Below are 121,896 nucleotides of genomic sequence, written 5' to 3'. Positions count from 1 at the left end.
CCCCCCCGCACAATGTATACATAATGCATATACCATAAAAACATACACATGCAGCGCAGAGCGGCTCTGCTTGGCACTGGCCTGTGCTACCGGCTCACTGAGGCCAGGCGTGCTGGGGTGAGGGCAAGCAGGCTGTGCAGAGCCATGACCCAGGAGGAGCAACCTGCGCCCATGAAGCTACAGCGCTGGGGAGGAGGTCAGGACTGGGCTCTGCCCAGCGTCCCTCGCCCAAGCCCCGGGCTGTACACAGACTCCCCACCAATGCAGGCGCTGGCTGTGTTACACAGCCGGGGCCTCCCACCACACACAACCGCTTCACTGCCCGCACACCCCTGCACTGTTCACACACACGCATGCCCTCCCATCTCGCACAGTTTGCAGCCTGTTCCCACCATCCGCCTCCTCCTCCCTCCCCAGGCGTCGGTGAGTGACCCCCCCCCCAGTGACAGGCATAGAAACGCGGGCTCCCAGCGGGTCCCTCCGGGCGCTGTTTATTGCTGGACAGTTGGCAGCCACCGGCCAGAGGTCTATTTACAACAGTCCAAGTGGGGAAAACGCCGCCAGGGGCACCTTGCAACACAGCAGTTGGGGCCACGGCTCCCCATATTCAACCCTCTGAGCTCTGGGGTCCCCTGGCCAGCCGGCCTCTGGGCCACAAGATCTCAGCTGCTGTGCTCAGCACCTGCTCTCGCAACCCACCGTGAGGGTGGATTGGCCCCGTACCCAGCCACACGGGCTCAGAGCCATGAGCCATGGGCCCCAAGGCCAGCCTCTCCCTGCCCGGCATCACCACCGTACCCTCAGAGACCACCTCCTGTTCACTCCCCCATGGCCCTGCACAGCCCCTTGCCCTCAGGGACCCCGTCCTTCCCTGTCCCTCTCGACCCTGCACAGACCTGCCCCCCTCAGCCTGCCCTCAGGGACCCCCAGCTGCCTTCACCCCAGCCCCCCAGCCCTGCCCTCAGGGACATAGGGCTCCTGTTGCGCTCCGTGACTTTGCAAAGGGGCATCTGACAAACAGACTTATGGGTGCTCAGGAAGGAAGAGACTCCGGTTCTCTCGGCTCTGTGAGGCACATGGGGCAGAACCCTTCTTCTCTCCAGGCCAAGTCATTTCTGTGGGGCGAGTGGGTCTGAGAAGTGCTGTTCTTCCCTGCGGTCGGCATCGTCACCCCAAACACCCCCTGGGAACAGAGCTCGGGGAGTAGGGGGCAAGGGACTCAGCAGGGTCGGGATCTGGTCTCCACAGGGGAGTGTAGGGGGCTGGGGTAATCATCACAGAAACAAAGAGTGACACGTCTGGGACCCTGGTGCGTAACGCACTACAGGGTCCCCCCATCCCCGTATGACACCTCCAGGGTTTGCTTGGGTGTGTGATGCTCTGGCAGGCCCCTCTGTTCCCTATGACATCTCCAGGGTTTGGGTATGTAAGGCACTGACAGGCCCTCCAGGCCCTTATGATGCCTCCAGGTGTGTAACGCGCCAAGGGGCCCCCCACAAGCAGGTTTGGTTGCTGGGAAAGAACACCGACCCCCCCACAGCCCACACCCAGGCAGGGCCTAGCTGTGGGGCCCTGGGGCCGCCCCGCTCAGTCCCCGCTGTCCAGCTTCTTGCTGCGTGGCACCAGAAAGATGCCACCGTCGGCGGTGAGCTGCAGGGAGAACTCGTCGGGCGAGTAGGGGTTCCCCGCGTCGTCCCGCAGCATGAGGAAGACCTCACGGTACAGCTGGCCCAGCTTCTGCTTCATCAGGCCCAGGGTCTTGTCCACCTCGCAGCGGTCCCGCAGCAGCTGCTGCCGCTCCCGCCCCAGCTGCTCCAGCTCCTGCTCCAGCTGCACGATGTTCTCCAGCTTGCGCTTGCGGCAGTTCTGGGCCGCCACCTTGTTCTTCCCGCGGCGCCGGATGTCCCGGATCAGCACCAGCTGCGGCTCCGTCAGCTGGTACTTGGACACCAGCTCGTTGAAGTCGTCCACCGGCAGGTTGACGATCTTCTCGGTGGGGAAGGGGATCTTCATGGCCAGGGCGCGGCGTTCGTCCCGGCTGCAGGCCAGCTCGGCCCGCGGGGGCACCCGGCCCTTCTCCGGCTGGGGCTTGAATGGCTCCGGGGGCTGCATGGAGAAGGGGGGTACCTCCTGCAAGGTGGGCAGTAAGGGGTAGTGTGGGCCATAGTCCACGGGGTACATCTCCGCGTAGTCAGGCCGCAGCCTGCTGGGCTCCAGCCCCTCTGTCTCCATGGAGTCAGCGTCGCTGTAGTTGAGTGACAGGCCCGAATCTGACTCCAAGTCCTCCTGGACATTGCAGGGTGGTGGGGGGCCATAGCCCTCAGCCCGGCCCCCCTCAGCCCGCCCGCCGGCCTCCCGCTGGGCCTCGCTTTGCAGCCCGGACAGAGACGGAGTCTTATTAGTGCCGATCTGGCTCAGGGAGGTGGTTTCCGGCCCCGAGTCAAGGCTGGAGGAGATCAGCATCCCAGTGTAGCCATAAGGGGGGTCTATAGGGGGCACGGGGCCCATCAGCCGGGGGCATGGAGCTGCCATGGCATCCAGATAGTGGCGGTCATACACTGGGGCAGGCTGGCTGCAGCTGGGCACTGGGCCATCCCCCAGCGCTGGGCAGTGCCCGTAGTTGACAGTGGGCACCATTTGCTGCATGAGGGTGTAGAGTGCCGGGTCATAGGGGGTCTCATTCGGCACATCCAGGCCCTGTGGGGTTGAGAGATGCAGGCTGGTTAGTGGCTGCTAGGAGCTTCCCCCGAGGCATTGCTGGGCCAGGCCTCCCATGCCTGAGGGGTCTTGGGTGTTGTCCCCATAGGACAGGGTAGGGAAACCAAGGCACAGGGAGGGTACGCAGCTTGCTCAGGGTCAAGTGGCAGAGTCAGGAATAGAACACAGGAGTCCTTACTCCCAACTCCCCCCGTAGCACTACGGTCACGCTCCCCACCACGCCCTAGGCCCAAAATGCTGGTGCAAAAGCAACATAGAGTCCAGACTGGACCAATGTCCCCTCCCCTCCCTTGACTCATGTTCCCCCAACCTCCTTCTGCAAACTCCTGTCCCTTCTCTCACCCATGCTCCCTCCACTCCCCCCAACCCACTCTCCTCCAACCACCTCCCCTCCCCCAACTCATGCTTCCCCCAGCTCCCCCCCCCGCCACTCATCTTTGTTGCCCTTCTCTGAACCTTTTCCAGTCCCGCTGTATCCTTTTTACGACAGGGCAACCAGAGCTGCACCCCTTATTCAAGGCCTGGGCATACCAGGGATTTCTATAATGGCATTATGATATTTTCTGTCTTTTTATCGATCCCTTGCCTAATGGATCTTTACATCCTCATCCGGCACACTGAGCTGAGGTTTTCCATGGTGAGGCCAAGCTCATTTTCTTGAGGGGTCACAGCTAATTTAGAACCATCATCACATATGTGTAGTTGGGATTATGTTTTCTGGTGAGCATTACATTTATCTACCACACTGAATTTCATCTGCCATTTTGTTGCCCCGTCACCGAGTTCTGAGATCCCTTTGTAACTTCACAATCAGCTTTGGGCTTAACAGGGGTGATTTTGTATCTTCTGCAAACTTTCCCACTTCACAGTTTACCCCCTTTTCCAGATCATTTACGAATATGTTGAACAGTAGAGGTCCCAGTACAGATCCCTGGGAGTCCCCACTATTTACCTCTCCCCATTGTGAAAACGGACCGTTTATTCCTACCCTTTGTTTCCTGTCTTTTAAGCATTTACTGACCCATGAGAGCACCGTCCCTCTTGTCCCCTGACTGCTTACCTGGCTTTGGTGAGGGCCCTTGTCAAAGGCTTTCTGAAGGGCCAAGTTTACTATGTCCCTGAATCACCCTTGTCCACATGTTTATTGACCGCCTCAAAGAATTCTAATAGATTGGTGAGGCATGATTTCCCTTCACGAAAGCCATGTTGATTCTTCCCCAGCAAATCTTGTTTATCTGTGTGTTCTTCACTTAGTTTCTGCCAAGTTGCCCCGCACTGAAGTTAGGCTCGCCAGCCTGTAATTGGCAGGATCACTTTTGGAGCCCTTTTTAAAATTAGGGTTACATTAGCTACCCTCCAGTCAGCTGGGTCAGAGGCTTAGCTCAGTGATAGGTTACATACCACAGTTAGTAATTCTGCAGCGTCATATCTGAGTTCCTTCAGCACTCTTGGGTGAATCCCATCTGGTCCTAGTGACTTATTACCAGGGGTGAAAGTTAGCCAGTACGGCGTACCAGTAAGAAGCCCTTACGCAGCCGATGTTAAAGGGTTAACATCGCTGCCCCTTCCCCCTCCCCCACCCCCAGTTGGCAGCTCTGCCACCGAGGGGGGGACAAAAGGGGCAGATGCCCCAGGGCTGGCAATTAAGCCCTAGGCCCTTTTAAATCACCATCAGATCTGCGAGTGGTGCGGGCTAGGAAGCGCGGATGGGCTGGGTGGGGGAGACTGACCCCAGCCCTGCCCCTTCTGCTGAGGCCCCACCCATTCTGGGCCCCCGTATGGGTAAGAGTTTAATATTATTTTCATCCCTGCTTATTACGGCTTAATTTATCAATTTGTTCCAAAAACCCCTCTACTGACACCTCAATCTGCGACAGCTCCTCAGATCGGTCACTGAAAAAGAACAGCTCAGGTGTGGGAATCTCCCTCACACCCTCTGCAGCGAAGACCAGGGCAAAGGATTCATTGAACTTCCCCTCAATGGCCTTGTCTTCCTTGAGTGCTCCCTTAGCACCTCGGCCGCCCAGTGGGCCCCTTGTCTGGCTGGCAGGCTTCTGGCTTTGGATGTATTTAAAAACATTCTTACTGTTGGTTTCCGCGTTCTTAGCAAGCAGCTTCTCAAATTCTTTCTTGACTGGCCTTATTTTAGTTTTATGCTTCATCTGCCAGAGTTTGGGCGGCTTCTTATTACCCTCACTGGGACCTGACTTCCAGACTTTTTGCCTCGTACTGTGCTGCTTATCCCTGGTGGTAGGGTGACCAGATGTCCCGATTGTATAGGGTCAGTCCCGATAGTTGGGGCTTTTTCTTATATAGGCTCCTATTACCCCCTATCTGGTCAGCCTACCTGTGGTCTTCTTCTGGTCCTCTTATTGTCTCTCCTGACTTCAGTCTGAGCCTTTACTCTGGTGGTTTTAAACAGTCCCCACACTGCTTGCAGGCATTTCACCCTTTTAATGGCCAGCTAACAGGGGTCCCCCCTTGGCGCATCGTTCCCCTTTTTAAAGTGAAATGTCACCATGGTGGGTTTTCTTGTGTTACCCCCCTACAAGGATTACGCAACAGTTGCTATTCCCAAGAAGGTCAGGAGTATTCGGACCAGCTCCTGGGTGCCACTTAGGACTAAATCAAGACCCGCCTCTCCCCTCGTGACTGGCTCCCAGGACTAGCTGCTCCAGGGAGCAGCGGTGGAAGCTAGTGGTCTCTAGGAATTTTATCTCTGCATCTTGCCCTAGGGGGACATGTGCCCACTCAGTAAGAGGACAATTGAAACTCCCCATTGTTATTGCACTTTCTGCTTTTGTAGCCTCTCTAATCTTCCTGAGCATTTACAGTCACCCGCGCCAGCTGCTCAGGGCACCAGCACTGCCTGCCCCGCTACCCACACTCTGCAGCACCGCCAGCCCTAGAAAGGGGTCAGGAAGACCTAAGGCTGTGGGGGTGGGTAATGCAGAATGCTGGGAACTCACCACCCCTTGGAGGTAGAATGGGAGGCCCAGAGCATACTGGGAATATGCTATTCCTTGGGGTGGAATGGAGCACGCTGGGAACACCTTGTCCCTAGGGATGAGATGTGGGGCCCAGAGCATGCTGGGAACACCCTGCCCCTTGGAGTAGGATGGGGGGACCCAGAGCATGCTGGGAACACCCTGCCCCTTGGAGTAGGATAAGGGAGACCCAGAGCATGCTGGGAACACCCTACCCCTTGGGGTGGGATGGGGGGGCCAGAGCATGCTGTGACTGTGTCATTCCTGGGGTTCGAGGGGGAATGGAGCATGCTGGGATCACCCTGCCCCTCGGGGAGGAGGTTGCAGGCCCAAAGCATGCTGGGAAGGCGCCCAGCCCTGCAGCAGGTGCCTGCCCTACAGAGATGGACAGCGCGATATCGTCCCTACCAGAACAATGGAGCCGATTCATCTCATCAGACAGATGCCCCATTGTGCGGCCGGCCTCCCCCCGCCCTGCCCCCACCAGCCGAACACCACAGCAAGGGCCCTGCAGTGAATGGGGCAGTGTTGGCGCAGGGGCAGGTGATCAGCTCCATCCCACTGGGAAGATTAAAGAGGCGGCTGTGTGTAATTAATACCTGCAGCTCTGCGGGGCCTCGGGAGGACAGGGTGCTGGCCAGGCGGCTGTGTGTCCCCAGAGCCCTGGCTGCCTCCCTACACTGACCAGGTCACCTGTCCCTGGTGGGATAGATCCAGGGGGCTGCAAAGAATCCCAGGGACGTGGGGCTAGAACTCACCAACAGGAGGAGCGCTCCCTTGCCCTGCACAGCTAGCAGCTCCCTTATCGTCTTGGTGGGCTCAGCCACTAGGGGGCAGTATTGCTCCCTCACTCAGGGATCCCTACTAGGGGGACGGGGATTTGGTTGGCACTGGGGGCCGGTTAGCACCACTGGGAATTGGGCTGAGGCCAAAGGATGGGGGAGCAGATGGGAGAAATTAGACCTAAACATCAGGTCTGGGGTGAGCTCTGTGTTTCCAGCCAGGGCCAGATTGGCTGGGGCAGATGGCCCATCGCAGGGACCCACCACTGGTCCAACCTGGGCTTATCAAGGCCAGGCCAAGAGCCAGCCAGTGCACTCCCCTTCTCGAGCTGGCAGTGTCCATGCCAAGATGGGGTGGGGGCTGAGCCGTGAGTCCCCTCCCTATGGCAGGCTCAAGGGAACCCATGTGACTTTCGACCCAGATCAGAACTTCCCCCTCTAGGTGCTGGGAGCAAATCGCCCGCTGGGGTCTAGGCTCTGAACCTGGCCAAACTCGTGTCACTTGTGTGAGCCCACAGCAGGCAGCCGCCTGGGAACAAGGCCCCATTGCAAGGGGAGATGCCAACCAAACCCCTGGGAGACAGACACCCAGGTGGGTGGCAGTAGCCCAGTGGGGACAGGGGCCTGGCAACACAGCACCTTGGGGCTCTGGCGCAGCTGGGTCAACCACTCCCTCTTCTACAATAACTGCCCCTCCAGCTTCTCTAGCACCCAGGAGATCGTGGGGCTCCGCGCTGGACGCAGCGACCGGCTGAACCAAGAAGCCTGGGATCCAAAGGCGGCCTGGCTGGGGGAGGGAAGCAGAGGTTCCATTCGGGGCTCACCTGCAGCTCCGCGATGGACATGATCTCCTGCCAGGTCAGCTCCATCTCTCCCTGCTGGCCAGGCTCACTCAGTGGTGGTGCGGGCAGGAGTGATGTCCGGGTCCGGCCCTGCTGGGGAGGGCAAGGGGGCATCTTGCCGGCCCAGGCCCTGCCCAGCGTCTGCTCCAGAAGGGCCACCCCAAAACCGGCCGTGGTAGGGAAATTCTGTGGCACAAGGAAAGAAAGAATTTGATTGGATAAGGGCCCAGCCTTCCCACTTACTGATTGGTAGAGACAGGATCCACCCTAGCCTTCCCACCTGCTGATTGGTAGAGACAGAATCCTCCCCAACCTTCCTGCTTGGGGATTGGTGGAGACAGGATCCATCCCAACCTTCCTGCCTTCTGATTGATAGGGACTGGAGCCACCCCAAATGTCCTCACCTGCGGATTGGTAGAAAAAGGATCCTTCCATCCCTCCTGCCTGCTAATTGGTACAGACAGGATCCATTCCAGCCTTCCTGCCTGGGGATTGGTGGAGACAGGATTCACCCCAGCCTTTCTGCCTGCTGATTGGTAGAGATAGGATCTTCCCACACACACCAGCCTTCCTATCTGCTGATTGGTGGTCTGAGCTATTTCTCTCTCTGATTGGGAACTGGAGAGTTCTCTCTGAAATGGGGAAGGCTGAGGAGCTCTTTGCAGCTCCCAGGTTCCCTAGAGGCCTGAGGCTCGTTCTGTCCAGCATGGCCTGGGTGTGGCAGGGGAAGTGGGGATGCCCAGGATCGCTCTGCTCTGAGCATCTCCCTCGGGCCTGCTGGGCCAAGCGTATGGAGGGGCCAGGCTCCCCTTGGGCCCCCACTCTGGAGACTGGCTCCAGATCCCAACTCTCCTGAGTCTGAGAGGTTGTGTCAGGGGTCACAGTCTGGAGCTGGGTAGCCTGAGGAGTTCTGGCTCTAACTCCTCTCACAGAAGTGGGCTGAGGGACACCCCCTTCCTGGCAGAGATGGGGGGTGGGGGTGGCATTTATAGGAAAGACTCCAGTTCCTGATTCCCACTGAGCTCTGGCAACCTTAGTCCTCTTCCCAACTCAACCCAGTTAGGGCCACGCCCACCAGCCCCCACATCCCCACTCCCCCCGCTGCTGCTCTCTTACCCTACCGCGGCCTCATGCCTCCTCATTTCTCTTCCCCCTCTGCCTGGGGCGACTTCTCCCCCCCCCCCCCTCGTCCCGCTCCACCCCTTCCTGAGCTCCCTCCACAGTCTCCCACCCCTGTCACATCTGGGGGGTTGGGCGGGGTGGGGGGGGGGGCTGCAGTACTGGGCCATTCCCGAGCACCATGTTTCCTTCTGCCGCCCGGTGGGATGTTTCCCACGGCGACCCTGGGAGTGGCCACCCCGTCTGGTGCCCCGATAAGCCTCCCCTCCCTGGTCGCTCCCCTCACCTCTGAGCCGGTTCTATGAATTTGCAGCCCGCAGCTGGCAAAATCAGACATTCATGAAGCTGGGAGGAGGCCTGCTCTGCTCCTGCAACACACAGATAAGAGCCCTTATCACCCGCAGCTGCATGGCCAAGACATGCCCCCAGCCAGCAGCTGTCAGGCTCATGCCCAGCCAGTTCCCTGAACCCACTGTGCTTTACCCACCCACTCCCAGCCCTGACCATCCCCAGTCTCTGTCCAGGGCCAGACACACCCATGAAACTGCCCAAAGCACGAGGGAGGCAGTGTGATCTAGTGGGTAGTGCACTGCACTAGAACACAGGACGCCGGGGTTCTGTTCCATGGCTGCGTCTCTGCTCAGTGCCTCAGTTTCCCCTCCTTGTCTCTATTCAGCCTGGGAGCTCTTTGGGGCAGGGTCCGTTTCTCACTCTGTGTCTGTGCGGCACCTGGCGCAGCAGGGCCCTGATCTCGGTCAGGGTCTCTAAGTGCTGCAGATATGCACAGAATAATCCTGTTTTGCAACAGGAGCCGATGGTGGATCATGGAGGGGACCCCAGTGACCCCACTCAGATTGGCCAAGGTGCTGTGACTCACGCTTCCGCCCTGAGAGACTGCGCCACGCTAATGACCATGCATGGCCAGGCCTTGGATTTACCTTGCACCCTCCTGCAGCACAGCGCCCCCTAGCGCCACCCTGGGGCAATAGGGCCAGAGCTGACTGCCAGGGGAGAGCGCCCCCTGCTGAGCCCCTGCCCCGCTCCCTGGGTCCGCAGCCCTCCCCAGTGCCAGCGCCTGAGTGTGCGGGGCAGGGCTGCCTCCCTCCAGCGATTTCACAAGAGGCTCCTTGCAGCAGGGGAGCCCCCGGGCTGCCAGGAAGAGAAGCAGAACCGGCCCCGTCACTCGCCAGCCCCGCCCGGCACCCACGTTACCCCCTCCCTGCTGGCAGTGCCCTCCCAGGGGAACGTCCCTGCTGCTCCATTCAGCTCTGCCAAGCAATGACCCCCACGACGCCCCCGCCAGTGATACTCAGGCACCCTGTATGGGGGGGGTCAGAGTCTTTAATCCCCCAGTGGAACTGAGTCCCAGTGGGCTTGTGCCACCCCAGGAATGAATGAATGACATGGCCAGGATGGCTCTGAGGGGCACAAATGGACAGATCTCGGCTCCCCCCATGGCTGGGCTGGTTTTCTGGGGCCCAAAGGGAGAGAACCAGCTCCCTCCACCCCCCCATGGCCAGGCCAGCTCCCTGGGACCCAAAGGGACAGATCCCAGGTCCCACCCCGCATGGCTCAGCAGGTTCTGTGGGGCTTACAGGGACAGACTCTGGCAGATCGACGCTCCCCTGCCCCACACCCGCCTCTAAGCCCACTCCTGGCCAAGGCAGCCTTCCAAGGGGGGCACCCAGGCAGAGCCGGATTCTCAGGAGAGATGGCCCTGCCAGGGGCGCGCTGGGCGGCAGCTCCTTGGAAAGTCCAGCCTGGCTCCCCAGGGGGTTCAGCTGAGCCTGAAGCTGTAATTTGCGTCCACGAAGCCAGACTTGAAAGCGCCCGCCTCCCCCTCCGTGCACCGGGGAAACCTGAGGGGCAATTCACAGTAAAGATGTGTGGGAGAGAGAATCCCCATGGAACCACAATTGGGGCAATAAACCACGGAGACGACGGGCCAGATGCGGGGGACCTGAGCCAAAGCAAGGGTGGAAAAAAAAAGCCACAGCCTGCTCAGGCCACCCGCCATCATCGCCAACCAGGGGAGTGTCTGAAATCTTCAGTACGTCACCTCCAGGAACCTCACCAGAATCCAGGCACAAAGCCCTCCTCTGCCTGTGCAGTCCCCTCTCACCCGCCCCCAGTTCCACATTGCAGCATCACCCCATCGACAACCCAGCTGGGATCATGTGGCCCCCCAGACCCTATTTCCGTGATGCTGTTCTGCAGGGCCTGGCTGTGGGATCCCCAGACAGCACCTGCCAGTGCCACGCAGACGCGAGGAGTGACTCTAACCAATGACAAGCTCTGGGGCCAGGGAGACGCTGGGTATGGTCAGATCAGGATGAGGGGCAGAACATGGGCATGGGAAGTAGGGTGCAGGGGTTGCTGCAGCATCCCCAGGTTTTACACTCGGCATCCCAGCTGCCAGCCCTGCGCCCCTGCTGCCCGGGGTCCTGGCTGCCAGTCCAGGCTGTCCAGGGTGTTGGCTGCTGGCTCCAGGTCCTGCTCAACCGCTGGGTCCCACTCGGCTGCTGATCCTGGGGGCTCCGCTGCCAGCCCCAGAGTCCCAGCTGCCAGCCCCGCACGCAAGGTCCTGGCTGACGGACCCACACCTACGGCTCCACACCCACCTCTATCTGTGTCCCCAGCCTCCGCCGCCTTACTCCAGTCCCTGCCCGCACCTCTCACCACCCCTCCTAGAGCCATAGCCCTGCTCCCAGCCCCAGCTCTAGGGGGTGGTGAGAGGTGCGGGCAGGGATAAGAGGGGTGCAGCTCAGCACCCTCACTCCGAAAACATCCAGTGACACTGGGGCAGAGATGGGCACTGCCAAGGGCCATGCAGGTGGGTTCCGTGTAACTGACTAGGCAGATCAGAGACTTTTACAGCTGATTGGTACCAACTGGGCCACACCCACTGCTGTACCACAGAAGCAGCTGTTGGATAACGGGACACGGCGCCTTCCCCACATGGCCACCCATCCAAATCCAGCAGCCAGTGCCAGCAGCTACCACCTTGCAGCTGTTTCCACACGCCTGCGAAAGGAGTTTGCCAGGTCTCAGGCCAGTCCCTGGATCACAGACACCTGCCCCCACAGCCATCCCTAAAAGGCTGACAGTCTCTGGCAACGGGGCTGTCATGGGGGCAGGGCGGGGCCCACAGGCCCCCCTGGGAAGCTAGTGAGGCAGTTTGGAGGGGAAATAGATTTCTTGGCGATAAAACCAGAAAGGTCCATTCAGATCCCTGCATCCAGCCTGGTAACTGAGGGGCCCGGATCATTTGGACGTGTGTCCATCCTCAGACAAAAGCCTCCACGTGTTGGAGAATCCACCAGTCCCCTGGGAAGCTGCTCCCAGGACTAAGTCCCCTCCCTGTTACAGACTCATGGCTCAGTTCCAGTTTGAACTGGGAGGAATCCAGCCTCCGGGGTGGGACGTTCCAGCGGCTCCTACTGTCTATAGGTATTTATTAGGTGTATTACAGTAGCATCTTGGAGCCTCACTCATGGACCAGGCCCCCAACGTGCCAGGCGCTCTATAAACACAACAGACAGATGGTCCCTGTGCCAAAGAGCTTACAGTCCAATGCAGCCACCTCTGGGCTGGGACACAGCTTCCAGTCGGAGGCCTGGTCAACACTTAAAACGTCGGTCAACAGCTATGGGACTCAGGGGGCTGAAAAATCCACCCCCAAGACCTGGCCTCAGTAACCTCAGTTTGGGCCTTCACTGGATCAGCTCTGTCCCACTGCATTTGGGGGGAGGGATAGCTCAGTGGTTTGAGCATTGGCCTGCTAAACCCCAGGGTTGTGAGCTCAGTCCTTGAAGGGGCCACTTAGGGATCTGGGGCAAAAATCTGCCTAGGGATTGGCCCTGCTTTGAGCAGGGGGTTGTACTAGATGATCTCTTGAGGTCCCTTCCAACCCTGATATTCTATGATTTTCAAAGAGGCCAATTCAGCCTTTTTTAATTCAAAAAAAAAATTCTAAATCTGCTAGATTTCTTGGTTTGTTTTTCCCCCCTTTGCTTTTGTCCCCATTCCTGGCAACTTTGCGAGGCTGTTTTCGTCCAAGGCCTGCTCTGGTTCAGGGAGGAATTAGTCAGGGAAGTTTTCTGACTGGTGCTACGCGGGACGGCGGACGAGATGCTCCCAACGGCCCCTTCAAAGCTATTACGAACATTTCGTAATTTTCCAAAAATATCTCGATAAAAAACAACGGAATGTCGAAAGAGGAAACAACCCTTTGATCCCAGAAATATGGGGGTTGGTGGTTTTTCGCTGAAAAATCCCCCCCATACCATACACACACATGTGACTTAAGTGACCAATCAGAACTGGCCTTGGGGAGCCTGCCCCCACTCCCAAATCCTTGAGCTGGGCCCTGAGCCTGGCGCAGCCCTTGTGTTCCTTGTGCTGAACCTGCTGCCTTTGGACATTGAGGGTGCACCAGGCTGGGCCCTGGAGGGGCTCGGGAGCACGTGGCAGCTCCCTGTGGGGGCAGGTTGGCAGAGTGCCCTGGGCTGTCTCCTGAGGATGCCCCGTGGATGCCCCAAGCTGTCTCATCTCTCAGTCCCCGGGACCATAAACACTCCCCAGCCGCGGGAACGCCCAGCCAGACCGCGCGTTGTGCTCACTTCTGCTTTCAGGTGCTTTCCAGCAAGCGGGATGAGCAGCCGGCCGCAGCAGCATCCCACCAGGACCGGCGTGCCAGGCTGGGGGAGGGGGGCTTAGCTCGGCAGCCTCGTGCTACCAGTGCTTGATTTCCACCGAAGCCATTGTGGATGGGGTTAACGGGCCGGGGGAGTGGGGGGATGAGCCAGGGTAGAGGCTGTGGGGGTGGGGCGGGGAGGGGTGCTCGGGACTTTCTGTTGAGCAGCCCAGGTGGTGCCTGGATCCAGGACTCTGCGTCACTCTCATCCCGTCCGTTTGTCTCCCCGCCATGTGGATCAGAGCCCCCGGATCAGGGGCAGCTCCCCACAGGGCTGAACCTGATGCCAGCTAGGGGCAGATTTGCGCTGAAGCAACATGAGATTTACTCTCCCGCCGCCGGCGTCAGATCCCAAACCCGATTCCCCCCTTCAGTGCCAGCCGTGTGGGGATTGGGCCAGGCCTAAATGTCAGACCCCTCCTGTTCCGAGCCACGTTCTCCATGTGGTCTAAAGGTTAGAGCCCAAGGGAATGGAAACCAGGACTCCTGGGTTCTCTCCTTTGGCCCTGGCAGGGGAGTGGGGTCTGGTGGGTTAGAGCTATGGGGCTGGGAGGAGACAGGACTCCTGGGTTCTCTCCTTTGGCTCTGGCAGGGGAGTGGGGTCTGGTGGGTTAGAGCTATGGGGCTGGGAGGAGACAGGACTCCTGCGTTCTCTCCTTTGGCTCTGGCAGGGAGTGGGGTCTGGTGGGTTAGAGCTATGGGGCAGAGAGACAGGACTCCTGGGTTCTCTCCTTTGGCTCTGGCAGGGGAGTGGGGTCTGGTGGGTTAGAGCTATGGGGCAGAGAGACAGGACTCCTGGGTTCTCTCCTTTGGCCCTGGCAGGGGGGTGGGGGTCTGGTGGGTTAGAGCTATGGGGCAGAGAGACAGGATTCCTGGGTTCTCTCCTTTGGCTCTGGCAGGGAGTGGGGTCTGGTGGGTTAGAGCTATGGGGCTGGGAGGAGACAGGATTCCTGGGTTCTCTCCTTTGGTTCTGGCAGGGGAGTGGGGTCTGGTGGGTTAGAGCTATGGGGCAGAGAGACAGGACTCTTGGGTTCTCTCCTTTGGCTCTGGCAGGGGAGTGGGGTCTGGTGGGTTAGAGCTATGGGGCAGAGAGCCAGGACTCCTGGGTTCTCTCCATTGGCTCTGGCAGGGGAGTGGGGTCTGATAGGTTAGAGCTATGGGGCAGAGAGCCAGGACTCCTGGGTTCTAGCCCCAGCTCTGGTCCTGATTCCCTCGGTGAGCAGCAGTTTTGCCACCTGATGCTAGGGCCCTGTAGAGAACAGGGCACGTTTATTGCAGGGAGATGCAGAGGGTTAAGGCACTGATTGTCCCCCTCCCCCACCACAGCCTGTGGGCCGTTATCACCTTCTGGGGCCCCTGGTTTCCCGCCCGTGTTTCGACACAGGCCCCCTATGATTTCCCAAGGCCCCAGCGGGATGTTGCACAAGGCAAAACTGACGCCCGGCCTCTCTTGGTTAACACTGCGCCTGGCTCCAGCCGGGCACGTCCCCCTCCCTTGCTCCTGGGCCCAGGGCATGGGACAGGGTGGGGGGGTTGCAGGGCCTCTCTGTGACATCCTCCTTAAGAGCGGCCTCCCCACCAGCCCTGGCCACTGCCCAGCCCTCTCGGCTCATCAGGGTGGCCCTGCCCTGCACCCTTGGCCCAGGCAGCCCTGCCATGTGATCAGCACCATGCACTGCGCTGGGAGGACCCTTGGTGCAAACACTCCAGCATCCCCCAGCACAGCCACTCGCAAACACTGCTCACTGCCCTTGTAGCATCGGAGGCAGGGTGGTCTCGTGGGGAGTGCAATGGACTGGGACTCGAGAGAGCTGGGGTCTGTCCCTGGCTCTGGCCTGTTGGGTGACCTTAGGCAAGCTGTGCCGCTCGCTGCCTCAGTTTCCCCATCTGTACAATAGGGTTCACAGCGCTGACTTCCTCGGTGAAGCGCTTTGAGATCAACAGAGAAGAGCCTGCCAGGACTGTCACTATGGCCCTGGGAGCTGGCAGTTTGTGCCAGACCCTACGACGGCTCTGACAGCTGAGATCCCACTTTACCCACCAGCAGTGCTGACCCCTGCCTGCTCTCTCCCCTGTGCCCCGCCCTGCCTTCCAGCTGCTGGGTCTCAGATACTCCCCCACCAGGTGGGACCCACATCCCCTCCTGCACCCACTCCAGGTGTCACCCAGTGGCGCAGGGTGGGGACACTTTCCCTCCAGACCCCTGCGCCTCCCAGCTGGCATCCTGCAACCTTAGCATTAGCAGGAGCCGGCAAGCATTGTGCACCACTGCCCTCTGCTAGGCAGGATAAGGACTGCTCAACTGTGTGTCAGAGGCCCTGCACTGCTGAGGGGGATTCTCCCTTGGTGCAGGTGGCTTTGACACCAGGAGGATCTGAGTTCTGTGTCTCATCCAGCTAGGCATGGAGTTCCCAGTGCCCATGGCTTTGCTACAAGATTCTACCCAGCTCCTGTACCTGTTGTGGGAAGACCCTACAATAACAAACCAACATATATGGCACAGTGCTCAGGGAGACCCTACAATAACAAACCAGCATGCACAGCAGTGGGCTCGGTGGGCTTTTCAAGCTCCCAGAGATGTTCAGGTCAGGCTGGCGTCAGTGCTGAGATGGGGCTGCCTGGGGCTTGACCCCAGAGCTGGGTAGGTGCTTAGGGCTGGGGCAGACTAGACAGGCAAAGCGGAGAGACAGGCAGAGACTTGTGACTGGGCTCTGTCAGGGCAGAGGGTTCCGCCAGGACCATTGCTTGTTCTGCTGCTTAGCCTGACATGTAGCTTGTACCAAGCATGTGGAACGCTCATGCCCTGCGTGGGTTAATAGCAGCAGGGATCGAACCTGCAACCAGATCATCGTCCCTAAAACATCAGCTCTTAGGCAAGGCTGCACTAGGCCCATCAAGCCATACCTGGCTTAGGCACTACAAGAAGGGACCAGAGCACCACACTGAGTGGGCGTGCCTTATACTTGGGTAGGTGGGTGTTGTGTGCACATGCGTCAGTGTGTGAGCGCCACTGCCCTCTACTGGATGGAATCCACACCACACTACTCTGTGTCATAGCCCCTGTACTGCTCCCAGGGAGTCTCCAGAAGGTTCTGGGGTGTCTAGGGTGCAACTCCTGTGATTCCCAGACAGGCTCGTCTCAGGGCCCCTTTTCCAACCCAGGCAAGGCCAAGCGCTGCTCTGAGCCAATGGCCCTTCCCCCAGGGGATTGGCCTTCAGTGTCACTCCACCGTCTTGGAGTCCTGGGGCCAGTCCAGGGGCCAGCCCAGGGGCTCTGGAGGGAGGGACCCGATGGGGATCATGGTCAGTGTGTATGGGGGGTAGAGCCAGCCCCAGATTCCCACCCTGGTTCTGGCAGCGCAGCCCGAGAGGGTGCATCCAGCCCCATCTCTGCCCCCAGCAAAGGGGTTCAATCCAGCCCCGCTTCCCCCCGCTGGGCTGTTTCGCTGCAGTCACCGATGGAGGTGATGCAGAAGCCTGGCTAGAATCTGGCTCGCTTGCTCCTGGCTGGAGCAGCTGGTTGGGGATGGGAGCCTGTGTGGGTTCGGGTTGGGAAGGCAGCCTTGGGATCTGCAGAGGCAGCTGCTCCTTGGTGACGCTGAGGAAAATCCAGGATCATGCCATGCACCTGAGTGGGGCTAGTCAGCTTCACACCGGCCTAGCTAAGTGCCGAGTTTGGCTCAGAGGGGGTGGAAGCGGGCACAGCTCTTCCAATCCTGTGTGCCAAATCAGCACCCCAAGCCATGACCCAGAGACGGGTCAGGGAGAGGGCTTGGATCCCCCAGGAATGCAGGCCTCTGCCCCCGGAGCTGAAGGAGAATCCCCACTAGCTTTTAGCAGTATAGAGCATATGACACACAGCTCATCCTTTATGCCCCACGTGTTGCTCTACTGAGGCTGAGAGAGACGGGACGCCTGCTCTGGGGTGACACGCCCTTGGAGACAGGAGTGAGCTGAGACCCTGCAGGGCGATATTTTCTTTGCTGTTTCTTGTTCTTACCAGTCTGAGGACAAAGTTGCCACAAGGCTCAGATCCTCAGAAAGAGAGAGAGCTACAGGAACCCCTTTACTGCCCCTCAGCGCAAGGCCCAGCCCCCGCCCCTCCAAGGGCAAGCTGGGCTGGCCCCGGGTTAGGTACATGGGTACCCAGCCAGGGCCTGGCCACATTCAGTAAGCTAGTGCCACAGAGCTGCTGATGGACTGTCTGACGTCACCTGCACCCGCACTGCTAGATTTCCCTGGTACCTCCAACAGCCTTCGCACCCAGCTCTCAGGCATCCCTGGCACTGCCATATCCTGGGTGCCTCCACCAAGCCAGCCCCCCATCTACCTGGGAGTTTGGGGTTCTGGCAACACCCCAGTCTGAAAAGCAAACAGAGCCCAACCTCCCTGAGCTCTGCCTAGTTTCCAGTTCATGCTAAACAGCTGTGAGCTGCGCTGCACCCCAGAAGTGGCGGCTTTTGGGCAGTGGGGGAAGAGTTCCCTGTGTCAGCAGTCTTGGAAACCCTCTGGGACCCTTCAGGGATAGAATCCAGCCCCTGCTGCTCTGAGTGCGCAGCCCCTGGCACTTGAGCTGAAGGGAAATTGCTGTTGGCTGTGAGGGGGTTATGACACTCAGTGAAGCCGAGTCTGCAGCCATCCAGGAGAGGGCAGTGGTGAGCACTAACTGGCTGGTCACAGGTCCTGAGACCAGCCTGGTCTACACTATGCTGTTAAACCGATTTTAACAGCGTTAAATCGATTTAACGCTGCACCCGTCCACACTACACTGCTCTTTATATCGATTTAAAGGGCTCTTTAAATCGATTTCTGTACTCCTACAAAACGAGAGGAGTAACGCTAAAATCGATATTACTATATCAGATTAGGGTTAGTGTGGACGCAAATCGACGTTATTGGCCTCATTATTTTACAGGAGCTACCCACAGTGCACCGCTCCAGAAATTGACGCTAGCCTCGGACCATGGACCCACACCACCGAATTAATGTGCCTAGTGTGGACGCGGACAATCAACTTTATAATATCTGTTTTATAAAATCGGTTTAAGCTAATTCGAATTTATCCTGTAGTGTAGATGTAGCCACAGGCTGGGAGCAGGGTCCCTGGGGCAACAGAAATGGCCCCAGGGGAGGGCAAGGCCAATGGACCATCAAGTCCAGGACCTGGCTCCCCCTGTGAGACCCCCAGTGTGTCCAGCCGACCACAGACCTGTCCCTGGAGCCCAGGCCTGGTTCTGCTTCACAGCCCAGCAGCGCCTGGGGGCTGGATCAACTCAGCCCCACAGCCCCAGCCTCTCTATTTCCTACCAGTTATTGCAGCCGCAGGTGCCAAGCCCGTTTCTCTTCGTCTCTGTGATATCATGTGGCAGGGAGTTCTGCTGGTTCACACTCTCTCCCGCACACCATCAAACCCTGCCCTGCTGACCTCAGTAGCAAACACTGGGAGAATTTGCTGGGAGAATTTGCTGACCTCTGCATTGGCTCCACCTGTGTGTGTGTGTGAACGTGCGCGCGCGCACACTCTGTGTGTATGGGTGTGTGCATTGTGTACGTATGTGTGCATAGAGTATAAATGTGTGCGCGTGCACACTGGGTGTAGGGGTGCGTGCGTGCAGTGGACATATGTAGGGTGTATGTTTGTGTGTGTGTGTGTATATAGTGTGTCTGTGTGCATGTGCACTCTGTGTGTAGGGGTGTGTGTGTGTGTGTGTATACAGTGTGTCCGTGTGTGTGTGCACTCTGTGTGTAGGGGTGTGTGTGTGCAGTGGGTATGTGTAGGGTGTGTGTGTACATGTGCTCTCTGTGTGTAGGAGTGTGTGTGTGTGCACTCTGTGTGTGTAGGATGTGTGTGTGTGTATACAGTGTGTCTGTGTGCACTCTGTGTGTAGGTGTGTGTGTGTGTATGTGTGCACTCTGTGTGTAGGGGTGTGTGTGTGCAGTGAGTATGTGTAGGGTGTGTGTGTGTGCACTCTAGGATATGTGTGTGTGTGTGTATACAGTGTGTCTGTGTGCACCCTGTGTGTAGGGGTGTGTGTGTGTGTGTGCATACAATGTGTCCGTGTGCGTGAGCACTCTGTGTGTAGGAGTGTGTGTGTGTGTGTGTGTGTATATAGTGTGTCCGTGTGTGTGTGTGCAGTGGGTATGTGTAGGGTGTGTGTGTGCATGTGCTCTCTGTGTGTAGGGGTGTGTGTGTGTGCACTCTGTGTGTGTAGGATATGTGTGTGTGTGTATACAGTGTGTCTGTGTGCACTCTGTGTGTAGGGGTGTGTGTGTGTGTATGTGTGCACTCTGTGTGTAGGGGTGTGTGTGTGCAGTGGGTATGTGTAGGGTGTGTGTGTGTGCACTCTAGGATGTGTGTGTGTGTATACAGTGTGTCTGTGTGCACCCTGTGTGTAGGGGTGTGTGTGTATGTGCATACAGTGTGTCCGTGCGTGTGTGCACTCTGTGTGTAGAGGTGGGTGTGCACGGTGCGTGTGTGTAGGATGTGTGTATGGTGTGGTGCACCAGGAGGTGATACAGGGTGCTGGGGGGAGGCTGTGTTTTATTCACCTCCAGTGACACAAGGGCGCAGATGGGAGAAGGCGGCCCCCAGGCTGAGCCTCCCCCCCCGACCTGCTTTCTCTCTCCTGCCCTCTCAGACACAAACCCTACCCCCGCCGAAGCCCTGGCAAGTCTCTGCAGGACCCCACAGCGCAGCGACTGCCCCACAGGCCACTGAGCGCAGACCCCCAAACCCAGCAGGGTGGAGCCCGTCTGATCAGAACCCCCAGGGGCTGCAGCATCCCCGCCCCACATGCCCAGGACTTCATACCCCCAGCTTCCTCGTGGGCCCCACACCCTCCCCACGCCTGCCCCCAGACTCCTGGGTCCCCAGAGCCATGTGTCCCCAGCCAGCTCACAGAGATGGGTCCGAGCAGCAGGTTTCAGCCTGGGATCTGGGTTGGACCCTCCCCACAGCTCGAGCGGCCGGATAGAAATGGTGATCTGGGGTGTGGGGGGTGGGTTGTGGGGGACAGAGATCCTGGTCAGGGGGTTGGACCCCGGTTGGGGGGCTAAACAGGGCTGGGGATCTGTGTCGTGGGGGGCAGCATTGGAATCCAGGGCTTGGTGCTGGGATTGCACCCTGCCTTGTTCCAGAGTCTGGGGCCCCAATCCTGGCACGTTGGGGGGTGCCCTGAATGAACCACCCCAGTGAGCAGTTCCATGCAGGCAGGACAGGGCTCACTCTCCGCCCCCCAAGTGGTGACCCATCTGCCTTGGGAAAATCTCCCACCCCCAGCTGGGATCTCGGGTTCCCAGCACCTGCCGGAGCAGTGGGGACCTGAACAAAGTCTCCTTTGAGAGGCCGTGGCTGGGCTGCTGGCTCCTACCTGCCTAGGATCCCCAGCCGGGGGGCGCGCGGGGGTCTCACTCTTTTCCCCGTCTCCCTCACGGTGGCTCCTTCCCGGAGGACCCCGAGGTGCTGGGGCAGCCGAGCGTGGTCCGTACTGCAAGCCGGGGGGGGCCTTCTCAGGGCACCTCCATCCTGGGCAGCCCTGGGGGGCTCACGGAGGGCAGGGCTCTCGTTCGTGGTCTCCTCGGTGAGGCTCTGCGCCTCTCCCTGGGGTTGCCTGTTATTACATAAGCGGGGCCAGCCCTGCCCCGCCGTCTAACGGCCTCCCGCCGCCCCCCCCCGCGAGGTGTGGAGGGGAAGCCACAGAGCGCAGTGTCCCTAGGGGATGCCCCCCTCCTGCCTCCGGGGGCTGCGCTGCAGGGAAACAGGAGCCCTCGCTCCAAGGCACACGGTGATAACAAGGACACACACCACAACACGACACAACCCCCGACAACGCCCAGCCACGCAAAGACTCCGGGATGCAGCGCCACGCACACACAGCCACACACACACGCTTGTGCATATGCACAAACACAGCCACACGTGTGTGCACAGAGACCCCTCCCTTGCACACACAGAGTCTCACATACACACACACACACACAGCCGCATATGCACAGCCACACATACAGCCACACGCACACACACAGAGCCCCTCAAACACCCAACCAGCCACACACACCCCTTGTGCATACGCACAAACACAGCCGCATGTGCACATGGAACTTGCCTCCCCCACCTACAAAGCCACAGATACACACACAGCCAGGCATGCACACACAGAGCCCCACGAACACACCACGCACATACACACAGCTCCATGCCCAAAAACAACTTTAAAAGGGATTATTGAGCCCTGAGAAAGACAAACACAAACCCACAGATGCAGCCCCCAGCTGAGCTGAAATGTTACATGGGTTCATCCACAGAGGCACGTTCGTTTCCCCCCATTGGAGCCCAAGAATTTTTGTGACTTTTTGCCACATCTTGGTAAAGTCTCAAATATACCCAGGTGAGAGTTCAATGCAAATTCATTTTTAGTCGATAAAACAGGTTGAGTTTGTTCCATAGGAACCGGCAGCTGTGGGGTGGAGAGGTGACTGCAGCCAGGGGAGCACAGCAACCTTGGGGGCAGCTGGGGGGCAGCAGGGTGACCATGGGGGTGCAGGAGAGCATGATGAGGGGAGCACCAGCATCATCAATTGTGTCTTTTATGTGAGAATCTCGCACATTTGTTAACCCCCCGACAGCCGTTACTCAACTGTGCTGACTGGGAAACTGAGGCACAGAGAGGTGTGGGACTGGCTGAAGGTCAGACAGAAAAGCTGAGGCAGATATGGGGAGTGGAACCCAGGTGCCCTGACTTCCATCTCCCTTTGCTCTAACCCACTCCACACCACCACGCAAGCCACTTGGGGTCTACAAACAACAGGCCCCTAGAGTCTCAGTGGGACAGCCAAGGGCTAAGTGGGCCACTTCTATGAGGACAGTGGGGTCTTGTGGTTAGAGCAGTGGAGACTGGGAGCCAGGACTCCTGAGTTCCATCCCCAGCTCTGACACGGGTGTGGGGTCTGGTAATTAGAGAAGGGTTGTGTGGGGGAGGCAGGGGGAATGGGCATCAGGACTCCTGGGTTCTATTCCCAGCTCTGGGATGGGTGCGGGGTCAGGGGAGGAACCGCCAGGCCATTGCTTCAAGGGGTGGCTGCAGCCGTCTGGCGAAGGCCCATGAGAAGGAACCAAAACTGGCTGATTGCACAACGAATCAGACACATTGTCTCCGAGGCGGGGGCTTTCCATGGAGAACCGTCCCCATGGGGAGGAGGCCTGTTCCCTGGGGCGGGTGTGAACCTCCTCACCCCTGGGAGTTCCCTGTCGTTGGCCCCAGAGCCGGTGCCATGGACCTGGGCTGCCATGGCTGCTTGGAGATGCTGGGCCATGGGCCAGGACACAAGGAAATGGGGGCCTTGTCCAGCTAGGCCCCACAAGGCCTCATTGTGAGGAGGCTTCAGAGCCTAAGCCAATGGCAGCCTGGCTGGGGGCTGCCATGTGGGCCTGGGGCTCAGGCCACCTGGGTTCTATTCCCAGCTGACTGACTCTGGGTAAATCTCCTTCCCTGCTTGGGCCTCAGTTTCCCCTCCCACCTTTTAGCTGTCAAACTTATGAGCTTTTTGGGGCAGGAGCTGTGTCTCACTCTGGGTCTGTGCAGTGCCCGGCACACTGGGGGAGCCCGGAATATAAATAATAAAAATGGTTTACACTCTTTTGAGTATTTCTGATTCGTTTTTCCCGTAGCACCCATGGGTCCGAGTAGAGAACAGGATCCCACCGTGTCAGGTGCTGTACACATCAAGTAAGTCTCTGTCCCAAAGAGCGCACAGACAGCCTTGCATAGGGGTCTAGTGGGTTACAGCGCGGGACCTGGGAGTCAGGACTCCTGGGTTCTGTTCCTCTCGCTGGATAGGGAGTGGAGGTCAGTGCTTAGAGCAGGGGTGACTAGGAGCCAAGACTCCTGGGTATTATTCCTGGATCTGGGAGAGGAGTGGGATCTAAGAAAGGAAACTGATGCATATAGAGGGGCTGTGATGCCCCCTGGGTCACATCAGCCACCTAGCTGGAAACACAGGCATTAGGTATCCTGGATATTTCTTACTGTACCTTGTGCTAGGTGCAGTATATTCATAGCCTGGGATTCCTGGGTTCTAATCCAGTTCTGAGATAGGAATGAGGTGCAGTGAGTTACATCAGGTGGGCTGGAAGCCAGGACACCTGGGTTCTATCTCCAGCTCTAGGAAGGGAGGGTGACTAGTGGTTAGAGCAGGGGGCCTGGGAGCCTGGAAGCCTGAGTTCTGCCCCTGGTGCTGGGAGGGGAGCAACTCCTGCCAAGTTGAACTTGAATCACATTGGCCATCTAGGAGAAAACGGCCCCACTGCTTGTCACCGTGAGCCATCCCCACCCCCCTCCCAGAGCCAGGGATAGAACTCAGGAGTCCTGCCCCCCCCGCTGTCCCTGAAACCACTAGACTCCCCTCCCAGAACCCAAGAGTCCTGGCTCCTAGGCACCTCCAGCGAGTGGGTGCAGGCTTTGAGTCCACATGTCCTGCAGTTTTGGGGGGATCCTGTGGAAGCCTGGCGGAGCGCGCGGTGAGTGCATCCCAGTGGGAAGTGCACCCCAGCACCCCAGGGCATGGCGGGGGTTGGGGGATCTGATCCCTGAACAGCCCCAGGGCAGTGGGGGCTCCAGGGCTGAAGCTGGGGGAAGGTTGCCTGAATCTCAGCCCTTTCATGCTCCTGGGTTCCCCCTCCCCCAGGGCTGGGCCAAGCCAAGGCAGAGACAAAGGCCCTTTTATGGGCCCAGGTAACCAGGCATCCCCATGCACCTGTCTTAAAGGCACAGGCAGTCTTTCTGCTGCACACGCTGCTCCCTGGCTGTGAGCCCTGGCGTGTGCCCTGTCTTCACTCAGTGCATGCGTGTGAGTGTCACTGCTATGACATGAGGCACACATCTGTACCGGGGCTCACATGGAATGATCCCAGCAGCATGTGTCTGTGGCGTGCATACCTGCCCCATGTGAATAACATGCAACACTCCCCAACATGGCTTAATAGGGGATCGTGCAGCCACACACGCCTGCAACATGCAATCCATGTGGATCAGCACATGCAGTATATGTCAATGCTAGGTGATCATGACTACAACATGTAATATACATGAATGCCAGAGCAGCACATATCTTCAGCATGTATACACGTGAATGCTCGGTCATGGTCCTGATTCTTCTCACACTGGTGTAAATCAGGACTCACTCTGTTAAAGTCAGTGAAGTTATATGGGTGTCAAGCTCTGGTACAAGGAGACTCAGGCCCCAGGTACACTGGCACATGCCAGCAGCACATAGGAGTAGCAGAGCTGCACACAGCACATAGGAATATCACAGCACACGTTTGCCACATGCCTTACACATGAACCCTGGTGGCATGAGCTAGTAGTTACACAGCTGTGACATGTATGGCATGGGGATGCTCTACCAGCGCATAACTGTGACCTGCTTCCTAGAATAATAATACTCATGGGACATATCTGCAACATGCTTATGCATGAATCCTGGTCAGCATCTAGCTGTAATGGGCACCACACAGAAATACCATGTGATGCAGGGCACGTAACATAGGAATCCCATGTTAGCACATGTCTGTAACATGTCCACAGTAATACCATGGCAGTATGTCTGTAACAAGGAGCATACAGGAATGCCACAGCAGTGCACATCTGTAACACACGGCACACAGAAACGCCATGGCATCACACGTCTGTAACACACGGCACACAGGAATGCCACAGCAGTACACATCTTTAACACATAGCACACAGGAATGCCATTTCAGCACGCATCTGTAACATGCGGCACAGACAAATGCCATGGCAGCATACATCTGTAACACACAGCACACAGGAATGCACATGTTTGTAACACGCGGCACACAGGGATGCCACGGCAGCCCAGCTGGCGCATGCCACACTAGGGTATCACAGCCAGGGTATCACAGGCTCTGAATGTTTTCTCTCCCTTGTGCGACCCACTCCCCACCCCCACAGGAAGGCCGTTACTGTGGTTTCTGTGCCACCTCCTGTGTTTTGTGCCATATGGACAATTTATAACCCCCAGGGCCTAAGCCTATTTCTGGGGCTTCCCTCTAGCCTGCCCAGGGGATCTTGGGACTCGTAGTCTGAGGAGGGAGCCGGAGCGCCAGATGCAGCAGCAGGGGAGCAGCTCAGCTCCCTTGGCCCAGGGATGCTTGGCCAAGCCAATGCTGGGCTGGGGCTGCAGGGAGTGGCGACCCCATCAGGATAAAGTCAGGCCCTTTTGTTCAGTGCAGTGAAGCAGCCACCCCACCCACCCCAGAGGTGGCTGCATTTCACTGCTGGAGAACAGTTTTCTGAATAAGGATCTGCCAGGCTTGGTAGCAATGTGGGGCTGGGGCTGTCGCTGGGTGCAGGTGAGCCAGTGCAGCATTCCCCTGCCTCCCTACCACTTACTCTAGCCCCAGCCACTCCTGCTGTCACCCCAGGTGCCAGGTTCAAGTCCTGGGGATGCTCACTGCCCAGGCTCCTCTGTGGGGAGGCACTGAGGGGTGTGAGCAGGGGGGGCCAACAGGGGCCCCAGGATAGCCTGTTTGGCTGAGTGAATAGTGGGGGGCATGAGGCAGGGAGCCCAGGGTGGCAACTTTTAGGGATGGGGCTCCAGTGGGACTGATCCTGCAGAGGGCTGTCTGTCCAACTGTCCAAGGGTGCTGATCCCCCCAACTCTGAAGGGGGTGTCTGTGTGGCCTGATGGATCTGGATGCCACCCTGGATTGGACCCTGTCCCATGGAGCAGCACCCTGGACCCAGATTCTGGAGCGGCTTAGCCGAAAAGGTGGCTGGGGGGCCAGTTGGGTGAGTGGCTCTGGGGGGCACAGACTAGATGGGACTGCCCCTTCAGCTCCAGGGGGGACCCAGCACAGCTGGCCCACCCCCTGCCTGGACCCGTTGCTAGAGAGAGCCCAAGCAACGTTATGTAACCGGTCTCGTGGCGGGGTGGCTGCCTGGTCTAACGCAACCTTTATCAGCATGGCCCAGCATATCTGCCCCTGGCAGCGCCCGGCCCAGCTTCCTCTGCAACTGGCCGGGGAGGCCGCAGGGCTGGTATCCCTGACACCCAGCACTTCCCCTCTGCAACCAGAGCCCCCACCCTGACCTGCGGCTCCCGCAGCCCCCGCCATTGAGAGCAGGGGGGACCTCCCTGAGGTTACAGAGCAGGACTGGAAATAGAACCCAGGAGTCCTGGCTCCCTCCCCACAACCACTGGACCCCTCCCCCTTCCCGGAGCCAGGGATAGAACCCAGGAACCCTGGGTCCCCACCCCCACTGTAACCACTACACCCCGCTCCCTTCCCAGAGCCAGAACCCAGGAGCCCTGGCTCCCAGCCCCCTGCCACTCTAACCACTAGATACCACTGCCCCCGGGACTCAGCTCCTCTGTGCCAGGGGATTGTGCAAGCAAAGAGCACCCCCTGCTGTCAAGAGGCAGCTGGGCTCCCAGGCCCACCCTCCAGCCAGCTCAGTTTTGGGCTGATCCATGCGGGGGAGGGGGGCAGTGCTGGGTTTTCCCTGCTGGGGTTTGAGGTTTGCACCCCCACGACATGGGATTAGCTGCTCTCATCCACAGCCCATGTGCATGGGGGAAACAACAGGGACAGTTCAGCCCGCAGAGACTGTCAATGAGGTAGGAAGGGGCTGTGGATCGGGATTGAGGGGCACCGGCAGAGCTGGGGGGCTGGGAGCTCAGGGCTGGGGTAGCAGGGGCTGTGGGTTGGGATTGAGGGGCACTGGCAGAGCTGGGGGGGCTGGGGTAGCAAGGGCTGCGGGTCAGGATAGAGGGGCACCGGCAGAGCTGGGGGGCTGGGAGCCCAGGGTTGGGGTAGCAGGGGGTTGCGGGTCGGGATTGAGGGGCACCGGCAGAGCTGGGGGGATGGGAGCCCAGGGCTGGGGTAGCAGGGGCTGTGGGTCGGGATTGAGGGGCACCGGCAGAGCTGGGGGACTGGGATCCCAGGACTGGGGTCGCAGGGAGCTGCAGGTCGGGACTCAGGGGCGTTGCCTCAGTTGATGCCAGGGTCTGTGTGGGTCCAAGCACTGACTGCAGAGCCGGATGCCAAGTCCCACAGAGTGTGGGAGCATGGGGGGGGGGGGGAGAGACTGATCCTATCTCAGTATGTGACGGAGAGGGGAATTCCCCATCGCTCAACAACCGGTGGCTGGGCCTGTGATGCCCACTTTGCTCCCCTGGTGGTTCCTGGTTTTGGGGACACATGGGCACCAGGCTGAGCCCCCACAAACTCATCTCACCCAGAGCCCTGAGCCGGGATCACCTTTCTGTGATGGCCACATCACACCCCCACCGCCGTTTGGTCCCTAACCCCCCCCCTTGCTGTCCCTGCTATGACCCCCCTATGCCAGCCCTGTCCCCCATGCCATCTCTGCCATGCCCCCACCTGATGCCAGCCCTGCCACACACCCAACCCCATGCCATCCCTGTCCCCCCATGCCAGCCCTGCAGTGCCTCTGCTGTGCTTCGGTCTTTAATTATAGGGTTGTGGGGTGTTTCCCAGAAGGGCTCTGGCCTTGTGTCCAGCCTCTTCCAGTGCCATGGGCGCTGATGGCAGGACAGTAGGGGGAGGGTCATGAGACCCATGACCCCACCCTAAGCAGGGGCCCACAGGTGCTCCCAGGGCTGGGGAGTGTTACCTGTCAGCTCTGTGCTCTTGGGGAACCAGGGTGCAGTACCCAGCCTTCCCCCCACCCCCGAGCCTCTGCTTGAACGAAAACTGATCAGAAGACAAATGTACAAAGGTGGGGGGAGGGATAGCTCAGTGGTTTGAGCGTTGGCCTGCTAAACCCAGGATTGTGAGTTCAGTCCTTGAGGGGACCATTCAAGGAACTGGGGCAAAAAAATCTGTCTGGGGATTGGTCCTGCTTTGAGCAGGGGGTTTGGACTAGATGACCTCTTGAGCTCTCTTCCAACTCTGATAATCTATGGTGAACCCAGCTCAGCAGTTCTCAGACCAATTCTAGTAATGAATCCTTCTCTGCAGCTTGAGGTCTTCAAACCATTTTTGAGAATTTCAATAACTCGGTCCTGGGATAGGGGTTGTTATAAAAATGGATAGGTGGGGTTCTGTGGCCTGCCTTGTGCAGGAGGTCAGACTAGATGATCAGATTGGTCCCTTCTGACCTATGAGTCTATGAGTCTATGAATCCTTTATTGGTATCCAAAATATGGAAGCTGCTAATTGCATTGTGAGCTCCCTGGAAGGAACACCGCCCATAGCCAGGAATGATCAGCTCCCATTGTCTAGCCTGGACAAAACAACTCTGGTATCCTCCCTGGAGCCATCAGTTTACACAAACAAATCTAGTGTTCTCCCTTGAACCACTGTCCTTTCTCAACACAACCCCCTACCCAAGCTTCACAGAGTGGTGAGAACCCAGCTCTCTCAGTGTAGCCTTCTGACCCTGACTTGTGTGATCAGTGATCATTTTCTAAACCTGACCTTTATAATCAAACTTAAGTTAGATTTAATATTATCACTGTTTTGTTTGTTTGGCTCCCCACTGGTTATTACTTGGCAATAAATAATTTTCATGATTAAGCTGGTTGCTTCTCTCTCTCTCCTCCTCGTGGGTGATTTTTGGTTTCCTCATTCGCTCTGCAGCAATGCTCCTCATACCTAAGCTAAAAGATCCCTGCAGCGCCCAGAAAGAACAATTGTGATGTGAAAGTGGGTATAGAGACATGCTGAACCTGGGACATAGAACTGGAAGGGATCTCGAGAGATCATCTAGTCCTGCCCCCTGCACTCAAGGCAGGGCTAAGTATTATCTAGCTCAGGGGTAGGCAACCTATGGCACGCATGCCAATGTGGCACGCAAGCTGATTTTCAGTGGCACTCACACTGCCCAGGTCCTGGCCACCAGTCCAGGGGACTCTGCATTTTAATTTAATTTTAAATGAAGCGTAAACATTTAAAAAAACCTTATTTACTTTACATACAATACTTTAGTTATATATTATAGACTTATAGAAGGAGACCTTCTAAAAACGTTAAAATGTATTACTGGCACACGAAACCTTAAATTAGAGTGAATAAATGAAGACTGGACACACAACTTCTGAAAGGTTGCTGACCCCTGATCTAGATGTTTGTCCAACTCGCTCTTAAAAATCCCCAATGATGGAGATTCCACAACCTCCCTAGGCAATTTATTCCAGTGCGTAACCACTCTGACAATTGGGAAGTTTTTCCTAACGTCCAACCTAAACCGCCCTTGCTGCAATTTAAGCCCATTGCTTCTTCTCCTATCCTCAGGGGTTAAGAACAACAATTTTTCTCCTTCCTCCTTGTAACAACCTTTTATGTACTTGAAAACTGTTATGTCCCTTCTCAGTCTTCTCTTCTCCAGCCTAAACAAACCCAATTTTTTCAATCTTCCCTCATAGGTCATGTTACCTAGCCGTTTAAACATTTTTGTTGCTCCTTTCTGGACTTTCTCAATTTGTCCACATCTTTCCTGAAATGTGGCACCCAGGACAGGACACAGTACTCCAGTTGAGGCCTAATCAGCACGGAGAGGAGCAGAAGAATTACTTCTCGTGTCTTGTTTACAATACTCCTGCTAATACATCCCAGAACGATGTTTGCTTTTTTTGCAGTAGTTTTACACTGTTGACTCATATTTAGCTTGTGATCCAGCATGACCCCCAGATCCCTTTTGCACGCTACTCCTTCCTAGGCAGTCATTTCCCATTTTGTATGTGTGCACCTGACTGTTCCTTCCTCAGTGGAGCACTTTGCATTTGTCCTTATTGAATTTCATCCTATTTACTTCAGACCATTTCTCCAGTTCATCCAGATCATTTTTAATTTTAATCCTACCCTCCAAAGCACTTGCAATCCCTCCCAGCTTAGTACCGTTCACAAACTTTATGAGCCATTATCTAAATCATTGATGAAGATATTGAACAGAACCAGCCCCAGAACCGATCCCTGCAGGACCCCACTTGTTATGCCCTTTCAGCATGGCTGTGAACTACTGATAACTATTTTCTGGGAATGATTTTCCAACCACTTATGCACCCGCCTTATAGTAGCTCCATCTAGGTTGTATTTCCCTAATTTGTTTATGAGAAGGTCATCTGAGACAGTACCAAAAGCCTTACTAAATTCAAGATAAACCACACCTACCACTTCCCCCCATCCACAAGGCTTGTTACCCTGTCAAAGAAAGTTATCAGGTTGGTTTGACATGATTTGTTCTTGACAAATCCATGCTGGCTGTTACTCATCACCTCATTATCGTCTAGGTTTTTGCAAACTGATTGCTTAATTATTTGCTCCATTATCTTTCGGTTACCAAAGTTAAGCTGACTGGTCTGTAATTCCCCAAGTTGTCCTTATAGACTCATAGACTCTAGGACTGGAAGGGACCTCAAGAGGTCATCGAGTCCAGTTCCCTGCCCTCATGGCAGGACCAAATACTGTCTAGACCATCCCTGATAGACATTTATCTAACCTACTCTTAAATATCTCCAGAGATGGAGATTCCACAACTTCCCTAGGCAATCTATTCCAGTGTTTAACTACCCTGACAGTTAGGAACTTTTTCCTAATGTCCAATCTAAATCTCCCTTGCTGCAGTTTAAGCCCATTGCTTCTTTTCCTTTTTCCTTTTTATGGATGGGCACTATATTGACCCTTTTCCAGTCTTCTGGAATGTCTCTCATCTTCCATAACTTTTCAAAGATAATTGCTAATGGCTCAGATATCTCCTCAGTCACTCCTTGAGTATTCTAGGATGCATTTCATCAGGCCCTGGTGATCTGAAGACATCTAACTTCTCTAAGTAATTTTTGACTTGTTCTTTCCCTATTTTAGACACTGCCAGTGAAAATGAGGTAGGATCGGTCTCTATGTTAGACGTCCAATCGCCACCAACCTTCTTGGTGAAAACCGAAAAAAAGAAGCACCTTTGCCATTTCCACATTTTCTGTTATTGTCTTTCCCCTCTCATTGAGTGATGGACCTCCTCTGTCCTCGGTCTTCCTCTTGCTTCTAATGTATTTGTAGAATGTTTTCTTGTTTCCTTTTATGTCTCTAGCTAGTTTGATCTCATTCTGTGCCTTGGCTTTTCTAATTTTGTCCCTACATACTTGTGATATTTGTTTATATTCATCCTTTGTAATTTGACCGAGTTTCCACTTTTTTGAGTTTGAGATCATTGAAGATCTCTTGGTTACTCCAGGGTGGTCTCTTGCCAGACTTCCTATCTTTCCTACGCAGTGCGATAGTTTGCTCTTGTGCCCTTAATAATGTCTCTGAAAAACTGCCAAAAAAACTGCCATATGAGGGGTGCAGATTGAATGTGCTGCTCGACCTAGCCTGCTCAGGCGTACTCTATTCCGATGCAATGCCCATGGCGTATGAGGGTGCCAGCTGGGGAGTACTGCTCGAGCCAGCCTACTGAGTCCAGGGACATACAAGGAGTCAGCCTGGGAGTGCTGACTGACCCAGTCCTCTCAGATGTTCTCTGTTAATGTGTGTGTGTGTGTTCATCTGATTCTGGGGCTGGAAGAACCTAGGTCCTGCCGAACAGGTCCATTGGGAGGGAACTTGCAGCACGGAGAAGTTCTGTATGAGAACACAAGTGACACAGGCAGGACATTGACAGAAGTACAGAACCCCACCCCCAGAAGAGTAAGCCTAATAAATGAGCCTACCCTAAAGCTGGTAACAGGGGGGCAGAGCTGCCACCTGAGGGGCCCTCCCACCCCGCAAGACTCAGTCTCTGGGGCTGTTCACACCCCCCACCCCCAAGGCTGCCAGCTTTGGGTGGGGGCCTGGTTAGCGCTGATTGCAAGGTTTGGGGGCTGTGGGCAGTCTCTCTGTGGGCGAGTCAGGCTTCAGACCCTGGCAGCTCCAGTCACCCAACCTGGGGCAGTTGCTGTCAAACCTCCAGCTCTCCACTTCCTCCTCTGGGCCCATCGCCCTCACCCAGGACCCCCTGTGCCCCTCTGGCAACCCCCCTGACTGATGCTCAGGAGATGGAGGAGGGGCTGAGAAACGGGCTCCCCCCAGCCATGCTGTTCCTCCTGCCCCCAGTGATGCAGCCCTGAACCCTCCCCTCCAATCGACACACCAGGACCAGGGGGGCCAGCACCTGTTGCTCGGCGGGGGTGGCGGGGGGATGATCTGGACCGTGGGGAAGGGGGCAGGCTTTGCTGCAGGGCTTAGGCAGGAAGCAGCAACATCCCAAGCTGCCTGCGCCTGGGGGTAGGGGGACAACTTGGCTCTGGGCCCATCCCCCTGATAGCAGAGGACCCCAGAGATGTGCCCGGAAGCGGTGCTTACTTCCCCCCAGGAATCTAGCAGAGGCATGGCTGCTGCCCCAGCTTGTAGGGGGAGCTGGCTGGGAGGATGGGGGCTGGGCCAGCTTCACAGGAGGTACCAGACTGACACCAGCCCATGGATTGGACCTCCTCAGCCCAGCAGTGACAGGGGGCAGTGGGCAGCTGATGCCTGGAGTCTGTGACAGATCCCCCACATCATCACACAACCCCTCTGTTCCAGACTGAGGGTAGTGCAGTGCCAGGAGCCCCATGCTGGCCTCGGGGTAAATCCCCCGTTTCTCTGGAGCTGGCAAGAAAGGAGCTGGCTGGCAAGGACCCCAGTGGCCATGGGGCACAGGGATTTGGGGAGTTGGCAGGGCCTGGGGGGGGGTGCGTAGGACTGGAGTGACCCTAGATGATGGCTCCTCAGCAACCTTCACCCCCTCTCTGGCGTGGGGGGCGCAGGCCGAGCCTTTCTGGGCAGCAGGATCTGATGGCAGGTCTGTATCAGGCTCCTGGAGCCAATCGCCAGCTGAGAAAGGGAGGACAGTGCAACTGACCCTGCACGGCCCTGACTCCTCCCTGCAACCTGGGGCGCCGGGGCCAAACGCCGAGCTCTGTTGCAGTCTGTGCCGGGGGCGGAGGGGGCGTAGTATTCAGGCTCTTCCACACACTCCCACCCCCGGGAGCAAGCTGCCCTCTTCACCTGTGACTAGGATTGCCAGCAGTCCCTTACTAAATGATTCAGCTGGGGTTGGTCCTGCTTTGAGCAGGGAGTTGGACTAGATACCTCCTGAGGTCTCTTCCAACCCTGATAGTCTGTGATTCTATGATACAAGGGACATCCCTTCCTTTGTTCCATCTCTGTACAGCAAGACTGGGAGTTGCCGATTGCTGCTAAAAGCAGCCAAGAAATCCCCCTGGCGAGTGTAGGTGAGTCATTCTTAGCATGAATAATAATACTAATGATCTCCAGAGGAGGGGTGGGGCTAAGAAATCGGTGCCTTATTTTTGAAATACAAGGTTGGCAGGCTGACCTCTGACCCCCAGCGCTCCCCCGTCACGAGTCCACGGCTACGGGCTCGGACAGCAGCTTGTAGCGGATCAGGAAGTAGGGGTAGCACTGGCAGCTGTCAAAGATGACGAAGACCTGCGGCTTCTTAGCATAGTCCGTGCAGGAGTCGTAGAGGCGGCCGTCGTGTGCCAGTGGGGGGCGCCGGAACACGGGATTGCCCCGCACCGAACGCCCCACCAGCACCTTGGCCAGGAACATGTGGCACAGGATGGCCTCGTCCACCTTGGCGTAAGTGTGGGAGTAGGAGGCGTCGACTGCGAAGTAGCTGCCCTGCCCATAAGCCTCACCGTTCTCCCCCGACACCCGGGGGTCAAAGTTCATCTCGCAGATGGGCTGCACTTTGCTGGCCGTGGTGCCATGGAAGAGGTGTCTTTCCAGGCAGCACCGCACTGCACGGGGACGGCTGTGGGCCATGAACTTTTTCTGCCTGGAGGGGGGACAGATAGGGGGGTGTCACTGACAAGCTGGAGCCCCACCCACCCGCTTCCTTGGTGCATTGTCTCAGGCTTGGGTATGATGGGTCAGGCACCAAGCTGGGATCGCCAGCTGGCTAGGGACAGGCAGGATGCCCTGGGTGGGTCCAGCATGGCCCAGAGCATGGGCACCAACACCACAAAACACCAGCCTCTGGGCGATTCCCATTCCCGGCCCAGGGAGAACCGTGCCCCAGAATCAGTGCACTGGAGTTACAATTCCAGCTGCCAGCCCAGCCCTGTGGCAGCAGCCAGATGCAAGGGCACCGAGAGAAAGCCCAGAACCCACTAGCAGCCCCCCATGCCCAGCCCTGCTCTCCTTACCCACAGTATTTCTGCCACAGGTAGTCGTTCCGGACCCGGTAGATGGCCAGCACCAGCACCTTGTCCTCTGCCAGGGTTTTGTGAAATAGCGTGCACGTGGTCTTATAGGCCCGCTCTGCTGGCGCCACTTCTGCCAGCGTGTACATGGTGCCCACTGGGGCCTTGGGGACCCAGGACGCAGGGTATGGGCCCCAGTAGATGTCCTGGCGGTCCTCCCCAGGGACGGTGCTGGGGGAAGAGAGGGTGGCGCCCGGTCCTGTCCTGCCAAGAGAAGAGAAACAAGGGCATGGCTAGCAGCGAGAGCCTCTTGGGTGATTAGGGAAAGGGATGGCACCTGGCCAGGGCACTCACCGCAGGCGGGGCGCCAGGCGCCAGGGTGGGCGGAAGACTGGGCAGTGCAGAATGCGCCGGGTGAAGCCCGTACGCACATTGCGCTGGGTCAGTGTTTTCAGGTCCACGTTGTACAGTTGGCCACGCAGCTCGAAGGCGTGGTTCCACATGCCCTTCTCGAAGGCCGCCAGCAGCTCCCACCGCACCGGCTGGGCACAGAGAGACGACGTAACAGGGCACCACTCAGCCACGTTACTCCTAGCCATGCACCCGCTCCCCTGCGATGCTCCCTCAGCCATGCAGCACCACCACCTTCCTCAACTACACCACTCCTCCAGCCACACAGCCAGGCCACTCCTCCGGCCACACAGCCCCACGCAGCCAGGCCACTCCTCCAGCCACACAGCCCCACACAGCCAGGCCACTCCTCCAGCCACCCAGCCCCTCTGCCAACCACACCACTCCCCCAGCCACACAGCCCCACCCAGCCAGGCCACTCCTCCGGCCACACAGCCCCACACAGCCAGGCCACTCCTCCAGCCACACAGCCCCTCTGCCAACCACACCACTCCTCCAGCCACACAGCCAGGCCACTCCTCCGGCCACACAGCCCCACGCAGCCAGGCCACTCCTCCGGTCACACAGCCCCTCTGCCAACCACACCACTCCTCCAGCCACACAGCCAGGCCACTCCTCCGGCCACACAGCCCCACGCAGCCAGGCCACTCCTCCGGCCACACAGCCCCTCTGCCAACCACACCACTCCTCCAGCCACACAGCCAGGCCACTCCTCCGGCCACACAGCCCCACCCAGCCAGGCCACTCCTCCAGCCACCCAGCCCATCTGCCAACCACACCACTCCTCCAGCCACACAGGCAGACCACTCCTCCAGCCACACAGCCCCGCCACTCCTCCAGCCACACAGCCTCACACAACCACGCCACTCCTCCAGCCACACAGCCCCACACAACCACGCCACTCCTCCATCCACCCAGCCCCTCTGCCAACCACACCACTCCTCCAGCCACACAGGCAGGCCACTCCTCCGGCCACACAGCCCCACACAGCCAGGCCACTCCTCCAGCCACCCAGCCCCTCTGCCAACCGCACCACTCCCCCAGCCACCCAGCCCCACCCAGCCAGGCCACTCCTCCAGCCACCCAGCCCCTCTGCCAACCAAACCACTCCTCCAGCCACACAGCCAGGCCACTCCTCTGGCTCCCAGCCCCACCCAGCCAGGCCACTCCTCCGGCCACACAGCCCCACCCAGCCAGGCCACGCCACTCTCCCAGCCACACAGCCCCTCTGCCAACCACACCACTCCCCCAGCCACACAGCCCCACCCAGCCAGGCCACTCTTCCAGCCACGCAGCCCCACCCAGCCAGGCCACTCCTCCGGCCACACAGCCAGGCCACTCCTCCAGCCACGCAGCCCCTCTGCCAACCACAGCACTCCCCCAGCCACGCAGCCCCACACAGCCAGGCCACTCCTCCAGCCACACGGCCCCTCTGTCAACCACGCCACTCCCCCAGCCACCCAGCCCAGCCACACCTCCAGCCACTCCTCTAGCCGTATAGCGCCAGCACCTTCCTCAGCTATGCCGCTCCCCTAGCCACACAGCCTGGTCCCCCTTCCCAGCCATGCAGCCCCCCAGCCACACACAGCCCCTCCCCACTTCCCAGCCAGGCTGCACCCTAGCCACACAGCCCCTCCCCCAACCATACCACTTCTCCAGCCAGGCACCTCCTCCCAGCCATGCAGCACCACAACCCTTCGCAGAGACCCCATCCACACAGCCCCTTCCCCTCCCCCTTCCCAGCCACGCTGCTCCCCAGCCACACAGCCCCTCCCCGCTCCCACTCACGCTGCTCCCCAGCCACACAGCCCCTCCCTGCCATGCTGCTCCCCAGTCCAGGGCTGCCCAGAGGGGAGGGCAAGTAGGGCAATTTGCTCCGGGCCTCGCAGGGGCCCCCACGAGAGTTTTTCGGGGCCCCTGGAGTGGGGTCCTTCACTCGCTCCAGTGGCCCCGGAAAACTCTCGCATGGCCCGGGCACCTGGAGCTTCTTCCGCTCTGGGTCTTCGGGAGCAATTCGGCGGCGGGGGGTCCGTCCGCTCTGGGACCTGCCGCGGAAGACCCCAGGCCCCCTGAATCCTCTGAGTGGCCCTGCCCCAGTCACCCCTCCCCCTCCTCAGCTACCCCACCTCCTGCATGCAGCCCCTCCCCAAGCCCGGCACCCCCTCCCAGCCATGCAGTGCCACAATCCTCCTCAGCTACCCCAGCCACACAGTCCCCTCCCCAGCTATGCCACCCCTCCTGCTCCACACCACGTCCCCCTAGTCACACTGCTCCTCACCCCAGGTCTGGTCTTCCATTTCTCTCGCCCTGCTGCCCGTGCATCCCCCACTCCTGCTCCTCTCCCGGGATCGCTCACCTCCTCGTACACGAGCCACTCCCCGCACTCCTCCCAGTACACCTGCCACTCCACGGGGAAGTAGGGGTTGCGGCTGGGGTCGCTGCTGTTGGAGAGGCGCCGGACGCAGTCATAGAGCTGGCTGGGCTTCAGGTCCATGGAGTTCAGGTTGAGGGTCCAGGATGAGCCAGCCCTGGAAGGGGGGGCAGCAGAGACGTCACCAAGGGGCAGGAGCCACAGGCAATGCCTCCCCCCCGGCAATGAGTAGCTGTGCGATGCACCTGGGAGCAGGTTTGCCTCCGTCTCTCCCTCCAGCCTCAGCCAATGCTCTCCTGGTGGGAGGGGCTGGGACTGGAGCCGCCGGGAGCTCCCCCCAGAGCCAGCGCTCCCACCCCAGCCCCATAGTACCCCCTGCTAGGCCGTGTCCAATCAGCCATTACTTGTCGATGAGCTGCACGTCGTGGCGGCTGGTGCTGCAGTAGAGGTTCTCCAGGTGCTGTTGGGCCAACGTGCCAACGCTCAGCCACACCCCGTCTGCCTTGCGCCGCATCTGCCAGTGGAAGGGGTTGGGGGTGTGGTGGTGCGGGCAGCGCTCCCCCTCCAGACACTGTCCCAGCAGGAAGTCGTCGCAGATCAGGATGCCGTCTTTCTGGTGGACGTGGACCTCCTCTGGGCCAGCCAACTCCAGGACCTGTCCGCCCAGGCCATGCCCCTCAGGCTCCAGCGTGAGCAGCAGGGGGTACTGGGCCAATCCTAGATGTGGACGTTTGGGCTTCTCTGCCATCTTGATCAGGCCCTAAGGGGGTGGTGGGGAGGAAGTCAGGGCAGAGATGAGACCTGATGGGAAGCCAGGCCAGGGCTGGAGGCAGACTGGGCATGGGATTCGGGATATTGGGGGCCTCTGGGTACCATTGGCTGGAGGGGCACTAGTGCTGGAAGGAAGAGCAAGGATCTTGAAAGGGATGCTGCCCCCGGGGTCAGGGAATCACCTTGGGCGGGGGGTCAATGTTGGCAACAGCCGGCCCCGCTCTAGAGCAGCCCAGGGCTGATCATGGGAGGCCTCTCATAGGACCCCAGCATCGGGGGTGGGGGGGTAGGGATGTCATTCCCAGTCTACAGATGGGGAAACTGAGGCCAGTGCAGGGACTTGCCCAGCAGGTCAGTGGCAGAGCTGAGTGAGGAACCCAGGTGTCCTGAGTGCCAGCTCACTGGACTGGCCTCAATTCCTTGGCCTGCTGCAGTCCCACCAGTTTGCAATGGGAGCTGCTGCACTCCCCACTGCTCCCCTTATTATATTGGAGAACTACGCCAAGTCTCCAATCAGCAGCCCCTCACCCCCAAGCCGAGTCCCCCAGAGACCTAGGGAGCCCCTGCAGATCCCAACTGGGCCCACAGCGGGGAGGCCAGGGGGTACGTAGCCACAGAGGCAGCACTGCCCAGATGTCAGGCTCCTAAGGGAGACAGAGCACCTCATCCCTCCCAGCAGCCTCATGGCATTGACCCTGGGGCGGGGGGCTGGGTCCACGAGGCAGCTAGAACATCTCCTCCTCCCCCCTCGGGGTGCACCGATCCCCCAGCCCCACCTCTCACCTCCTCTGCTTGAGTGTGTGGTTGCAGACTTGCTTTTGCTTTTGCTTTTGCTTTGCTGGCCCCGCTAAGTCACAGGGCTCTCTCCCATCATGCCACCTGCATGCCCAGAAAGGAGGGAGCTGGGGCTTCCCCTGCCTCCTACACTGGCTCCTGTGCTAAGGCTCTCCCTGCCTCTGGAGTTCAGTGAGAGAAGGGCCTGACCCAAAGCCCCACCACTAGGGTTGCCAACTTTCTAATCGCACAAAACTGAACACCCCGCCTGTCCTGCCCCGCCCCTTCTCTGAGGCCCCCCCCAAGTGCTCCATCTCCCCCTCCCTCCATCACTCACTTTTACCAGGCTGGGGCAGGTGATTGGGGTGCGGGAGAGGGGTGAGGGCTTCAGCTGGGGGGGCAGGCTCTGGGGTTAGGCTGGGAATGAGGGGTTTGGGGTGCATGAGAGGGCTCCGGGCTGGGGCAGTGGCAGGACCGGCGCTAGGGGTTTGAGCGCCCTAGGCGGACGGCAATTTCGCCGCCTTGCGCGCTGGTCCCGTGGCTCCAGTGGAGCTGCCGCAGTGGTGCCTGCAGGAGGTCCACCGGAGCCGCGCGAGGAGCCGACCATCCGCAGGCACGACTGCGGCAGCTCCACCGGACCCGCGGACCAGCGGACCCTCCGCAGGCACCACTGCGGCAGCTCCACCGGAGCCGCCTGCCGTCCCCTCCGGCAAAACGGCGCCCACCAATTATTCTGGCTCCCTAAGCGATTGCCTAGGCTGCCTAAATGGTAGCGCCGGCCCTGGGCAGTGGGTTGGGGGGGTATGGACTCTGGGCTGGGGGTGTGGGCTGCAGGTGGGGCTAGAAATGAGGGGTTCAGGATGCAGGAGAGGGCTCCAGGATGGGGAAGGGGGACAGGGGGGTTGAAGGCTTCAGCTGGGGGTATGGGCTCTGGGGTGGGTCCAGGGATGAGGGGTTTGGGGTGCAGGAGGGAGCTCTGGGCTGGGGCTGAGGGGTTTGGAGTGTGTGTGGGGAGGTGGGCTCCAGCTAGGAGTGCGGGCTCTGGGCTGGGGCCGTGGATGAGGGATTTTGAGTGCAGGAGGGAGCTCTGGGCTGGGGCTCAGAGATTCTGAGTGTGTAGGGGAGTGCAGGCTCCGGCTACGTCGCTGACTGGACTTTTACATCCCGGGCGGCAGTGCCGACAAGAGCCACCAGCGTCTCTTTTCACCTGGGTGTTCCGGTCAAAAACTGGATGCCTGGCAACCCTACCCACAGCAGGTCAAGGGGCAGCACTGGGAGTGGAACCCTTGCTGCATATGAACTGATGAACACCTAGTGAGTCAGTGGTAAAGTAGGTAAATGAACCCAAGAATCCTGATTCCCAGCCCCCCTGCCCCACTCTAACCCACTAGACCCCACACCCTACCCAGAGCCATCGATAGAACCCAGGAGTCCTGCCTCCCCCTTCCCCACTCTCAGCACTCCCTGTATATAATGCATTTGTGTGTATTAGATGCTTTACTATGAAATTATCTAAGACTCTCTCTTTAAACAGCTGCATTTGGAGTGACCAGGCCTACTGTGAGGACAGGCAGAGGCAAACCAACACAAGAGAGATAGCCTTCATTTTTTAAACTTTAAGAAGGAAAACCCCCAAATTTGGCAAGAACGTAAATAACATGAAGCAACGTCAAATAGTTGCTTGGGGGAAAAAACCCTGTAAATGACCATAATCACACTAAAAGGAATTTCTCCAGAACACAGTGTGGCCCCGAGAAGCTCCTCCTCCCCTTGGCTGCAAAATGTAGTTTCCCCCTCTCTCTGCCTTGCGATGTTCCTTCTATTCAACACTGCAATGCCCGCACCTCTTTCAAACAGGTTCACCCGTGATAATGATCAACATCTCCTGAGCCAGAGAGACTGAGCCACCCTTGTTGACCCAGGCATCCAAATCGTATTCCCTCTCTCAGTGTCCCAAGGGCCAGCTTCACCCGTCATACGCTCTTTGCCCCTTGCATGGCCCTTCGAAATCCAGCTTCCTCTAGCACAGCTCTTTTTACCGCGGGCCATGTATTTTTACCTCCTTTTCTAACCACCTTCCAACTGCCTCCTCCCTGGCAGAGGCTGAGCTCCTCAACCTCAGAGCTGCCTCTCATTGGGTGTCTCTCTCCTCGGGCAGGATTTGATGCTGCTGCATCACAGCTGCAGGCCCTAACACTCTCCCTCTTGGGCCAAGCTGCAGGAGGTCCTAGGGCTGGGGTTAGCACATAGTCAGGGTTTTACACACACTTGCCATCAGATTTAAGTAGCTCATACGTCCCGTTTTGGCCAGGACAGTCCGTTTTTCAAGCCCTGTCCCGGCCATCCCAACTATTTTGGCAAAAGTGGGCATTTGTCCCATTTTCTCTTGGCGACTTGATGAGTTGGCAGGAGCAAATGGGATAAAGACCTTTTGTCAAAAAAAGGGGGGGTCGGCATAGAGGAACATGCGGAGTGGGGGAGGCAGGGCTTGAGTGAGCGGGGACGCTAGGCTCAGGGGAGCTTTGACCCCAGCCTCATGCAGGGGGCAGTCAGGGGGGCTTGGGCCAGTCCTGCACTGTGTCTCATTTTCCCTTTGGGAAATATGGTCACCTTAGCTCAGGGGTGGGCAACCTATGGCACGCGTGCCAAAGGCGCCATGCGAGCTGATTTTCAGTGGCACTCACACTGCCCAGGTCCTGGCCACCGGTCCGGGGAGATCTACATTTTAATTTAATTTTAAATGAAACTTCTTAAACCTTATTTACTGTACATACAACAATAGTTTAGTTATATATTAAGGACTTATAGAAAGAGACCTTCTAAAAATGTTAAAATGTGTGACTGGCACAGGAAACCTTAAATTAGAGTGAATAAATGAAGACTCGGCACAGCACTTCTGAAAGGTTGCCAACCCCTGCCCTAGATTTAAGGCTGTGTAAGGCCGTGAAGCGAGGGTGTGGGAGGAAGTGGCGTTACTCAGCTCCCCTCTCGTTCTCCCACTGCCCTGCTCATCAGATCACAATACGTCTTACCGGGGGTCAGGCCCATCACCCCATTGGGCAAATGGGGAAACTGAGGCACGGGGCGGGGACGTGAGGAGTGGAGGTTGCAGCAGGGGGCGGACTGAGGGCATGTCCCATCCGGGTAGGGTGACCAGACAGGCAGTGTGAAAAATCGGGACGGGGGCGGGGGTAATAGGAGCCTCTATAAGAAAAACACCCAGAAATCGGGACATCTGGTCACCCTCCACCCAGGAGCTGTTAGGCCGCGTGGCTGGCGGGGTGGGGTTTGCAGGCCCCGCCCACCAAGGAAGCCTCGTGGGAGCCAGCATGGCCCCTCCCCCTGCCCTCAAGGTCATGACCCCAGAGAGGTCAGAGTGCCCAGTTAGGGTCATGACCCCACAGCGGCGGGGCCCACACACAGCGGATAACGACTCCTTCCGGTCATGTGACATGTGATCCTGCCAACCACCGCACAGGGCTGGCGGGACGCATTACGTCACCGCTTCCCTGGTCGTCATGGGAACTATCCCGCCCTCCCATGCTGACCCCCGCCAGGGGCGGGGCCTCAGCGAGTGACCGAGAAGGGCGCCTTCGAATCACCGACCACTAACTACGACGGCTGAGGGGCGGGGCTCTCCAGGACACGCCCAGTTATTGGAATGAATTTCTGGTTGGCTGGATGTGACAGAGGGGTTAGCCAATGAACGGTCAGAATGGGGAGGGGGCGTGGCCTGGAGCTGCGATTGGCAGGCGACCAACCAATGGCGCGCGGCCTCTGCCGTTCTTGCTCCACGTCGGCAGCATCGTTGAGGGCAAGATGGAGGCGCTGATCCTGGTAGGAGCGGGCTGCGGGCGGGGGGGCCGGGGGAGCCGTGGGGGAAAGACTGAACCCTGAGGGGGAGAAGGGGGATGGGCACTGCCGGTGGGCACTGCCAGTGAGTGGGGGATGGGCACTGCCGGTGGGGGGATGGGCACTGCCAGTGAGTGGGGGATGGGCACTGCCGGTGGGGGATGGGCACTGCCAGTGAGTGGGGGATGGGCACTGCCGGTGGGGGGATGGGCACTGCCAGTGAGTGGGGGATGGGCACTGCCGGTGGGGGATGGGCACTGCCAGTGAGTGGGAGATGGGGGATGAACTGTACTGTTGGGGGATGGGGGTTGGGTGTTGCTGTTGGGGAGAATGGGGGATTGGGCACTGCCAGTGAGGGGATGGGAGATGGGCACTGCCAGTGAGTGGGGGATGGGCACTGCCAGTGAGTGGGGGATGGGAGAGTGGGCACTGCCGGTGAGTGGGGGATGAACACTGCCAGTGAGTGGGGGATGGGAGAATGGGCACTGCCGGTGAGTGGGGGATGGGGGATGAACTGTACTGTTGGGGGTTGGGTGCTGCTGTTGGGGAGGATGGGGGATTGGGCACTGCAAATGGGGAGGATGGGCTCTATGGTTGGGGGAGAGATGGGTGTTGGGTATTGCCAGGGAGGAGCGTGGGCACCACCAGTGGGTTGGATGGGGGTTGGGCGCTGCAGTTTGGGAGGGGAGGAATAGGCTCTGCCATTGGGAGAAGCAGGGGAGGATGGGCCCCACCATGGGAAGGGATGGAGGAGAAAGGTAATAGTGGCGGTGTAATGTATTTAGACTTGTGTAAGACATATGACTTGGTACCGCATGACATTTTGATTAAAAAAGCTAGAATGATATAAAATCAACATGTCAGACGCCAAATGGATTAAAAACTGGTCGCAAAGTGTAACAGTAAATGAGGAATTGTCATCGAGTGGGTGTGTTTCCAGTGGGGGTCGTCCTGTGTTGGTTCTTGGCCCTGTGCTATTTAACATCTTTATCAGTATCCTGAAAGAAAACATAAAATCATCCCTTATGAAGTTTGCAGGTGACGCAAAGACTGGGGAAGTGGTAAATAATGCAGAGGACAGGTCATTAATACAAAGTGATCTGGATGACTTGGTAAACTGAGTGCATGCAAACAGTATGCATTATAGTACCGCTAACTGTAAAGGTATACACTTGGGAACCAAAACCGTCAGCCCTACTTACGGGATGGGGGACTTTCCTGGGAAGCAGTGTCTGAAAAAGATTTGAGGGTGATGGTGGATAGTTACCTAATGTGAACTCCCAGTGCAATGCTGTGGCCCCAATGGCTAATGCAGCCCTGGGATACCTAAACAGGGGAATCTTGAGTCGGGGCAGAGAGGTTATTTTACCTCTGTATTTGGTCGTGGTGTGGCCACTGCTGGAATCCTGTGTCCAGTTCTGTGCCCGCTGATCAAGAAGGATAAATTGACAGAGAGCTCAGAGAAGGGTTATGAGAATGGTTAAAGGATTAGAAAACCTGCCTTGTAGAGGTAGACTCAAGGAGCTCAATCTGTTTAGCTTAAGAAAGAGAAGGTTACGTGCTGAGTTGATTGTAGTCTATAAATATCTACATAGGGACCAAATAATTGATAATGGGGTCTTCAGCCTAGCAGGGAAGAGTAGAACATCCAGTGGCTGGAAGTTGAAGCTAGACAAATTCAGACTGGAAATCGGGCATAAATATTTACCAGTGTGGGTAATTAAGCATTGGCAAAACTTGCCAAGGGTCACGGTGGATTCTTCATCACTGATCATTTTAAAGTCAGGATTAGATGTTTTTCTAGGAGACCTGCTCTAGGAGTTATTTGAGGAAGTTCTGTGGTCTGTGTTGTACAGGAGGTCAGATGAGATGGTCACAGTGGTCCTTTCTGGGCTTGGAATCTAGGAGTGGGCACTGCTATTTGGGGGAGGGGAGGAATGGGCACCGCCATTGGGTACCCCCTTGCCATGCACATGGTGGCTGTGGCAAGTCCCTTTCAGCCTGGGGTTGGGCTGTGTGAGGCTCTGGCAGGGGAGAGGTTGCCCCAGGCCTGGTGCTCCTGGCAGGTGAGGGAAGAGGGCTACCCTGTGTCACCCGTTGCTGTGTGGGTAGCAGGAGCACATGCTGGGTAACACTTACTGTGGGTGGGTTGATTACCTCCTGCTGTGGGTGGGAGTTCCCCTTCTGTCTGGACTTGGGGAGGGATTCCAGCTTTTGTGGGGGAGGGTCTGTATGATCTGGACAGGCCATTAACCCTGGGGGCTGGGTCCTGAGAGAGCAGCTGTGACTGTCATGTGGGGCCCAGGGTGCTACTCTGTAACACTGGACAGCCGGGAGGGGGGAGGGCCTCTCAAAAACCAGCTGTACCATCGCAGCTTGCTCTGAGACAAGTATCTCAAAACATTGCATTTAGAGGAGACCGTGGAAAAACTGAATAACTTAGGCCTGAATCTCCCAAGGCCCTGGGATGCTAGCTCAGACGGGGCAAACCAGCTCCTGTTTGGTGCACCATGTTAATTCTGAAACCTAACAACAACAGTTTAAATGGTGGAAAATTCGGAGGCAAAATTCCTTCCTCTCCCGTCCAAACTTCTAGCACCGATGACTTCTGTGTCATTCTTCTGTGTGGTTGGAGCAAAACCCCACAGCGTCCTGAAAATGCAGTAGCGTCAGGCCGTGTGAAAAGATCCCAGTGTCGTAAATAAACCAGGGGTCACTGTGCTTAATGGGGTGGTTGGCTTTGTTTCTGATTTAATAAACTTCCCCCTCCCCCACTCCCCTTCCTGAAAGCCCCTGGAGCTGCAGTATCACGTCCCCTTTGCCTCCTCAGAAATCTGGACTCTTTGCTACAGGCCATAGGCCCAGCTTAGCCCCCATAACTCAGGGCTTTGACTGCAGGGAATGTTCCTGCATGGCCCTGGGAGACATGGGGTGTTGGAGGGAGGGGTCAGAGCAAAGCGCTTTGCAGTCTTTGGCGGAAGGGGGTCCCCTTGCACCCAGAAGCTCCTTTGACTCTGCACAGGCCAGGGGGCTGCCCACTTTGCTCCGGTCACAGGCATAGGGCTGGAGGTTGTGATCAGAAAGGTGTGATTTTGGTGTCTGTCCTGGAGAGCAGGGGCAGGGGCAGGGGCAGGAGCAGCCCTTGCCCTAGGGGTTCCCAACGCGAGTGTAGCCCTGTCTCAGGGCGAATGGGACTGATCGGTTCTGACTGTGTGAATGAGCTGGGAGGGAGTCGGGCACGGCCAGTGGGGCACAGAGAGCAGAGGACCCCTTGAGCCAGTGGCCTGCCCCCAATGTTCTCTCCAAGCCTTGGCTGCGGTGTTGGCTCCTTGGCCCCCTGATTTCCCTGGTGCCTGTGCGGTGGTGCTAGTGGAGTTAGCCTCCCTGGCTGCCCTGGACAACAGAAGTGGGTTAAACCCAGGCTGCCTGGCTCTGAGACCAGGAATGGGCTTGCACCCGGCACGCTAGGGCTCGTCTGGCTGCGGTGCACTCTGGCACCCTGGATTCTGGGAGGTTTCAGAAGGGAGAAAGTTGGTTGAACTGGTGGCACCCAACTGGTTTGAACTGGGCTGGTTCCTGTCCCTCTGAGAGCCTGGTCAGCTCCAGCTAGTTCTCGTGGCACTCGCCAACCAGCCAAGGTACTTCTGTGTGTGGCCTCTGGGCCGGAGTCTCTGCTGCATGTTTCCGGAGTCGGAACCCAGGATGGGGAGGGGAACGGCAGCCTGAAGTCACCATTGTGTCTCCCTCATCCTGGTCGGCTCCCACATCGTCCCCAGCACAAAGGAGAGCAGCCCATGGGCTGTTCTAGCTCACCCGGGCCTGGCAGGGAAGCCCAGGACAGCCCGTGCACTCACTGCTCCAGTCACGCCCCCCCCCCCCAGTCCCTACAGCTGGGTGGTGGGGTACCCCTCCGCCCCTCCTTTATGCTGCACCCAACCATTCCAAAGCATTGTCCTCCCTCCGTCCTGGGGGATTGGCTCTAGAGGAGGCCAGGTCGATGTTACAGCTGGCTCTGAAGTGCACGAAGGGCAGGCTAGGGGTCTGGACTTGGACTCCGGAGACCAATCACTTATTCTGCCCCCACCTCAGGTTCCCATGTGTGCAATGGAGATACCCCTTCCCAGCCTCCCCAGGGAGGAGCCGGAGCCAGAGCGCTCCGATCATGCGGTGCTGGGACCAGAGGAATCCTGATCTGGGTCAGAGCCTGTTCAGATGGCACTAAGTCCTTTGAGGCAGCTCTGGCCTTGGGGTGACAGGCCTGGACTCTCTCATTTGCCCTGTGCTGGGAATGATGGCCCAGGGGGAAATGAATCTAGGGGAGTAAAAACCTCTGGTGGCTTTGTCTGTCATGGCCAGCAGCTGTTCTGACAGCCAGGGACGTGCACCTGTCTTATCTCGGTGCAGGAAAATCCTGGGCTTTAGGCTTTTAATATATTGTGCACCAGAGCCCAGCCATCCGGAAGGAATTGTTTCTGAAAGGGTGAAGTCGTTTTGTGTGAACAGTTTCTTCCAAGCTGAGTAGCCAGCTGGGTGACCCGGAAAGCCTGGCTGCTTGTGGCATGCTTTCCTCATTCCCCGTGGGTCGATAGAGCGCTGAGCTGAGTGCCAGGACTCCTGGGTTCCATTCACAGCTCTGCCACTGTCCTGATGCTGGGTTACCTTGGGCAAGTGACTTCCCTGCCCCGTGCCTCAGTTTCTCCATCTGTAAAATAATAATGATGCTAATCTCCTTTGTAAAGCGCATGGAGATCCACTGATCCCTGACAATAACCGGTCTAAAATGCCCTTCTGTATTGCTGCCAGCAGCTCCCTGCCCCTCTTCTTTGTCTGCAGACAGGTTTGCCAATCGCAATAATAAAGCCCCACCTGTATTTCTTGGCTTCTGGCATCTCTTTTCCAGCGCTATCCCCTAGTTAGGGTCCTGGCAGCCATAAAAGGTTTACGGGGTGGCTGCCGATGCCGCGCTGACCATCTGGGCTGTTGAGCACCTATTTGAATTGATCGAAGTCTAATTTATTGAAACTTCTGAATCAATTGATCAGAATAAACTGTGCCGTAACTCTTACCGGCTCGTTTGAATGGTTGATTGCTTGAGGCTCAAACGAAAAACCTCCAGAGAGAAATTGAGGCAGCTTCTCGGGCTCTAGGCCCTCTGCCCACTCGTTATAGATTTAAAATGTGTATTTATTTGCTTTGCTCTGCGGTGCAGCATGGCTCTAGAGAAGTGTAAATCCTCCAGGGTGCCGCTTGCGTTCTCTTTGCCAAGGCGGGATGGATGGAGCAGGGGCTGGGATGGGAGGACGCAGCTCTAGGCTGCTGGTTCTAATCCAGCACAGGGCAGCAGCTACTGTAAATTACCAGCTGGATGCAAAAGAGATTTGTGGTTTTTCAAGCTGGTTCCTTTGGCTCACGTGCACCTGCCCTCTCAGTTGGTCAGGGAGGCTGGGCTCCTTTGGCATCTCCAGAGGGGGTTGGTCCTGGTCAGGGTGCGGTGTATGTGGGGGCAGTGCATTGAGGGGAATGTAGCTCTCCAGGGCTCTCCATCCAGCTGAGATGAACACAGCTGAGCCCCCACATTGGAGGGGAGTCTCGGGACAGTCGCACCAGCGTGGGATGCAGTTAAGAGCTGGGGTTTGTTGGAGAGTTAATCCAGAATAAAGTGGGTGTGAATGTAAATCTGATGATCTATTCCAGATTAACTCTGTGTGTCAGTTAGTAGGCTAATATTAGTTTAACCCTTAATCCACTTTGGAAGTGGATTAAGCTAATTCAGAATAAGACACTCTTATACTGCAGTAAGTGTGTCCACACATGGAATTAATCTAAATTAACTCCCCATGTTGACAAGCCCTAAAGAGTTTTTGGCCTGATTCTCAGACCCACTGGCCTCTTGCAATGACATCCATGGGGGCAGCAGGTGCTTGGCACCTCTGACAGTCAGGCCCTTAGGTTGCGCACCCACCAATCAGACCCCTTAGAGTGTCCAACAAGTGGAGATGCTCCCGAATGGCCTGGTTGCTTCTGGCAGGTTCACCCCCGTGTCTTGGTCTCCTGGGCTGGGGGTGAGGATCAGCCTAGCTTTCTGACAGGCCCTTCTGGAGTCCAAGGGCTGCAGGATCAGGTCCATTCCCCGCAGGCTAGGCCATGCTTGGCTTCTGGGGAAGTCATGTCCTGTGAAGCCAGGCTCCCTAGGGCTGTGGAGTCAGCGGGGGAACTTGGCCACCTGGCAGTTCCTGTTCTCTCCCCCTCTCCCCAAGGATGAGCAGCTATGGGGAGGGGTCCCTCGGGCTGGTGCCAGGCAGCCAGCGGGGCTTTGGGGTCTCAGAAGTGGGGCAGTCCCATGCTGTGCCCAGTGGAAGCCAGTCCATGCATCACAACCGTCAAGGGCCCAATCCTGGAATGTGCGGGGCAGAGGGCGTCGTGGGCGATGGGCACCGCACGGGCTCCAGGGTGGGGTTGGTTCTGGCAGCCTCCCCCCAGGCTAGTTCTCCTTGGCAGGATCTCAGCTGCAGGAGAGGCAGCCGGGCCTGTCTGGGAACCGCCCTGCATTCCCCAGCTCTGCAGGCGGGTGGATTTCTGCTCCGCTGCCAGGCCCCAGGCAGTAACGGGGGGGCTGTTCCCGGGGCAGGGTGGGGGTGCCGGATACAGAGCCCGCAGCGTTTGAGGTGAAGTTCTGTTATACACTCCGACTGTGGCTACGTGGAGGTCAGTGCATCACAGAACTTTGTCTCGAGAGCTTTTTAGCATCTGACTCCCTTGGGGTCCCCCAGGTCTCTGCTGCGCCACCCAAGGGCCCTCACCCCTTTTACGTGCTCTGCAGCCCTGAGCTGTGGGTTTTGGCCTGCTTAGACCACCCGATACGTCAACAGCAGGCTCCCCCGGCTCCCAGCCCCTTCACCGCCGTCAACTCAGGAGCCTCTCAGGGGGCCCGGCGGTGCCCTCATGCCTGGCGGTGGGGTGCAGGGAGCCATCTGCCTTGATCTGGGCAACCCCTCTTTCTTTCACTCCGGTAAAAGGGCTGAGGGTCGCCCGAGCCACGGGACGCTGCTGGGCCCCTGATGGGCTGAAGTCCTTAGATTGGGATGGCCAACCTGGGGGCTCCTTGTATAGGCGTCGACTTGGGGGCTGGAGCTACAGGCACCAACTTTCCAATGTGCTGGGGGGGCTCACTGCTTAACCCCTGGCTCTGCCCCCACTCCACCCCTTCCACCCCGAGCCTGCGATGCCCTCGCTCCTCCCCCACCCCTAACCTCCTGCACGCCACGAAACAGCTGATCGGGCGGGAGGTGGGGGTGCTGATCACGGTGGGTTGGAGGTGCTGGGAGCAGGGGTGGGGGACTGATCAGGGGCTCCTGACGTGTTACTGTGGTTCTTTGGCAATGTACGTTGGTAAATTGTGGGTCCTTCTCAGGCTCAGGTTGGCCACCCTGGGTTAGATCCTGCCCCAGGGCGCTGGGAGACTTCAGAATCCCAACCCACCCACCCGTTAGCGGCTCATGACCCCTTGGGAACGCGGCCCCTGATCCTTCCCACAGCCCTGCCAACCCGAGCCCCTAACAGCCCTGCTATTGCTACTCCCCTTCCTGAGCCTCTGCAGACAAACAAGCCCCGTTCCAGGAGCTAAACTGCCCCATCTCGCTCCCCCCACAGGGGGAGCCAGCCCCCTCGCACGGTGGTGCACCAGTGTAAATCCAGGTGGGAATCCAGCTGTGCATGTGCCCAGCACTGAGCGGGGCCCGGAGACCAGGAGCGACAATGCTTGGGGTGTTCCTCCTCCCGCGTGCGTCTGTGGGTGTCTGAGTGAATGATCCCCCCGCTCTGCCGGGTGCCAGGGCTGCCGTGCTGCATGGGCAGGATCCCGTCAGCATTCAGGGCTCCGCAGGCCGGACGCCACGGTGATGACGCCAGCCTGGGTGGATGGAGACTTGCTGTGAGCCGGGTCTGCCCTGGGCAAAGAGAGGAGCCGCTGTGGGTCACCAGCGCAGGGCCGTGCCTCACTAGGGTAGATGGGAGCCGTAACAAGGGGCCTGGTGGCTGGGGGTCCTGGCACAGATTGGACTGTGGGCCGGTGACCTGCGGGCTGGGAGGAGCCAAGGGGCAGGGCTGTGCCATCTCCATGGGCAGGGGTGGGCACCAGTTGCCCCCTCCTGGTAGCCGCATGGGGAGTCAGCTGGGGCTGGGCCGAGTGTCGGCAGAGAGCCCATGAAGGGCCGAGCACCCGGGGTGGTGCTGGCTGGGCAGAGGGGCTGGGGATTGGCCCACTCTGCCCTCTTAGTCAGAGGGCAGCTCCCCCATGGGGGGCCCTATGGGGATGGGCCTGGGGCTGGGTTGCACCTATCAGTCCTTAGAGCCTGGGGCTGAGGGACCTGAGCAGGGGGAGTCCCTGGGGGGGTCACAATGAGCCCTGCTGGGGGCGCTGGGGCTGGGGGCGCTGCTGCTCGGCCAGTGGCTGGGAGCAGGGTGGATCCTGGTGGCAACGAGGGGCTCTTGTCAGTCTGGGTGACCGGCAGTGGTCCCCAAGCCACCATTGCCCCAGTCCCACACTGCCAGCTGGCCCGCGAGAAGCCCAGAGCCTCCATTGCCCCCCTCAGCCCTGTGCTGGCAGCTGCTGCCTCCCTTGTGCCTTCTGCATTCATGGCCTCTTAGTTCTGGGGATCCTCGTCTGTCCCCTTTCCTTGCGCAGGGGGGATACCGGCCCCCCACTTACCCTGTTCCCAGTGCAAACAGCATCTGCAATCTGCAGCGTCTGACACTGAGCAGCAAAGCAGGGGCAAGCTGGGAATAGAACCCAGGAGTCCTGACCCCCAATCCCTTGCTCTAACCCCTAGACACCACTCCTCCTGGAGCTAGGGGTTACAACCCAGGAGACCTGGCTCCCAGCCCACCTCCGCTCTAACCACTAGCCCCTACTCCTTTCCTTGTCTTTGGAGCTGTCAGAGCTGCCTTTGCCTCTGCTCCGTGCTGCGGGGCCCGGGGGAAGCGGCTGGCCGGGGTGAGGAGTGATAAACGCGGTTGCTAGAGCTGCCCCGTGCAGAGTGCGGGGGGCGGGGGGGGCAGGAAGCCGGCTCGCCCGATAGCAGCCGGTTATTTATACCCCCACCAAAGGGCAGCTGGGCGTCCTTGGCGCCCGTGGCTGCTGCAGGCATGGAGCTCCCCCTGCTGGCCGAGGGCAAGGAGAGCACAGGGCTGGGGTGGCTGTGGCGAGGTGGGGCAGAGAGCTGGCTGAGGGGTGCTCCGCCCTGCAGGCCTGTGTATTACCAGGCATGGGGCATTGGGCCTGTCTGCAGCCCTGGCTGGGCCCTGGGGAGGCCTTGCTGGCACCTGGAGCAATGGGGGGCTGCACTAGCACTTGAAGGGATCACGCCCTGGCGGATCGGGGGGGGGGGGGTGCCAGCGCCCCAGGGCAGGGGCAACCAAGAGGGGTCAGGCCCAGGATGGGGATGGATGGACACTGGAATTCATTCCAGAATGTCCCCTTCTCCCGTCCTCTCCCGCTCTGGAGACAGCCTGCCACTAGCCGAGGTCATGCCGTGGGTTCTGTGGGGTGGGGGCCAGGCTTCCCCCCCCCCGATCCCATACTCACTCTGATGCCTCTCAGCGGGGCCCTTTGGTGCCCTGTCCGTGCCCGCCATGGGGCAAGCGGGCACATGCGCTGGGCGCAGAGAGGGTGTGGGAGGCAGGGGTGGCTGGGCCCGGAGCGACATTGACAGAGCTGAACAGGTTACAAAGCACCCCCGATGCCAACTGGGGCTGACCCTCTGGTCTGCAACCCCCTGGGTAGGGGTGAGAGGTGCAGGGCGGGGGCGTCCTCCCCCCAGCAGGGCCCTCAGCCAGCGCTGGCAGGGGGAGGTAAGTCCAACCCTGTGTCGAGAGCCCAGCCGGGGGTGATGCACACCTCTGCTGGGCACCAGCTTGAGAAAAGCCGTTGCGGTGGGGCTGATTTTCCAGCCCTGGTGACCTGGGGTGGGATTGGAGCTGGCCCCACGAGCTGTGCCGAGATCCATGCCCCACGGTGGTCCCTCGAGTCGACTCCCCCACCCCTGCCCACACAGGGAGCAGGTGTGGGCCTAATCCTGGTGCCACGGCACATACACACATACCCCTGTGCCCTCTGGGCTCCCAGCGCAGACGGTTCTGGGCCGCGGCTGCCCCACGTGCTGCCCCGGCTGGCTGAGCTCCCTGCGGGTGGGGAAGGTGGGCTGGAGCGGCTCGGGGCTGTGGCAGGCTCTGGGCAGTGACTGGGCCTGTGTCTCTGCAGGAGCCGTCCCTGTACACGGTGAAAGCCGTCCTCATCCTGGATAATGATGGCGACCGCCTCTTTGCCAAGGTGAGTGCCCGCAGGCGGTGTGGGGGGCGCCCTGGGTCCCACTGTGGAATAGGCAGGGATGGCACCTTGTTTGTGAGTAAACTCCAGGATTGGGAACGTAGGGATCAAGGGGAGCAATTCTGGAACCAGACACAGGGCAAAGCTAACTCCTCCCACCCCCCCAGGGCCCTTCAGTCCCGACCTGCAGCCTCTTTATCCCAGCTCTGGGCACCCACTCCCACCTCAGTCCCGACCTGCAGTCCCTGCTATCCTAGCTCTGGGCACCCCCCAGCTCTGCCAGTGCCCCTCAGTCCCAACCCGCAGCCCCTGCTACCCCAGCCCTGGGCTCCCCCCCAGCTCTTCCAGTGCCCCTCAGTCCTGACCTGTACCCACCCCTGGTCCTACAGTTTCAAGGACGTGTGCGTGAAAACAAGCCCTGCTTCTCCCCCTCCGGGTCCTGCACTTGCCCGGTGCTCTCTGGCTGCGGTGGGTGTCATGGGTGCCCAGGACCCAGCCCCGAGGTGTGGTGGGAGGGCTTGGTGGCTCCTTCCCGGTGCCTGGCTGCAGGCTGTGCCCATCTGGACTGAGCTGGTCTCCGGGCCCGGCTGGCGTTGCACAGGGCCAGGAGTAATGCCCATGGCTCTCCCCGCAGTACTATGATGACACGTACCCCACCGTCAAGGAGCAGAAAGCCTTCGAGAAAAACATCTTCAACAAGACCCACCGGACGGACAGTACGAGCCCTGGCCTGGGGGTGGGGGGGGGGAAGGGATGCTGCCTGCCTGGGACTCTGCCCACCAACACTGCCTGTGATCTCCCTGCCTGCCCCGTTCCTGGGCCCTGCAGCTCCACTCACTGCAGTGGGGTGGGCAGGGGCTCTGGGTCTCAGGGGCACCATGAGGGGCGGGTCAGACGCCGCGCTCTGGGCCCCAGGGACGCCACGGGGGGGAGGGGCAGACGCCGCGCTCTGGGCCCCAGGGACACCACGGGGGGGAGGGGCAGACGCCACACTCTGGGCCCCAGGGACACCACGGGGGGGAGGGTCAGACGCCACGCTCTGGGCCCCAGGGGCGCCACGGGGGGGCGGGTCAGACGCCGCGCTCTGGGCCCCAGGGGCGCCACGGGGAGGGAGGGGCAGACGCCGCGCTCTGGGCCCCGGGGCGCCACGGGGAGGAGGGGCAGACGCCGCGCTCTGGGCCCCGGGGCGCCACGGGGGGGAGGGTCAGACGCCACGCTCTGGGCCCCAGGGGCGCCACGGGGGGGCGGGTCAGACGCCGCGCTCTGGGCCCCAGGGGCGCCACGGGGAGGGAGGGGCAGACGCCGCGCTCTGGGCCCCGGGGCGCCACGGGGAGGAGGGGCAGACGCCGCGCTCTGGGCCCCGGGGCGCCACGGGGAGGAGGGGCAGACGCCGCGCTCTGGGCCCCAGGGGCGCCCCGGGGGGGAGGGGCAGACGCCGCGCTCTGGGCCCCGGGGCGCCCCGGGGGGGGAGGGGCAGACGCCGCGCTCTGGGCCCCAGGGGCGCCACGGGGAGGGAGGGTCAGACGCCGCGCTCTGGTCCCCAGGGGCGCCCCGGGGGGGAGGGGCAGACGCCGCGCTCTGGGCCCCGGGGCGCCACGGGGGGGGAGGGGCAGACGCCGCGCTCTGGGCCCCAGGGGCGCCACGGGGAGGGAGGGTCAGACGCCGCGCTCTGGTCCCCAGGGGCGCCACGGGGGGGAGGGGCAGACACCGCGCTCTGGGCCCCGGGGCGCCACGGGGGGGAGGGGCAGACACCGCGCTCTGGGCCCCAGGGGCGCCACGGGGGGGGGAGGGGCAGACGCCGCGCTCTGGGCCCCAGGGACGCCACGGGGGGGGAGGGGCAGACGCCGCGCTCTGGGCCCCAGGGGCGCCACGGGGGGGGGAGGGGCAGACGCCGCGCTCTGGGCCCCAGGGGCGCCACGGGGGGGGGAGGGGCAGACGCCACACTCTGGGCCCCAGGGGCGCCACGGGGGGGGGAGGGGCAGACGCCGCGCTCTGGGCCCCAGGGACGCCACGGGGGGGAGGGGCAGACGCCGCGCTCTGGGCCCCAGGGGCGCCACGGGGGGGGAGGGTCAGACGCCGCGCTCTGGGCCCCAGGGGCGCCACGGGGGGGAGGGTCAGACGCCGCGCTCTGGTCCCCACGGACGCCACGGGGGGGAGGGTCAGACGCCGCGCTCTGGTCCCCACGGACGCCACGGGGGGGGAGGGTCAGACGCCGCGCTCTGGTCCCCAGGGACGCCACGGGGGGGGAGGGTCAGACGCCGCGCTCTGGTCCCCACGGACGCCATGGGGGGGGAGGGTCAGACGCCGCGCTCTGGTCCCCAGGGACGCCATGGGGGGGGAGGGTCAGACGCCGCGCTCTGGGCCCCAGGGACGCCATGAGGGGGAGGGTCAGACGCCGCGCTCTGGGCCCCAGGGACGCCACGGGGGGGGGAGGGTCAGACGCCGCGCTCTGGGCCCCAGGGACGCCACGGGGGGGGGAGGGTCAGACGCCGCGCTCTGGGCCCCAGGGACGCCATGAGGGGGAGGGTCAGACGCCGCGCTCTGGGCCCCAGGGACGCCATGGGGGGGGAGGGTCAGACGCCGCGCTCTGGGCCCCAGGGACGCCATGGGGGGGGAGGGTCAGACGCCGCGCTCTGGTCCCCAGGGACGCCATGGGGGGGAGGGTCAGACGCCGCGCTCTGGGCCCCAGGGACGCCATGGGGGGGAGGGTCAGACGCCGCGCTCTGGGCCCCAGGGGCGCCACGGGGGGGAGGGGCCGTCCCATGAACACTGGCTGTCCCTTCCTGCCTCCCCAGCAGGGGGCACTGGTGAGCCCACCTAGCAAGCCCCCCTTCCCACGAGCCGGCCTGTCCCTCCTCCCACCCCCCCAGGTGAGATCGCCCTCCTGGAGGGGCTGACCGTGGTCTACAAGAGCAGCATCGACCTGTACTTCTACGTCATCGGCAGCTCGTACGAGAACGAGGTTCGTTCCTGCCAGGGGACCCGGGGAGGAGTTAGAGCCTCGTGTCGGGGCACCCAGCCAGCACGGGGGCTGGGGGACAGGACGCTCTGTGCCCGCAGGGGACTGTGGGTACAGAACTGGAGGCGGGCGCTCGCCTAGAGAAACCTGGCTCTTGCTGAGGGGTGGGGCATCGCCCACACCCCCCATTGCTTTCCCAGCTGCTGCGCGGCTGCCTGCCCCGTGCCCTCGGGGGTGGGGGATCTGGCTGTGCCAGAGTGTTCTTGTCCGGTCGCCGCAAGGGAGCTGACTCTGGGCATGCTGTGGGGGGATGGGGCAGGGCAGCGTGCCCTGGAGTCAGAGCCCCACTGAGCACCAGATGTGCCCAGCAGCTCCATGGAGAGTGATGGAGACACCCCCATTGGCAGCCGTGGGGAATCCCCCACCATCCTCCACCCCCTGTTGTTCCTAGTGGGGGCTCTGGGCACTGGGCCCCTTTGCAAATCAGGCCCTAAAGGCTGCCCCTGCCCCACATCAGAGCAGTGATGATGCTCTGCCCCCTCGCCTGCCCATCTCTCCCGCCAGGGGCAGCTCCCGCAAGCAGATGGCCCCTCCCCAGTGCCCTATGCCCGGGGACCTGCTTGGCTGTCAGCAGCGGGCTTGACCCGCAGGGTACCGCTTTGTGTCAGCTGGGGTCACTTGGGGCAGGGCCTGGCCTCCTGACCTGCGTCATCTCCTCTTCCAGCTGATGCTCATGGCCGTGCTGAACTGCCTCTTCGACTCGCTCAGCCAGATGCTGAGGTAAGGCCCGTGGGGGGCGGTGAGGTGGGCCGGGGTGTGGGGAGGCCTCTCCCTCTGCTCAAGTTCTCCCAGCAGTGGGGGACGGGGGGGGGGGAGGGTCAGTCTGGGCAGTCTAGGACCGTCTGAGGCTCTGGCCCGGGAAGCCAGGGGCTCAGCATGCTGCTGGGAGCCATCCCCAGAGCTCACAGGGAGCGGGGCACTGGCATCGGGGCCACCCCTGCTCAAACGAGACCACTAGGGGCCGCCTCCTGCTGTTGATTTGACATGGCAGGCGCCCAGATGCCCTGGTGATGGGCTGCAGGGTAAGACCTGAGCCAGGATGAGGTGACCCGGAAAGGCCTGGAGTAGGGGTCAGCTCGGAGTCCCCAGTCCCCTCGACCAGGTGTGAATCAGTGAGGGGCTCTGATTTGTACGAACTGACCTTCCCTGAGGAACGGGCTGTGGGCGATGTCTCCAGTTGGGCTCTGGAGAGAGGGCCCCTTCCATCAGACCAGCTGCAGGCAGCCGGCGGGGTGTGATCCTGCTGATGGTTGCTCAGCACCCCAGGATCGAGGCCCATTCCCCACTGTGCCCCTCTGAGCCAACACAGCCCTGTGTCCAGCCCCTTGTGTTTGCTCCGTGAGGGGGATCTTTCCGGGGCAGTGGAGCTGTGCAGGGCCGGGTGAGCTGGTGGCCAAGGGAGCCTAGTCGACCTAGCAGGGGGATGAACCAGCAGGGCCCCAGCTCCGCCCCTCGGTGCCCCGATCCCTGGCGGGATCGTTGGCCGCACCAAGAACGGGACAGATAAGATCGGGATTCCCGTCGCCCGAGCCTGGAGATGGGGGGCAGGTGCAGTCACCAGGCGGCAAGGGGGTTGGCTGATTTAGGGCAGAATCCAGAGCACCAGGCACTGTTGGCCAAACACTGCCCTCCCAGCTGGGTCAGCGCTTCACGTCGGGTGTCGCTCCGGGCGGCGTGAACTCGACTGTGTCTGCCCCTCACCCCCTGCCAAGCGGGGGACCTGGCTCCCCGCCGATGGCAGCCTGAGCTGCCCTGTGGCATGGCGTGTGGGCTGCAGCTGCTGCCCAGGGCCTGGGGGGTCTGGTGCCAAGGCCCCAGGCTCCCCCTGACGGCGCGGGTCTCTCGGCAGGAAAAACGTGGAGAAGCGCGCCCTGCTGGAGAACATGGAGGGGCTCTTCCTGGCAGTGGACGAGATCGTGGACGGAGGGTGAGCACTGGCACCCCTTCCTGCTCCCCCCAGGAAATTAGGCTCCCGCTCCCCACATGGGCCCAAGGGCTGCAATTTCCTCCCTCCACCCAACCTGTCTTGGGCCCATTTTACCAGGCTTTTGTGTCCAGGGCCTGAGTGCTGGGGCATCCTGCCCAGCTTGGGGCTGGCAGTGGGCGGGCATCAGCACTGGCAGCTGGGGGGTGCTCCCTGGGGAGAGCTGGAACACCTTGTTTGCCAGCCCTCCCTCCCCCCCGCTGTGCATGTGAAGGTGGGTGTGCTGGGGGGATTCCAGCTGGCTGTTGTCACGTGTGTCCAGCTGGTTGGTGCATGTGTGTCTGTGTGGAGGGGTGCGTGTGGGTGGGGTGTGTGTACATGTACACTAGTTGTAGCGTGTTCCCAGTCAGGTGCCTGCTTTAAATGCCCAGCCCAGGAAGGTGACATTTCTCTGTGAATTGAGGGAGGTTTAAATTCTTCCAAAGGGCCTGGCTGCCCAGCTACCCCCTCCCCTGCTGGCCACCCTGACCCACTGCATGTCTCCCTCCTCCCTCCCTCTAGCTTGGTTCCCCCCATCCGTCCTCTGGCCAGCCAGCTCCCTGGGCAGCCCCTGCTTTGTCCCAGGCTGGTCAGAGTCGCCCAGATTCTCACATCTGGCCTTTGGGGATGGGGGTTTGTCACAAGCCCTAGGGGCTGCTCCGAATTGCATAGGAGCCCAGGTGGCTAGAAGCCCCCCCGCCTCCCCTGGGCTGGGCCATCGGTGCAGCACAGGGCAGCAGCCTGGCATGGGGGGACCCCCGAGCAGGGGCTTCTCTCGGCACAGGGTTAACGGGCGTGTGCTCCCCCCTCAGCGTGATCCTGGAGAGCGACCCCCAGCAGGTGGTGCATCGGGTGGCCGTGCGGGTAAGTGAGCGTCACCCCCTCTGCCCGTTCTGAGAGCCCCTAGAGCCCTGCTCCCTGTCCCAGTAGGCTCCTCCTCCTCCTTGACTTGCCCGTCACCATCCCAACTGCCCCTTCTGCCCCCTGCTGGGCACCCAGAGGAGCGCTAGGGCAGGAGCCTGCCCCCCCCACCGAACGGCTTTGCCCTATGGGGGGGAGGGGCCGCACAAACCCTCAGGGCACAATCTACCCCCTGCTGCACCCCTGCCCTTCCCCTGGGCAGCCCCCCCAGGGCCAGCTCCTGCTTTTCAGCCCTCGGGGGCGGGGATGGCTGCTCACCAGGCAGGGGCTGAGCTGGGGCCTGACTCCCTAAAGGGCCCAGCACCCAGCAGCTGCCACTGAGAGCAGTGGGGAAGGGCCTGTCTGCCTTGCCCAGCCCCCTGCATTGGGAAGAAGGGGGGAACCGTGCCCCTTACAGCACTGGGGTGGGGGGTGAGGCGGGGGAAAGCCAAGCCCTCTGCAGCATTGGGGAGTGGGGTTCAGGGCGGCACCTCCTGTGGTACTGGGGGGCTAGAGGTGCTGCTCCATGACATGTCTGTTGCAGGGCGAAGACGTCCCCCTGACAGAGCAGACAGTTTCTCAGGTACGTCCCTGTCCCCACCCATCGCTCCCCCAGCTCGGGCAGGCCTGTCAGCCAGTCGGCTCCAGGGCTCCGCGACTTCCTACCCCATCCCCAGATCTCACCTTCTCCAGCCCCAGTCCGCACCCTCCCCCAATCAGGCCCAGCGCAAGCTGTGCATGGGATCCACCAGGGCCGACCAGCTGGGATCCTCCCCTCAGGAGCCTGGCTGTAATTTCCCTGCAGACTCCAGCGCCCCCTAGTGGCAATGCAGTGAACAGGGAGGTGCCCTCCTGACCACTTCCCAGCTAATGCCCTGAAGTATGGGGTTGGATTGCAACATGCAGCAATTGTTAACCAGCCCCAGCGTGCTCCGTGCTGCACGAGACCCAGCAGCGGCCACAGCCTCTGCCCTGGGGAGCCCACAGCCAGTGGGGCACTAACTTAGAGTAAGGACCTAAGAAATTTTGTGGGCCCCACAGTAACCCAGCTCCTGCTGGGCTGGGTGCTCTGAGCCAGGCCCTTAGATACTGTGCCACGCAGCCTGCTGGTGGGGGCTTCCCCGGAGCTCTGCTGTCCGGACGGGCCAGCTGCTCATTGGCCAAAGCCCTAGACAGCAGCCTGCCTGGCTGGACAGAGTGCCCGGCCTCTGCCCTGCCTGTGCCCTGTCCCAGCTCAGGCTGGGCTGAGCCACGAGACAGATCTTAACCCTGGAGCCAGTTCCCTGCACCTCATTGTGAGGCAGGGCCTGGCCCAGCCATGGGGAACGGCCCGTAACCGAAACTCACGGAGTTCCCGCTCCCCCACGGGATGGCAGGGCAGATTCTGCTCACCTGGTGCCAGCTGGTTGGTGCCTGCGACTGCAGGCCGGGTTGGCAGTAGAGGGCATCCTCTGACCCAGCTGTTCTCTGGCCGGTCTCTCCTGCTGGATCCAGCCTGGCAAACCTTTGTCCTGCTGGCCCACGGACCCTTCCCCCCACAGCCACACCTCCCCCTGCGGAGCGGCATCCAGACAAGGCCCCTGTAGCCAAAGGGCCCAGGGCTCCTGAACAAGCCTAACCTGCAGACAGCACTTGCCCCACACGCAGCTCCTCTGGGGGTGAGGGGGACAGCAGCCAAGTGGGGCCCTGGATCTTGGCATCAGCCCCTGCACTTATCCAGAGAGCTGTGGAGTTTCTCATGCCCCCTTCAGGGCTGTTGAGGCCTGTGGTCACCATGGCGAAGGGGGTTGGCTTTGGCAGTGGGGCTGGCAGGTCACTGGAGGGGAGGGAAGATGATCTGCCACCTAGCCCCTCCAGCTGAGCCACCCCCATCTGGCTTTCCAGGTGCTGCAGTCGGCCAAAGAACAGATCAAGTGGTCTCTGCTGCGATAGGGCTCGGATCCCACTGCTAACCCCATCTCTACTGTGTCCCACCCCCCTGTCCTGTATGACGCACTGCCTGGCGCCCTAACACGCTGGAGGATTTTGCTGGATCTGGTGTCTGGCTCTTTTCTGACCCTCCGGGCGGCTGCTGCTGCTTCCCCAGCCCTGGAACAACGGGGAGCCCTGCCTCAGGGTCAGCGGAGGTGGCTGCTGCCCAGCCCAGCCATGTGTCCATCCTTGAACTTGCATGGGGTCCCCCAGACTCATTGCTGCTGAAACCAAGCCCAGGATGGGATGAGGTGGCACCCTGGACCCTGCCTCACTGCTGCCCCCTGTGGCGGCTATGTGTCCTGGCCTAGCGCCCTCTTTGGGGTGTAGTGAGGGGCGGGGCTTCCCCACATCACCCTGCTTCCTCCGTCTCCATTGGCTGTTCCCTCCAGGGGGTGGGACCCTGTGCACTCCCTGCCATCGCAGTAGCCGGTTACCATTCAGCCACTGAGGCCCTTCCTGGGGCAGGTGCTGCTGATGGGGGGTCGCCTGGGCTCGTGTCCTCCCAGGGGTTCCACTTGGGTGCAGCCAGCATGGGGTGGGCTCTGGAGCCCAGCAGCTTCCCAGGCCAGGGCAGAGTCGGGGATCCAGCACAGGGGCGTCTCCTTCACACACTGTCCAGGTGCCTTTGCTGTTCGCTGCGTTTCCCGGGGACTCAGCTTGGCAGCCCCACGGCTTTGGAGTCTCCCTGCCCTGCAATGAGGGGCCAGCGTCACTGGTGCTCCTGGCCCAGCTCTGCGATGGAGCCAGTGCGCTGCCATGGGCAAAGCCACTTCCAGCCAGCCTCCAGAGTGCTCCTGGGGGTTGGGGGGCCAGCGTTCCCCTCACATGCTGGCAGGCTGGGTTCCCCCTTGTGCTTAGTGATGGGGGTAGAGGGTCTCCCCCTTGCACCCAATGGGAGCTGCAGGCTGCTGAGCCTCTCCTGCTGGGTGCCCTTCGCTCTCTGGGTGCCATGGGCCTGGATCTTGGTGGGGGTGCGGGGCAGCTCTCCACGGTTCAGTTGGAACCAGGGGCTCTCTCCCCACTGGAGATGGGTCATGCCTGGCCCCAGAGAGGATGCTTCAGAGGTTCTGTGTCAGGCTCTGGGGTGGGGAGGGGGTAGCCCAAGCCAGGCCCAGAGGGGCTGTGCAGCTGGACAGAGTTGACTGTGCTAATCCTGACCCCTGCCAACAGCTGGAGCCCTGCAGGGCCAGGTCACAGCTTCAGAGAGGCTGGAAATTGGGGTGCAGCCGCACTCCCTGGCTAGAAGTGGTTTCCATCACATGCAGGGTTTACAGTTGGGGTCAATAGCTGGCAGCCCCCCCTGCAGCACTCCCCTGCCCTGCCCCTACTGGCCTTGCTGCTCCCTGCTGGGCTGGGCCCTTCCAGCTCTGTGGCACGCGACCACTCCCCCCATCTTTGGGGAGAGGCCCCATGGGTAATCCCTGCCCCCAAACCGGCTTGGAGGAGAGGCTCCCGGAGCCGGGGGGCAGGTGGGTGCAGACCCTGCTGTGACCCCCTAGGGTCCTGCAGCGGGCAGGCCTGAAGCATCCCTCTGCTGCCCCGGATCCCCTTCCCTCCTAGGAGTGAGATCAGTGGGGTGCTTGGTGCTGCTCCCCAGCTGTGGGTAGAGGCCTGAGGCCCCTCTGTGCCGGTCCAATCGCAGCTGGCAACTCCTGCTGGGTCCTTCCTGCACTGCGCCCTGCCGCCCCGGGCTGCATCACTGACCTCCCTGGCTCTGGCTCTGGCTCCAGGCCGTTCGGTGCTTGTGCCGGTTTTCCCAAGCTGGCCGCTACGTTGCTGTAGCTGCCCCAGGGCAGTGCCCAGGGCTCAGGATCATCCCAGCTGTCCTGGGGGTTTGTACCCAGAGGCAGGCGCCCTCCTCTCCGGCCGCCCCCTGGATCTGCACCTGCAGCATCTTGTGCAGGAGCCCAGGAGTCTCGGCCTCCAGCAGCAGCTGATTTACAGCTGGGAGCTGCACACGGTCAGAGCGCTGCACCCCTTCAGCTGCTCATAAATCTCCCCTGCTGAGCTCTTGTGCGCCCGGCTTTCCGGGCCCAGCATGGCCCGGGCAGGGTGGCAGGTGCTGGGCAGGGCCATGGACAGTCCTGGCCTCTAGCTCAGGGCTCTGGGACGGTCACAGGGCAGGGATTTGGGGCTCAGTCGGGGTTCAGCTCCTGCTCCTTGGAGGGATTGCTGCTCTGTGTGTGGGGAGGGGCGAATGAGGGAGATGCCCCACCCCAGCTGTGGGAGGGACCCTGCTCCCTGGATCTCAGCGTGGCTGCTGGGCGGGAGGGAGAGGCTGGCCCCAGGGGTGCCTCCCACAGGTGCGTCCTGTCGGGGCCCCTGGAGGGTTTCTTCCCCAGGGAAGGTCTGGCTAATGGGCACTGGGCTTATCGCTGCAGCCAGTGGCTTACTCCAAGGCAGCTGGGCCAGAGTCCCCCCCACCTGCCTCCCAAAGCTCTCATCTCTGCACCAAAATGCTCCTCTGGTGGGAGGGGGGGATCTGCTCCCCCCAGTGTTTCCTCTGTCTTCCCCAGGCATCGACTGTAGGGGTGAAAATGCTCCCCCCATAAAGCTCCCCTCCCCGGGAGCAGGTGGTGGGTCTCTGCAGCTGTGTGCGCCAGGGGAGGGCTGGTATCTTTGCAAGTTGGCAGCCGTGTGACCCTGCTCCCTCGCTGGGGCAGGGGCTGAGATGGCTTATGCTGCCTCGGGGGGTCACCTCCTCTTGCCTTTGTGTCCCCACGACGTGAGTTCCCCTTTCCTTGCCTTTACCATCTCCAGGAGCAGGGGGTGTGTTAGCCCCGGCGCTCACCTTCCCCACCCCACCCCCCGGTATCCTGTCTCCTGATGGGGGCCAGTGCCAGGTGCTGCAGAGGGATTGAATGGTACAGGGAGTCATCACGGGGCCTTCGCTCAGGGTGGCTGGTGAATGACGCTGCCCTGCCAGTGCAAGCTCCCGCTGGAGCCAGTGTCCCCTGGATTTCACTGGACGTCTCCGCTCCCAGCCACTCCAATCCCTCACCCCAGCTCAGGGTATGCATCCCTTGGCTCAGGTTTGCCCCGACCCCCATCTCCGTAGTGCAGTCCTGGTCCCTGGGTCTCCACGGTGCTGGAAGGCACCTGATGCCAGCTCTGAGCGGCGAGGGGGCCCTATAGACTGCTGGGGGCAGAGGAGTGAGGGGGCTCTGGGGAGCTGAGGAACTGTCCTGTAGGGCTCTTTGGGTTGCTCTGTCAGTGGGGGGGCTGGTTTGGGGCACTACCTTGGTACTGGGGCAGGGACAGGCTCTGTGGCTGAGCCCCCCATTCCGCCTCATGGGTTGGGGGAGGGATTCCAGCCCCCTGCTCTGGGCTGTGGCTGACTATCCCCCTTGGGAACTGAGCAATATCCCCCCCGACACACACACTGCATTGCCCATGGGCTGCGAGCAGCCATGGCATAGGGCCTTCAGGGCTTGCCCCCACCCTGAACCTGGCCCTGCCCCTTCTGGACAAAGGCTGGTGCCCATGGGGGGAGGAGGGGAGTGTGAAATGCGAGGGTCTCTCCTGCCCATGTGGGGAGAGGCAGTGGGGCAGGAGATGCCCTGGCACGGTATGGCACAGTGGCTTTGACCTGTGCCCAGAGCTGCCCGCGTGTGAGAGCCGTGCTCACAAGGATGGGGGGGGGAGCACGGGGGTCCCTGAGCCCCATGGAGAGTCTGCCACGTCCCCAGGGCGTTTCTTGGGCTATGGGGACGATGTCGCCATGTGTTGGCCAACAGCGCCACCTGCGCCCCGGCCGCTGCCACTGCAGGCCTGGCTCGAGCGGTGGGGAAGGCGGACCCGGCTCCCCTTTGCCAGGGACCCTTGTGGTCACCCAGTGTGCTGCCCCCCACTCCAGTGCGCAGCCCTGCCAGTGGGATCAGCGGCCTGGGGGGCTCAGGAGCCGGGGGGAGGGGCTCTAGGTCAAGGAGACGCCACTGCAGACTGCACCCTTGGCCCGGCTTATCCAAGTGGGGCAGGCGGTGCCAGGGCTGGGCTGGTGCCACCAGCCTGGGGGATGGGGTGAGCTCCTGCCCAATGCAGGGCGCTGGGTGCCAGCCTGGAGGGTCCAAAGGGCTTGGCAGCTCAGTGGAGGCTGTGCCAGTGCCTGGGTGAGCATGCCAAGGAGAACTGAGTGGGCTGCAGGGAGAGAGGGGGCTCAGCAGGGGGCGCTCTCCCCTGGCAGGGCTGACCCCAATGTCCCAGGATGGCACTAAGGGGCACTGCTTCAGGGCGCAGGGTAGGGACTCAGCAGGGGGCGCTCTCCCCTGGCAGTCAGGGCTGACCCCAATGCCCCAGGGTAGCACTAGGGGGCGCTGTGCTTCAGGGAGCAGAGTAGGGACTCAGCAGGGGGCGCTCTCCCCTGGCAGTCAGGGCTGACCCCAATGCCCCAGGGTGGCACTAGGGGGCGCTGTGCTGCAGGGAGCGGGGTAGGGACTCAGCAGGGGATGCTCTCCCCTAGCAGTCAGGGCTAACCCCTATGCTCCAGGGTGGCACTAGGGGGCGCTGTGCTTCAGCGCGCAGGGTAGGGACTCAGCAGGGGGCGCTCTCCCTTGGCAGTCAGGGCTAGTCACAGTGCAGTACTGAGGGTCTGGGTTGCAGGGAGGGGCTGTTTTTTGGGTGAGATTTACCACCGAGAGCCTGCCCTGACAGTGATTAAAGGCCCTGGGGTGCATGGTGGGGGGAGCCCTGGCACCTGGTACTATCCCAGCAATGTGACCTGCAGGCTGCCTCCCCCCTGCTTCCCCCAGCTGGGTCTCTCACTGCTCCACGGGCCCCGGGTCTTCCCCTGCACTCGGACTGAGGAGGGCGGGACCCCCAGCACAGCCTGCCCACCCCTCATCCATGGCAGCAGTCCAGCCTGGCATTGGCATCAGACTCCCCAAAGTGGCATATAGGTCTGCATGGGACACCCAGATCCAGCTGGTCCTCCCCCCCAACACCTTATTGCCCTTGGAGGAGGTGGGGGGATGGGGGAGCAGGGAGGGAGAAAGGGGACATCCCCCCATCACTACAGCCCCCGCCCCCCCCGGCACATGTCCCAAGGCAGCACCAGAGGCACCGAGCTGGGGTGGGGTGGGGCATGATGGCTGTTTACACAGGGGCCCTCGCCCTTGGTGCTGAGCTGTGGCTGACTCTGGGGTGGTGCGGGGGAATCTACTTCCCGTGGCCCCAGAGCAGCAGAGGAGCCAGTCATCCCCTGGGTGGGGCAATGGCTGTGGTGCGATGACGCAGGCTGGGGGCACTGGCTGGAGGCAGGAGCTCCTGAAAAAAAGATTCTGGCTGTCCCCTCACCCCATGCAGTGGGGGCTGTCCCCTGGGAACGGCCTCATGGCCCTCAGCAGCAGCCGGCTGGGGTGGATGGCAGGGCAGCTTCATGGCTCAACCCCAACCCCACCCCCCCAGTGATGCCCTGGCTGTTGAGGGGGATGAGGGGCAGGTAGGGTGACCAGACAGAAAGTGTGAAAAATTGGAGTGGGGCTGGTGGTGGTAATAGAAGCTTATATAAGAGAAAGACCCAAAAATTGGGACTGTCCCTATACAATTGGGACATCTGGTCACCCTAGGGGCAGCTCTCCTGCCTGGGGCAGGGGCTGAGTCCAGATCTTAAAATGGGGGCATTCTTCCATTGTGCTGGGTGCAGGACCCTGCTGGGGGCCCCAATGGGCCCCCCCCCCCCCGTGCTCCTTTCATAGATCCCCGCAGCCCATGTTACAGAGAGGGGCAGGCTCAGAATGCCTTGGGAGGGCTGAGGAAGGTGGTGGGGTCTGGGGTCAGTCCCCATCTCAGAGCATTAAGGCTTGGGGGTCAGCACAGTCCCCTGCTGGAGCAACGAGGGATTGCGGAGCCCCCATGGGGCCCTCTGGAGACTTGGGGGTGCTGAGCCCCTTGCAGTGGGGCTGACCATGCTGGGCCAGGGGCCCAGATGCCTCCTGCTGCTGGGCTGGGGAGAGTGTCCCCACCCTCCCTGGGAGGCTGGGTCAGGCTGTGGAGCTAGCCTGGCATGTGAGGGTCCAGGCAGAGCAGGGGCTGGGATCAGGCTCCTGCAGGGAGCTGCTCTCTGGAGGCTGGAGCTGGTGCAGAGAACTCAGCACGGGGTCCCCAGGGGAAAGTGATTAAATACCCTGGTGCAGGGAGCGGGAGGGACTCGCCCATTGCCAGCCAGAGCCAGGGGTAGAACCAGGAGTGTGTGCGTGTGTCGGGGGGTACTGGGCTGGACTGGCCCATGGCTCTGTGTGTGGGCAGGCGGGTACCGGGCTGAGAGCTGCCAACTCTCCTGGTCTGGGCAGGAGTATCTCGGAATCAAGCTCAGTCTCCCAGAGGCCGCACCCCAACCCCCTGTCCCATCCCTGATTCCCCTCCTGCACCCAAGCACCCTCCCAGAGCCCACCCCCCAAACCCCCTCCTTCACCCCAAACCCCTGCCCCAGGTTCAACCCAGAGCCCCCTCCCACACTCCAAACTCCTTGGCCCCACCCCGCAGGCCAGAGCCCACACCCCTTCTCACACCCCAATCCCCTGCCCCAGCCCGCTGAAAGTGAGTGAGGGTGGGGGTGAGCGAGCGACAGAGGGAGGAGGGCTGGAGTGAGTAGGGGGCCAGGGCTCCAGAGAAGGGGTGGGGCAGGGCAGAGACGTGACCTTGGGGAAGGGACAGGGCAGGGGTGTTTGGGTTTGTCTCTTAGGCAGTTGGTAACCCTAACCAGCCTGGATGGGCCCCAGCTGTGAGTGTGTGTGGGCAGGAAGGTACCAAGCTGGATGGGCCCCTGGCTCTGTGTGTGTGTGGGCAGGCGGGTACCGAACTGGATGGGCCCCGGGCTGTGTGTGTGTGTGTGGGCAGGGGGGTACCGAGGTAGACGGGCCCCTGGCTCTGTGTCTGTGTGTGTGTGGGCAGGGGGGTACCGAGCTGGACGGGCCCCTGGCTCTGTGTGTGGGCAGGGGGGTACCGGGCTGGACGGGCCCCTGGCTCTGTGTGTGGGCAGGGGGGTACCGAGCTGGACGGGCCCCTGGCTCTGTGTGTGTGTGTGTGGGCGGGGGGGTACTGGGCTGGACAGGCCCCTGGCTCTGTGTGTGGGCAGGGGGGTACCGGGCTGGATGGGCCCCTGGCTCTGGGGGACACCTGGGCATACTGGGCTGGATGGGAGACAAGCACAGGGAGGCCCTTTGTAGAGAAGCTCCCCCCACCAGTGACTGAGCCCAGCATGGAGTAGGGCCCTGGGGGTGGGGGGCAAAGGACAGAGCCTGGAAACCCCCCCCCCCATTGCCTACAGCAGGGGGCAGTGGTGAGTTCCAGGGAGATCCCAGCTCTCCCCCAGGACAAGCCTGGACCCTTCCCTCCCCCAGCCCCTGCTCAGCACCACTGCTGCCTCCACCCACCACACTGACCCCACCCCCCGAGTGCTGGCTCCCCAGGTCCCAGCCTGTGCAGGCACATAGCCCCTCTCCCACCAGGGTCTGCCCCAGCTCTGCTGGTGCCCCTCAGTACTGACCTGCAGCCCCCTGGTATCCCAGCCCTGCGCTAATGCGTCCACCCACAGTACCCCAGAACCCCACCCCTGCTGCATCCCAAATCACCCCCATGTGCTCCCTGCACTGCCCCCAGTATACTGCTGGAGGAGCCCCTGTGCCCCACAGCCCCCGGCCATTCTGCCCCCATGGGTGGGGTGGCTGGGGCAGTGCGGGGTCACTGAGGGGCAGGCCCAGGTTGGGGCTCAAGGGGGGGAACTTTGCTGCGTGGGAGGGTCTGGTCGTGATGGGTGTCAGCAGCTCCATTAGTGAGTGGGGGAGACGCAGCCCCCTGGGGGGTCCCAGGTGTCCCGCCTTCCGGGTTCTGGGGGGGGGGTGGTGGCCTGGCACAGTTTATGAGGCTCTCTCCCCAGGCAGGACCCCGGCCTTGGGCTGCTCGTTGGGGGTCTGCAGCGCCCTTTTTTTGCCACCAGGAGGCGCCCGGCGCTGCCTAAAGAAGGGGCTGGATGAGCTCCCAGATCCAACCTGGCCGAACAGAGAGAGAAGCCATGAAACAGGAACAAAGTTCAGTTTTGGGGTCCCCCTGCACCTCCCTCCTCGTGCTTCCTTCCACCCTCCAGCCCCCCTCTCGCTTACAGCCGCGGGGCATTTGACTGAAAGCTCAGGGGCTGGCCAGGTTGGTTCCCAGCCCCCTGACCCTGGGCTGACCCAGTGCTGAGGTGGGCGGAGGTGTGTGTCTGTCTCTTAGCAGTGACTTGTGTGACTGCCCCCCACCCCTGGGTACCTCTGTCCTGTCCCCCAGGTCAGCTCCCCCATAACCAAGCGCTCCCTTGCCCCGGGACGAGCCAGAACAGCCTTCCACTCTCCCCATAGGCCCAGGCTCCCTGGGGCAACTTGCCCCCTGGCATTGGGGGCGAAGGGGACCTGCTGGGTTGGGCCTCTGCTTTGCGTCCCCAAACTGCCCTCTTCCCCAGCCACCAGGACACACCCCTTCCCCCACAGAGCCCCTGCTCTCCAGATCTCACACGGCCCAAGAAGCAGGGCTGAGCCTAGCAGCTGCCCCCAACCCATGACCCAGAATGACGCTGGGCTCCATGACGGGCAGCCCCCCAACCTCGTCTGCATACTTGGGATTCTCTCTCTGGATCTGCTGCACCCATTGCTTCCCCCTTGAAGCCCCCAATAACTCCCAGGTGCAGTGGTGCCCTGTGGAACTCCCTGCCACAAGAGAGCAGCTGCTGGCTCTTGCAGGTGTCAGCCAGCTCCCAGCCCTTCCTGTCTTCCCTGGAATGGGGTGGGGGGTACTTTGGAGCTGAAAGCCAGGCTGAGGAGAAAGCAGGGATTTCTGAAAGGTTTTGCTGAACAATGTTCCTGACTCGGTTTCCCCAGCCCCTTGTATTGCTGCCCGTGGGCTGGGAGTCACAAGGCCAATCAGTTTCCCTGGCCCCATGGGCTGGGTGTCACAGCGCCAATCACTCCCGAAGGAGTGAGGTGGGGGGTTGGAGAGGTGCCCTGGGGAAACTGAGGCAGCCGAACTGGGGAATGTGGCACCAGCCACAACAGGGCCCAGAGAGAGGAGCCTCAAGTGCCTGTTGACAGGAGCGGCTGGAGACTCGGGTCAGAGTCAGGACCAGCGCTGGGATTACCCCAGGAGACGACAGGGGGCTAGTGTCTCTGCAGATGCTGCCTTCAGCTTGGCTTTGCAGGGCTGGCCTGCAGCCTCGCCTGTGCTGTGTCCCAGACGGAGCCTTGGTTTGGTCTGAAAAGGTCCTGCCTGTCGCCGTGGGTCCTCGCTGGCCGTGGGTCCTCACTAGCTGCATGTCACTAGAGTCCTCGCTGGCTGGCCATGTCACCGCAGGGCCTTGCTGGCCACATGTCACCCGGGAGACTCAGCTCAGCTCAGCCCCACTCGCTGCAGAGGCTCCACCTCCTGTCAGAGAATCGGGGGGTGGCCGAGCTCAGGGGGGTTGGAGACATAGAGGACAACGGGAGAAAGGTCACAGTGATGAACACCTGGAGACCTGGGGCCCTGTCCCCCATACACACCCACTGAGCACACCCACCCACACCCCCAGAGAACCCCCCATTCACACCCACAGAGCACACACACTCCTTCCATACGCACACACTGAGCACACACCACTACAGCGTATACACCCGCAATGAGCTCATAACACCCCCTAAACTCACCTAGTGAGCACACACCGCCATCCCCTCTACACCCCAACTGAGGACACAGAGATCCCCATACACAGCCACTCTGCACGGTGACCCCCCCATACACAGCCACTCTGCACAGTGACACCCTCCCATACACAGCCACCCCGCACAGTGACCCCCCCATCACAGCCACTCTGCACAGTGACCCCCCCATACACAGCCACTCTGCCCTGTGACACCCCCCTATACACAGCCACTCTGCACAGTGACACCCTCCCATACACAGCCACCCCGCACAGTGACCCCCCCATCACAGCCACTCTGCACGGTGACCCCCCCATACACAGCCACTCTGCACAGTGACACCCCCCCATACACAGCCACCCCGCACAGTGACCCCCCCATCACAGCCACTCCGCACAGTGACACCCCATACACAGCCACTCTGCCCTGTGACACCCCCCTATACACAGCCACTCCGCACAGTGACACCCCCCATACAGAGCCACTCTGCACAGTGACCCCCCCATACACAGCCACCCCGCACAGTGACCACCCCATACACAGCCACTCCGCACAGTGACCCCCCCATACACAGCGACTCCGCACGGCGACCCCCCCATACACAGCCACTCCGCACAGTGACCCTCCCATACACAGCCACTCTGCCCAGTGACACCCCCCATACACAGCAGCTCCACACAGTGACCCCCCCCATACACAGCCACTCTGCCCGGTGACCCCCCAATACACAGCCACTCCGCACAGTGACACCCCCATACACAGCCACACTGCCCGGTGACCCCCAATACACAGCCACTCTGCACAGTGACACCCCCATACACAGCCACACTGCCCGGTGACCCCCAATACACAGCCACTCCGCACAGTGACACCCCCATACACAGCCACACTGCCCGGTGACCCCCAATACACAGCCACTCTGCACAGTGACCCCCCCATACACAGCCACTCCGCCCAGTGACACCCCCATTACACAGCCACTCTGCACAGTGAGCCCCCCATACACAGCCACTCTGCACAGTGACACCCTCATACACAGCCACTCCGCACAGTGACACGCCCCATACACAGCCACTCTGCACAGTGACCCCCCCATACACAGCCACTGGCCTCTCTGAAACACACCTGCAGAGCACACACAGATACCCCTACACACACACGGACAGCCCCCTGACACACACACAGACACCCTCCCATACACATGGACACCTTCCCCACACGCGGACACCCTCCCATACGCATAGATCCCCCTCCCAAACACATGGACACCCATCCATACACATGGACCCACCCACCCCACCCCCCACACACGGACACCCTCACATACCCACGGACGCCACACACACACACGGACACCCTCACATACACATGGACCCCCCCCCAGACATCCTCCCATTCACAAGTATTGAGCACACGCAGTCCCACCCATACACCCACTGAGCACACACAGACACCCCCTACACACCCCCACTGAACACAGACCTCCTCATAGACCCCCACTGAGCACACACAGATACAGCTCTCCTGATAGGGGTGTGGAACAGCTTCCATGTGAGGAGAGAGTCATAAGACTGGGACTTTTCAGCTTGGAAAAGAGGCGACTAAGGGGGGATATGATCGAAGTCTATAAAATGATGACTGGTGTGGAGAGGGTAAATAAGGAAGTGTTATTTACTCCTCATAACACAAGAACTAGGGGTCATCAAATGAAATTAATGGGCAGCAGGTTTAAAACAAACAAAAGGAAGTATTTTTTCACACAACACACAGTTAACCTGTGGAACTCCTTGCCAGAGGATGTCGTGACTGCCAACAGGGTTCAAAAAAGAGCTAGATAAGTTCATGGAGGACAGGTCCATCAATAGGTATTAGCCTGGATGGGCAGGGATGGTGTCCCTAGCCTCCGTTAGCCAGAAGCTGGGAATGGGCGCCAGGGGATGGATCACTTGGTGATTCCCTGTTCTGTTCATTCCCTCTGGGGCATCTGGCACTGGTCACTGTCGGAAGACAGGATACTGGGCTAGATGGACCTTTCGTCTGACCCAGTAGGGCCGTTCTTATGATATGCGTACACACCACACACCCGCACACCATGCATAAGGGATATACACAACCACAGCCTGGTTATAGACTCTCAGCTCTGCCCTAGAGCTGGCAGAGGCCATGGGAAGGGGGAGAACGGACCCTGTCTGCTGCCCCGTCCCTCCTCCCTGGGTGAAGCTCTGCCCATCCCTGCAGGGGCAGGGGCACAGTGGCACCACACCAGGGACTGGTCGGAGCTGAGCATCCCAGCCCTGCTCCAGAGACGGGTCAGAGCCCAGTGTCCCAGCCCCACACCAGGGACTGGTTGGAGCTGAGCATCCCAGCCTTGCTCCAGAGACGGGTCAGAGCCCAGTGTCCCAGCCCCACACCAGGGACTAGTCGGAGCTGAGCATCCCAGCCCTGCTCCAGAGACGGGTCAGAGCCCAGTGTCCCAGCCCCACACCAGGGACTGGTCGGAGCTGAGCGTCCCAGCCCTGCGGCAGGGACAGGTCAAAACTGAGCGTCCCAGCCACACTCCAGGGACGGATTGGAACTGCACGTCCCAGCCCCACACCAGGGACTGGTTGGAGCCGAATGTCCCAGCCCTGCTCCAGGACGAGTCGGAGCCGCGCATCCCAGCCCCATACCAGGGACTGGTCGGAGCCGACTGTCTCAGCCCCGCTCCAGGGACGGGTCAGAGCTGAGAGTCCCAGCTCTGCTCCAGGGACGGGTCGGCGCCGAATGTCCCAGCCCCACACCAGGGACGGGTCAGAGCCAAGCTTCCCAGTCCTGCTCCAGGGATGGGTTGGAGTAGAGTGTCCCAGCCCCACACTGGGGAGGGGTCGGAGCCAAACGTCCCAGCCCCGCTCCAGGGACAGGTCAGAAGTGAGGGTCCCAGCCTTGCTCCAGGGACTGGTTGGAGCCCAGTGTCCCAGCCCTGCTTCAGGAACGGGTCGGAGCCCAGTGTCCCAGCCCCACACCAGGGACTGGTTGGAGCTGAGCATCCGAGCTCTGTTCCAGGGACAGGTTGGAGCCGAATTTCCCAGCCCTGCTCCAGGGACGGGTCGGAGTCGAGTTTCCCAGCCCGGTGCCAGCTGGGCATCCAAAGAACTGGGCCAGGTCATGGCTCTCCCCAGCCCTGCAGCACCCGGTTCCTGGGGTGGGTGTCACTGGGCCCAGCATCTCCCCGTGGGGACAGCAGCGAGTCCCCTGCACCCCAGGATCCATACAAGTCCCCTACCCCTCCAGGATGGATGGTGAGTTCCCACCCCACCCTCTGGGATTGCTGGTGGGTTCCCGTGATGGGGGGCTGAGTGTACCTAGCTGAGAGGCCCCTTTTGCTCAGGTGCTGAGCCCGGCCCTGACCTGGTTGGGGACGGCTGATGATCCTGCTCCCTGCCCAGGGCCCTGCCCAAGAACCAAGGTGACCCCAGTTGAAGAACAATCCTGGTTCCCTTCTGGGGCCTTCAATCCCAAAGGACTCTCACCCACTGGCTCCACCCTAGGGGAAATGGGGCCTGTGCCCAGGTGGAGCCAGCCCCATGGGGGCAGGGGCTTCAGAAGGAATGAACAGAACAGGGCAATTTTATCGAGTGATCCATCCCCTGTTGTCCAGTCCCAGCTTGTGGCTATCAGAGGTTTAGGGACACCTAGCGCACGGGATTGCATCCCTGACCATCCCGGCTAATAGCCATTGATGGATCTATCCCCCAGGAACTTATCTAGTTCTTTTTTTGAATCCACTTATACTTTTGGCCTTCACAACATCCCCTGGCAATGAGTTCCACTGGCTGACTGTGTGAAGAAATACTCCCTTTTGTTTGTTTGAAATCTGCTGTCGGTTAATTTCACTGGGTGATCCCTAGGGTACTTGTGTTATGTGAAGGGGTAAATAACACTTCCTTATTCACTTTCTCCTCACCAGTCATGATTTTATAGACCTCTATCATACCCTCCTTAGTCGCCTCTTTTCTAAGCTGAGCAGTCCCAGTGTTTTTAATTTCTCCTCACATAGAATCTGTTCCGTACCCTTAATCATTTTTGTACCTTTCGCAGTCCTAATATAGCTTTTTTGAGATGGGGCGACCAGAACTGTACACAGTGTTCAACGTGTGGGCGTACCATGGATTTATATAGAGGCATTATGATATTTACTGGCTTATTTGTCCCTCTCCTAATGATTCCCAACATTCTGTTTGCTTTTTTGGCTGCCGCTGCGGCATTGGGTGGATGTTTTCAGAGAACTATCCACAATGACGTCAAGATCTTCCTTGAGTGGTAACAGCTAAGATAGACCCCATCATTTTAGATGTATCATTGGGATGATGTTTTCCAATGTGCATCACTTTGCATTTATCAACATTGAATTTCATTTGCTATTTTGTTGCCCAGTCACCCAGTTTTGTCGGGTCCCTTTGTAGCTCTTCACGTTCTGCTTTGGACTTAACTCTTTTAGTGATTTTGTATCATCTGCAAACGTTACCACCTCACTTAGTTTCCTATCTTTTTACCGATCCATGAGAGGACCTTCCCTCTTATCCCATGACTCTTTACTTTGCTTACAAGCCTTTGGTAAGGGACCTTGTCAAAGGCTTTCTGAAAATCTAAGTATACTATGTCCACTGGATCACCCTCGTCCATGTGCTTGTTGACCCTTTTCATAGAATTCTAATAGATTGGTGAGGTATGATTTCCCTTTACAAAAGCCACATTGACTCTTCCCCAACAAATCAAGTTCATCTATGTGCCTGATAAATCTGTTCTTAACTATAGTTTCAACCAACGTGTCTGATACTGACGTTAGGCTTACTGGCCTATAATTGCCAGAATTGTCTCTGGAGCCCTTTTTAAAAATTGGCATTACATTAGCTATCCTCCAATCAGCTGGTACAGAGGCTTATCTCAGCAAGAGGTTATACCGTACAGCTGGCAGTTCTGCAATGCCATGCATGAGTTCTGGGGTGACTTCCAGCTGGTCCTGGTGACTTATTACTGCTTCATTTATGTTTGTTCCAAAATCTCCTCTACTGATACCTTAATCTGGGACTGTTCCTCAGATCTGCCACTTCAAAAGAGTGGGAATCAGATGTGGGACTCTCCCTCACATCCTCTGCATTTAGCTTTTCTGCAATGGCCTTATCTCCCTTTAGTGCTCCTTTAGCATCTCTATCCCGCAGGGGCCCAGCTGATTGCTTGGCAGTCTTCCTGCTTCTGATGTACTTAAAAAAATTGCTGTTAGTTCTTGTCTTTTGCTAAAAATTCTCTTTTTGGCCTCACTAATTATACTTTTTACACTTGGCTTGCCACAGTTTCTGCTCCTTTCTATTGCCCTCCATAAGCTCTGCCTCCCAGTTTTTAAAGGATGTCTTTTTGCCTTTAACCACTTCTTTTACTCTGCTGTTCAGCCACAGTGACAATTTTTTGGTCCTCTTACTGGTTTTTAATTTGAAGGTTTCCATGCAGCTTGCAGGCATTTCACTTTTGTAACGGTAGCTTTTGATTTCCATTTAACTAGACTCCTCCTTTAAGAGTAGTTCCTCTTTCTGAAGTTAAAACGCTTCCGTGGTGTTCTTTAGTATTCCACCCTCCGCCACCCCCAGATGTTAAATTTCATTATTTTATGACCGCTGTTACTGAGTGGTTCAGGCATATTCACCTCTTGGACCAGATCCTGTGCTCCACTTAGGACTAAATCAAGAATTGCCTTCCCCTTGTGGGTTCCAGGACTAGCTGCTCCAAGAAGCTGTCACTAATGTGTCCAGAAATTTTCTCTTTGCATCCTGTCCTGAAGTGACCTGTACCCAGTCGGGATGGGAATAGTTGAAATCCCCCATTATTATTGAGCTTTCAATTTTTATAGCCTCTCTAATCTCCTGGCGCATTTCAGAATCACGATGATCATCCTGTCAGGTGGTCGGCAGTATATCCCCACTGCTGTACTCTTACTATTCAGGTCTGGAATTTCTCTCCATAGAGAATTTATGGTATAGTTTGATTCTTTTAAGATTTTTCCTCTATTTCACGCTACGCTTTCTTACACATATGGTGCCACTCCCTCACCAGCATGACCTACTCCATCATGCCTACGTATTTTCTACCCTGGTATTACTGTGTCCCATTGATTATCATCCTGTGATGTTTGTTATACCATTATCCTCATTTAATACCAGGCACTGAAGTTCATCCATTTTAGTATTCAGGCTTCTAGCATTTGTATACAAGCACTTACAAAATGTGTCGCTATTTAGCTGTCTGCCATTAAGTGGTGTCACTGAATGGGACTCTTTTTCATTTCACTCTTTCTCTTCAGCTCCAACCTGTACTTTACCAAAATCTCTCCTCTCCTCTTTACTCGGATCTAGAGAAGCCCTGTTAATAAGTCCTCCCGAGGGCTGTCTCTGTCCGAATGGCTGCTCCTCCACACCTATCAGCATTCCCTCAGCCCTTCGTTCAAAAACTCCTCTACGACCTTTTTAATTTTCCATGCCAGCATCTGGTTCTGCTTTGGTTTAGGTGGAGCCCGTCCTCCCTGTACAGGCTCCTCCTTTCCCAAGAGGTTCCCCAGTTCCTAATAAACCTAAATCCCTCCTCCAAACGCCATCTCTCATCCCTGCGTTGAGACCCTGCAGTTCTGCCTGTCTTCCTGGCCCAGCGTGTGGAACCGGCAGCCTTTCAGCGCATGCTCCCACGCAGGGACCCTGAGCAGTCTGATGCCTGCTGACCCTTGGACTCCTGGAGGGGGACTCAGAGCAGGGGAGGGGGCGTCTCAGCACTCGTGCAGGTTGCACAGATCAGTAACTCCGAGTAAAGTGGCTGTGGTTAGAAATCCCCCGGCTGAACCTGTTCCCGGCTGTGGGGGAGCAGCCCAGGGTGTGCAGCCTGGTGTGATGGGGGGCGCAGCAGTGGAGCTGGGTGAAGGACGGGGTGCAGGTCCCACTGGCAGCCCCAAAGAATCCAGGATGCTTTTTTGTTTCCAGTTGACCCTGAAAAAAAAAAAAAGAAAATCTCAGTGAACTGGAACAAATCCCCTTCAGGCCAGACAAGCCCTGGTCTTTTTAGCGCAGAATTATGGCACCCCTGGGCCATGGGAGGGCCAGGTTCGCTTTCCCCCTCCCTCAGCTGAAGGGGGACGTGGGGGGGTCGCTGACGTGTGCCCTAGCACCCTCTAGCAGCCGTGCTGTGGGATAGTCGCTTTCTCCTGGTGAGTCATTGGAGTAGGGACTGGAGCTTGTCATGAATGGCGCTGGCAAGGCACCGGGCTGGGGGAGGCGAAGGCAAAGGGCTTGCCCCCTCGAGCAGGGACGTGGCTCAGCTGCGGGTGGAGGAGGCTGGTTTCGGGGCAGCTCGAGGTGCAGAATCGATGCCGCCTTTTAAAAGGTAATTGAATCTCTAGCCCCGACAGCTGCCCGGGACCTGTCCTGATGGGGCCATGCTGGGGTCCTTACCTGAGTCAGCAGGCAGCCTGAATGGGCAGCGCACAGAGCGCAGACTGGTCGGCATGGCTGGCGTTGACTCTGGGGTTTAATGATGACGTGCTGGTTTGGGGGCAGCTCTCCTGCAGCGTCCTGCTGTCCTCCTCTGTTCTGTGCCTTGTCCCCCTCTCCCAGAACTCGCCACGTCTCCGCATGGGTCTCATCTGTCCCCAGCTCAGCTCCCACGAGCCTCCAATTGACGCCATCCCAACTCTGCAGGGTCAGCACAAGCCTTGCCACCTCTGGAGCCGCTGCTCAGTGCCAGCAAGGGTCCAGGCAGCATTTTATAACCAACCACGGAGCTGCAGCAAAGCTCTGGGCCCCGTCACTGCCCAGACCCAGAGCAAGAGACAGCCTCTGTCCCAAAGTGCTCTTGAATGGACAAAGGGCAGGAGGGGAAACTGAGGCACAGAGAGGGGACAGGATTGGCCCAAGTTACACATCAGGGCAGAGTCAGGAATAGACCCCAGGAGTCTTCGGCCCCATCCCCCCCCCCCGCTCCAAACTCAAGAACCCCGTAGCTAGAACTAGAACCAAGGGGTCCTGATTCCTGCGCATGGGGACACGCTGCCAGCCCTGCCCTGGAGGCCCTTCTCTGATGCTCAGCCAGGCCTGGTCTGTAGCACGGGGCTGCGACCATGCTGGGGAAGGGGCGTGCGGGGCTCCCATTGGCTCCTCAGTGCGGCTGAGCAGGAGGGAGGGGCCCTAGCTCTGGATTTGCCCAGGAGGTGTTGGCTCCAGGGCTCAGGGCCCAGCTGGGAAGTTCAGAGGTTGAGTCACAGGGACAATCTGTCCCGCCCAAACAGGGCTGAAGGCCAAGCTATGTGCCCCTGGGTGAGCTGGGAGACCCAGCAGCAGGGCTCGAGAGTAGCCTCCATGCCCAGCCAGCGCCTTGTCCTGGCCTCACACCTGGGGTCACGGTGGGTTTGGGCTGGATCGTGGCTGCGCAACCAGCCTGGGATTCACCACAACACCTGCAGCACCCCCTACTGGCTGAATCCCGACCCTGCAACTGCTCCCCTGGCACCACCCCTGGCCTGGACACAGCAGGGATGGGATGGGTGCGCATCGTCCTGCGCAGGAACCGTCCCCAGGCCTATCCAGTTCAGAGCTCCGTCCTGTGTGGAGTCTGTCCCCAGGCCAATCCGGTTCAGAGCTCCGTCCTGTGCAGGGTCCGTCCCCAGGCCGATCCGGTTCAGAGCTCCGTCCTGTGCCAGTCCCTCCCCAGGCCGATCCAGTTCAGAGCTCCGTTCTGTGCGGGGTCCGTCCCCAGACCTATCCAGTTCAGAGCTCCGTCCTGTGCGGGGTCCATCCCCAGGCCGATCCGGTTCAGAGCTCCGTCCTGTGCGGGGTCCATCCCAAGGCCAATCCGGTTCAGAGCTCCGTCCTGTGCGGGGTCTGTCCCCAGGCCTATCCGGTTCAGAGCTCCGTCCTGTGCGGGGTCCGTCCTCAGGCCTATCCGGTTCAGAGCTCCGTCCTCTGCCGGTCCCTCCCTAGGCTGATCCAGTTCCAAGCTCCGTCCTGTGCCGTTCCCTCCCCAGGCCGACCCGGTTCAAAGCTCTGTCCTGTGCCAGTCCCACCCCAGGCCGACCCGGTTCAGAGCTCCGTCCTGCGCCAGTCCATCCCCAGACCAATCCGGTTCAGAGCTCCGTCCTGTGCCAGTCCCATCTCCCCCCATTCACATCCCCCAGCCCCTTCTTTGCCCCCATCTCCCCTCATTCCCAACCCCCATCCCCTTCTCTGCCCTCATCTCCCCCTGTTCACATTCCCCAGCCCCTTCTCTGCCCCCTATCTTCCCCATTCATATCCCCAGCCCCTTCTCTGCCCCGCATCTTCCCCTGTTCACATCCTCCAGCCCCTTCTCTGCCACCCATCTCCCCCGCTCACATCCCCCAGCTCCTTCTCTGCCTCCCATCTCCCCCCATTCCCATTCCCCCAGCCCCTTCTCTGCTCCCATCTCCCCTGTTCACATCCCCCAGTCCCTTCTCTGCCCTCCATATACCCCCGTTCACATCTCCCAGCCCTTTCTCTGCCCTCCATCTCCCCTGTTCCCATCCCCCAGCCCCTTCTCTGCCCCCCATCTCCCCCCTTTCACATCCCCCAGCCCCTTCTCTGTCCCCATCTCTCCCCATTCCCATCCCCCAGCCCCATCTCATCCCGTTCCCATCCCCCAGCCCCTTGTCTGCCTCCCATCTCCCCCATTCCCCTTCCCCCAGCCCCTTCTCTGCCCCCATCTCCCCCGTTCACATCCCCCAGCTCCTTCTCTGCCCCCATCTCCCCCCGTTCACATCCCCCAGCCCCTTAGCTGCCCCCCATCTCCCGCGTTCACATTCCCCAGCCCCTTCTCTGCCCCCCAGCTCCTCCCCAGTCCTGTTCCCCCCTAGCCCTTTGTCTGCCGTACAGCCTCATCTTCCCCTGTTTTTGAGGACTGGCCTGGGGAGATTGGAGTTGGGAGGAGATGAAAGCAAAGAAAGGGCAGGGAAGGGGCTGAGGGCAGATGGGGGCAGGGAAGGGGCTGTGTGGAGATGGGGGCAGGGAAGAGGTTGGGGGAGAAATGGGGGCAGGGAAGGGTCTGGGGGAGAAATGGGGGGCAGGGAAGGGGCTATGGGGAGATGGGGCAGGGAAGGGGCTGAGGGCAGATGGGGACTGGGAAGGGGCTGTGTGGAGATGGGGGCAGGGAAGAGGTTGGGGGAGAAATGGGGGCAGGGAAGGGTCTGGGGGAGAAATGGGGGGCAGGGAAGGGGCTATGGGGAGATGGGGCAGGGAAGGGGCTGAGGGCAGATGGGGCAGGGAAGGGGCTGTGGGAGAAATGGGGGACAGGGAAGGGGCTGAGGGGAGATGGGGGGCAGGGAAGGGGCTGAGGAGAGATGGGGGCAGGGAAGGGGCTGTGGGGAGATGGGGGACAGGGAAGGGGCTGGGGGAGAAATGGGGGACAGGGAAGGGGCTGAGGAGAGATGGGGGCAGGGAAGGGGCTAGGGGAGAAATGGGAGACAGGGAAGGGGCTGGGGGGAGATAGGGGCAGGGAAGGGGCTGAGTAGAGATGGGGGCAGGGAAGGGGCTGTGGGGAGATGGGGCAGGGAAGGGGCTGTGGGGAGATGGGGGCAGGGAAGGGGCTGGGGGAGAAATGGAGGACAGGGAAGGGGCTGAGGGGAGATGGGGGCAGGGAAGGGGCTGTGGGGAGATGGGGGACAGGGAAGGGGCTGGGGGAGAAATGGGAGACAGGGAAGGGGCTGTGGGGATATGGGGGACAGGGAAGGGGCTTATGGGAGATGCGGGGCAGGGAAGGGGCTGTGGGGAGATGGGGCAGGGAAGGGGCTGGGGGAGAAATGGGGGACAGGGAAGGCGCTGTGGGGAGATGGGGGCAGGGAAGGGGCTGTGGGAGAAATGGGGGACAGGGAAGGGGCTGGGGGGAGATGGGGGCAGGGAAGGGGCTGTGGGAGAAATGGGGGACTGGGAAGGGGCTGAGGGGAGATGGGGGGCAGGGAAGGGGCTGAGGAGAGATGGGGGCAGGGAAGGGGCTGTGGGAGAAATGGGGGACTGGGAAGGGGCTGAGGGGAGATGGGGGGCAGGGAAGGGGCTGAGGAGAGATGGGGGCAGGGAAGGGGCTGTGGGAGAAATGGGGGACAGGGAAGGGGCTGAGGGGAGATGGGGGGCAGGGAAGGGGCTAGGGGAGAAATGGGAGACAGGGAAGGGGCTGGGGGGAGATAGGGGCAGGGAAGGGGCTGTGGGGAGATGGGGGACAGGGAAGGGGCTGTGGGAGAAATGGGGGACAGGGAAGGGGCTGAGGGGAGATGGGGGGCAGGGAAGGGGCTAGGGGAGAAATGGGAGACAGGGAAGGGGCTGGGGGGAGATAGGGGCAGGGAAGGGGCTGTGGGGAGATGGGGGACAGGGAAGGGGCTGTGGGAGAAATGGGAGACAGGGAAGGGGCTGGGGGGAGATAGGGGCAGGGAAGGGGCTGAGTAGAGATGGGGGCAGGGAAGGGGCTGTGGGGAGATGGGGCAGGGAAGGGGCTGTGGGGAGATGGGGGCAGGGAAGGGGCTGGGGGAGAAATGGAGGACAGGGAAGGGGCTGAGGGGAGATGGGGGCAGGGAAGGGGCTGTGGGGAGATGGGGGACAGGGAAGGGGCTGGGGGAGAAATGGGGGACAGGGAAGGGGCTGAGGGGAGATGGGGCAGGGAAGGGGCTGGGGGAGAAATGGGGGACAGGGAAGGGGCTGTAGGGAGATGGGGGCAGGGAAGGGGCTGGGGGAGAAATGGGAGACAGGGAAGGGGCTGTGGGGAGATGGGGGACAGGGAAGGGGCTTATGGGAGATGCGGGGCAGGGAAGGGGCTGTGGGGAGATGGGGCAGGGAAGGGGCTGGGGGAGAAATGGGGGACAGGGAAGGCGCTGTGGGGAGATGGGGGCAGGGAAGGGGCTGTGGGGAGATGGGGCAGGGAAGGGGCTGGGGGAGAAATGGGGGACAGGGAAGGGGCTGTGGGAGAAATGGGGGACAGGGAAGGGGCTGAGGGGAGATGGGGGCAGGGAAGGGGCTGTGGGAGAAATGGGGGACTGGGAAGGGGCTGAGGGGAGATGGGGGGCAGGGAAGGGGCTGAGGAGAGATGGGGGCAGGGAAGGGGCTGTGGGAGAAATGGGGGACTGGGAAGGGGCTGAGGGGAGATGGGGGGCAGGGAAGGGGCTGAGGAGAGATGGGGGCAGGGAAGGGGCTGTGGGAGAAATGGGGGACAGGGAAGGGGCTGAGGGGAGATGGGGGGCAGGGAAGGGGCTAGGGGAGAAATGGGAGACAGGGAAGGGGCTGGGGGGAGATAGGGGCAGGGAAGGGGCTGTGGGGAGATGGGGGACAGGGAAGGGGCTGTGGGAGAAATGGGGGACAGGGAAGGGGCTGAGGGGAGATGGGGGGCAGGGAAGGGGCTAGGGGAGAAATGGGAGACAGGGAAGGGGCTGGGGGGAGATAGGGGCAGGGAAGGGGCTGTGGGGAGATGGGGGACAGGGAAGGGGCTGTGGGAGAAATGGGAGACAGGGAAGGGGCTGGGGGGAGATAGGGGCAGGGAAGGGGCTGAGTAGAGATGGGGGCAGGGAAGGGGCTGTGGGGAGATGGGGCAGGGAAGGGGCTGGGGGAGAAATGGAGGACAGGGAAGGGGCTGAGGGGAGATGGGGGCAGGGAAGGGGCTGTGGGGAGATGGGGGGCAGGGAAGTGGCTGTGGGGAGATGAGGGACAGGCAAGGGGCTGGGGGCAGTCTCCTGCCTCAGCATCTCCGCATCCTGGCAGCTCCCTCAGTGTGTGTGCGGGGGGGGGATATGTTACCAACCCCCCTTTCCCCTTGTCCTCCCTTCCCCTTGCCGCCAGCCCCCCTTTCATCTCCCCCTCCCCCAGCCCCCCCTTTCCAGGCTGCATCAGCTCCTGCACTGGGGGCCTCAGCACAAATCGATTCCCCCCACAGATTTACAGCCGCCCGCTCGCCATTGGCTAGCGGGGCCGTCAGCGCTGATTTAGGGGCGCGCCCCATTGGCTGGGCCCCGACAGGGTGATTTATGGGCACCCCACCATTGGCCGGGCGGCACGGCTGGGGGTAATTTACGACCCTGCTCCTGATAGGCCGCAGCCAGGGTGTCAGGCCACAGCTGGAATTTCTCCCTGGAGTCCCAAGGCTGCCCCCGCCCCCCAGCCTCCCCCCTCCACGTTTTCCCTCCCGCCCGGGGCCGGACGTGACTCTGGTACCAATCGCCCCGTTCTCCCCCTCGAAGGCACGACACCCCCCCAGCTGTGCCACAAGATCCCCCCATGCCCCCCTCACCCCATGGCAGCGGTGCCCGAATCCAGCCCCCAGGCCGGGCAACACTAAGGTGCCCAAGGCCTGTCAGGAAAACCCTCATCGGGGCAGAAAGCTGCCCCCCGCAGGCGCATTAGAGCTGGGGGGCAGGGCCCCCCCTGCCCCAATGGAAGCAATGTGGTCTGGGGGTGGGACCAGCCCTGCCACCCCAGCATCAGACGCCGCAGGGGCTTATCTCCCGCCAGATGAGGTCATCACCCTGAGTGTGTCGTCATCACTGTCTCCACAGCAACCTGCTGTGATGTCACAGACAGAGGAGGTGTGGCCGGGGGTGGGGGTCAGAAATTCTGGCAGAACCAGGTGTGGGTCCACTAAGTCCCAACTCCCCTGCTCGAGACTCTCCCGAAATCCAGCAGGGGCGAGGCAGGCCCCCCAACCTGATCACTGAGTGGGTTGGACTGTTGCTAAGTGTCTCCAGGGGAGACGCGTTCTCCTAAGCTAGATCCTTCCCTCCCCTGTGGCGTCTGTGGTTCTGCGCTGGGCTTCTCACCCCGGTATTTGGGCATGAGCTACCCTAGCCCCCCCCGCCTTGTCCACCCAGGCTTTTACAGGGGGGCACCTGGGGCACAGCAACTCCTACAAGGTCTCCTGGCCAGTTACGAACCAGGAGTCCTGGCTCCCAGTCACCCTCCCCCTGATTTTGAACCACTGACTGACCCCTACTTGCCTCCCAAAGTGGGGGATAGAACCCAGGAGTCCTGGCTCCCAGTCACTCTCCCCCTCCTGCCACTCAAACCACTGACTGGCCCCTACTTCCCTCCCAAAGTCAGGGATAGAACCCAGGAGTCCTGGCTCCCAGCTGCCCCGCTCTAACTGCTTGGCCACACCAGGTCCTGAAAGACAGCCTATTTCACAGGAACAGACAAAGCCAACGAAGACCCTGCCCAGTGTCCCACCCTGGTGTTGGAGTCCCTAGCCTGGCCTCTGATGAGCCGGCTCCCCTTGGACCTGAGACCACAGATCCAGCCCCATGGCTGTTCAGTGGGGCTGAGCCCCAGCAAGTGCTCGGTGTAGGGTGACCCATGGCTCCGTAGCCCCCAGGTCCCAGCTGCTGGAATGAAAGCCGAGAAGCAAAGTGGGTGCAGAGCCGCCCAGGAGAAGGGTGGAGAGCCCGTCTGTCCCCCCGTGCCAGGGCCGGCTCCTTCCAGCCCAGGGAGATGGATTTAGCAGGTTAGAACGAATGGAAACAGATTGCGCCAGGCTGCAAACAAAGAGGGGAAGATTTATGGTGATCCCTGGGTGCCAGTGCAAGTGGAAAAGCAGCTCCGCTCCCACCATGTGGCTCCAGCGACTGCGCGGAGCCGGGCGGGGGGGGTCGCTCTGCCAGGAATGTACTTTGTGCTGCTAATTTATGGGTGGGAGCTGGGTTGGGGGGGCAGGGGAGAGTGAGTGGGTGTGAAAGGGAGTCGGTTCCACCCCACTACTTGGGGCTCCATAGGGTTTGGGGCTCTGGAGTCACTGCCCCAGAGGGGGAGGGGATCAGCCTGGGTCCCTCTTTGCCTGTGGGTTTTGATCTGGTGTTTATGGGTGTAAAGTGGCATTTATACACCTGCTGGGACCCAGTGGCATCCCAGTGCCTGGCAATCGGGGTGATCCTGCGTCCCATTATTGGGGGAAGGGGAATGTGTTTGTGATGTCACTATGACGAGGAGGTTCCCAAAAATTACCAATAATTCCCTCCCCCTCGGCCCCTGGGAACTCTTCTTCCGAATGCAGATAAGAGACACAATGCGTTCTTTACCTGGCGCACACACTGGCTTGTTATTATAGGGTCTTTCCTTACGGCTGGGGTGTTTTTATAGGGTCTCTCGACAGTGTATCATTGCACAGTCTCTTGTTAGGAGCAGTGTGGTATTGCAGGGTAATTCACTGGTGTGTTATGGTAGGGTTTATCGTTAGTGCTGGGGTGTTATTATAGGGTCTCTTGTTAGCGCTTGTGTATTACAGTAGGGTCTCTCGTTAGCCCTGGTGCGTTACTGTAGGGTCTCTTGTTAGCACTGGCATGTTACAGTAAGGTCTCTCATTAACCCTGGTGTGTTATTGTAGGGTTTCCCATTAGCCCTGGGGTGTTACTGTAGGGTCTCTCATTAGCGCTAAACCGGTGTATTATTGTAGGTCTCGTTAGCACTGATGTGTTATTGTAGGGTCTCTAGTTAGTGCTCATGGTTACAGTAGGGTCGCTCATTAGCACTGTTGTTTTACTGTAGGGTCTTTTGTTACCATTGGTTTGTTATTGTAGGGTCTCTCGTTAGCATTGGTGTGTTACTGTAGGGCCTTTCGGATCTGTTGTTAGCAATGGTGTGTTACTGTAGGGTCTCTCGTTAGCCCCGGTATGTTACTGTTGGGTCTCCCATTAGCCCTGGGGTATTAGTGTAGGGTCTCTCATTAACTCTGGTGGGTTACTGTAGAGTCTCTCATTAGCGTTGGTGTGTTACAGTAGCCCTGGTGTGTTACTGTAGGGTGTCTCGTTAGTGCTGGTGTGTTATTGTAGGGTCTCCCATTAGCCCTGGGGTGTTAGTGTAGGGTCTGTTGTTAGCACTCGTGTATTATTGTAGGTCTCGTGAGCACTGGTGTGTTATTGTAGGTTCTCTTGTTAGCACTGGTACGTAATCACAAGGCCTCTCGTTAGCACTGGTGTGTTATTGTAAGGTCTCTGCTTAGCACTGGAGTGTTAGCGTAGGGTCTCTCATTAGTGCTAGTGTATTATTGTAGGTCTCGTTAGTTACTATAGGGCCTCTTGTTAGCATTTGCGTGTTACTGTAGGGTTGCTCGTCACTGCTGGTGCATTATTGTAGGGTATCTCGTTAGCATTGGTGTGTTACTGTAGGGCCTCTCAGATCTCTTGTTAGCACTGGTGTGTTACTGTAGCGTCTCTCGTTAGCCCTGGTGTGTTACTGTAGGGTCTCGTTAGCGCTGGTGCGTTATTGTAGGGTCTCTCGTTAGCCCTGGTGTGTTATTGTAGGGTCTCGTTAGCCCTGGTGTGTTACTGTAGGGCCTCTCGTTAGCCCTGGTGTTACTGTGGGCCGGGGGGCTAGTGCCGGGCGCTGTCACTGCTGCTGAGGAAATTGACTCTGCAAGGAGCCGAGGATGGGACGTCGCTTCCCCCTCATGTCTGCGCCCGTGCTGGGTGGCGCTGTGAGGGTGGAACTGCCAGTGCTCGGGTCATGGGCCTTGCTGTGCCCACCACGCACCCATCTGCCCACCCGCGCCCATGGAGTGGGCACACGAGTGCACACGCACCCCCCGCACACGCTCTAACAAGCGCCCGTTATCCCTCCACACTGGCCACCGTCACCCAGGATGTTCAGGGGCCAGGATTTCACTCCCCACCTGTCCCCCAATCAACCATGGATGGGGTGGGGCTGTTCCCCCGCACTCGTGATGAAGATTGGAAGCTGCTGATTGGCTTGGTGCTGTGATATCATTGGTGGAGGCAGGATGACCTCGCAAGGGCAGATACCCACCCTTCCTCCATTTTGCAGGGCCTCCCTCCCCGGCCTCTGCTCTGGGTCAGACTCCTGGAGTGAGGGGCGGGGGACACTTTCCGTGGGGTCTGCGGGGCCCTCCCAGCACATGGGGCTCTCAGCCCTTGAATCCCCCCGAGCAGCAGACTGGTGCCAGGAGCCCAAGCAGGTGCATCTCTGCTCTAGTAGCTGGTCCACACACAGGATAACTACCTACTGCTGCTGGCTAGCAGAGTCACTCAACAGTGCCCCTGCTGGCGGACTGGCTGAGAGTAGCCTCAGAGTGCACCTGGGGGGTTACTTTTCATCCCAGCTGCGCTGCACTGCACTGCACACCCAGCTGGAGACCCCCCAGGTGCTGGGCCAGCAGCTTCCCAGCCAGGAAGAACTGCAAAGAGAACCCAGGAGTCCTGGCTCCCAATCCCCTGAGCCTGTCGTTAGAGCCCACTCCCTTCTCACATGTGGGAAGAGTACGCAGCCATCGGTATCCCCCATGCTCCTGCTCTAAACACTAGACCCACCTCCTTCCCCAGACCTGGGGATTGAACCCAGGAATCCTGGCTCCCTCGCTCTAACCACCGGCCCCCACTCCCTGAACACATTGACCTTTGCCCTCCCCCACCTCTGCTCTAACCCAGGTCCCTAGTTTTGTCCAAGCAGGCCAGACCCACTGCAGCTGCTGAAAACAAACTGACAGAAAGAACGAAAGAACCTGAACCAGCCGCCCTAACAAATCTACAACGGCCCAGAAAGTCCAATCAATTTTGCTGGAGTAAATTGACCCCCTAGGAGAAGGCGCGAAGTGGCCTGTATATTTCGTTAGTGTTTCGCTCCCAGATGAATAGCAGCTGCTCTGTAAGAGCCCCTCATAAAAGCTGGATTACTGGGATGGGGTATTGATTTTTCCTCCGCTCATCCATAAAATTGCAGCCCATTGTGGGTCGCTGAGAAGGAGAAATGGCTGCAGCTCAGACTCATGCTAGCAAGGAACGCACAGGCCAGGCCGGCACTGTGGTACGGGGAGGGGGCCTTGGGTTGGGTTCGACTTAGGGATTCTAATGGCCGGGCCGGGAGGGTGGGGGGTGGGGATCACGGTGCCGGTGTAAATCTGGAGTCACTCCAGATTCACCCACTGGCCGGGCTCTCTGAATCAGGTCCAAAGGGAATGGGCCCTTTATACCTGCAGCCACTCTGGCCCTGTGGTGCCCAAAGAGCCTGATCCTGGACTCCCAGTGGAAGAAATCTGGGTACAATGACTCCGGATGGACCCTGGGGTGTAAGGCCCAGACCCACCTCCGTGGATGAGATTCCCACTGATTTCACGGGGCTTTTGACCAGGCTCTGACTACACTTGGTGGAGTCATTCTGGGGTTCCATGGCTGTCCTGGGATCTATGGGCCAGGTGAGGGATTGGGGGCGGAGTTTAAAGACACGGCTCTGCCCAGATCCCACCTGAGCCCCACCCACTCCTGGAAGAAGGCATCAGGGATGGCGTGTGTGTCCCAGCGCCTTCCCCTGCCCAGAGCCTGCTCTCAGTCCTGTCGCTTGGAATTAAGGTGACCAGACAGCAAGTGTAAAAAATCAGGATGGGGGAGAGGGGGTAATAGGATCCTATATAAGAAAAAGCCCCCAAAATTGGGACTGTCCCTATAAAATTGGGACATCTGGTCGCCCTACTTGGAATCCAGAGTCACTCCAGATTTACAGGCACCCCAGCTGCATCTCTGGGGGCATGTCCTAGTCTGGGTGTGGATCCGTGCATGGGGCTCTATCTCCCTCTAGTGGTGGCCCCAGCAAGACAAAGAGCTGGTCACGTCCTGGCTCAGCACTGCCCCAGCGTCCAAGTGCTGGGCCAGGGGGCTCCGGGCCCACCCTGCTGGGATGGTGATGTCTGTGTCTGGTCTGTACTGGGGCCGTCAGGTGTGATGTCAAAAGGCTGAGCGTCCGGCTGGCCTGGGGGGGGAGGGAGGGTGGAACTGCCTACAGAGAATTTGTGTGCAACAGGGCAGCATGGCCCAGTGGGGAGGGCACTGGTTTGCAGTCAGGATTCCTGGGTTCCATTCTCAGCTTTGCCTGTGGTGCAACGTTAGGTAAGTCCTGTTCCCTCTCAGTGCCTCAGTTTCCCCTCCCATCCTGCATCTGCTCAGACTGTGAGCTCTGTGTCCATGCAGTGCCCGGCCCGAAAGGGTCCCCTTGGTGCTCCCGAATAAATGCTCCTAATAAAGCACATCTTCGTGGGAGAAGGAAGTGCCACATTGGTGAATATGCCTTGTGGAGACCGGTTCTGTGGGAGCAGCTGGCTGGGCAGAGCGCCGGCACTGGGGGGAGTGGGAACCGAGGTGCGACGCCAACCCACCTGCCAAGCGCTGGGCTGCCGCCTCCACGTGGGGGAGAGACGAACCCTGCCTGCAGCTCCAAGGCAGCGCTGCCCCCCCTCCCCACAGCGCTGCTCCTTGGGGCCAGGATCTGCCCTAGGGCCCAACAGCCGCCCGGCGCCAGGACTGGACTCAGGCCCGTTGTACTGGGACTCTGACCCAGGATCAAGCTAGTGAGGGGAGGGGGCGTGTTGGGTCTGGGGCAGCCCAGTGGGTCTGTTCTGAGCCCCCTGCCCCACTACTTCCAGCCACCCACTCCCAGCAGCTGTGATGAATCCTCCTTCCCCAGTCGGCTGCCAAGAATGACACTGAGGGGGGGACACTGGCCAGAGCCCCACAGGCTCAGCAGGCCAGAGAATCGGGGGTGGGGGGTGTTGGGGTCACATCTCTCTGCAAAATGAGGAAGGGAGTGCCCGGAGGGGGGGGTGGGGAGAAGAGAAGAGAGCCCGGTGCAGGGGAGGGATGTACTGGTGCCCCGTTCATCCTTGGCCCAGCATCTATCAGCCCTGCTCTGCCCGGGGTGAATCCCACACCTAGGCGGGGGGTGGGGAATCAGGCCCCATGAGCTGGTTCCCAGGACCCCGGCCTGAGGGGCAGAGTTAAACTCCAACCTCCCCACTTGATCCCCAGCCAGAGCATCTCCTCAGCGGCATTGTGCCCTGGGGCGTGAGATCAGGGCAGGGACCAGGAGAGTGTCCTGGGGGCAGGGAGAGCCCTCATCACGCCTAGCATGGTGCTAGCTGCTTTGCTGTCTCTTGCAGCCTCATCTGTATGTCCCTCCTCCCCTCTCCCCACACCTGCATTCGGGGATTCTCCATTGGAAAGTGGGGTCACCTGCAGTAGGGCCCCCACCCTCCGCTTCCCCCCAGGCTAAAAATCCCAAACAAATACAGGGCTCTGGAAATTTCAAAGGTGGCAAATTAACTCTGCCAGTGCCACTCAATCCCGACCCTCAGCCCCCTGCTACCCCAGCCCTGGGCTCCCCCCAGCTCTGCCGGTGCCCCTCAATCTGACCCACAGCTCCCTGTTATCCCAGTCCTGGGCTCCCCCCAGCTCTGCCGGTGCCCCTCAATCTGACCCACAGCTCCCTGCTATCCCAGTCCTGGGCTCCTCCCAGCTCTGCCGGTGCCCCTCAATCTGACCCACAGCTCCCTGCTATCCCAGTCCTGGGCTCCTCCCAGCTCTGCCGGTGCCCCTCAATCTGACCCACAGCTCCCTGCTATCCCAGTCCTGGGCTCCTCCCAGCTCTGCCGGTGCCCCTCAATCTGACCCACAGCTCCCTGTTATCCCAGTCCTGGGCTCCCCCCAGCTCTGCCGGTGCCCCTCAATCTGACCCACAGCTCCCTGCTATCCCAGCCCGGGGCTCCCCCCAGCTCTGCTGGTGCCCCTCAATCCCAGCCTGCAGCCCCCTGCTACTCCAATCCTTTCATCTTTTAACTGGTTTGTTTGTGTATTGGGAAATATTTCCCTCCCTTTGTCTGGGGGAGGGGGAGTCACTAGGGAGTGAAGGGAATGGCTGTGGGTCAGGGGAGCAGATCCACCCCCTGAGGGTGGGAGAGCGGCTCTAGGGTTCCCTCCTCCTGTCCCCCCTTCCCCTGTGCACTGCCTTTCCCTCCTGCTCATAGCCCCCTGAGAGGGCTCACCTCCAGCTGCCCTCCCCATGCCCACCAGAGCCGCCTTTCCCTCTGCCACAGCAGTTCCCTTGTGCAGGGGGCACATCTCCCCGATAGCTGCCCATGCTCTCCCGCAGCGCCTCTGGGGGTTAGATCCAGGGCTGGGAGCGGCGGCAAAGAGATGGTGAGGACAGGAGTGGGAATTACCCTGATGAATTCACCTCCCTCCCCGGAGCCGGTTCTGGATTCATTGGCTCCATGGCGGGAAGCGTCTCCCATGCCTGGCCCTCACATCCCCCTGGCCACTGTCTTCCCCCCCACCCCCGATGCACTCCTCCTCCCCTGCAGGCCCCCCTCAGACCCCCCCAGGCATCCCCCAAGGTTAATGTTTTCATAAACTCTCCTCTGGCCCGGTAAGTTTCACTCCCTTGTAGCCCTGAGTGAAATTTACGAGCCGTCCCTGCCATCATTAACGCGCCATCAGGCGGCGCCAGCAACACCAGTTCCCAACCTGTAATAAGGGACATAAATAAAATGGTCCTGACACCCTCCCCCCAGCAGAGCCCCCCCGGCCCCTCCCCATGTGCATACTTCTGCGGGCAGCTCGTTTCCCCCAAACATGGCTGGTTCCCAGGCCAGGACCCCTCAGCACTCCCCTCCCCCTTAGCTGGGCCGGGATCGGACCTGGGCTCTGCAGCAGGGAACACGCCGGGGTGTGGGGGGGAAATTCATGTGGCTGGCAAAGCCCCATGATGGGCTCACAGCCTGGAAGGCAGGTACCTCCTACCTCCCCCACACCTCCCTCCAGTTGCCTTCCCTGGGAGCCCACCCACCCCATCCAGGTCCTGATATCAGCCAGTGCTGGGGACACGTGGGCATGCGCCACTAACCCCCCCACTCCTTGGCTCCCCTGGAGATGTGAGGGGAGCCTCGGGCTGGATGTGCAGAGACATGGATGTGCGGGTCCCACGTGGCAGCACCTTGGGGGAGAGCAGCCTCCCCGGCATCTCTCTCACACACACAACTGCACACCCAAATGTGTAACCATACACACACACATACCCCGCTCCCCTGCAGCTCCGGGCTCTGTGACCCACCTGGCAGGGCTGGATTTCTCTCCATGCTGCCAGAGACCCTCTCCCCCCCGGACTCTCCCAGCTGGCACTGCCCCTGCCCAGCTTTCCCCTAGGGCCAGCCACACCCCTGAGATCAGGGGAGGGGAGACAGCTGAACCCAGCCAGCTCCTTAGAGGGGAGAGAGCAGAGGAAATGGGGGAATGTCCAGGGACACCCCCCCACCCCTAGGGAGCGTCCCCTCTGGGTGAGAGCAACTCAGATCAACAGTCTGCTCCTTGCGGGGGGGGGGTCCATCAGAGAGGGAAAATGAGGAAATGAGTTCACAGGGCTGGCAGGGAGCCCAGGGCTGGGGCAGCAGGGGCCTGCGGGTCGGGATTAAGGGGCACTGGCAGAGCTTGGGGGCGGAGGGGAGCACAGGGGAAGAGCTTGGGAGTGGGGGCAGCAAAAACAGCTGGGGAGTAGCTGGGGCATGGAGGGGGCAGCAGATATAGCCAGGGAGATCTGGGGGATAGAGGGGGGGAGCAAACAGAGCCAGAGGGAAGCTGGGGGTGGAGGGGGAGAGAAAGTGGAGGAGACCTAGGGGGTGAACAGGGGAGCAGCTGCTGCTGTGGGAGAGCTGGGGGCAGAGTGGGCAGCAGATAGGGCAGAGGAGGGACTGGGGGATTTAGAGATCAGAGGACGGGCAGAGGGGGCAGCAGACAGGCGGGGGAGCTGAGGATTGGAAGGGGCAGAGGATGGGTGTACAGGACTTGGGAGGTGGAGGGTAGCAAACAGAGCCAGAGGGGGCTGGGAAGTGGAGGGGGAGACAAACCTGGGGGAGACCTAGGGGGTGAAAAGGGGAGCAGACACAGCTGGGAGGGGCTGGGGGGCGGAGGGGGCAGCAGAAGGGGAAAGGAGGTAGCTGGGGGGCAAAGAGGACAGCAGACAGGTGGAGCTGGGGGGCAGAGGGGGCTGCATACGTGTAGAGGAGGGAACTGGGGGCAGAGGGGGAGGCGGACAGGTGGAGGAGATAGCTGGGCAGCAGAGGATGTGGCAGACGGGTAGAGGAGGGAGCTGGGGGGCAAAGGGGGCAGGAGATGGGTGGAGGAGGGAGCTGGGGGGCAGAGGGTGTGGCAGACGGGTGGAGCTGGGGGTCAGAGGGGGTGGCAGATGGGTGGAGGAGGGAGCTGGGGGGCAGAGGGGGTGGCAGACGGGTGGAGGAGGGAGCTGGGGGGCAGAGGGGGAGGCAGACAGGTGGAGCTGGGGGGAAGAGGGGGTGGCAGATGGGTGGAGGAGGGAGCTGAGGGGCAGAGGGGGTGGCAGATGGGTGGAGGAGGGAGCTGGGGGGGCAAAGGGGGCAGCAGATGGGTGGAGGAGGGAGCTGGGGGGCAGAGGGGGTGGCAGATGGGTGGAGGAGGGAGCTGGGGGGCAGAGGGGGCAGCAGACGGATAAAGGAGGGAGCAGCCTTGGGTGCGTGGCCGCAGGAGAGAAGAGAGCCAGGGGTGACCCCAGGGATCGGGGAGGTCCCAGCCCTCGAGCAGAGCAGCCGACATACAGCCTAGAGCTGAGTGCGGCTTGGAGCCAGCAGCAGTGAAGGCCGGAGGGGTGGTGGGGGGCGGGGGGCAGGCTCCCTGCTTCCCAGCCTGATCCTGTGTCATCTCCAGGCCCGAATCCAGCACCGGGGGGTGGGGGGAAGGGAGGCCCTGTTAATCTGGCGGCGACTGGGGTGGGGCGGGGATGTTGCCGAGTGCTGGGCACGGCACGGGGGAAGGGGGTGGTCACTTTAAGAGCAGCTCGGGGTGGCCCCCTCGCCCCCCCAGGAAGGTGATGTAAGAAGATTAACGAGCTGCCCTGATGGGGAGTGATGCTAATGGGGCAGTGCGGCTAAGTGCCTGTCTTGGGGAGTGGGAGCCGGGTCGGCTCAGAGGGCAGAGCCGCAGGGAATCCGTCATTGTTACAGCCCTGCCAGCTCCCGCCTGGCGATCCGCCCCCCAACGGCCCCACCTGCCCCCCAACAGCCAGGGGCGCTGCCTGTGCCGGGGACCAGCAGGAGCCCTCACCCGGATCGGGGCCTCCGGCACCACGTCCCCCTGTCGCTGCCCCAGCCCCTGTGCAGAGCAGGAGTGAAATGGGCCCTGAGGCTAGAGGGGAGTCGGGTGCAGGCCCCCCCTGGGGGAGACTCGATCCGAGCAGTCAGCGGGTCAGAGCCAGGTAGATTCCAAGACTCCTGACTCCCAGTCCCTCTCCGCTGTTCTCACCACTAGCTCCCACTCTCCTCCCAGAGCAAGGATAGGACCCAGGAGTCCTGACTCCTAGCCCCTTTCCCCTGCTCTCACCATTAACCCCCACTCCCCTCCCAAAGCAAGGATAGAACCAGCCCCTCCCCCATAACAGAACCTAGGAGTCCAGACTCCCAGCCCCTTCCCCACAATAGAACCCAGGAGTCTGGACTCAGACCCCCCCCCACACGCTCACCACTAGCCCCCACTCCCTTCCCAGAGCCAGGATAGGACCCAGGAGTCCTGACTCCCAGCTCCCCACAACCCCACTCTCACCACTGGCCCCCAGATGCGCAGCCCATTCACGATGCTCAGACCTCGCAGTGAAGGTGGACAGGAGTTGAGGGTCCTGCCCTGAGTGTGACCCCCCTCCCAAAGCTGTGGGGGGAGAGATTGGGTCTGGGGTGCTGGTTTCCCCATGGGGCTGGGAGCAGGTTCCATTACCCAAACTGCTCAGGGCAGGGGGAAGGAAGTGTCTCCCCCAGCATGGGACACTCCTGTTAGCCCCCCCCCCCCACACCTTTCCAGGGGCTCCTGCCTCTTTTCAGCCAGGTCCAGAAACTCCAAGGCCAGAAGGATCGTTCAGGTCAACCTGCTTGTGGCCTGAGTGGGGATGGTGCTGAAATGCAGCCACCTCTGGGGTGGGGCAGGCAGTGGCCCACTGCACCCAGACCCTGCGGGTGGCGGGGTTAGTCGAGGGGCCCTGCCTGCCTGGGGAGCTGACAGGGGATGATCCAAGGGCTGGGATATCTGTCTCCCAGCCAGAGCCCCAGGACGGCCTCTGGGCAGCTGGCAAAGTGGGGACATGATCGGGAGAATGGAGCCCTGGAACAACCCAGCTGGGTCGGGGAAGAGCCTCCAGGACCTGGTGCCATTCAGTCCGGATCCAAGGGCTCTTTCAAAGACTTCTGCCCTAGAAGCCGGGGTAAGGGATTGGGGGGTGGGCTAGGATTGCCAACCCCCCAGGATGGTCCTGGAATCTCCAGGAATTAAAAGAGGAATCTTTCATTAAAGATTATGTCATGTGATGAAACCTCCAGGAATACACCCCCTCACAACTGGCAACCCTAGGGTGGGCACCCCAAAGGGATGGGTATGTGCCACCCAGACAGGCCTCTCCACCTGAGCCACCCCCACCCCCCTGCTCCCCCCCCCGCCCCCCAGCACTGCCTGGGCGCTTGGCTGCAGAGCGAACTCTGACCCCTGACCAGGCTGATAAACGAGGACAGATTTACGGCTGGGGGGGCGCTTGGTGCCTCTCGGGGTCATGGCCCAGGCCAGGGGAGCAGCTCACGGGACTCTCAGCTAAATGAGATGGTTGTGGGCGGCATATGCCTGAGTCAGCCTCCCGCACCTCCCCCCCGAACGCTGGGAACAGGTCACCTCAGCACCCCCCACCCCTGACACTGGGAGCTGCCCTCAGCAGAGTGGGGCCAGGGAGGCCAGGTCTGGCTTTCTGGCCATGCTCCCTGGGGGGAACCCTGCTGCCCTACTGTGCCCACCGCAGCTCCCCTGGGGAGGGGGGTCCTGACCGTCCCATTCAGACCCACCAAGGTGCTCCAAGCACTCCCCAGGTGAGTGCAATGAACTGCACAGCCCCAGCCAAGGAGGAGCAGCACCCTTAGCTCTGCTTTGCAGAGGGGAAACTGAGGCACAGAGCAGCGAGGGGCTCGCTCCATGTTACAGCAAGACAGTTCCACAGCCGGGAACAAAACCCAGGCTTCCTGGCTCCCAACCCCCCCACTCTCACAGGGCTCGCTGCCTTTTTGGTCTGTGTTTCTACAGCCCCAGCACTGGGGAGTGCATATGGGGAGCCCAGTTGCTACTGTCATACAAAAAAATAAAATACTCCCTGAGACAGGAATAGAACCCAGGAGTCCTGGCTCCCAACCCCTCACTCCTCTAACCACTACACCCCACTATCCAACCAGAGGTGAGGATAGAACCCAGGAGTCCTGGCTTTCAGCCATCCCCCCCCCCATGCTCTAGCCACTAGACCCTACTCCCCTCTTGAGTTGGGGGATAGAACCCAGGTGTCCTAGACCATATTCTCCTCCCCTGGTCAGGTATCACAGGATCCAAAATGCCCCCTCCCCCAGTACCTTCCCATCATGCTGATGGATGTGAGAGTTTGGGTGATTTGGTGGGGAGGGGGTGAGCCTGAGGGACAGAGCCCCGGGGAATCCAGGGAAACTGATGAGCTGGGCCAGGAAAGGCCAAGACCCCCTCCCCAAACCCTGGGGATTCCCCTCCCCCCACGGCTGCCCCATCAGGCCAAACCCTGAGGCCAAGCACCCAAGGACTCAGGGTGGGGGCACCAAGGGCCCGGACCGGGGGGTGCCCTGCCATGCTCCGGGGGGCATCAGCTGCACACCTACCACCAGGAGGAGGAGAAGCAACTTAACCCCGTCCCCTGTGGCCCCCAGTGGGTGTCTCCCTGGCAGCACCCGCTGCAAGCCGCAGCCCTGCTGATGGGGGAGGCTGCCCCAGGTCCCACCTGCCTGGGGACTCAAACCCAGCCCAGACCCCACCCACCGCTCCATCGCTCGGCAGGGGGAGGCCAGGCTGGGGCGCAGGCCCCACGGGAGAGTCGGCTTCGCTGGGGGGACTAGCCCTGCACTCTGCCTCAGGGGGCCTCGTCCCCTTCGGCTCCCCCACTCACTGACCTTTAGGGTCCCCCCGTTTGTCCACCAGCCCCGGGAGACAAAGAGCCGGCTGGGCCACTGGGAGTGGGTGGACCTGGGAGAGAGGCCCGACAACCTCTCCACCAGCCTGCCCCCAGACATACAGCCAGCTCCCCCTACCAGCCAGCCTGACCCCCCTCCCACAGCCTGCTTCCCCCCGTAGCCAGCCAGTCTGCCCCACCCACACAGCCAGCCAGTCTGCCCCACCCACACAGCCAGCCAGCCTGCCCCCCAGACATACAGCCACCCAGGTCTCCCCACACAGCCAGCCTGACCCCCAGACAGACAGCCTCTCCCAACACACAGCCAACTTGGTCCCCCACAGCCTGCTTCCCCCCATAGCCAACCAGCCTGCCCTCCGACACAGCGAGCCCCCCAACATACAGCCAGCCTGCCCCCAGCAGCCCCCACTCTCCCAAACTTTCAGTCCCTCCCCTTTGTGCCCCTCTCCTTCGTCCCCTCTCCCTAGCACCCCTGTGCTTTGGGGAATGCAGCCTGCACCCTGGCCCCTGTGGCTCTGCCACGTCTCCTTGCAAGGTATTCCATGGCTCCCCCAAATCCAGCTCGAACACCATCCCTGCACCATGGAGGAGGCTCCTGGTTCCTCAATTCCTCCCCCTGCAATGTCTGGGCTTCGGGATCCCCATGGCGGTGGGAGCCCAGGTGGCTTCTGACTGGTATCCAGCCTGCCCCCTCCCCATCCCTAAAGGGCCAGCGACACTGGGTCTGACTGCGCCTGCGGTGTTGGGGGCTCATCCGGGCACCAGGCCTGTCTCTGTGCTCCCCCTCCGCTGAGCCCCGAGCCAATGGAAAATGGGAGGAGGGGTGACTCCAACCCGCCTGGCCGCCGCAGACGTGATCTGGGTCATCAGCCAGGCTCCTACCCAGTGCTGTGCCGGCAGCTCGGAAGGGTTTGGGGAGGGGGAGTGGCAGGTGGAAACGCCAGGGCCCCATTTGGGGGAAGGCCAGGTGCAGGGCGGACTGGGCCCGGCATGATCTTAGTTCTACAGAGAGCCAGTCTGCCTGTTTTCCTTGGGCCTTGCTGCACCGGGCGCTGCGCAGACACAGAGTGCGAGACAGTCCCGGCCCCAGAGAGCTACAGTCTGAATAGGCAGAGGGTGGGAGGGGAAACTGAGGCACAGCCTGGCCAGGGGACTTGCCCAAGGTCACAGTGCAGAGCCAGCAATGGAACCCAGGTGTCCTGAGTGCCAGCCCAGTGCCCTGCCCATTAGGCCATGCTGCCTTGGCACATGCATGCACTCAGCATGAAAATGTTTAGTTTAAAGACTGGTGCAATTTTTCGTGCCCATGACACAGACCCCAAAGCGAATTAATCAAGCTCCCCAGAGCCCTCCTGGAGGGAGAAAAGGGCAGGAGACCACTTGCTCCCATATAAGTACCCACTGTAATGCAGCCACCTCTGGGGTGGAGTGTGGCCCCTGTTTAACAGTGCACAGCAAAGTTATACAGCAGGTCAGGACAGCAAGTGAAGGAGAAACCTGCAGCCATTTGGCTGCAGGGCAACTGACGGAGGCAGGACAAAATTAGCTGATTCCTTCCCCTAGTGTTCTCTGTCTTGTCTGTTCAGAGTGCTAGTGCTTCGGGACAGGGACTGTCTCGCCTGTGTGGCTCTGTGTCACCTGCACAACCGGCGTTACCTGGCATAACAGAGCCCTGTTCTCAGTCTGTGCAGCGCCCAGCACAACAGGGCCCTGATCTTGGTTGGGTCTGTGCAGAGCCTGGCACGTCGGGGGCTCCAATCTCCGTTTCTGGCCCGTAACAAAGCTACCAAGTTTCCTGCAGCTTCTCATGTAACCTTCTATGCAAATTGTGAATGAGCCTATTTGCACCACTGCAAACAGTTTGCAGAAACCCACAAACCTCCACTTAAAAAAATGCTCTACAGGTTTAGCGCTAGTGAGAGGCACTGGAGGGCACTGACCTGGCCTCAATCCGGACCCAGAGCTCTGCCATTGGAATCCACAGCACTCGCCCGTTTCAGCGCATTGGGGCTCTTCTCTGACTCCCAGGGCCTGTACGGGGCGGATCTTCTTTGGCTCTTCTCTGATCCCCAGGGCCCATAGAGGGTGGATCTTCTTTGGCTCTTCTCTGACTCCCAGGGCCTGTACGGGGCGGATCTTCTTTGGCTCTTCTCTGACCCCCAGGGCCCATAGGGGGTGGATCTTCTTTGGCTCTTCTCTGACCCCCAGGGCCCATGGGGGGGGATCACGGGCGTGGCCAGGGCGCACCTTTCTATGCTCCCCAGGGTCTGTAGGGAGGGCGCAAGGGGCTAAAAGATTTCTTTCCCTCCCCCTCATCCCTGCCCCCACACTGTAGCAGGCACTGAGAATCGGGGCTGAATGTCCAGCCTCTGCCCCAAACAGCGCCATCTTGTTCCCCCTCCCAGGTCCAATGGGGTCTGTGACATTATTGATATAATCTGGGACCATACAGAACACAGTGGCACCAAATCTTATGCAAAGGGGGTCATATAAGGTGTCTAAGACCAGGTTAGGGGTGGCTGGTTAAAATTATGGTGTCTATATGTATGTATCACTTAGTATTGGCTCTATACTGTCTGTATTTTAAATTTTAAACTTGTTTCTGCGAAACATCCCAGACAAGTTGGTGTTAGCTCTGACTAGCCTGCTTGATGGTGCATTAAGGACCATCAGCTACACAACTGACCCACTGAGAGAAGGCAGATACGCCTTGTAACTCAGCAAAGTTTGCAGGGACTTGCCCATGTGACTCCAGACTCCATTTTGCTGTAACTTTCCACAGTAAGAACAAAGAGGTGTTCTTACACCTGGAAAAGCCTATAAAAGGCTGATGCCTCATCTCCATCTTGTCTTCAATCCTGCTTCTTACCTCTGGAGAGACTTTGCTACAAACTGAAGCTCTGAACGAAGGACTGATGACCCATCCCAGCTGGGAATGTTCTCCAGAGACTTGATTTGAACCTGCAGTTTACTCCATCACTGCTACAAGCCTGAACTAAGAATTTTGCCATTACTGTATGTAATTGATTCCATTTAACCAATTCTAGCTCTCATCTCTATCTTTTTCCTTTTATGAATAAACCTTTAGATTTTAGATTCTACAAGAACTGGAAACAGCGTGATTTGTGGGTAAGATCTGATTTGTATATTGACCTAGGGCTGGGGCTTGATTCTTTGGGATCGAGACAACCGTTTTCTTTTATTGGGGTGTTGGTTTTCATAACCATTCATCCCCAGGATGAGTGGCACTTGTGGTGATACTGGGAGACTGGAGCATCTAAGGAAATCACTTGTGTGACTTGTGGTTAGCCAGTGGGGTGAGACCAAAGTCCTTTTTGTCTGGCTGGTTTGGTTTGCCTTAGAGGTGGAAAAACCCCAGCCTAGGGCTGTAACTGCCCTGTTTAAGTGATTTATCCTGAATTGGCACTCTCAGTTGGGTCCTGCCAGAACCACATTGTCACAGGGTCAGCCGCACTTCCCGGCCAGAGAGGGCAGAGCCTGGCGCGGTGAACTGGGCTGACGAGTGCTGCCCACAGCTGGGCAGGGAATGGCCCTGAGACCTGCAGGATCTCACCCCACCTCCGTGTTAATCCCAGAGCTCCCAGCAGTCAGGCTCCGTGGCCTGGTCCCGCTTAGCTCCCAGCTGCCTCTCCTAGCTGGTGTCTGGACCCAGAGCCTGAAGTGGAGCCAGTCTGGCCTGGCCTGACCGGTGGCAAGTCAGCAGTCCGGCTCGTCAGCCGAGCTGCACCAGCCACCGCTTGATTGGTGACTGCTCAAAAAGCAGCTCCTGCCTTCGACCTAGGCCTGCTCCAGCCTGGCCTCCCTCCAAGTGACCTGGCTCGGCTCTGGAAACTGACACCTGGCTCCAGCATCCGGCCTCTGACTCCAGCTCTGCTCCTGGGCTCCAATTCCTGCCTCCGGCACCTGGTCTCTGGTTTTGATTCCTGGCTCCAGCATCTGGCCTCTGACTCCAGCCCTGCTCCAGCCTTGCCTCCCTCCAGGTGACCTGGCTCGGCTCTGGAAACTGATTCCTGGCTCTGGCATCCAGCCTCTGGCTCTGATTCCTGACTCCAGCATCGGGCCTCTGGCTCTGGCTCTGACCCAGGCTCTGATTCCTGGCTACCAGCTCCTGCTCCAACCCTATCTGAGCAGTTGGCTAAAAACACTTTCCATTGGAGCCAGCATCTCTGAACTGAGCCTCACAGAAGCCCCAACTCCTGTCCATCCCCTGAGGTGGACCGGGACTGGAATGGGGGGTGGGCTGTGGGTCAGGACTGAGGTGCAGGGCAGAGCCAATGGAGGGGGAGAGCCCAGGGCTGGGTTAGCAGGGGACTGTGGCTCAGGGCTGTGGTCCCTCTGCGTACTGAAATCTCAGGGTGCCTGCTCACACTTCTCTGCATCCCCTCTGACTAGGGTGACCAGATGTCCCGATTTTATAGGGACGGTCCCGATTTTTGGGTCTTTTTCTTATATAGGCTCCTATTACCCCCCCACCCCATCCCGATTTTTCACATTTGCTGTCTGGTCACCCTACCTTCGACATCCCTGGCCACGTGTGCACATGCCCCTTGCCCCATCCTCTCCACGCATCTCTCCCCATGGGGATCAGTTCTCTGGTGTAGAGGGGCAGTGGGGCTGCCCATGGGGCAGTGTGGGGTGAGCACAGGGCCAGCAACTCCTGGAGCCAAATCTCTGCTTGGCCCTTGGCCAGCTGCTCTTCATATCTCCTGCCCTGCCGGGGGAGGTATCCCTTCCTTCATTCCCCAGGAAGCCTGGTCACTCCAAGTGCAGGGAAACCTGTGGGACTGGCGGGCCCCCCCCGACCACAGCCCCCGTCACCTGCTCTCCCCAGCAGAGATCAGAGCCAGCAGGCTCTACCAGGACAGGGAATCTCCAGTGTCAGGGCATCCGTCAGACCCCAGTGCGCTCGGTTCGTAAGCAGCAATAGGAAACCAGGCTGCAGCCCAGAGACCACTGGTGATGGGCATCCACTGGGCACCATCTGCATCCTGAAACTGGATACCAAAGTCACATGACATTGACCTTTTCCCCTGATTGCACTGGCTATCTGGGGATCACTCCTGCCCCACCATGTTGACATGCGGCTACCTCTGGGGTGGGACAGGGAGGCTGTTTGTACAGGGAGTCTTTCAGCATTTGATAGGGTTGCACCACCCACGGTTTGACAAGGGCCCTCTCTGGCCCAGAATCTCTCTGCTCCATGAATGTCTCCCCACTAACCACCTCCTGCTGCCGCCACTGGGCATCAGAAGAATCTGAGCCCGTGAGAATATGACTGGACGTGTGCACCGGAGCCTGGAACAGGAGCCCATCTGGCAGCGCCCCCCTGCGCACCCCAGGAGAGGGCTGTGTGCCGGCTTTCCGCCAGGAGCTCTGTCACATGACTCACTCTGAGAGTTCTGAGCTCCAAGCTGCATCCCTGCTTCGGGTTTATCCACACCCCATTTATAGGGGCCTCTCTCGATTCCTCTTTCTGGGCCCCATACATAGGCCAGTCCCCTTTGGGTGCCTTTTCATAGCTGGTCGTACTGCCCACAGACTGAGCCACCAGGCAGCCCACGCTACGTGACTGCGGAGGTGCTCGATCACCTATGCACGGTTCCGGCTCGGGGGACCTGGTTCGTAGAATTGCTGGCACGCGATCAGGTCGCAGTGTCACCGGCCCCTTTACCCCCTCTCCCCGTGGGGCGCTCGTCTAGCTGGGTGCCAGCCTCGATGAACATCAGCCCTTGTTCTGCTGCAAACCCCAAAACCGCAGGCGTCAGCCCAGACTCGAGCAACCAGGCTCTTTCGAACGGTTCCCAGACTCGGTCCCATCCCACTGGCCCTAGGTTTCAAGGCCCAGGAACCTAGCAAGGGAGTGAGATGCAGCCAGTCCGCAGGGGGGATCTGGTTCAGTTCACAAACCTCAGAGGTGGGGAGGGAGGCAGCTAGACCTCGCCCTCCTGGGAAGGGGCCAACAATTTAGCATCTCTGCCCCCTGCGTGTGGGCATCCTCTGGTCTCTCCCCGCTGCCTGCTCCTCCCGTCTCTCACTGCTCTGTGTCCTGTTCCTGCTGTGGCTGCTTTTCGCGACCCTCTCGTTCCCCTCCACGTGCCGTTAGGAACTCACTCGCCTGCCTCTGCTCCTCCACACCCAGCCCGAGCCTCTGCCACGCCAACCCCAGAGAGGGGGAGGTGGGTCGTGGGGCTGCCCTAGCACTGAGATGGTAACGAGGGTCTAGAGCAGTGGTGGGGAGCTGGGAGTCAGGACACCTGGTTCTTTTCCCTGCCTCTTCCACCTTCAGACTGTCCTCCATTCTGGGGTGGATCTGGATCTCCCCTGGCTGACGCTGATGACCTGGGACATGGGGCCAGAGCCTCCTCTGGGACTGGACTTGGGTCCACACGGTGCCACCGGGGCAGGCCCATGGCCTCCAAGACTCCCAGATTGGGGCTCTGAGCACCGGCCTGCCCTGTATCTCCCGTGTTAACCCTTTGGTCCTCCCCTCCCCCTGCCCCGGGTTTCAATGCAAAATGCAAAGGGAAACTGAGGAACACATAGGCATAAAAAATATTGTAAAAATTCCCACTTGGTCACACTTCCCTGGCACTGAGATGTGGCTGCTTCTGGGACGAGGCGTGTGGGTTGTTTATAGAGGGATCTCTCACCTGGCACTGAGATGCAACTGCCTCTGGGGTACGGCACAGGGGCTATTTCTACAGAGGTCCCTCCCCCAGCATTGAGATAGGGTGAGAGAGTTCCTAAGCTGGAAAGGCCCTGTTCTCTGTCTGCGAATTACCGAGCACCCATCGGCCGAGGGGACGACCTTTCAGACACAGCCGCTTCTGGTGCGACTGTTTATTGGTGACCTGGTTCCCTGCAACGCAAACCGTGCTCCTCAAACATCTGGACCCTTAGCGGGTGGCCAGGCCAGCAGCCCAAGGCATGAGCCAAGTTCAGTGAGTCTCTGTCCTAGTGGGAGAAAACTGCCCCCTCCCCCTCCACAACCAAGCCACCAGAACAGCAGCAGCACAGATGACCCTCCAGGCCAGAGAGACCTAGGTGCCTTGTCTCTCTAGGGCAGGGTGAGGCTAGCTTTTGGGGGGCTGTGTGTGCATGAGGGGGGAGTTCCTGTCCCAACTGTACCTCCTTTGGAGAGACCAGAGGCCACCATCCTGGGCCCTAACCCCTCACTTAGAACCGATAACAACCAGAATTGCAGCAGTGGGCAGGGTGGAGCGTGATGGGGTGGGGGGCACGATGGGATAGTGTTGTGGGGGGCACACTTCATCTCTACAGAGTCAATGAAAGAATGTGCCTGAATGAAACTGATGGTGTGTGTGTGTGTGTGTGTGTGTGTGTGTGTGTGTGTGTGTGTGTGTGTGTGTGTGTGTGTTAATTAACAACCCCCAGGGATGATTCTGCTTCCCAAAGGAGGTAAATTCTCCCCCCTCACACACACACATTTTTTCTTTTTCTCGTTCCTTTCCTTTATAAAGAAATACCATCAAAAATCCCAGGATCCGGAACGACAAAGCGAGAGAAGCCGAACGAGACTCCCGGCTGGGACTCGACCTTTTCCACAGAGAAAGAAATCCCACCCCCACGAGAAAATGCTTTTCAGGGAAGAAAAGGTCTCATCAAAAATGAATCAAACCCTTAATTAAAGCTGGGCGTGGGGTGGGGAGCCGGGGTTTGGCTGCGAAGCCAGGGCGCTGGCTGGCTGCACTGGTTCTCAGAGTGGTGCTGGGGGGGCAGGGAAGGATTTATGGAGGAGCCTTTAATTAAGTAATAAAACTGGGGAAGGGGCTGCCTGGCAGTGGGAAATGGCCCATTGGAGAATCTGTCCTAGGGGCACCATGCTCTCCTGAAGCCCCATAAACTGCCTTATTTATAAGGCTCTTACCAGCCACCGGAGTAAATAAACCCCAGCGCTGGCACTAAACCATCCCGTTGTGGAGGCTGGCAGACACTGGCATCATGCCCTGCTCTGACAGGCAGTGCAGGGTGTGTGTGTGCCCACCACAGACACTGTGGAGGGAAATCACTCCCTGCCTGGGAGGCACAGAATTAACACTTTGTGGGGGAACAAAGTTGTGCGGGGGCATGGTGGAGAACTGGCAAAATCATTAGGGCTTGAAGGAAGAGTGAAGTTTGTGCCAGGAAGGTACAAGGGTCTACAGCAGTGGTGGGGAGCTGGGAGTCAGGACACCTGGTTCTTTTCCCAGCCCTGGGAGAGGAGTGGGGTCTACTGGTTAGAGCAGGGGAGGGGTTGGGAGTCTGGGCTCCTGGGTCCTTTTTCCAGCCGTGGGAGGGGAGTTGCTCTAATATTCCTTGCTGGCTCCCTGTCATAGCCTGTTTCCATGCAGTCCCAGTTCCCGGCCACTCCTGCAGCCCTGCCCACGATGGGCTTCACGAGTGATGCTGGCCCACATGCCCTGTAAGGGCAGTATCGAGGTCTCTGCCCATCCCGTCCCCAGGAGCTGTGCAGCTGGGCCCTGCTCCTCGAGCTCTGGGCGGCTGGGGGAAGGAGGAGAGGCCGCCCAGGGAATCACACAGGGAGGGAAGCTGCGGCAGGGTCCAGCCAGGCGGTGGGGGCCCCCGCTGTATGGAGTGTCGGAGCCAGTGGAATGCCAGGAGCTCGTCACTGGCCTGGACCTGTCCCTAGGGGGTGACATCAGTATCTGGCTGTCATTGGTCCTGCACTGCCCCTCTCTGCCCCCTTCCCCCTGCCCCGTGCAAAGGGTCTGCAGTGAGCACAGAGTCTGCAGGGTCCCACATGGCACCGGGGTGTCGCATGGGCACCATCACTGCCCGGGGGTGGGGTCACACAGGGCTATACCATCACTGCCTGAGGGGGTGGGGGCAGGGTCGCACAGGACCATGTCATCACTGCTGGGTGGAGGGGGGGGCACAGAGGGCCATGCCAAGAGGGCTGCACCATCACTACTTGGGGTTGTGTGTGTGGGGGGTCACACAGGGCCATGCCATGGCTGGAGTTGGGCTGGGAGTCCTCTGCATTGGCTGCACTCACAGGCTGTGAGGATGCTCTGCCGTGGGCCTGGCTCCTTCCCCACTGCCTGCCCCCTGACCATTGCCCCCAGCCCGTGCACCCCCTCCCCCACACTGCCTCCCACTCCCACCCCTCTTCCTCTGTGCTCCCCCCCATGTTAATAGAGATAATGGGGGTCACTGATTGGGGGAGAAAAGTGCTGGCAGCTCCTGGGCCGGGGGCGCTGGGGGTGGGGGGTGGAAGAACATGGACAGACAGACGGACAGTGGGCTGCCAGCTGGCACCAAGTGGGGCTGGGTGGTGGGGGAGCTCCCCAAAGGCTCTTTTCGCCCAATCCCAGCCCTGCCAAGCCCAGGCAGGGTCAGGCCCAGCCCGGGCTGCGACGGCAACACCTGGACACCAAACACAGCCGTCCCCACGGGTAGCTGCCACCAGCCACACACTGATGGGTGGTGGGCTGGGCAGGAGGCCTTGAGCACCTCTGGGCTAGGGGGCCGGGCGATCTCGGGCTGGGCACTGCCCCCTAGGCCTCAACGGCTCAGCTGCCTGCTCCCTACAGGGCCACTGCTGGGATCCCGCCCTTGCCAGCTGCCATGTTGGAGTTACAGCACCAGAACAATCCCACCCAGCCACTGCCTCTTCCAGCCCCCGTCTCTGATCCCCATCCCATGGCCCCCTCCTCTTTCCTTCCTATCTGACCCCCCACTTCTCTGCCCCCGGCACTGATCCCCTCCCCATCTCTCTGACCCCCACGACCCTCCCCATCTCTCTGACACTCCCCACGATCCCCTCCGCCATCTCTCTGTGGTGCAGTGGTGCTGTTCCACCCCAGAGGCAGCTGCAGTTCTGTCATGGGCGAAGCCAGCGTGGTGCTCTGGGGCAGAAGGTGCAAGGGGGATGGATACTTGTGGCTGTGATCCAAGGACATGTGTGTGTAGGGGGTGGGGGGGATGTTGGGGATGAGGAGGGATTTGTCTCACTTCAGCTTCCAGCCCTTGGATCCTGTTACGCCTTTCGTTGCTAGAGGGTCTGACATCAAAGAAAGGGGCTGGCGGTTTCACCTCTCAAGCCGGCTCTGCTAGAGGGGGAGGGCGTCAGTCTAGTCACGTGCCCAGCTCGCCATCACCAGATGGCAGCTCTGACTGGACACTGCCAGGGCCAGTTATTGCTCCTCCTCCCTGACGAGACTTGGGTCACCCCTAGATTCAGCAAGGAAAATCTCTCTACCCCTCCGGACACTATGGGGCTGGATCAAACCCACAACTTCGTCTAGCCCAGAACCCCCCTCCTTCCATGCCACATCAGACCCACTGGCCCATCCAGCCCAGAGCCCCCACACTCCCCTCTGCCCCAGATCAGACCCATGGGCCCATCTAGCCAAGAACCCCCTTGCCTCTGCCCCATATCAGACCGACAGGCCCATCCAGCCCGGTAACTCCCAGAACAGAACAAAAGTGGCAGGGTGGCCCCAGGAGAAGCGTGTAAAGGGACCAGGGTGGGGTGGTTAGGGGGATTTTGCCCCGGAGGGTAAGAGGAGGGAGGCTGCTGCTGGGGGAAATAGGTAGGAGGCAGAGAGCATAGCTGATCCTCAAGGGACTTTGCATCTAGGATGGTCGTTGTCCAGTGTGATCTGGGCTCTGTCTGGTGAGGGCAGGGCACCAAGCTGGTGGGTTGAACACGGTGTGCGGGAGGTGGTGACAGCTTCACAGGCGCGGCTGCCTGCCTGCTGGTGGCGAAGTCCCGGTGTAACCAGGAGTGGTGTCAGGCCTGTGAGAGGGGTGTGTCTGTGCATTGGGGGCCAGCGCTGAGGGACAGCGGGTTCCAGGCCTCGGTTGTGGGTGCCGGATGGAAAGTCTGTGCCCTGCGAGTGCACCCAGGAGCACCAAGATTGGGGCAGCGGCTGGACTCCACGCAGGCGCCAGGAGCAGAGGCGGTGGGTTCCCCCCACAGGAACCCTAGGAGTTGGCCAGGAAGGGGAGTTTGCTAGGATCTGTGACAGCCCTCTCCTACCCTCTCCTCTGCCCTCTATCACACCCATGGGCCAATGTGGCCCAGTATTTCCTACACACATTCCCCTCTGTACCAGACTGGACCCACAGGCCCACGCAGCCCACTATCACCCTTCCACTCTTGTCTGCCCCAGATCAGACCCATAGGCCCAGCTAGCCTGATACCCCCCTAGCCCCAGTCCTCTCTGCCCCAGATCAGACCCCCGGACGGGCCCAGTATCTTGTTTGCAGAATCGGATCCGAGTCCGACTACTCTTCGTGGCTGGGAGTAAAGCTGTTAGCTTGAGAACAAGCGAAAACATCTTGAGAATTGTGTCCCTGGAAGAAGAAATTCTTCTGGGCCCCAAGGTCATTCTCTGCCCTGGAGCAGGAGCGCCCGTCACCCAGACCCTGCCAGTCACCCAGTCACCACCCTGCTGGGGCATAGGGGTCAGCCCTGCCTGCCAGGGGAGAGCGCCCCCTGCTGAGTCCCCATCCAGCTCCCTGCAGCACGGCGCCCCCTAGGGCCGCACTGGGGTATTGGGGTCAGCCCTGCCTGCCAGGGGAGAGCGCCTCCTACTGACCCCTCCCTGCTGCTCCTGGCAGCACAGCGCCCCCTAGGGCCGCATTGGGGTATTGGGGTCAGCCCTGCCTGCCAGGGGAGAGCACCCCCTACTGACCCCTCCCTGCTGCTCCTGGCAGCACAGCGCCCCCTAGGGCCGCACTGGGGTATTGGGGTCAGCCCTACCTGCCAGGGGAGCGCACCTCCTACTGAGCCCTCCCTGCCGCTCCTGGCAGCACAGCGCCCCCCTGGGGCATTGGGGTCAGCACAGACTGTGAGGGGAGAGTGCCCCCTGCTGAGCCCCCACCCTGCTCTCTGCAGCACAGCGCCCCCTAGTGCCACACGGGGGCATTGGTCTGATAATGAACAATAACGTCTTGGTTTCTGCATGCAAGGCACAGAGGCAGCTCCCCTCCACCCCCCTCACGTGATCAGCTGCTCTCTCCTTGGCAGTCCCCCACCCAAATGCTGACCTAGGCCATCCCTGCGTAGCTCGTACAGCTGCCAGGCACTGGCTTGTCACATGAATCCTCCTGCATGCTTCGGCCAGCTGTGCTCCCGAGCCGTAATGTGTCTGCTAATTGCACCAGGGGCCACAAATCACCTCCCGAATTCCGTGTCCATATGACTCATGCAAAAATCCATTTTTGCTCTTAGCGAGTGATTTACTGTGACGATGAGTTTCGAACGTGCTTCGCAGCCCAGACTCGAGTCACGCAGCCCCTCTCCCCCCCAACTATTCTGATGGGGTGGGCGCAGCATGGGCCGGGGATCATTAGGAGAAATTTCTGCCAATGCTTCAGTTCTGCAGAACCCCATACGCAAATCCCAAAGTGCAAAGACACATGAGCAAAGCAAATACATAGGAAGAACCAGGCCTGTGGCCAGCCCTGGCGGACCAATACTTTGGCCTCCGGACCATCCCTGGTGGCTCATTGGTTCTTTTGGGAGACCCCCGGGATCTGAACCATTTCTGTGGAACTGAGGCTATTGGGACCAGATTCTACCCCCGGCACAGTGGTGTCAACCGAAAACACTCGCCTGGGGCCCGATTCTGCAGTTATTTAGAACCGTGCAAAGTGAGTGTGCAAAGTGAGTGTGCAATGCTGCTGGTTTAACACGGACTTTGCACATATTTTCCACTGTCACAAATGACAGGAAAGGGCGAATTGGACCCATTGACGTCCTTGAAGTCACTCCAGATTTGCACCATTCAACGGAGAATGGAATCCGTTTCAGTAGCTGGAGTCGGTGCCCTGCAGGAGCATTTCCAGTGGGCTGGGCTCTGAATTGATTTACACCAAGCGTGAAGCCACTGGAGTCAACAGAATGGCTCCAGACTTAACCAGTGTGGCAGAATCTGGCCCTGTGCGTGTGACCTCTGGCCGTGTTGCAGATGACGCACAGCTAAGAGCGCTGGGAAAGCTTTGATGGTGCAAATCTGTGTGTCTGGAGCCACTCGGCTCTGGTGCCTGCGCCCCTTCAGCAGCACAAAATTCACTGAGGTGTTAAAAAAAGTCGATTTCCCAGAGACACAGGTTTCCAAGCGATCCAAGCCTACGGCGAGGGACCAGAATTCCAGCAGAGTTCAGCATCCAACCTGCCGAGAACCACTGAAAAGCTGGCCCCAGTTGCGGGTGCTCGGCCTGGCTGAAAATGCTGGCCGTAACATGACATTAAGAACGCGGCTTACTGGGGAGCTGTCAAACAGCAGTACTTAGTACCAGATGTACAGTACCTTCCCTCTCAACCTGTGTATATTTCATTTCAAACATTTATTTTAATAAAATTTTTAGGAGTAATACTATTCCCGGCCAGCAAATAAGCTCCAGTTACTGCAGGGAGCAGACCCAAGTCCTGGCTGTAACATGGATGTTTACCACCGGCAGGATCTCTCTGTTCATCTGCACAGCATCTGCCTAGTTGCCTCCCTGGCCTTGCAGAATGGACCTTGCACCATGTTATTTTCTGGTCATCTGTTGCAGGCTAGGATGGAGCTGGCTTGGCTAGGAACCTGGGCCAGAAGCTGCAGTTGCCTCTGGCTCCTGTGCTGAAGTGCAAGCAGCTGCCTCGGGTTCAGAGCGCAAACATGCCTGGGGATACTGGATACCTTCCTTACAGCCCCAGCTCCCAGAACTGAAGGGTACAGGGAGCCTCTCCGCTCACTTTAAAAAATCCATCAATTTCTAGCTCTCTTGGTGGCAGAGAAAAGCTGGAAAATGTGCCTCCCCCCATAGCCCTAAAAGAGACTGACGTGCATTGTTGCTTTAAACGTCTCTTGCCAAGGGGTTTATTCAGTTTTACTTTTCAATGTAAAACAGCACAATACAAAAATAAAATGAAGATCCTGAGCGTAAAAGGCCCCACGGTAACACGGACGCCAGCCCCTGGACACAACAACCTGAATATTAAACCATACACTCAAACAAATCAGTGCTTGACAAGTAAGGGGGAGGGCGGTGCAACACCCACACGAATGGGGGTGGGGTTGGATGTGTGAAAGGGGGGGGGGGCTGCGCAGGCGGGGGAAAGATTCAAGGGGGAGGAGGGAGGGGAGAGTGTCTGGGCTGCACACTGGGCCCTGGGGTGAAATCTCATGATTTTTAAGCAGCATTGGAGGCTTTTTTGGGCCTGACTCTTGATCTCTGAAGGGTTGGGGCTGGGGAGATCCTGTCAACGCTTTGTTTGATTGTTGACCTGTTGTTGGGACAGCTGCTTGTAATTAGCACTGCAGGCTGGTTTGATGGGCTAGGTCGGTGGCTTGGCACCATTTCTGTTCCCAGTCGGACAAGACGTGCGCTTGGATCAGCCTTTGTGCGAGGCTGCTCGCGAATGCAAAAGCCAAACCTCGCTTCCCTTGAATTTGCTCGAATCTTTGCTCTAGGCTGGCTGCTCTCTCGGCTGCTCCTGCTAGTCAGTTTGATCGCTGGGCTTTCTGGGGAAATCAGTATGGAAGGCTGTGAGCATGGCCAGAGAGAGCTCAGGGAAAAATTCAAGTGGAAGGTCTGGAGACACATTTTTTTGCAGCCTTTTCCCAGCTCTGGTGGCTCTCCCACGTGCTGCCTGTGGCTATTAAACTAGGGTGACCAGACAGCAAATGTGAAAAATCAGGACGGGGGTGGAGGGTAATAGGAGCTTATTTCAGAAAAAGACCCCAAAATCGGGACTGTCCCTATAAAATTGGGACATCTGGGCACCCTGTATCAAACACCTGTGCATGCACACACACACACACACACACGTACATGCACAACACACTTGCACTTGTCATACACACAGCCAATCATGCACACACAAACATGCACAAATCAGACGTGCACGCATCATACACACGTATGCATGATCTAATATAGAAACACACACGTCACCCATGCATGTCTCACATGCTCGCATAGCCAAGCATGCATGCACACACAAGACACGGGCACATATCACACTTATGTGTGAACAACCAAATGCACACGCAACCATCATGGATGCATGTCTCACACACGCACCCAGGCAGCCATACCTGCACACACAAACACATCAGACATGTGCACGTTTCACACCCACATGCAAAGCCAAATATGCCCAGGCTGCTGTGCGCTAGGACTCCAACCTTCCCCTGCAGCACCGGCAATGCAGCCCCCAGCTCGCGCATGAGAACTCGGAGGAACGTGACTAGAAACAAGAAGTGAAATTGACATGGATGCTTTTAACCTCCAAACCCAGAGAGTTAGTGACACATGGAAAGGCTTTTAGCTGTCTGTGGTGGGAGCGAGCTCCCTGCACTTGTTCTCTGTCTCTCTCCCTGTCCCTCGCTCATCACCTTGATTTCAGCTCGTCCTCTGTGGCGAACAATAAACCTTCCACGGTCCAGCCCGCCAGTCCAGAAGACAGGAATTCTGTCTGGTGAAGGAGCCCCCAGTGGAATGTGCTGCTTGGTGTGGAGAAATTCCTTAACTCCCCTCTCTCCTGAGCAGGAAGCGAGGGCTTTGAGCGTGACAGCCAAGGCCTGGAACAACAGAGCGATGCTGGGACTAGAGACACGTTCCGGGAAGAGGGAAAAGCTGAGTCTGGGATTTGGGAGGTGAGCGTTGGGGCAGTGGAGCCTGAGCTGCAGCAGCATCTCGGGGTAGGGGTGGGAGAACCACAAAACAGCACAAACCCCCCGCTCCCCCCGTGGACTCACAGTCACCTCTGACTGGCTCCAGCTCTGGCTCTGCCATAAGAACAGAAGGCCAATTTTATTCTCTTGCAGGCTAAAAAGCTAGGCAGTAGGAAGGGGGACCAGCCAGCTCCGCTGGATCCAGGGAAATGAACCCACGCCTTTGCTCCACAGCGGGCTTTTGTTGGACCAGGATGATAGAAATAAAAAAAAGGATTCACCAGCAAAAAACGCAGCCCTTGGCTAAACTGACGGATTCTCTCCTAATCTCTGGCTTGTTCCGGTCGCCAGACTGGCTTCGACCAGGCAGCCATGATATTAATGCTGTTGAGTCCAGCAGCGCCCAGAGAGCCCAGCTGACCCCAGGGCCCCGTCGTGCCAGGCGCTGCGCAAGCAGATTAAATGGCAGCCCGTGCCCGGAGTCTGATTAGCCAAGGGCAAGACGGCCTTTCCCAAGGTCACCCAGCACGGCAGCGGGATTAGCGAACGTCACCTGATTTGCTGACTGGTGCCCAAGCCATTAGGAGACGCTGCCTCTCTGGTTTACTAGCATCTCTTCCGCAGGGAGCTCTGCCAGCTGCTTCAGAGACAGGCTTTCCTGCGGGAGACAACGATGCCTGGCGAACCGGTTCTTCCCTGACTCTCCTCCCCACCAGTTAGCGAACAATAAACATCCCCCTTGAGCTCTGTCCAAAATGCACCAAGCGCTGGTTTAGCAAGGCCAAATAACTGGGCCTGGAGCAGGACGCAGCGCTCTCCACCTTGATGTGCAGTGGAACCCCAAGCCCCCATCCGGCCCCTGATCTGCAATAGCCAAATGGGGCAGCTCTGTGCAGCGCTCCCTAGCTGTGGGGGCTGGATTCTGGAGGGGGATCAGGTGGCTGGCGCCTCTCTGTGGTTCTCAGAAAAGCTGCAAAGTGCTTCTGAGTCAGGCGGAGGGAGGGCAAAGGTTCAGATTTGTTCCTCTTGAACTGGATTTATTGAATCCCTCTCGGCTCTTTCCCAGAACGACCAGCAGAAACCCAACAGCAGCAGCAGTGCTCTGTGGGGCCTGTGGGGGGATCAGGCAGGACTGGGGCCCCAGGACTGGGCCTGGGGCACTGGCTCCATGGGGGGTGCCAGGCCAGTCGGTTCCCTCAGCCCCTCGAGAGGCTCAGTCGCTTAGGACAGAAGAGACCAGATAGTTTCAATTAAAAGTCATCCCCCCCTCAGCGATCCAGAGCCCCTGCCCCCTCCCACAGCCCCCCGAATCACACAGCCCCCCCAGCCCCGCCCTCCTGCCCAGCTCAGCAAACAGCCTGTCAAACTGCAGTGTGACTGATTGCTGGGTAACTGAGGACAGCCAAGGACAGACCCAGCCCCCCCCAGCCAAATCCACCCCCGCCAGCTCCTTGGTAACTTTGGGCCCCTGCTGCAGATGACGTGGGTTCCTGGCACCCCAGGGCTGAGTGGGGTTGCTCTGCAGCCTCTGATGGATTGCAAAGGTCAGCTTGTCTCTGTTCCCCCGTCCGGCCATCTGCACCCCCCGGCTGTCTGTGCCTCTCTCTGGCTGTCCCCATGAAGGCATCAGGCAGATCCAGCCACACTCCTCCCAGCACAGCCTGGCTCCCCCGCCCCCCAGGGCTGGCCCTGGCTGGGAGAGGGGATGAGCTGGGATTATTTATGCTCCTTTTGTCCCTGCTGCAAAAAATATGGTTTGAGGGGGAAAGCAGCTGCCGGAGTGCCCATAAAGCACCCGCCCCAGCCAGGGATGAGCTCACGGCTTCTCCAGTCCGGGCCTAACTCCCGGCCCCATGCTGCCCTAAGCACTGGAGCCCACTCCACACCCAGAGCTGGGGAGAGAACCCAGGAGTCCTGGCTCCCAGACCCACCCCATCCCTGTACCCACTAGACCCCACTCTGCTCCCAGAGAACCCAGGAGTCCTGGCTCCCAGCCCCGACCCACCCCTGTACCCACTAGAACCCACTCTGCACCAGAGAACCCAGGAGTCCTGGCTTCCAGCCCCACCCCATCCCTGTGCCCACTAGACCCCACTCTGCTCCCAGAGAACCCAGGAGTCCTGGCTCCCAGCCCCAACCCACCCCTGTACCACTAGACCCCACTCTGCACCAGAGAACCCAGGAGTCCTGGCTTCCAGCCCCACCCCATCCCTGTACCCACTAAACCCCACTCTGCTCCCAGAGAACCCAGGAGTCCTGGCTCCCAGCCCCAACCCACCCCTGTACCCACTAGACCCCACTCCGCACCAGAGAACCCAGGAGTCCTGGCTCCCAGCCCCAACCCACCCCTATACCCACTAGACCCCACTCCGCACCAGAGAACCCAGGAGTCCTGGCTTCCAGACCCGCCCCATCTCTGTATTCACTAGACCCCCCTCTGCACCAGAGAACCCAGGAGTCCTGGCTTCCAGACCCTCCCCATCCCTGTACTCACTAGACCCCACTCTGCACCAGAGAACCCAGGAGTCCTGGCTCCCAGACCCTCCCCATCCCTGTACCCACTAGATCCTACTCTGCTCCCAGAGAACCCAGGAGTCCTGGCTCCCAGCCCCGACCCACCCCTGTACCCACTAGACCCCACTCTGCACCAGAGAACCCAGGAGTCCTGGCTCCCAGACCCGCCCCATCCCTGTACCCACTATACCCTACTCTGCTCCCAGAGAACCCAGGAGTCCTGCCTCTCAGTCCCCCCGCCCCAGACCCGGCTCCCCTCCCATTTCATTTAACGTTTCCTGTTCCCCTGCATGCGTGTGGGGACCAGAGATGTGGGGGGAGGGGCCTGAATGCCAAGGAGCTGGCGGGTGGGGGAGGGGAGACAGGAGAGCAGGGTGGGCACTGGAGGGTCATGGACTGGTGGGGGAAGAGGATGAGCCATAGGAGATGGGCAGGAGCGTTGGAGGTTGGGGGAGAATGTGGATGGGGAGGGCACTATCCTCTGTAAAGTACCCAGCCCAGGTGCTCTGGGCAGGCACTACCTCCCCATTAGCCAAACACCCCCTGCCCCACAGGAGAGACCCCCCCACCCCTCACAGTCCCCAGCAGGAGGGGGGCCGAGAGGTGCAGGACACAGCTCCTGACACAGAAGGTGGCTGTGATGGGGAAACGGGTTCCCTGTTCACACGGGGTATATAAATCAGGAGTGAGGCCCGTGGTGTGCATGTAAATCAGGAGTGAGGCCCGGGGTGTGTGTGTAAATCAGGAGTGAGGCTGGATGCTGAGAGAGACACAGGGTCAGCCAGTGACCTGCCGCTTTGGGCTGGGCCCAGCCCTGTTTCATCTCTTCCCCATGCAGGGTAGTGGGAGGTTCTGGGGGGGTCACCAGCGTGGGGTGGGCAGGGGGGAGCCTCCAGGGTCAGGTTAGATGAGCTCGATGGGCCTAACAGAAATCTCTGGCCTCACTCCTGATTTACAGCCCCCCAGCCTTACTCCTGATTTACACACACACCCCGGGCCACACTCCTGGTTCCCCAGGCAGAGCCCCCCCGGCTCCCCCAGCCAGAGCCCCCCTCTCCAGCTACCCCACTGCCCCAGGGGCCAGGGACAAGGAACGTTGGGGGAGGGAACCAGCATCTTGTCTCTGGCTGTTCTGGGCCCTGGAGTGGAGGTGGGGAGCCATTGTCCCCACTGTGGTTTGTCTGTCTCCCTCCCCTCCCCCTCTCCCAGCTCCCCCCCCCCCTTCTCCATCTCAGGCCAGTCTTCCTGCCCCAGATGGTCCACCCTGGAAACATCCCGGGATCCAATGGGCAATGGCTCATTCCCAGCCCCTTGCGACTCCCCCACCCAGCTCTGACCCTGTGTGGTCCCCCCTCAGCAGCTGGCAGAGTAGCCCCCAGATCAGCCTGGCTCAGACACCTGGTGCCTGCGGGGAATGGTGCTCTCGGGTGGGGCAGCGAATTCCCATCCCAGGTTCATGGAGGAGGCTCCACTGGTGGAGGATTCAGTCCCATTAACAACAGCGTCTCCTCTCCGATTGGCTGCTGCCCTGGGACAGCCCTGGGACCTGCCCCCCAAACTAATGGGGTTGGGGCTGGGGCCACAGCTTGCTGAGGAAAGAGCCCTATCTGGTTCCCACACCGGGGAGCACCATGCGATGGGGAAGGGGAGATGGGGGTGGGGTGTTCTGGACCTCGTTGGGAGCCAGAGGCTGAAATCCACCCCTCACCCGACGGTGCTGAGACGGCTCCGATCCTGCTCTCTGGGCTGAGCAGCGCCGTGCCTGGAGCCGGCACTGAACCTCTGCCCAAAGGCCAGGGGAGTTATGGCCCCTTATTAGCCGAAATGGACAATGAGAGCCGTGGGGCTGGGAGAGTGGGAGGGGGAGAACGCAGTGCCCTTCTGCTGCCCCCCCCCAACTGACAGCTCTGAGGGCCAATGCAGCGCGGGGGGGACACATTCCACCCCCATGGGAGCAACACCGTTACAGCCGCCGCCCTGCAGCGCCAGCCACTTGCCACTAGGGGACGCTATGGGGACAAGGCTGCTCTGGGGCAGAACCGGGGGTGGGTGGTTTGGTGCATGGATCTCTCAGCACAGGCCCTGTGAAGGGGGAGGGGCACCCCATGGGGCTGATTTGAGCTTCTTAGAGGTCGGTGGGAGGCCGGAGGGGCTGGGGCTGAACCGCGGCGGAGGCTGGGGCTGCCTGTGGTGCCGTTTGGTTTCTCGCCAGGGACGTCCGAAGGCCTGGTTCCCCAGAACACCGCGGGCGGCTCCGCTCCCAGCCCCCAGCTTGGTCAGCCCGTCTGGCCAGCTTGTCTCAGGCCCCCGCTCCCTGGCTCGCCTGCTCTGTGCCTGTCTCTGCTGGGCCCGTCTCGCGCTGTGCGGTTTTGCACCGGGCCCGCCTGCTCTGAGCAGGACCCAGCGACCTCCACCTGGTGCTCAGGGCTGGGCCTGCTCTGCCAGGCCTGCGTTAGCTGCCTGCCTGGCCAGCTGTGGTCCCACAGCTGTTCTAGCCAGGTTCCCCAGGTCTAATCCAGCCCAGGACAATAAATATTTCAAAGCCCCCTTGGAGCTCAGATCTGAATGGTTTTACCCCCCTCTCCTGGTTTTGCTATTAGCATAATTTTAGTCTCCTTTGCCCTGGCTCAGGGCCAAGGTCCAGCCGACCTGCCTGGCGTTTGCTGCGGGCCCTGGCTGGGTCCCACTGGCCGTGCTGATCCCTCCCCAGCACCAGAGCCAGGGGAGAAGACACCCCATGCAGCCAATGGCCCCGTGGCAGGAGTCCCACCCAGGTCACAGGCTCCAAAGGGCACTGAGCTGGGAGATTTATGGCCCGTCGGCGGGAGCTGCTGGAAATGGAGCAAGGCCGTTTCCCAGGCTGCTGGGACGGCAGCTGAAGCTGCCTTTGCCAAGCATAACAATGTGCCGGCCGTCCCGGGGGCAGCACCGTGAAGAGACGCGGCTGCAAATGCCTGCGCTCAGCAGAAAGCAAAACCAAAGGCCAGCACTCAAAGCACATGGCTGGGAACTAGGCTCCTGGGCACTATTCCCAGCCCTGGGAAGGGAGTAGGGTCTAGTGATTAGAGTCATAGACTATCAGGGTTGGAAGGGACCTCAGGAGGTCATCTAGTCCAACCCCCTGCTCAAAGCAGGACCAATCCCCAACTAAATTATCCCAGCCAGGGCTTTGTCAAGCCAGGCCTTAAAAACCTCTAAGGAAGAAGATTCCACCACCTCCCTAGGTAACTCATTCCAATGCTGGGAACCAGGACCCCTGGGTTCCATGCCTGGCTCTGCCCCAACCCGCTGGGTCAAACTTCCCTGTGCTATTGGCCCAGGCCGTGATGCTGTTCGGCTCACTCATAACATGGTGTTTCCCACACCTGCCTGTGACAGGTCCCATCATCTCCTGCTCCCATCCCCAGTTGGAGGAGCCGGGCCCAGCAGCCACGGTGCAGGTGTGAGTGTTGGTGGATCGCAGCTCAGCCCCTGCCCGGGAAGCCGGAGATTCGGGCTAGGAGGAGGGAGGGGTGCCATAAGCCAGTCGGGCATCCTAGGGGTGATGATCTCAGCTGGGCCACTGCTGATCCCCTATAATCAGCCTCCACCAACTCAAATGAGGGGAACACCAGGGGCTTCAGAGCTTGTTCCCTCAAGCCATCAGCACGCCAGCCAATAGCTGGGCTCAGGCTAATGCTAACGGCTCCAGGGTGCAGCCCTGTAACAGGCGGGCTGTAGGGCGCCCCCATGCGATGTCACCTGAGCTTGCAGGCTGGGGGCCAATGAGAACTGCAGTCTCTGGCCGGCATCCACCAGTCGCAGCAACAAAGGTGCTTCATGGTCATGTCAGGTGTTGCTGGCCTTTCTCTGCCACAAGGGGGCGCTCTGAGCACTGGGATTCCAGCCCTGACAGGGCTGGGGTCCTGACTGAGGGCACACACCCTCCTGGAGTTGGGAATGGAACGCAGGAGCCCTGACTCCCAGCCCCCCTGCTCTGACCACTAGACACCACTTCCTTCCAAGATCTGGGGATGAACCCAGGAGTCCTGGCTCCAGCCAGATGCTTTGAGCACTATGGCCAAGCAACAGCACTTGCCAGGCTAAGTCATGTCCCTACCTCCCATGCTAGGGTCCCCTGCTGGAGCGTCTGGGGCCAGTGGGGGCACTCAGCTGGCAGCCCCTACCTCATCACCCCCATTCCCACTCCATCCCCCCTCAGGGGAGGGCGGCTGGCAGAGGGCTGCGGTCCACACAGGCTGGCAGGGGCACTGATGTGAGCAGGGAAGGGGCTCTGTGCCCTGTGGGTCACCCAGTCCCAAGTGCCATGCCCACAGCTGGCCTCCCCATTGGCAGAGGATGCAATGGTCATGGGGGCCGAACTCACCAGTGGTGGGTCCCTGCAGGGTGTGGGCAGGGGCATCAGAGAGACCCAAGGGCACAGGGGGTCCTGTGTCTGGCTCTGTCCCTCCCCTCGTTCCCCACAGCACTGGCCCTGGATTCGAACCCCAGCACTGTGCTTCCCACTCTGGGTTCTCTCATCCCACCACCACTCTCGCACCACAACATACTAGGGTGGGGAGCGCCAGCTGCCCCAGCTCTGCCGTCACCGGGGGGTTGGTTCTGCCCAGCCTGGGCCTGGAGCCGGGTGGGGTTTGGAGCCACTTCAGCCTCCAGGGGGTTGGATTCGAGATCCCCGGGCCAGTTGCACAGCACAGCAGGGACAAACCACATGTGTAGGGACAACGTATGTGTGTGTGTGTGTGGGGGGTGTATACCACTGCCCCCCGCAGGACAGGATCAGCATTGCCTAGCTGTGTGGGCATGCGCTGCCCTCTGCTGCATGGACCCAGAACTGCTGGGCTGTGTGCTGTAGGCCCTGCACTGCATTCCGGTATCATCTGAGCAAAGAAGACCATGTCTAGGAGAAACAACAGGGGGGCCTGGGAGCCAGGGGTTCTAGGTTCTGTCTCCGGCTTGGGATGGGGAACAGGGTCAGTGGTTAGAGCAGAGGGGGGGCTGGGAGTCAGGACTCCTAGATTCTAGCCCCAGCTCTGTCCCTATCTGGCTACGTGACCTTAGGCAAACACATCTCCTGTGTGTGGATCCCTTCCCCCACCTCGGGGGCGGGGGACGATAATGCCCAGGTATTATGGTCGAGGGGGGCAGAGAATCCTTAGAGATGCACCCCGTTGCTCACCAGCTACACTATGGTCTGGGTCAGGGGCCGATCGCATGCTGGGCAGGGGGACCTGGCCTGTCTCGCAATGGGGCAGGGAGGAGCTGGGCGCAGACAGAAAGGACAGAGCTGATTAATTGACGGTCCTAGTGGTTTGCCATTAAGAATGTTCAAGACACCCAGGGGCGGCTCCAGGCACCAGCACGCCAAGCGCATGCCTGGGGCGGCCGCCGCGAGGGTGGCAGGCAGCTTGCCTTCGGCGGCTTGCCTGCAGAGGATCCGCTGGTCCAGCAGCTTCGGCAGACCTCCCGCAGGCGTGCCACCGAATCCGCGGGACCGGGGACCTCCCGCAGGTGTGCCACCGAATCCGCGGGACCGGGGACCTCCCGCAGGCAAGCAGCCAAAGGAAGCCTGCCTGCCGTGCTTGGGGCGGCAAAATACCTAGAGCCGCCCCTGAAGACGCCAAATAATCAAGCTCAGCCAAATTTGTGGTCTAAAGCCCAAACAATACAGTGTGGGAAGGAAGGGTGACTTGATCACAGGTCCTCCAGGAAACCAAGTCTCCCAGCATGTTCAGTCCCTCTTGCACAGGCCCCTTCGCTAGGACGGCCGCTTGCAGCAGGGCTCTCATCACTTAACATGCACCTCGCCGGCTGGTACCAGCTTTGGCACTATGATACTGCCCCTCATATTCTTCATCGAGATAGTGTTATGACCTGAATATGGCATAACTGAGATATACTTCATGCAAGATGGCTCGTGAGGTATCACTGGAAAGGTAATGATTTACTGAATGTGATTGTTCTATTTTTAGGCATGTATCGTTTCTGTATCTGAAGTTAGGAATATCCACTATGTAACAATTACAAGTGGGTTTGCACCTGGGGAACGCCCGCCAGAGAAAATGCAGTCGCCTGTCTGGTTAGACAATGGGCCATTAGGGAGAACAATAGGAGAGCAATGCCCCTCTGCTATGTACATCGGCCAAACTGGACAGTCGCTACGGAAAAGGATAAACGGACACAAATTAGGAATGGCAATATACAAAACCTGTAGGAGAACACTTCAACCTCCCTGGCTACACTATAGCAGACCTTAAGGTGGCCATCCTGCAGCAAAAAAACTTCAGGACCAGACTTCAAAGAGAAACTGCTGAGCTTCAGTTTATCTGCAGATTTGACACCATCAGCTCAGGATTAAACAAAGACTGTGAATGGCTTGCCAATTACAAAATCAGTTTCTCCTCCCTTGGTTTTCACATCTCAACTGCTAGAACAGGGCCTCATCCTCCCTGATTGAACTACCTCATTACGTCTAGCTTGCCTGCATATATATACCTGCCCCTGGAAATTTCCACTACATGCATCTGACGAAGTGGGTATTCACCCACGAAAGCTCATGCTCCAAAACGTCTGTTAGTCTATAAGGTGCCACAGGATTCTTTGCTGCTAATAGGACTTTGAA

General features: G+C 59.9%; 3 protein-coding genes and 3 long non-coding RNA genes across 10 annotated transcripts; 4 read left to right on the top strand and 2 right to left on the bottom strand.

Annotated features, from left to right (window-relative positions):
• Positions 1-465: 465 nt before the first annotated feature.
• NFE2 (nuclear factor, erythroid 2) lies at positions 466-20,907 on the bottom strand. 3 transcript variants are annotated; one of them, XM_050925926.1, is made up of 4 exons: positions 20,515-20,907; positions 8,735-8,816; positions 7,312-7,515; positions 466-2,697 (listed from the first exon to the last, which is right to left on the bottom strand). In XM_050925926.1, exons 2-4 carry the CDS (start codon positions 8,783-8,785, stop codon positions 1,588-1,590), a joined length of 1,365 nt encoding a protein of 454 aa, XP_050781883.1. In that variant the 5' UTR covers positions 8,786-8,816; positions 20,515-20,907; the 3' UTR covers positions 466-1,587. The 3 variants fall into 3 exon arrangements, with proteins under 3 accessions (XP_050781883.1, XP_050781885.1, XP_050781886.1); XM_050925928.1 differs by lacking the exon at positions 20,515-20,907 and adding an exon at positions 7,610-7,733 and having other exon boundaries at positions 8,735-8,820; XM_050925929.1 differs by lacking the exons at positions 8,735-8,816; positions 20,515-20,907 and adding an exon at positions 7,734-7,858.
• LOC127035748 (uncharacterized) lies at positions 13,227-15,745 on the top strand. 2 transcript variants are annotated; one of them, XR_007769909.1, is made up of 4 exons: positions 13,802-13,970; positions 14,127-14,215; positions 14,292-15,602; positions 15,648-15,745. It is a non-coding gene; the product is annotated as an uncharacterized LOC127035748 (long non-coding RNA). The 2 variants fall into 2 exon arrangements; XR_007769908.1 differs by lacking the exons at positions 14,292-15,602; positions 15,648-15,745 and adding an exon at positions 13,227-13,740 and having other exon boundaries at positions 13,820-13,970; positions 14,127-14,283.
• Positions 18,734-20,506, top strand: LOC127035753 (uncharacterized). The gene is made up of 3 exons (XR_007769917.1): positions 18,734-18,837; positions 18,955-19,229; positions 19,599-20,506. It is a non-coding gene; the product is annotated as an uncharacterized LOC127035753 (long non-coding RNA).
• A 6,234-nt stretch (positions 20,908-27,141) lies between the features above and the next one.
• LOC127035770 (uncharacterized) lies at positions 27,142-28,706 on the top strand. The gene is made up of 2 exons (XR_007769938.1): positions 27,142-28,127; positions 28,304-28,706. It is a non-coding gene; the product is annotated as an uncharacterized LOC127035770 (long non-coding RNA).
• Positions 28,707-30,782: 2,076 nt separating this feature from the next.
• Positions 30,783-38,821, bottom strand: LOC127035687 (protein mono-ADP-ribosyltransferase TIPARP-like). 2 transcript variants are annotated; one of them, XM_050925923.1, is made up of 7 exons: positions 38,646-38,821; positions 37,496-37,851; positions 37,077-37,248; positions 34,664-34,851; positions 34,313-34,573; positions 33,478-33,942; positions 30,783-31,742 (listed from the first exon to the last, which is right to left on the bottom strand). In XM_050925923.1, the coding sequence occupies exons 2-6, from the start codon at positions 37,837-37,839 to the stop codon at positions 33,501-33,503; spliced, it is 1,407 nt and encodes a 468-aa protein (XP_050781880.1). In that variant the 5' UTR covers positions 37,840-37,851; positions 38,646-38,821; the 3' UTR covers positions 30,783-31,742; positions 33,478-33,500. The 2 variants fall into 2 exon arrangements, with proteins under 2 accessions (XP_050781880.1, XP_050781879.1); XM_050925922.1 differs by having other exon boundaries at positions 30,783-33,942.
• Positions 38,822-42,322: 3,501 nt separating this feature from the next.
• On the top strand, positions 42,323-60,727 carry COPZ1 (COPI coat complex subunit zeta 1). Its single transcript, XM_050926014.1, is given in 10 exon segments — positions 42,323-42,473; positions 52,747-52,815; positions 53,447-53,484; positions 53,487-53,528; positions 55,683-55,774; positions 56,496-56,551; positions 57,681-57,758; positions 58,607-58,658; positions 59,239-59,277; positions 60,579-60,727. Coding segments are annotated over 9 exon segments (471 nt in total). The 5' UTR covers positions 42,323-42,473; positions 52,747-52,789; the 3' UTR covers positions 60,627-60,727.
• Positions 60,728-121,896: the final 61,169 nt, after the last annotated feature.

The sequence above is a fragment of the Gopherus flavomarginatus genome, chromosome 16 (assembly GCF_025201925.1).
Source record: "Gopherus flavomarginatus isolate rGopFla2 chromosome 16, rGopFla2.mat.asm, whole genome shotgun sequence".
Classification (NCBI taxonomy): Eukaryota; Metazoa; Chordata; order Testudines; family Testudinidae; genus Gopherus; species Gopherus flavomarginatus.
Note: the sequence above shows the minus strand (reverse complement) of the source record. Positions and strands in the feature narration are given on the sequence as shown.

Excerpts from the sequence above, each read along its gene's own strand:
- NFE2 (XM_050925926.1), bottom strand. The coding sequence starts at position 8,785 with ATGTCTGATTTTGCCAGCTGCGGGCTGCAAATTCATAGAACCGGCTCA. Across the intron at positions 7,516-8,734 it reads TTCATAGAACCGGCTCAGAG|AATTTCCCTACCACGGCCGG; the intron begins GTGAGGGGAGCG and ends CTTGTGCCACAG. Across the intron at positions 2,698-7,311 it reads TGTCCATCGCGGAGCTGCAG|GGCCTGGATGTGCCGAATGA; the intron begins GTGAGCCCCGAA and ends TCAACCCCACAG.
- LOC127035687 (XM_050925922.1), bottom strand. The coding sequence starts at position 37,839 with ATGGCAGAGAAGCCCAAACGTCCACATCTAGGATTGGCCCAGTACCCC. Across the intron at positions 34,574-34,663 it reads CGCCTGGCGCCCCGCCTGCG|GACAGGACCGGGCGCCACCC; the intron begins GTGAGTGCCCTG and ends TTCTCTTGGCAG. Across the intron at positions 33,943-34,312 it reads CTGTGGCAGAAATACTGTGG|GCAGAAAAAGTTCATGGCCC; the intron begins GTAAGGAGAGCA and ends TCCCCCCTCCAG.